Genomic DNA, 144,179 nt, shown 5'->3' with positions numbered 1-144,179 from the left:
TGAGCCTGTGCTGGCTGTTCTCTAAGTGCCAAAGTCACTGAGAAGGACTTGAAAACTCAAAACTTACTAACATTATTTTCTAGAGTTGCTTTTTCCTTCAAATGTGTAAAAACAAATATTGAACTTTCTATCTTTTACATAATTTGGATTCTGTCATCACATAGATCTTTTATTTTCATGAAATTTTTTTTTATGCATGTATATCAAACATTGATTTTTTCCTTTCTTCTTTACTGAAATTGTTAACTGTTTTAGAGGCCAAATCTTCTTTTTTTACAAAAAACATAGTATCATTCATAAACATTAATAAAATGCAGTAATTTAAAATATTATACTTTTTAAAGATGTGAATAATCACATTAAAGACTTTATATTACTTATATGAATTAAATTTATATTTTCCCCAAATCTTGAAAAATATTTTAGCTAGGTATACAATTCCAAATTGACACATATTTAACTTAGAACTTCAAGCATACTATCTGTTAACATATCAATTTCATAAAGAAGTTGAGAAACAAGATGAAAATTTATTGCTCCGTAGTTAATTTGCATTTTATATTTCAATTAGATAATTCATTTCTCTTGTTTTGGTGTTAACCTTTTCATATGCTATGATATTTTTAGATATGTATACCTTTTGTGCTTTCCTTGATTGATATTGGATGAGCATGTATTTCATTATTCTTTAAAATGTTTAAATGTCTTATTTTCTACTTTTTTTCTTCCATTTATTTAAATTTCTGTTTCAAAAATTTATTAGAAATAGCCCTTTCATTCCATTTTCAATTATTTCACCTCTATTTTATATTTTCTATTCATTTTTCTCCTTGTCCTGACATCTAAGTATTGATTGTAGCTCATTCTTTTACTCATATTTTAGCTTATATTTTTTACTTTGCCTGTACCTCTAATTTCTGTAAACATTTCTGATTGCACATATCTTCTATATACGTAATATACTACTTTGGAATTCCTTGAGACCTAATTGTACTGCTCCAGTTTTGTTGTTGCTATTTCCGAATGATATTGACTTTGGTGCCCTTCATTTGGAATATTTAAAATATTAGATTGTGTTATATTTGACAGGCCTTGACTGATGTGCTGTTCAGTGGTTTGGCTTGAGCTTTGGGTTCAATTGAGCTTTAGGTTACAGAATTTTCTTCCACAGGGGATTGTCTTGGATTTTTCTGTTTCTCCCTCAATATCCACCTGGAAAACATTTGAATTAATTTATATTAACAAATATTTCTGTGCAATAACTATGTACAAAAGCCCCAAAGTAACAGTGGGCTGCCTTCCTTCCGAATCAGCCAAGGCATAGCCTGAAGAGCTTTGCTGTTTATCTTCCTTTGACTGCAGGCTGTGTGTTCTAGGTCACTTTTCTCAGATTTGTGGAACTTTGATGCTTTTGCTTTAGTTAGGCTGGTCAGTTTCTTCTCCTCTTCTCTTGTGCTGTGTAGCATTGTATTTACACCCAAATGCTGTTAAAACCCAACAGAGGATGCCCCTATTATGATGGCACCATCATGGGCAGCCCCACCCTGCCAGCTATGCTCTCATCCTCACTCCTTCCTGCCACCTGTGTTTCTTCATTTTCACTTCCCCACTTAGGAATAATTTACACAGTTGAGCACACATTCTGTTGCCTGGCATTTATTGTAGTTTGCAGTGGAAAAGATTTTTAGAATACGTGGATTTTCAGAGTATTTCCAGAAGCCCAGATAGCCACACTTTACCTTTGGAGAAATGAATTCTCAGAATACTGCACACAATCACCTTTGGAAGGAGCATATATTCCCAGCAAAAGCTCTGATTTTTTGAAGTAGGTATTGTGTGTTATTTCCAGGAGAATACAGTGATAATGATAATGTTATTAAATGATTCAAATATGAAATGCTGTTATGCCTAACATACGGATTCCATGTGATCATGCCTTTTGGCTGAGGAGAGTACTCCTGCCTTCTTGGAATTATTAGATTCTAATTGCTAATAAGTCAGAAAAATTAGGAAGACCAAATTTCAATCTTCTCAGGAGCATTCTTCTTATTAAACTTGAATTTTTTACCTTTATTACATGCAAAAGTAATATTTTTAGAAAAGTGTTTAATGTTTTCCAGATGAATAGATTACTATTATTTGTTACCATTTTATTGTTAATTTTTAAAGCCCTAGAGTTGGAAGTATCAATACATCTTTCAATATGCTTTACTGGAATTTATTAAATTTTCATGATGTCCTTTAGGAGGTTGAGGAAGTTATTTCTATTGCTAGATTTCTGGGAGATTTATCAGGAATGAGTGTCAGACTTTGTCAGATGTCCATTGAAATGATCATGATTTTGTCCTTTATTTTATTAATATGGTGTATTATACTGATTGATTTTAAAGTTTATAGTTGTAAGATAATTCCACTTGATTATATTGTCTAACACTCTTTTCTAATTTTTTTTTAGTTGTTACTAGAGATGAGGCTTCCCTCTGTCACGAAGGTTGGGGTGGAATGTGACAGTCATAGCTCACTATAGCCTGAAACTCCTGGGCTCAAGTAATCCTGCCACCTCAGCCACCTAAGTAGCTGGGACTACAGGTGTGCAACACCATGCCAGGCTTGGCTAACAATTTTGTGTTTCTGAATCTACTTTGCTGGAGTTTTCAAAGATTTCTGTCTTTGTTCATGAGGGATAATGGTCTGCACATTTATTTTCTTGTGATACTTTGTCTGATTTGTTATCTGGATAATACTGGCCTCAAAAATGAATTCATATTTTCCTTCTTCCCTGTTTTGCAAGAGTTTGTGAAGGATTGGTTATTCATTAAGTGTTTAACAACTTTCACTAGTGAAGCTATCTGAGCCTGAGCTTTTCTCTGCATGAAGAGTTTTCATTTGCCTAATCTATTTACCTGTCATATGAGTGTGTATATATTCTATTTCTTCTTGAGTTTAATTTTACAATTTGTGTACAGAAGGAAATTTGTTTCTAATTTGCAGTATTTCATGCTTCTGGGTTTTCATGGCAGTTGAGATGTAAGAATAAAAATAATGTTGGGAGAAGAAAGCTGTGGACAATTCATGAATAAACCAACTTCTGTTGTAGGAAGGAGAAGGTTATTATTCTTGCTGCGCTTATACTCAATAGTGTGAGACAAATGTCATGTTGTGTCTAAAGAGAACTAAGAAAATGTGCCATTTGTCTTAGTATTTAATCAAGATGGAAGTCTGAGCCTACCTCCTCTCTTTTATTATGATGTAGGCAGGACACCAACATAAATTTGAATAAGGAGAAACAAAATGTTAGCAAATGAAGAATAATATCAATGGGTTAAAATGTGATAAAACAGAGTGGTGAATATTTACATAGAATCCATGATGTGTTAGGTACTATTTCAAGCTATTTGCACATACAGTTTTAATACCAATGACATTAAAATATATAACACAAACATTCATATAAATAAAAATTACAGCATTGAAAATAATATTTGGTGACACTGAAACTGTCCTAGAAATACAATTTTATATAACACAAATAAATTATTAAATTTTAGAAAGTTTGATTACTAATCAGATAAACAAGTAATTAGCCTTATTAGGCAGTAAACAAGGCATACACATTATATTCAAATTCCAGAGACAAATATTTTAAACATTGAAGTTTAAGAACTAAAATGTATCACTGACTGCATGGAAGTAGATATTCAATAGGTAATGTTTTCTAGGCACTGTGAAATTATATCAGAAGATGTGAATTAGAATATAACCCATAAATAATATCTAGCCACATACAAAGTAATTGAATATCAATTTAAATAACTATTAGATTAAGAAATCCATACTGAGCTAAATTTAAAGGGTCAGTGAGGACCTAAAGAGGAAGCATTGACACTGGGGCCCAAGGACCTGGGATTACAGAGCAGAGTCTACCAGTGCTAACTGACTGCTTCAGAGAAAACATCAATTCCATTCACATGCAGACACTATTCATGAAGAAAGGAATTAGAACTTCAGAAATGTGTTCAAAATATATTTATACTTTGACATATTAATGAAGCAATCACATTCTACACATAACTACTCCATATGGACTATTGGGGAGGGGGTGTTCCAAATAAAGAGACCACGGATTTCTTATGAGAACTCAGTGTCTGCTAGAAAATATCTAAGTAAAATATTTTACTTATGTAGACAGTGTGGATGCTTGTGGATCAAAAGTTTCAAGAATCCCTAAAATGTACAATGGAGCTGAGGAGAAAATATCAGAATTCCTTAGGACCAGAAATGAGGCAAGAAAAAATTCAGAGGAGTTGTAAATGTGAAAAGTCAATGGCTGGTAACACAGAAACATTGGCAATCTCGTGCCAGGTCAACTAGAATAAATACATAAACATACAGATCGAAAATATTTACAATATTAGATCTCCCTGATATGAGAACTAAATTGTAAAGATTGAAGCATACAAGAAAATAAGCTACCAGAATTTAAGCTACCAGAGTAAATTTGATTCCACATACATTTCTGACATTGAAACTGTCACAAATGTTTAAGTCAATACAGTGGGAAAATACGAAACCAAAATAATGTTGAAAGAGCAAAAAAAAAAACCTTAAAGTTGAAGAGCATGTGTGAAAAAAGCCAAAGATAAGTTGAATAGCTAAAAAATAAGGTATAGAATTTGAATATATGTCCTATGGTTTCACTATTAACTTTCTAAGAGTTGCTGAGAGGAATAGTGCACTGGGAGATGAAGCAGAACGAATCTACAGTGAAAAAGGTAAACTGACATAAAACATAAATACAGATATGTAAAGACTAGAATAGGAAGGAGGAGAACATATTCAATTACTTCACTGGAATATGTAAAAAGAATAAAACACAACAATCAACAACTAATAATTGTATAAAATAAAATTTAAAACCAGATATGAATCTTTTAATTCAGACATGCATAGTGTTCAAAAATAAATAAATATAAATATTGATGTGAAAATAAGAAACTACTACCGCATAGTAAAATATGGAAGGGAAAACTAGACAAATATATATATCCAAAAAATAGACTTTACATCATAAATGTTATTTATTATATGCTCACAATTATCACAGATGACATCTTTTTTAACCCATTCAATGTTTTCTTGATTTTTTTACATTTTTTTATTTTTTAGTTTTCAAGAAGTTAAACATTCAACATGTTATCTTGATTAGTTGTGTCATAAAATTTTAAAAGGACAGTCACATTATTTTGTATACCAAATTATATATAGTGATACACACACACAATCACACACACACATGCACACAGAGAGAACACCAGCACATTCATAATCACCTGTATAGAATGCCCATTATCTATACTACTATAGTTCTGGGGCACACTATTTAGAAAACATTTTTTGTAATTCTAGTGTCTCTTGCCTAATATTCATCAACCAGATGAGTGATAGTCATATAAAAATACCTCATGAGTGTTTGTATATCTGAACTAAAGTAAAATAAATTTTATTTGAAAGAAGAGTCACTAAATGAAAAAAAAAAAAATTAAAAACCGAACAGACTCCCTCACATCACAGCATTCACTGTTTGTCTTCTTAGTCTCTCTTTTACATTTAAGGAGCCTTGTAACACATTAGGCCAAACTTGTAATTCAAGTTAATATTCTTATTTTTAAGCCAGTTGATCATCCACCCTTATTTCACCCGCAGCCTTAATTCTGTGTTGTCACATACCCTGACACATCCCTAGGTCCTGGGGAGAGACACAGGCATGTTTAATGGCATTATTTCACTTACCACAGGGCTAATTAACTACATCTCTTTAAAATACTCCTGGCTCTGATCAAGTTTTCTTTCTATCCCAGAGAAAAATTTATTTTTTTTTTAATCTCAAGAGAAAATTGCTAAAATCCAGCTCTCAATGTTAGAGGACACAAACTACCTTTCTCTACTTTCTGACATCAATAAATTTGGATTAAAATAATTTCACGGTGGTTTTTTTCTTGAGACTTTATATAGGAATACATTCTCATGCTTTGGAAAAATGCTAATTTCTCTAATAGTAAAGGTAATTCTCCATATCTTAAACAAGATGTCTCTGTGTCAGAACCCTTTATAGATCTACAATTTCAATGAATAATATTGCTATTACTATCTCTTATTATTGTCCTGGATACATACATGTAAAGTGTACTATATTAGGAAAGTGATTTATATATACTGAAATTTATATAGATTCTTATTATATATATACTGTTTATAAGTCATATTTCATAAAGAAATAAATAATTTATCTTCTTTATGCCGGCTATTAAAGAATTCAATTAAAAAAATAAAGAAATTAGATAAAATAACACAGGTAAGAATTCTAATGATTTTTTTCTCCCTCCCTGTGGGGTAACCAGATCACACACTCTAATTCATGTCATACACTCTGGTGAAATATCAAATGTATTTTTAGTGAGGTTTTTGAGGGCATTTATGCTAAGTCTGGAGGAAAAGTGGTTTTTATGAACTAGAATTGAAAAATAAAATATAAGGTAATTCACAGGATCCTGGAGGACGGGAGGCAGGAGATTTCAGTTCCACACAGAGCAACATGTGGAGGCTTTCACTGTGAATTTTAGCTCCAAGTTGATGGCAAGAACAAACCATCAATCCTGAGAGGACCCACAGACCCTCTGAAGGAAGTGGACCATCCCTGCAGGACCCGAGAAATGCCCCAAATACTGTGAGTGCCCCAACTGCATAAGTGGGAAAGGGAGACCCTCCTTCCCTGAACACATACCCACACTGGAGAAGCTGAATGTCTGTTTGCGGGAGAAGTTTCCAACTTTACCTAGAGCCAAGTCAAATTAGAAAGCTGAGCAAAATATAGGGGTAGAGAAAGCCACAGAAAGGCCCTGGGAGCTCGCTTGGTCCTCAAGCTGCCCATTCGTGCCTGGTACCACAGGGATCCATCGGAAATATATATATATAGGTACTGGGTTCCTACTCTATGGTTGGGACCTATTCTGGTTGCTGATACAGTTAATAAAACGAAGATCTTTGCCCTTGTCTGGCTTATAGTCTAGTGGGAGAGGCATAAACAAGATAGATAAGTATAATACATATTATGCTACATGGTGGCAAATGCTAAAGAAAATAATCAAAATTCTCCATGTGTTATTAGTTCATAGCACAGGGTTTAAGACCTTGGGTCCAGGAGAAACACTTGGAGTTCAAATTCTAGTTCTGGAACTTTTTAGCCATGTGATTTTGAGCAGGCTATATTTCCTCTCCAAGCCTCAGTTTCGTCATCTGTAAAACAAAAAAAAACTTTGTCTGTGTGAAATGAGTTAATACAGTAAAGAACTAAGACTAGGCTGGCAGGGGTGTGAGAAGTCACGGACTTCAGGGTTCCTGAAGGTTACTGAGCTCTGAGACTAAGTTTACGCTGGTGGCCAGGGTGCCAGCTCCGGGGTTCATAGGGCTTGGAGGGAGAGAACCCCAGTTGAGATACACCACAGAGGCCTCAGGATGGCAGTGTGCAGCAAAGTCTCAGCACGCTTCAGGATTTCAGCCTAGGTCTAGCCTGCTTCAGAGCACAGGGGAGCTATCTCTGTTTCACCTTGAGGCAAGCACAAGGGAAGACCCTAGCTCTTGATTACACTGATAGATAAAACAGAGGAATTGAATTGCAAAATAGTTAATTCATTATATTCTGGGAATATACAAAGCCTCCGTATCAAATTCAGTGCTAATTTATTAAAGGGAAGCCAAGGCAGGGTGCAGTGTCTCATGCCTGTAATCTCAGCACTTTGGGAGGTCGAGGTGGGTGAATCACCTGAGGTCAGGAGTTCAAGACCAGCCTAGTCAACATGGTGAAACCCCTTCTCTGCTAAAAATACAAAAAATTAACTGGATGTGGTGGCAGACACCTGTAATCCCAGCTACTTGGGAGCCTGAGGCAGGAGAATCACTTGAACCCAGGAGGTGGAGGTTGCAGTCAGCCAAGATCATGCCATTGCACTCCAGCCTGGACAAGAGTAAAACTCCATCTCAAAAAAAAATTAAAATAAATAAACAGAAGCCACACTGAGGGCTGGAGAGAGAATACTAGCATCAGACGGGCCTGGATGATCACTGAAGCTCTACCTTTTACAGTAATTGGGCAAGTTATTCAACACTCTGAGATTTACTTTTCTATGTAAAGTAGCTGTTCCTGTGGATGCCTTAAGGGGAGTGGAAGCAAAGGCCATCAGAGTGGATATTTGACTCAACTCAGAGTTGAGGATGAAAAGTGGGGATAATAACACCTGCCTGTATCCTAGTACAGATCATTTGATGTTTATTTATTTATCTGTAGAGACAGGGTCTTGCTCTGTTGCCCAGGCTGTAGTGCATGGTCATTGCTCACTGCAGCTTCAAATTCCTGGGCTCAAGTGACCCTCTCCCTTCATCCTCCCAAGTAGCTGGGACCACAGGGACACACCATCACACCCAGCTAAATTTTTAAAAAGTTTTTTGTAGAGACAGGGTCTTGCTGTTTCCCAGGCTGGTCACAAACTCCTGGCCTCAAGCAATCCTCCTGCCTCAGCCTACAGGAATTTACAGGCATAAGTTACTGTGCCTGGCCAGATCGCATGAAGTTTAGAGATGACATAGCATCTAGCAGGTAGACTTGCTCACTGGAGGCCTCTTTTTTGCCTGGTGAGTCAGCAGGTTCTGTGTGTACAAGTGATGTTTACTGGTCCACCCCTCATCTAGGTTTTTTAAAATGAGCATTTTCTCTGTTCTGACAATAATAAAATAACAGAATCCATTATCTTTTTTTCTTTTTTTTTTTTTGAGACGGAGTTTCACTCTTGTTACCCAGGCTGGAGTGCAATGGCGCAATCTTGGTTCACCGCAACCTCCACCTCCTGGGTTCAGGCAATTCTCCTGCCTCAGCCTCCTGAGTAGCTGGGATTACAGGCACGCGCCACCATGTCCAGCTAATTTTTTGTATTTTTAGTAGAGACGGGGTTTCACCATGTTGACCAGGATGGTCTCGATCTCTTGACCTTGTGATCCACCCACCTCAGCCTCCCAAAGTGCTGGGATTACAGGCATGAGCCACCGCGCCCGGCATCCATTATCTTTTTTAAAAAAGATAATTATATTCAAATTTCTTTATTTTTTATTTTGATACAGGGTCTCACTCTCACCCAGGCTGGAGTGCAGTGGCATGATCATAGCGGGGGACTACAGGTGTGTATTTCCACACCTGGCTAATTTTTATTCTTGGAAGAGATGAGGTCTCTATGTTGCCCAGGCTTAACCTATTTTTCAAAGTGGGCAAAAGACTTCAATGGCACTTCACAAAATAGAACATCTAAGTGGTCAAAAAACACATGAAAAAATGCTCAAATTTATTAGTCATTAGTCATTTAAAAACTACAAAGAGAAACCAGGCATGGTGGCTTATGCCTGTAATTCCAGCACTTTGGGAGGCCAAGGTGGGAAGATTGCTTGAGCCCAGGAGTTTGAGACCAGCATGGGCAACAGAGACAGACTCCAACTCTACAAAAAAAAAAAAAAAAAAAAATTTGCTGGGTTTAGTGGTGCATGCCTATAGTCTCAGGAGCTACTTAGAAGGCTAAGTAAGGCAGGAAGATTGCTTGAGCCTGGGAGTTGGAGGCTGCAGCGAGCTATGATTGTGGTAATTTATACTTAACATAAAATCTACCATTCTGACCATTTTTAAGTACAGAGTTGGGTGATATTAAACATATTAAACATATTCATAATGTCACACAACCATCATCACCATCCGTCTCCATGGCTCTTTTCTTTTCCTTTTTTTGAGACAGAGTCTCCCTCTGTCACCCAGGCTGGAGTGCAGTGACAGGATCATGGCTCACTGCAACCTCCACCTCCTGAGTTCAAGCAATTCTCCTGCCTCAGCCTCCTATGTAGCTGGCATTACAGGCATCCGCAACCATGCCCGGTTAATTTTTGTATTTTTAGTAGAGACGAGGTACCTCCATGTTGGCCAGGCTGGTCTCAAACTCCTGACCTCAGGGGATCTGCCAGCCTCAGCACTTCAAAGTGCTGGGATTACAGGTGTGAGCCACCATGCCCGGATGGCTCTTCACTTGTAAGACTGAAACTCTCTACTAGTTAAACACAAACTCCCTGTTCCCTCCTCCTCCGGCCCCTGGCAACCACCATTCTACTTTGTCTTTACTATTTTGAGTATTATTTTGTATTTGTTTTTGTTTTGAGATGACGTCTCATTCTGTCGCTCAGGCTGGAGTATAGTGGCTCGATCTCAGCTCACTGCAACCTCCACCTCCCGGGTTCAAGTGATTCTCATGCCACAGACTCCCAAGTAGCTGGGATTACAGGCATGTGCCATCATGCACAGCTAATTTTTATATTTTTAGTAGAGACATGGTTTCTGCATGTGATCGGGCTGGTTTTGAACTGCTGACCCAGCCAGGCAAGGTGGTTCACACCTGTAATCTCAGCACTTTGGGAGGCCGAGACAGCAGATCACAAGGTCAGGAGTTTGAGACCAGCCTGGGCAACATGGTGAAACCCTGTCTTTACTAAAAATACAAACATTAGCCGCTCATGGTGGCGGGTGCCTGTAATCCCAGCTACTCGGGAAGCTGAGGCAGGAGAATTGCTTGAGCCTGGGAGGCGGAGACTGCAGTGAACCGAATCTGCAACCTCCTCCTCGGGTTCAAGCAGTTCTCCTGCCTCAGCCCCTCCAGTAGCTGGAATTACAGGCGGGCGTCAACACGCCCGGTTAATTTTTGTGTTTGTAGTAGAGATGAGGCTTCACCATGATGGCCAGGTGGCTGGGATTGCCCCGCCTCGCCCCAGATCCCCGGGAGAGGCCAGCACGGCCCTCCCGTGGGTGTCACAGAGACAGATGTGATGTGGGTCCCCTGGGAAGGGGCGGGCTGGGTCCAGTCCGCAGGGCCCCTCCGGGGCTGACCTAGGATGGAGTTGAGGAGCGGCAGCACTGGACTCCAGGGCCCCTGCCTGCCTTCTGGTGAGCCGGTGACCCAGGCAGCCCCGGTGAGGCCACGATGTCTGGGCCCTAGCGAGGCCCCGGGCTCCCACAGGACGGATGCGGACAGGGAGACCGGGGAGGCCCTGCTGCCCTCGAGACTGTCCCTCCAGCCCCCAGCTTTCTGTGGTTCTAAGGGCCCCCTCTGCAGGGGAACCAGGGAGCCCGTCCTGCATCCTGAGGCGCCGCGCTTGAGGGACCCCAGAGCTCTAGCCAGGCCGCTTCCTTTCCGGATCGTGAAGCTGAGGTCCAGAGGAGGGCAGGGGCAGATCCTGGAAACTCCCGAGGCAAAGGGAGCAGATCTCGGGGCTGGGATCACAGGGCTCCACTCCTGCCACCTCTAGGGCCCTAGAGCCGGAAGGAGAGACTGGAGCCTTTCGTCCACCGCTGGGGCTGGGCAGAGGCTCAGCCTGAGCCGCAATGTGAAGCTGCTTCTGTGCAGTCCGAGCCGCGGCCCCTTTAAGAGGGGGTGGTGCTTCAGCCTGTTGCTAGGGACGCTGCCAGTGTGCGCGCCTCTATGGAAGCCAAGACAGCGCTTCCGGTGGGGGTCCGGCAGAAGCCGCGGCGTCGTTGAAGCGAGCAGAGGTGGCGGCGATGTGGTCCGAGGGAGCGAAAGCGGCGGCCAGAGGCGGCGGCGCGGTCCCAGCCAGCAGAAGCGGCGGCCAGAGGCAGCGGCGTAGTCCTAGTGAGCAGAAGAGGAGTCGGCGTCCCAGCGAGAAGAAGCGGCGAGTCCGGAAGCGGCGGCGCGGTCCCAGCGAGCTTCGGAGAAGCCGTGGTGGCTTCCATGTGATGGGGGGAGCAGGAGGCAGGTCTCCGCGGTAAGTGGCAGGGCATGGACCCCACCAGGAACCTTCCGAGCCTCCCTGCTCCTTCCCCGCCGCTCGGTTTTGGGCCCTGACTCCTTGTGGGCATCTGGGCCCCAGTAGTCGGCGTGGCGGCGGTTGTGGGATCTTGGCCACCCCAGCGTCCACACCCTGGCCGGGAACGGTGTGTGACCCGTGTCCAGCGTATAGGAGCGCCTGGCCCAGAGGCCGCGGTGAAGCGCAAGACCTGGGACCTTCCGAGCCCCACGGGCTTCTGAGCTGAGGTCCAGGGTTATTTTGATGTCTCAGAAACTTTAGAAAGACCTCCCTAGAGCACCATAGAGCAGGGGACATCTGTAGTGTCAATTCTCTGAGGAGTCTCCAGGTATTTAGCTGTTTTCTGTGGTGTGTATTCTGATTTTCATTTTCATCTACAGTGTATGAATTTCTTTTCTCCAAAACCATACCCGTGTTTCTTTTCTTTCCTTTTTTTTTTCTTTTTTCTTTGGAGACAATCTCACTTTGCCCAGGCTGGAGTGCAGTGGTGCCATCTGGCCCAACTGCAACCTGCGCTCTCGGTTTCAAGCAAGTTTCCTGTCTCAGCCTCCTGAGTAGCTGGGACTACTCAGGAGGGGCCCGCCACCACGCCAGGCTAATTTTTGTATCAGTAGTAAAGACGGGGTTTCTCCATATTGATCAGGCTGGTCTCAAACTCTTGACCTCAGGTGATCTGCTGCCTCGGACTCCCAAAGTTCTGGGATTACTGGCGTGAGCCACTGAGCCTGGCCTCTCGTATTTTTAAGAAACATTCTAGGAATATTCAGTAAGTGTGAGATTATCTGTGTGTGGTTTTCAATTAAACCACATGCAGTTAGTTAACTGTTGGATCGTTAATTTTGAGGACCTTTTGTCTGTTGTTCGATTTTATGTCACAGAATTGTCTGTTGAGGTCCTTTGCGAAATATTAGATTCTTTTGCTACTTTGTAGTGTTTTTTGGGTACACCTTAGATGACAACTCATGAATTACATGATTACCTGAAATTTTTGCCTAATCTATAGGATGCTTTTTTTGTTTGGAAAGTAGTTTCTTTGCTGTGCAGAAACTTTTCAGGTTGATGTAGTCCATGTTTACTTTTGTGTTTTATGCATGTAATTTTGGTCACCCATATAAGAAAATACGTATCGATGACAAAGCATTGATTTGTCAATGAGGTTTTTCTTCCAGGGTGTTTGTTTCTTTTTCTCTTTGCCAAGGTGAGCAGAGATTCAAGTGACCCAGAATATATGCTCAACCTGTGTTTTAGTTAAAAACATTTTGTGGTTTATGGTCTTTTGCTCTGGTCTTCAGGGTTTTGTTTGTTTGTTTTTTGCGGGGGATGTGGGGGTTGATTTTCATATATTATGTAAAATCAGGGTCCTGTTTCTCTCTTCTGCATCCAGATAACATTTTTCTCAAAGGTATTCATTGAACAATTCTGCCTTCCACACTGTGGTGGTCTTTATCAAAGTGAGTTGACTGTGTCCATATTTGTGTTGATCTTGTTTTGTCCTCCCTGTTTTTGTCCACAGTTCTAGGTATTGTTTTTATGCAAGTACCATATATCGGCTGCATAAGTGCAGCTTGGCAGTGAGATTTAATATCAAGGATTGTGGGTCCTCACTTTGACTGTATTTCTCAGGATTCCTTTAGATATGAATTGCTTTTATGGTTCCCTGTGGTTTTTAGCAATATGTATTTATTTCTGTTAATTTTTTATCACAACATAAAGGTGCATAATTAGGGGTACATTTTCATATGTATAGGTTGGGTAATGATCAAATCAGGGTACTTAGGATCTCTATTCCCTCATAAGGTATTATTTTTGTGTGGAGAGAACACTCAAAATTCTCCTTTCTTGTTCTTTTGAAAAATATAATATTGTTAACTCCAGTCACCAGGCTGAGGAGGAGAACACTCAGATTTATTCCTTTAAGGTTAAGAAGAGAACTTTGCTTCCATAACCAATCCCTACTCCCCCTCTATCTCCCAGACCCTGGTAACCAATATTGTGCTTTCTACCTCTTTAAGATAGACATCTTAAGATTTAGTGTTTGTCTTTCTTGGCCCAGCTCATTATATTTAACATAATGTTTTCCAGGTTCATTTTGGTGGCCAAAGAATATTCCCTAGTGTATGTATATGAGAGTTTCTTGATCCCTTCATCTGTGGATGGACAGGTAGGTTGAATGTATACCCAGTAGTGGGAATGGTAGGTGGTATGGTATTTTTCTTTTCTATTCTTTGCAGGACCCCCAACTGTTTTTTATAGCATTAATACTAATTTACGTTTCCACAAACAGTTCCCCTTTGTGGAAATTCATACTAGAAGTTGTCTTTTTAGATATTTTAATCTGTTTGTAATGTGCATTCTAGTTGGAGTGAGATAAGATCTGAGTGTGGCTTTGATCTTCATTTTTCTCATGCGTAGTAATAGTAACCACATTTTTGCAAATGTTGCATCAGTTTCTTGTCTGCACAAATATCTCTTCAGGTTATTTGGTTTGGTTATTTTTCTGCCTTTTTTTTTTTTTTTTTTTTTTTTTTGGCCAGCTTGTAGTGTTACTGGCTCGTATCTTTTCAAAAATAACCCCTTATCCAACTGAATGTTTGCCCAAACTTTTCTTATAATTTTTAGTATGCTTTTTCATTTTGTTCATTGTTTCCTTTGTTGGGCACAAACTCTTCAGTCTGACGTGGCCCCACATGTGTATAATTTCTTGGTTAGCTGTGCTGTTGGTTACTAATCAAGAAAAAACAAAATCACTACCAAAGCAGTCCATTGTCGATAATTTTCTTTTCCTTGTATTTTTGTTTTTTGCAAATCGTGAGCATACATCCAAGTTGCCATAAATGTACACACACTCAAGGTTGTCTTTATAGGAGCTTTATGGTTGCAAGTTTTGTGTATAATCTTTATACTTTTCAGTTGATTATTGTGTATTTCATACCATAAGAGCCCTGAATTATCCTTTTGCATATGGATACCTAGTTTTGAAAACCTTTCCCATTGTGTCAGTTTGGTAGTGTTTTGAAAAATGTGTTCACTCTATATAAATTTGTGTTTATTATTGAACGCTCTCATTTTGCTCACTGGTCTGTGTTTCTCTGTGTTTATCAGTAACATATGGGTTGGTTAATTAGGGATTTTAATTTAATTAGAACTCAGGGAATGTGATACCTGCCACATGGTTTGTGTTTCTCAGGATAACTTTGGAAATTCAGGGTGTTTCACATTTCCATGAGAGTTTTGGCATTGTTTTCTTTATATATCTTAAAACACCATTTGCCATATGTCAATGTATATAATGAGAGGATTCAGGGAAGATTTTGATACATGTGTATGTTGAGTAATGATCAAATTGGGTTATTTAGCATCTCTTTACCTCATATAGTTATGATTTTTTTGTGTGGTAACAACATTCAGAATATTTTCTTCTAGCTGCTTTGAAACATATAATATGTTTGTGTTAAGGCCAGTCACCCTGCTGTGGAATAGAGTACCAGAATTGATTGCTGTCATCTGAGGGTAACTTTTTACCCATTACTGATTCCTTCTCAGGCCCTCTCCATCTTCCCAGTGACCTCTAGTTACCCCTATTGAACTTTCTGCTTCTAGGAGATGAAGATGTTTTCAGTCTGCATGCTTGAGATCGTGTGAAATGGGACTTTGTCTACCAGGCTCATTTGTTGGACCTGATGTTCTCCAGGTTTCTTCATGTGGCTGCAGATGGCAGGATTTCCCGAAGCTTTATGGCTGGAACATACTCTGTGGTGTATCTGTATGGCGGTTTCTTCATCCCTGCAGCTGTGTGTGGACAGGTAGGTGGGTTCTGTACCTTGGCCACAGTTACGAGTGCTTCAGTACCCTTGGAAGGCAGATAGCTCTCTTCAGCCCAGAGAGTTCAACTGCTTTAAATGTGGAACCAGTGGTGGGGTTGCCAGCTGACATGGTAGTTGTACTGTGAAGCTTTTCAGGAACCTCTTGCTGTTTCTCATAGTGTGTGTACTAGTTTACACCTCCACCAATAGTGTTGAAGAGGTTACCTTTCTGTAAGTCTACACTGGCTGGCGCCTTCAAAAATTTCTGTTTTGTTTTTGGTAATATTCATAGTGAGTGGAAGGAGACGGAATATTAGCATGGTTTTCATGGATGTTTTTGTGAGTATTAGTGATGTGGAGAAAGTCATTTGAGAAATCCTCACATTGCTTTCCATGGTGTCTGAACTGGTTTGCATTTCCACCAGCAGCAGAACAGCGTCCCTCTTCTCTGCCTCGCCTGCATTCGTTCTTGTGGACTGTGTCCTAATCGTCATTCTGGCCAGTGTGAAATACTATCTCGTGGGCCTTTTGCTTTGCCTTTTTATCATGATGACTGAGGTAGAGAAATGTTGTCATGTCTGTTGGTTGCTGAAAGCTTTCTTTTGAGCTGCATGTTTTCATACCACTTGCCCTTTCTTCACTGAGTTTTCGTTTTCCTGATTTATTTGCTTAATATCTTTAAGGTAGATTCTGGATATTAGCCTTCATCAGATGCATATGTGGGAACATTTTCTCTCATTGTGCAGGCTGTTTGTTCACTCTGTTGGTCATTTCTTCTGTGCAGCAGCTCTTTTGTGTATTAGGTGCCACTGAGCAATAATTGTTTTAGTTGCACTTGCTTTTGGAGACTGAGGCACATCCATGCTGTGCCAGATCCTCTGTCAGGAAGGGTGCTTCTAGGTTCTCTTGCAGGCTCTTCATAGTTTGAGGTCTTGCATTTACATCTTTCATTCATCTTGAGTTTATGTCTGTACACCGTGAGACACGGGGCCCACTGTTTTTCTTCTGCAGCTGGCTAGTCATTTATGCCAGTGCCATCTATTGAAAGGAGAGAGTACTTTCTCCAAAGCTTATTTTTGTGGATTTTGTTGAAGATCAGATGGTGTTAGGGGTGAGGGTTTACGTCTGGGTCCTCTAATCTGTTCCACTGCTCTGTGTGGAATGGGGTTCCTAACTTTTCAATGAAATTTAACATCAGGAAGTGTGACACAACTGAGGTAGTTTGGATTTCTCAGGATTGCTTTGGAAATTCAGTGTGTTTTGTGGTCCACATGAATTTTAGCATTGCGTATTTACATAGTTTTTAAAAGGTTGGTCATATAGTAAAGGTATACAATGGAGGGAGTTAGAGTGGGGCATTTTGATTAATGCAGACACAGAGGGATGATAAAATCAGGATATGTAGAGTCTCTATTATCAGAAACAGTTGTTAATTTCTTTGTGGTGAAAACATTTGGAATCTCCCAGATTTTGTGAAAAGGGTGTGATGTTGTGTTAACCTCTGGTCACTTGGCTGTGGAACAGTGAGAAACAATTCATTCCTCTCATCTAAGTGTAACTTTGTGCCTGCCTATTTCTGATCTCTGCCCGTGCCCCTTCTTCCCTCCAACCTTTAGTAACTACTATTGTGCTTTCTAGACCTATGCAATAAAGCCGTTTATTTTGGATTCTACATTAGTTTTTCTTTTTCTTCCCGTCTTAGGTCATATACTATGATGTCCTCCAGGTTCAACAGTGTGGCTCGAAATGATGAAATTTCATTCTGGTTTTCTGGCTGAAGATGATTCTATTTGTGTACATCCACCAGGTATCCCTTCATCTGTGGATGGGCAGGTAAGTCTATTCTTTGTCTTGGCAATTGTGCATAGTGCTGCAGCCCACATCGGATGGCAGATGCCTCTTGCATGGACTGATTTCTTTTGCCTCAAAGTATACTTAGTAGTAGACTTGTTAGATGAAGTGGTAGTTATAGGTTAAACTTTTGGGGAAACCTCTCATTGGTTTCTGTAGTATGTATACTGATTAACATTCTTACCAAATGAGTTCCTCTGTGGAAATTTACACCAGCATTTGTGTCTCTTTTAATGTATTTTATTGCTTTGATAACATCCCTATGAATTATAGTGAGATGATGTGTGTTGCTTTGATTTACATCTTTCTCATGATTTTTGATATTATCTAAGTTTTTGAAACTTGTTTTCAATGTTACATCTTCTTTGCAGAAATGTCTATATAGGTTCTTTGGCCCCATTTTGTTTAGTTATTAATTTCTCTTTTGTGTTTTTGCTAGTAAGTAGTGTTTGTTGCTTAGACATTTTGAAGACAACCTTTCATCATATGTAGGTTTGCCAAAACCTTTCTTGTAAACTTGAGGATAATTTTTTATTTTATCTGTGGTTTTTTAAAAAATCTGCTTGGGCACAAACTCTAATATATGATGCAGTCCCACGTGTGTCTGTTTTCTTGTTGTCCTTTGATGTAGGCGACTGATGAGGAAAAACAGAATCATGAGCAAACTAATCCATCACCTATGAGTTTTTCCCCCTGTATTTTTTATTTTGTTTTGGCACACTATGAGCACAGATCCACATTGACCTAAATATACCCATACGTATGTCTTCTCATTGGAAGAGTTTGATGCTTTCAACTTTTGTTTATGAGTCTCAATTCATTTTGAGTTAATCTTTGGTCTTTTTACACAATAGGGGTCCTATTTTACTTATGTAGGGATGTCCAGTTTTCAAATCCATTTACTAAACAGATTCCCCTTTCTTTGTTGTGTCTTTCATTGTTCTTTTACAAAACGTGTACACTACCTAGGAATTTGGGTTTGTGATTGAGCTCCCTCATTCTGTCTGTTGGTCTGGGTTTCTCGGTTAGTGCCAGTCATCTATTGATTAGATAACTGGCTTTTCAATATAATTTCAAATGGAGGACAGTGAGGCATTCCATGTACTTTGTATTTTCAGGATTGCTTTGAAATTCAGGGTGTTTCATGGTTCCATGTAAATTTTAGTGTCATTGGTATCCTTTTTTTAATTAAAAAAAAAAAGAGATTACCCTAGAGATTATAACTAGAAGATACAGGGGCCATTTTGATATGGGTACACTTAGCATATTGATCAAATCACAATATTTAGCATCTATGAAGTCCTCTAGGCATTATTTGTCTGTGGAGATGTTACTCAGAATCCTTTCCAGCAATTTGGAAAATTCACTGCAATATTAACCCTGGTTGCCCTGCTATAGAAGAGAAGGGCAGGATCTGTTTTCTAAGTGTAACTTTGTACCCATTACCAATCCCTGCCTAGGCCCCTACAGCCTCTGGTAACCACTGTTGAACTTTCTACCTCTGTGAGGTCAAGCGTTTTAGATTCCACGTGCATGAGATCATGCAGTACATGCCTTTCTCTGCCTGGCTTATTTCATTTAACATAATGTTCCCTAGGTTTTTCCACATGGCTGCAAGTGACGAGATTTCACTCATTTCTATGATTCAAGAATATTCTGCTCTGGATGTATATTGCAGTTTCCTCATCCCTTCATCAATGGATGAACAGGTAGGTATATTTCCTATCTTGGCTATCGTGAGTACTGCAGTACAGAGGGCAAGGCAGGTATCTCTTCCACATGGGAATGGAATGATGGCTAGATGAAATGGCATTTTTACTTTGTTTGAGGCACTTCCAGCTGTTTTTCCTAGTGTGTGTAGACATTGACATTCTCACCAATAGTGTATGAGAAGAGTTTCCCCTTCTGAAAGTCTATACTAGTTGTTTCCTTTTAAAACTTTTATTTCTGTTTTAGGTAACATTCATTCTATGTGGATGGAAGTGGTATCTCAGTGTGGTTTTCCTTGACATTCTTGTGAGGATTAGCGCTTTTGAGAGACTTTTCTTTTACCTGTGAGTGTTTCACGTCTACTTTGCGGACATGTCTATTCAGGTCCTTTGCCCAGACTTAGCTTGGGTGTTTATTTTTGTTTCTGTTTTTGTTTCCCCCCACATGGTAGTGTTAGTTTCTTGCACATATTTTATAATGACCCCTTTCAAAGACAGGGTTTTCCATAGTTTTCTTTCAGTCTGTAAGGCACCTTCTCTTCTGTTCATTGTTTTCTTTTCCCTGTGTATGTGTGTCTGTGTGTGTCTGTGTGTCTGTGTGTGTATGTGTGTATGTGCTTCTGCGTGTCTGCCTGTGTGTGTATGCGTGTCTGTGTGTGTCTGCCTGTGTGTATGCATATCTGTGTGTGTCTGCCTGTGTATGCATGTCTTTGTGTGTATGCATATCTGTGTGTGTCTGCCTGTGTGTGTATGCGTGTCTGTGTGTGTCTGTGTGTCTGCCTGTGTGCGTATGCATGTCTGGGTGTGTCCACGTGTGTCTGCCTGTGTTGGCCTGTGTGCGTATGTGTGTCTGGGTGTGTCCGTGTGTCTGCGTGTGTCTGCCTGTGTGCATATGAGTGTCTGGGTGTATCCCTGTGTTGGCCTGTGTGCTTATGAGTGTCTGGGTGTATCCGTGTGTCTGCCTGTGTTGGCCTGTGTGCGTATGCATGTCTGGGTGTATCCGTGTGTCTGCATGTGTCTGCCTGTGTCGGCCTGTGTGCGTATGTGTGTCTGGGTGTCTGTGTGCGTATGCATGTCTGGGTGTGTCCGTGTGTCTGCTTGTGTCTGCCTGTGAGCGTATGCCTGTCTGGGTGTGTCCGTGTGTCTGCCTGTGTTTGCTTGTGTGCGTATGCATGTCTGGGTGTGTCCGTGTGTCTGCGTGTGTCTGTGTTCATATGAATGTCTGGGTGTGTCCGTGTGTCTGCATGTGGCTGCCTGTGTGCGTATGCGTGTCTGCGTGTGTCCGTGTGTCCGCATGTGTCTGCATGTGTCTGCCTGTGTGCATATGCGTGTCTGTGTGTGTCGGTGTGTCTGTGTCTGCCTACACACTGTGGAATGATTATATCACACTAATGAACATGTCTATCACCTGGAAGATGGTATTCAGTATCTTTGGGTTCCACGTCTGCAGCTCCAAGCAACTACAGATCAAAATGTTAAAATAATTATATAAATAAAAAGCAATACAGGCTGGGCATGGTGGCTCTTGCCTGTAATCCCAACACTTTGGGAGCCCAGGTTTTTGTACCTGACTTCAAGTTTTTGAAGTCAGGTAGCTTGATGCCTCTTGCTTTGTTCTTTTTGTTTAGGATTGCCTTGGCTATTCAGGTTCTTTTTTTGGTTCCATATAAAATTTAAAACAATGTTACCTTGTTCTGTGAAGAATGCTATTGGTGGTTTGATAGGAATGGCATTTTATCTGTAAATTGCTTTGGGCAGCATAGTCATTTTAACAATATTGATTTGTCCTATCTATGATCATACAATCTTTTTCTATGTGTTCATGTCATCTCTGATTTCTTTAAGCAGCGTTTTGTAATTCTCAGTGCACAGATCTTGCATCTCCCTGTTTAGTGGCATTTCTTAAGTATTTCATTCATTTTGTGACTGTTGTGAATGACACTGCATTCCTGATTTGGCTCCCAGCTTGACCGTTTTTGGTGTTAAGAATGCTAGTAATTTTTGTACATTGATTTTGTATCCTAAAATTTTCTGAAGTTGTTTATTAGTGTAAGTAGATTTGAGCTGAGACTGTGGGATTTTCTAGATATGGAATCATGTCATCTGCAAACAGGAATAGTTTGGCTTCCTCTTTTCCTATTTGGATGCCATTTATTTATTTATTTATGATTGCTTGATTGCTCTGGCCAGGAATTCAAATACTATGTTAAAGAGGAGTGGTAAGAGAGGCCCAACCTTAACTGTGCCAGTTTTCAAGAAGAATGCTTCTAGCTTTTGCCTATTCAGTATGATAATGGCTGTGGTTTATTATAAATGGCTCATTATTTTGATGTATATTCCTTTGATATCTAGTTTCTTGGGAGTTTTTAATATGAAGGGGTGTTGAATTTTACCAAAAGTCTTTTCTGCGTCTATTGAGATGATTATGTGTTTTTTTGTCTTTAGTTCTGTTTATGTGATGAATAAGATTGATTGATTTGTATATGCTAAACCAATCTTGCATCACAGTAATAACACCTACTTGATTGTGGTGGATTAGTTTTTTTATATGCTGCTGGATTTGGTTTAGCCTGAGAGGAAGGGGTGGGGCAGAGCAGCAGTCCTGATGGATGGGGGCTGAGGGACTTGGTTTCTGTTGAGGGCTTATATGAACTGGCCATTTCACAACCTGATCAAGTGACAGGCAGGTGAGGGAGGCAGATGTGGAGTGCTGGGAGCAAGGTCCTCTCACAGGAGAGGAAGAAACAAATGGCTTAAATGGGCAATTAGTAAAAGAAGTAAGGCGTGGTGGGCAAATGGGAAGCCCAGCAAGCTTTAAAACAGATAGATGTCAGCAGCAAGTTCAGTTCTACAGCACAGTGTGGGCTGTCAATACCTATAAGCCCAGTTTCTTGTTAAGGATCACCAGAGTGATAAGACCTGAGGGCTAAACTGGAGAGAATGGACTCAGAGTGGCTGGAGGGAGCAGGTGGGCCAGGGCACTGACTTCCTGAGAGGAAGGAAGCAGCTTCTGCCTTCTCACTCATCTCAGAATGGAACTGGGAAATGAAACAGCCACTTCTGGGTCTGTAGAGAGTGAATGCTCCCCATGGTACCTACCTAGAGAGAGAAAACCCCCAATGCAAACTCTCCCTGATCCCTGAAATCCTGAGTTCCTTTGACATGGTGTCCCATCAGGTACAACAGTGGTTCCACATGTGTTTTGGCCACTGGAAACTTTCTTAACACAATATGATGTAGAGCACCCGATACCTAAAGCAGATGAAGGCAGAGGTGCTCTTGGAAGGGCAGAGAGGGCTGGAGATGGGAGCTCAAATGCCTGGCTTTCCACAATGGACCCTGAGGCATGATTTGAGAACAACTGCCAGGAGAAGCAAGCCCATGCCCCTTGATGTGGAGTTCACGGCCTTCCTTGGCCCTGTTTTGTTCTCCCAGCTTGTACTCAGCCAAGTATAGAACTATACTTACAACCCCAAGTAAAGAACTACTTCTGCACATCCAAAGCTGTTTTCACGCCTCTGTGCTTTTGCTCATGCTGTTCCTTCTGCTTGGAATGCCTTTCCCACTGGCTACCTCTGACCCAGTCTTCAGAATTCGTCTGGGACATCATCTCTTCTGAGAAGCCCTCTGGGCTCCCGTAGTGCTACTGATGTGCCTACATCTGAGAAGTTACCTCTCTCTACTGAAATTCTTTCCACACCTATGACTCCCACTAAACTATAAACTCCCCAAGAGCAGAAATTTTTTAGTCTGAGTCATCCATTCCCATTCACAGTACCTGGCTTAATTGATTCTCTCTTGTTAATTGATGCTCTTGCTCATGGGCTTAGTATACAAGAGATCCTTTCTGGAAAGCAAGTTTGAGGAAGGAAGAGAGGAGTGTGGGATACAGAGGGAGTGGCACAGTACCTGAGAAGAGTAGGGGAAGAGAGGAATAAGGGGCAGGAAAACAAGTCATGCCTTGTGGATTTTTGCATAGAATTACTGAGAGTTCAAATCAGGTCTCAGACTTGATGTACCTGGCACACTGCCACTGATTAAGTTGGTGATAAGTATCTCTGGGGATTTGCTCTCCCTGTCTGCAATAGAGGTGTCTTTCTAGGAGCAGGGCAGGCTTCTGATTACATCCTGAGATGCTGCAGGCCTCCAGGGATTCTAACCACCATAATGGACTTTGAAATGGAGGCAGCTTTGCTAAGAAAGTTAGTTCAAGTCCCTGGGGATGATGATGGATTGGCTAAGGACTCTGTCAGATCTGTCTGAGAATACTAGCTTGGGAAGACATCTCTTACTGGAATCATTTGCTCATGGTTAGGAAGGGAAAGATAGAAAAAGTTTTGTGTTATGAGAACCAGATGGATTCCAGGCCTTGCCTTAAAAAGTTGAATAATCTCTCCACCTAGTTATTATCTGCATAAAAAATGAGCTAGCAATGCCCTACTTCCCTGCAAAGACAAATGGAACTAGCCCTGCCTCCTGCTGGCTTTGAGATCTTGAGCACTTTCTTTGAATTCTCTGAGCCTCAGTTTCTCCATGTGTAAAATGGAGACAATACCAGTATTCACCGAGTAATAGCTAATCTTCAGTATAATATCATACCACTATATTAAATAAGCTGACTACTTGATACCCTGACTAAATGTGATGCTGCTTTTCTATAACCAACATTTTAGGAAGTGAAAAATGGGAAAAACTAAAATGGGGACAATAACTGTATCCTACCTCAGTTAATCAAATAGAGAATCCATATAAAGCTCTTAATACAGGGTGTAATATTTGGTAAGCACTCGATAAATATTAGCTCAAATTTTTACTGCTAACACACGGATCCATTTGGGAAAGCCTAATTGAGGATAAAAGGCAGCTGAACTACCAAGAGGCAAAGACAGGGTAAAGCCTGACCGCTTGACTCTCAGCCCACAAACCAGCAGCATGGAAGCTTGGTAGAAATGCAGGGTCTTGGGCGATACCCCAGATTGACTGAGCCTGGATCTGCAATTTAACAAGATCCCTAGGTGATCACACGTGTGTACATTAAAGGTCAAGAGGAGCTGACGAAGAAACACTGACAGCTCTAGCATTCCTGTGTCACTTTGGGCAAGTCACTTAACCTCCCTATGCTTATTTTGTCATCTGCAAACCCTTACCTCGTAGGGGCATGGCGTGCTTAAGTGCCTTGGGTGGTAAGTGCTATTCAGCGCTTGCTCTCTGTGCTCTCCAGCCCACCTTGGGCCATGATGGGCCCCTCACAGCCTCACACCTTGGGCCATAGTTCAGCAGGAGCCTGACTGCCGGGTTCACACCCTGGCTCTCTCACCTGCAGCAAGGTGTGGCTGTGTGACCTGCAGTCACCTAACTGTTCCAAGCCTTACTTTCTCATCTGTTAAAATTGGAACAATGGCTGTGCCTAGCTCCTGGGGATGCTGAAGCGTGGCGTAAGATGTGCCGCAAATGGCCAGGCCAAGGCTGTGTTCAAAGCGCATTTTAGACTCATCAATGGGCTGTGTTGAGCAGCGTCCACGCTGTGAGCCAAGTGAGTCCCTGTTCTGCAGAGCCTGCATGCCTCTTGCTGCCTGATCGATAGCTGCAGGAACTCCCTGGGGCTAGAACTTGGGTACACAGTGGACAGGGCCCAAACCCTTACAGGCCAAGGAGGACTTGTATCCTTTCTAATATTAGTCCTGGAGCAAGAGGAAGTGAATTCCAACACTGGCCTCTTCCAGAAGTCAGAGGGCTTGGTTGTGTGGAGAATGACTGTGTAGAAGAGGCAGTTGGAAAGCTTTGGAAAAAGTCAAGCATGAGACAACTGCAGGCTCCTGTTTTGTGTCGTCCACCTTGTGGCCAGGAGAGAAGAGCAGTGCTGCTCCCAGCAAGGAGGGTCTGTTCCCTGATCTCTCGCTCTTCTTTCTCCCTCCGACACCACAAGGCCAATGCTGCAAACTCCCCTACTGCCCAACCAACCAAGCCACGTGGCTCGATCCTTTTTCCTCTGCTGGATGCGAGAGTTCTTTTTCACCCTGTAATTCCCTCCCACAGATTTGGGCATCAGGCAGTTTCACTCTGGCCCTTGACCCCAGGGACCTGATTTCTTGATCATCCTCACATACTACACAACAAAAAGATTACTTGTTCAAGGGCGTTTTAACATTCTGGGCAGGACAATTCTTGGTTGTGGCTCTGTCCTGTGCATTGTAGGATGTTTAGCAGCATCCCTGGCCTCTGCCCACTAGATGTCAGTAACACTCCCAGCCCTCAATAGCTTGTGACAACCAAATCACTCCGAGGAGAGGATCCCTGGTGTAGGGTCTGGTCACAGCGGACTTTAAAGCTCAATCATGGCTTCAAAAGGCTCCAGCATCTCCCAGTTAATCTCTAAGCAGCATTATTTTCTAGCATTTTGCTCATTCCCCTAACCAAGCACAGAATTTTGTGCTGGCTTATTCAGAATTCTGTGACATATATTCATGATGCTGAATATATATCAGCTTTGCTGAGCCAGGGCCTACACAGAATCCTGTAAAAGTAGAGCTTGCCCTCAGATAGGCAGGCAAGTTCAGTAAGGCCAGCTACTGTTTACTATATATTTCTTCTGGCCCGGTGCAGTGGCTCATGTCTGTAATCTCAGCACTTTGGGAGGCCGAGGTGGGCAGATCATGGGGTCAAGAAATCGAGACCATCCTGGCCACCGTGGTGAAATCTTGTCTCTACTAAAAATACAAAAATTAGCCAGGCATGATGGCGCATGTCTGTAGTCCCAGCTACTTGGGAGGCTGAGGCAGGAGAATCGCTTGAACCCGGGAGGCGCGGTTGCATTGAGCCGCGACACTGCACTCCAGCCTGGCTACAAAGCGATACTCGGTCTCAAAAAAAAAGAAATTTTATTTCTTCTAAGGGGACGAGGTGTATTACCACAGCCAGGTCCTAAAAGGAGGCCCTGCATGTGGCCTGGTGGTGGGCAGTGGCAGGCAAGAAGGTTACAGGTGCTTGCCGGGGTTCTTGGCTCTGCCTGGTTGGTTGTTAGAATGAGTCAGGACAAGCCACTTCCCTACCTTTAGAGATAAGTAGCTTGCCTTGGTTTACACATTTCAGCCCCAGGCTCTTTTCTGTAAATGAGGGATCTAATTTGGAACGATCTCTGAGATTCTATAAGTGATCTAGAATTAGTTAATATACATTCAATTGAAAGCACTGCTTTTATTCGAGATTATGACCTTCCTACTTTTTGGTGTTAAAATTTCACCTTTTTTTAATAAAGCAATGGTGATAATAAATGATGATTTAAGAAACTGTTTATACTTAGCATAAGACATTGGCAACCTCGTGTTTGTACATGAAAACATTATTTTAAATATTTTACATAAAATCTCCATGTCTGAGAATCACTGATGAGAAGCTCGGTCATCCCACATGTGGAACTGGCACAGTGGCTCAGCCAGGACACACATTTGCATTTCAATGCCTGGCACGGCGTCCACCTTTGGAATCCAGCATCTTTTCATGACAGGCAGGATTTCTCCAACACCATGGTTTCTAGGATAAAATAAATCTTACCTTCCACTTGGGTCATTATGTTATCACTTAAACATATGAGAAAAATTCAACATGCATTTTGGTGATGCAAAAATCTCAGGACCTCAAAATCACAAAGCTAAGGGAAAAGTCCAGCTGGGAACTAAATCAGGCAAACCTGTCTCCCATTTTAATTTCTAAATAAGATAGCTACAGAGATTAAAGAGCTACCTCTCTCCCACCCTCACAATTTGCCCACAGGGAAATTCCATATGGACCTCAAGATTTTCACCTTATAACAGTTGTGTTGAATTTCACCCTGGCAATGTAGACTAATATAATAGCCAATCTTCACAGGTGCTAGATGGAAAGTCATCCCTCTGCTCACTGGAGACAAATGCATATCTGATTGCTTCCTCTGCCCTGTTGTCTATGTAAAAATGCAGATTCACTGAGTCAGACTCAGTGAAATGCTGATCAAGGACTCAAAAGAATGCAGCTTTATGTCTCTTATCTACCTATGTCCTGGAAGACACCCCTCCCACCCCTGCCTGCCTCTCTTTCTAGTTGTCCCACTTTACTGGACTGAACCAATACACATCTTACACATATCGATTGATGTCTCATGTCTCCCTAAAATGTATAAAAGCAAGCTGTATCTCAACCATTTGGGGCATATGTCATCAGGACCTCCTGAGGCTGTGTCACGGGCTCATCCTTAACCTTGGCAAAATAAGCTTTCTAAATTGGTTGAGACCTGTCTCAGATATTTTAGGTTCATGGCAGCAGCAAAACAATAGCTACACTTTTGATGGTTATGCATACAAAGAGGTCAAATACAGTTCTCTTTTTTAGAGCTATTAATAGTTTAAAAAAAACCCTTTTTAAACTATTAATAGCTGTGGGGCTCTGTTGCTTTTTCATTTGTTTGAATTAAATTAAATGGAATAAATATGCATTTCAATATGAAGTGGACTAATGCTGAATGAGAGGCTATGGGAAACCTGAGGCTGGGTGACCCTGGGCTGCTGCTCTCAAAGGAGTTACAACAGGAGGGTGACAAGACAAGAAAACAACTGGTCCTCCAAGGGGAGGCAGAGGGAACAGGTCTGAGCTGGACTCAGTCATGGGGTGGGGGTGGGAGGTGGGAGAGGAAGGGGGCAGTTCAGAGGAGGCATAGGTCACCATTGACAGGAGATCAGCATTATGAGAAAAGGTGGCATCAGATGGACCAGACCGTGTGAGCAATTTGGGCCCTGAAGCTGTGCAATCACCCTAATGTCTCTACTTCCTAGCAGCCAGTGAATACTCCTCAAATGTTGGAAAAATTAATTAAATAAAAGTGAATGGCAGCAGATGGTGCTATTAGAATCAAGAGTTGGCTGAGCATGGTGGTTCACACCTGGAATTCCAGCACATTGCAGGGCAAGGAGGGCAGACCCCTTGAGCTGAGGAGTTCAAGACCAGCCTAGGAAACTTAGGGAGACCCCGTCTCTATAAAAAATACAAAAATTAACCTGGCATGGTGGCATGTACTTGTAGCCCCAGCTACTCAGGAGGCTGAGGTGGGAGGATCTGCTTGCGTCCAGGAGGTTGAGGCTGGAGTGAGCCATGAGCACGCCAAGGCACTCCAGCCTAGGTGACAGAGCAAGATCTTGTCTCAAAAACATAAAAATAAAGTAAAATAAAGAGTTACTGAGCACTCTGCTTTTATTGGACTTAAAAGTACTGGGAAAAGCTCTCAGTTATGTGTACGAAGGGATGCTTTCCCATACTTTAATTAAGTGTCTGTAGTACTTACTTTTCAACACAAGAGGGAGCTGCTGCCTAGTTTATTCAACTAAAATATTTTTACGTTTGCCTCATTTCTTCTCAAACTACAGTAGTGTATAGTATACTGTGCTATCTAACCACCCTCCCCAAATGTAGCCCACCAACCAAAAATATCCCATCACAATTCAACAAAAGTATTATCAGCAGTACATTATTTTCCAAAATAAATTTCTCCCAAATTATATGATTAGTAGGGGGAAAAAGATAACATTTTTAATGTTTTGTGAACAGGTAGCTGAGGCCAGTATGGAGTGTTCTTCAGATCCTTAAATAAGCCCAGAATTTTCCAGTGATGAAAGCTATGCTTATAAAAATGCCTGGGGACCTCATAAGAGGGCAGCAAGGCCGAGATGAGTCATTTCTAAGTACCCAGGTTTTCATGAGGGTCAAAGTCTCCCTAAGACATGCTGGCTGAGTTCAGGCCTCAAAAGTAGCATGTGCAATTTATTTTGCAAAGAGCTGCAAAGAATAGATTACAAAGTAGCCAAAATTCAGATGTACCTTGAGTCAAGATCATCTGATATATACATTAGAATTTAGGGGAAAGAATAAACAAATCATAGTCATGATTTTCTAAAATTTCTTGCTTTACTAAAGTATTCACTTCAGAAATTTTTTCATAGCAAGCTCCCTAGTATTGCACATTTTTTAAAAAACTTCAATTAGGCCGGGTGTGGTGGCTTATGCCTATAATCCCAGCACTTTGGGAGGCCGAGGTGGGTGGATCATGAGGTCAGGAGTTCAAGACCAGCCTGGCCAACATGAGGAAACCCTGTCTCTACTAAAAATACAAAAATTAGCTGAATGTGGTGGTGTGTGCCTGTAGTCCCAACTACTCAGGAGGCTGAGGCAGGAGAGTCATTTGAACCCGGAAGGCAGAGGTTGTGGTGAGCTGAGATTGTGCCACTGCACTCCAGCCTGGCAACAGAGTGAGAAACCATAAAAAAAAAAAAAAAATCAATTACCAAAATTGAATCTGCATACTATTTTTCAGAGTTTACATTTCTAGCAAATAAAGTGTGCCGTTACCATCTGAAAACAGCTACTATAAATAAACACCAGTGTATAGTCCATCTAAATGTGGGAGGCAGCAGTACTAAGGTCAACAGAGAGCAATGTGTTTTTAGTGACCTGAGAACAAAACCAAGAAAAGAAAAAGGATAAAGTGAGAGAACATTTCCCCAAATCACAACCAAATTCAGTCTTTGTTAAGAAATCCATATCTCATCTTAAAGAATGAAAGCAATTTCTTTGGTCTCCCTAGAATGGTATCATTATTAATGATTCTTTTTGGAACAAGTCACAGCTGTCTGCTCTCCCCATTGGCCAGACAGATCCTCCTGTGTCTGGATGTCCATGTTTGTGCAACACCTTCTCTCCCTTGCATTGATGTTTCATACTCTTCACCTTCCTGGGGGGCAAGGACCATGCCTTCTTGACTTCTGTGTCACCAACAGAGCCTAGCCCAGGCCAGCTGTGAGCAGTTCATTTGTGTTTAGAAAAAAATCACAGCCAGGCTGGGCGTGGTGGCTCATGCTTGTAATCTCAGCACTTTGGTAGGCCATGGCAGGTGGATCACTGAGGTCAGGAGTTTGAGACCAGCCTGACCAACATGGTGAGACCATCCCCTCCCCATCTCTACTAAAAATACAACAATTAGCCAGGCATGGCAGCATGCACCTGTAATCCCAGCTACTCATGAAGCTGAGGCAGAAGAATTGCTTGAACCCCCAGGAGATGGAGGTTGCAGTGAACTGAGATCACACCACTGCACTCCAGCCTGGGTGATATAGCGAAACTCTGAAAAAAAAAAAATCACACAGCCGAGGGGAGTGACTGATAAAAGAGGAAGAAAATGGGACATTTCATACTAGTACCTAAAGGTTGTGTGTTTTTGTTGGTTATTAAATTTTAATTCTCTGTCAAGAGGTAGCAGAGAGTGGGGAGGAGTGTGGACTCAGACATCTGGGGTTCAAATCCTAGCTCTGCCATGTCTAGCTGTGTGGTCTTGGGCAAGATTCTTGTCATTTCCATGCCTCAGTTTCTTCATCGATAACTTGCAGCAGCTGCTGCTGCTGATGCTAAGATTTTTCACGTGGGGTTTATAATTTATAAAGTACTCAGAACAGTGTCTGACACAAAGTTAACACTATTAGCGTTTATAAAACAGAATAATTATATTTAGTGGGATGTAGTCAAGTGTACTTTGATTCATTAAAAGCCAAATAAAGCTTTAACAAATGTAACAGGCTGAGATGATGAAAATGTTCTGGAATTACATAGTGAATATACTAAAAACCACTGAATTGTAAATTTTTTAATGGTGAATTTTATGGTATGTGAATTATATCACAATAAAAATGTGATAGAGAAAAATTCAATCCAACAAATATTTGTGAATACATAAAGGGATTCAATCCTCTCCTGGATATAAAAAAAGTTTAGAATGTCATGCATGGTTTGAAGGGTATAATTAAAGGAGTATCTGGAGAGGAGAGTGTCAGTCACTTTTCCCAGCTCACTGGGGAAGATGCTGCTCTCCACGTTTTTTACTCTAAGGCTTAGAAGCCTTCTAAGGTCCCACAGAAAGCATGGATACCAGGAAGCAGTCAGCTAGTTCCACCAAATTACCCTCTTCAGGTAGAGACAGTCTTGTTGAGGACAGAGCATTAACGTCTGTAAGGTAATTAGCGAAGTAGACATCTCAGGAGGCTTTTGGGGCCAGTATGTATGGTAAGGAAGAACAAGAAGAGTGCAGATTCTGAGCAGCCAGCCGGTGACTGGGGAAGGTTTTCTGGAGGCAGTGACCTTGGAAAGGGACCTTTACAGATGGGCCAGGTTTTAGCTCTGCAGGTCAGTTGCAGTGAGAGTAGCTGTCTTTAGAGATGTGTAAGAAGGGCTTGCAAAACCACTTTTCCTAGGATCATGCATATTCTCAGGTTGGAAAGTCTCACACTGACCATATTAACAAACATGGATGCATATGAATTTCATATTCATATCAGAAACTTATATCAACACAGCTGAAGCCATAGGCATTTGTTTTGACCAATTATACAAGGTAGGATGTTAATGAGAGAATGAAAGCACTCTAAAGACAACTAGTTTGCTTAACCACCCATTCACTTTTCTCTTCATTTATTCAACAAACTTTTTTTTTTTGAGACAGAGTCTTGCTATATCGCCCAGGCTGGAGTACAGTGGCTTGATCTCGGCTCACTGCAACCTCCGCCTCCCAGGTTCAAGTGATTCTTCTGCCTCAGCCTCCTGTGCAGTTGGGACTACAGGCACGTGCTACCATGCCTGGCAATTTTTTATTTTTGGTAGAGACAGGATTTCACCATATTGGTCAGGCTGATCTCGAACTCTTGACCTCATAATCTGTGCACCTCAACTTCCCAAAGTGTTGGGATTACAGGCATAAGCCACTGCACCAAGCCTCAACAAACTTTTTTTTCAGCACCTACCTCACTACCTGATAATATAACTATAATGAAAAGCAGTCTCTGTGCTTCGAGAAGACTCCAAGATAGAAGCTGAAATCAGATACATGAAAATACTGTAAAGTGATCATTGGTATAGCAAAGGGTAATAGAAGGGAGAAGGGAAACCCAGGCTTAAAAACATTACCTTAGATTGATGTTCAAAAATTAAGATTATTCAAGAGATTTCTTTTTCTGGCAAAAAAAAAAAAAAAAAAAAAAAAAAAAAAAACGCTCTTACAAAGTACATTAGACTTGTTAGCAGAGCCGTCACTGGCTGACAGAAGAGGAAGAAAGAATTAGGGAAAGGATAAGGAGACGTCCTGCCCCGCTCTTTCCCCTCGCTGTAGGCTCCCTGGGTGGCGGGTCAGCCACTTGCCTAAAAGTGGGTTGAAATTTGAAGTGGGATGACTTCCCTGTTCTACACTTCCAAGCCGACTTCAAGGGCAAACGTGCTGGGGTTGGATGAAGAAGCTGGACTTCCTTAAGGATACCTGTAGAGAGAGAGGATCATTTCCCCTAAGAGGAAATTGGTTTCTCCATCAGTGCTCCATTTTGACCCAATTCTCACCCAACCATTTTAAAATATAAGAAAACAGTTTGTAATTAAAAAGAAAAAAAAAAACCTTTTTGCTGTGTAAAATGCAGGTAACATAAAATTCACCATTTTAACAATTTTTAAGTGTATTTCAGTGGCATTACATATATTCACAACGGTGTGTAACCAGCACCACTACTCACCTCCAGAACTTTTTCATCAACCCAGATTGAAACTGCACCCATTCAGCAATAACTCAGCCCCACCTCCAAACCCTGGTAATCTCTATTCTGCTTTCTGTATCTATGAATCTGCCTATTTGAGGTACCTCATATGAGTGGAATTGTACCATATTTCACTTAACTCAGTGTTTTTCAGGTTCAGCTACATTTCAGAATTTCATTCCTTTTTAAGTCAGACGATATTCCACCCTATGTGTCTATCACCTTTTGTTTATCCATGTATCTTCTTATGGGCCCTTGCACTGTTTCCAGCTTCCAACAATTGTGCTTCATGCTGCAATTGTGAACATAGCCATACCAGAATCCGTTCAAGTCCCTGCTTCCAATTCCTTTGGGTATATACCTAGGAATGGAATTGCTGAACCGTATGGTAATTCTATATTTAGCTTCTTGGGGAACTGCCAAACTGTTTTCCACAGCTGATGCACCATTTTATATTCCCACCAGCCATGCACAAGGGTTGCAGTTTCTCCACACCTGCCCCAACAGCAACTGCAAGAGTTTGGGAATTCTCAACTTTTAGTTGGAAGAGGTTTATCTGAATTAAATTGGTGAATGCTCAAGGAAAAAAAAAATCAGATGGAATATTCCTATTCATATACTCTATGGAAGGGGAGAGAGAAAGAGCAAGAGTCAACCAGCTCAGAAGCTCGTATAATCAAAGTTATGGGGACCCCAGGCCTGATCATGCCCCACAGTGACCACCAGCAACAGTTTTGGGGTTACTTCCAGAAATTTCATATAAGAGAATTACCCCCTGCTATTGACATTTTGAGCAAGAATTTCCTTGCTGTGGGGACTGTCTATCTTCATGCCCAGCCCACCCTGACATAGTGACAGTGGTGCCTCCTTCCCCAGTCCATGACAGCTTGGGATGCAGCCCCATCCTGACATTTGCAGACACTTTTGTGGAGGCTGCTCCCAAAGCCTGGTGGAGTTTCCAAACTGTCATTGAAACGTTCTAAGGGGTCTTCCTGCCAGTGTCTGCAGAGGATGTCCTCTGTGTTCATGGCCAGGGCTGCTGTGACTTACAGACCCACCTGGCTGCCCACTGCTGGTACAGCTGGTGCTCAGGCACCATCCTTAGAAATACAGCGAATAGAGTTCTACTAGAGCTGGACTGGAAAGTGCCTTGGGTGAAAGAATATGGCCTGGCACCCATGTCTCCAGATTCCAGCTGGAGTGTCCCCACTATCCAGGAACAGGTGACCCCTTGTTGTGCTCAGGCATGGCAACATCTCTTCCCATCTGTCCCCCTTGGAGGATCCTGTCCTCATACTTGTCCAATATCATAAAGGTTTGTAAGTGAAAAGGAAGGTAGATAGTGAATTCCTAGAAGGTTGCAGGAATGCTCCTGTGGAGAGATGTTGGGGTGTAGCCCACTGTGAGGGCTATTCCTGGGGTCCTGCCCCACTGCTCCAGGCTCCTTGTCCTGTGTGTGGGAGACAGACCACGGCACACCTGAACATGCTCCTGGACTGTGCTGGGACACATGCTTTGTAAGTTTGATTAGCATTCGTAATCCTTGGTTTCTAAAGGCTATTCTATGATGCTAATCTGTGTCCTGTGAATTCGTGGAAAAATCCCTAAATTATATTATTGAAAGATGGAGACCAAAGAGAAGTGTATCCTGTCATCTAAACTTTTGAATGATACTACAATGAGGCTGCATTTAATACCAGCAGGAAACTAATGACCTCATCTAAAAATATATGTACCAGGCCAGGCGCAGTGGCTCATGCCTATAATCCCAGCACTTTGGGAGCCTGAGGCAGGCAGATTACTTGAGGTCAGGAGTTCAAGACCAGCCCGATGAACATAGTGAAACCCCGTCTCTACTAAAATTACAAAAAGTAGGTGGACGTGGTGGCAGGCACCCATAATCCCAGCTACTTGGGAGGCTGAGGCAGGAGAATGACTTGAATGCGGGAGGTGGAGTTGCAGTGAGCCAAGATCACACCACTGCACTCCAGCTTGGGTGACAGAATGAGACTGTCTCAAAAAAAAAAAATATATATATATATATATATATATTTGCTATATATATATATGCTATGTGCACCAAATATCATTTTACAGACCTAGATGATGAAACTCAGGGCTGAAGAAATAAAGCTGGTATAGCAACAACCTGCAGTTTCCTTCAGGCTTTGAAGAAGTGAGTTTTGGGAACAAATGCTAATTTGGGGATTTGGTGCAGGCTTTTCTTTTGCCTGCCCTCAAAAACAGACAATTTGGGCCGGGCGCGGTGGCTCACGCCTGTAATCCCAGCACTTTGGGAGGCCGAGGTGGGTGGATCACGAGGTCAAGAGATTGAGACCATTCTGGTCAACATGGTGAAACCCCGTCTCTACTAAACATACAAAAAATTAGCTGGGCATGGTGGCATGTGCCTGTAATCCCAGCTACTCAGGAGGCTGAGGCAGGAGATTTGCCTGAACCCAGGAGGCGGAGGTTGCGGTGAGCCGAGATTGTGCCATTGCACTCCAGCCTGGGTAACAAGAGCGAAACTCCGTCTCAAAAAAAAAAAAAAAAAAAAAAACATAATTTTACATTTGACATTAAGAGGGTAGTAAATTTAGTCCACTCAGGTTTCAATATTGAAAATATATGATGACATACTTGCTTATACAATAGGCTCCATATTTCAGAATGAATTTTTTTTCTACACGGGATGAAATTGGAGAATCTCTGAGATGATCTTAAAAATCAGAAAATTACAGCTTAATTAAGTGTTGCCCCTAAAACTTCTTGCTTTAAAATAAATATTATATGGACATCTGGTATAGAATTCAAAAGAGTAAAATTATGTATATATTTTCTCACATAATAAGGTCTTTTTTAGCTTGCTAGCTCAAACACTTTTGGTATTTGAAAAAATGATCGCTATTATAAAACATTTAGAATCTTCACCTTTGGTGCTGACGTGTAGCTTGACTTGAAATGTGATTGCTAGAAGCTCTTTAGCTGAGCCTTTCCTCACATAAATGACTTTTTAAAAGCTCCTCACTCTGGGTATTTAAAAAATTATTTTTCATTATAGAACAATTAGAAAATTCATATTTGGGATTGATACTTAGCTTGACTTGCAGCATAGGTTTATGGTGTTTGTTATAAGGGTTTAGATTTCTCAAGTTTTGCTCAGAGAGAGAATGGGCAACAATGGCTTAGATTGCACGTTGAGATGGCTCAGAATAGGGCGGAGAGGTCGGTACTAGCTGGATTAGAGGTTGGACTAGATGACCTCTCACCCCCAGGCACCTTCTACTCAAATGATTTTAATTACTAAGGTATTGGCCATAAACTACCACTGATTCTGTATCTATGTACACACCCCAGGGCCTGGAAAAGCATCAGCCTTTGGTAAATCTGCACTGGCTGGCTGAGATTCCTGCAGGATCTTGACTCTGCTTTAGGCTTCATGTGCTGATGATCATAATGGCTTTTCAGTTGTTGCACAGTTCACGGACTCTATTCAGATGTGCTGCAGAAAATTTTGGGACTCCAGCATGAAGAGTTGTATCTACTTCTTTTCGTCACAATTACTGGAACTTAAAACTCTATTCATCAAAATCCTGTTTTCATATGATCTAGTTTCAAAGGGAATTCTGGTTTGATGGGATGAAACCACTGTGTATCTCCTGTGGTTGTAAGATTTAAGACACAGCATCTTTTCACACAGGTGCATGCACTGTGCACCCTGGCTCCCTTTAAATATCATTGGGCTTGATAGCTGGATGAAGGGATGATCTGTGCAGCAAACCAGCATGGCACACATTTCCCAATGTAACAAACTTGCACATCCTGCACACAAAACCCTGAACTTAAACATTGGAATTAAATAAATAATGAATAAATAACATATCACTTGGGGTCTTATAAGAGGTCGTATGAGTAGCTGTGCTAGAGGATGAACAGAAAGGTAACTAGAAACTCAAACAGGGAAACCCCAGAATCTGACATTTCTAGACCTTTCCCCAAGCTCTGCCCTGCCTGTCTTCCACTCTAGATGTGTGTCTGGATGTCTCCCCCACCTAGGTGACAGGTGTGCTATGCACTCCTCCAGGGTTTGTCCTGCAGAGGAAATTTAGTCATCCCAGGTTTACTTTGTGGGCCTGCAGTCTTTTCTCAGGGGAAACTTTTGTCTTTTTTTTTTTTTGAGATAAAGGCTTCCTCTGTTTCCCAGGCTGCACTGGAGTGCAGTGGCACAATCTCTGCTCACTGCAACCTCAGCCTCCTGGGTTCAAGTGATTCTCCTGACTCAGCCTCCGGAGTAGCTGGGATTTATAGGCACACGCCACATGCCAGGTTAATTTTTGTATTTTGTGTAGAGATGAGGTTTCAGCATGTTGGCCAGGCTGGTCTTGAACTCCTGACCTCAAGTGATCTGCCTGCCCTGGCCTCCCAAAGTGTTAGGATTACAGGTGTGAGCCACCATGCCTGGCCTGTTTTTGTCTTTTTGAATGGTCCCCATGTGCTGGTCTGTTACTCCAATAGGCTTTTCTGTCACAATAACTTTCCAATTAACCATTTAGTAGAATTTTCACAAGAAAATAGTTTGAAGTATTAAATTCAAGTAATATTTCTTCTGATTATAAAAGTAATCATTCGTAGAAAATTTAGAAAATTCCAGGGAAGCAAAAGGGAGAAAATGACATCATTATTAGTTCACATCTGAGAGAAGTTGTTAGGATTCAGTAGTGCAATTTTGTTGACTTTCTATTTAATCATAAATAATAAAGACATACTTTACAAAGATGGGAATATACTGTCCATGCCATTTCTTTTTTCCTTTTTTTTTTTTTTTTTTAATTGAGGGAGTTTTGCTCTTGTTGCACAGGCTGGTATACAGTGGCATGATCTCAGCTCACTGCAACCTTTGCCTCCCAAGTTCAAGCAATTCTCCTGCTTCAGCCTCCCGAGTACTTGGGAATACAGGCATGCGTCAGCACAGCCAGCTAATTTTTGTATTTTTAGTAGAGATGAGATTTCACCGTGTTGGGCAGGCTGGTCTCGTACTTCTGACCTCAAATGATCCACCCATCTCAGCTTCCCAAAGTGCTGGGATTACAGGTGTAAGCCACCATTCTCAGCCTCTTTTTTCTTTTCTATTTTTTTTCTGAGACAGGGTCTCACTCTGTCACCCAGGTTGGAGAGCAGTGATTCAACCATGGCTTACTGAAGCCATGACCTCCCAGGTTCAAGTGATCCTCCCATCTCAGCCTCCCAAGTAGCTAGGACTACAGGAGTGCACAACCATGCCTGGCTCCTTTTTTGTTTATGTGTTTGTTTTATAGAGACAGGGTCTTACTATGTTGCTAGGGCTGGTCTCAAACTCCTGGGCTCAAGCGATCCTCCCACCTTTGCCTCCCAAAGTGCTGGGATTATAGGTGTACATTCCATTTCGAATCTTCCCATTCACTTCAGTGTACTGTCAGTATTTCCCTGTAACAGTCATTTTTTTCTACCATATTTTTAGCAGCTGTATGTTTATTTGACAAGGGGGATTATAAATGATCAGTTATTAAAAAAGTGAGTTAACATGGGTGATAATAAAAATGACACGTACCTACATGCTTCATTTTAAACTAAACAAATGTACATCCCTTCCTCAATCCTTTGGGTATAGATTGAAAGCCCTTTCTTGGTGAGTGGGTTCACAGATTCAACATATGGTTATGTATTTCTTGCATAAACCATATCCATAATGTCGTTTTGATCTCGGTAGGATGGATGGAGAATGTAAAAAAAATTAAAGACACTCAATGCAACCTCCTAAATTGTTTGCAAATTTTTCCAGGCTCTTGCTAACAAATACAGCTGGCATAAATAGGTGCGTAGAATGAATGTATCTAAGTCTTGAACAGACAAAGCTCAGATATGCTGCTAAGCTTTTCAAAGAACAAATATGCAGATTGTCCAAAAGAGTCCTGTCTGTTACTAGGGTTTTATGGGAGAGTGGAGAATGTCAGTGGATTCAGTTAGTGGGACTAGAAGAGCATCTGCTCTTTCCTCTTAATGGATGTGAAATAAGTCATTACCTAGTCCCTTGTGGTTGGGGATTCTGGTGGCTTCCAGTTAAGTCTTCTCAATTTTGAACACATCCATGATGATCCTTAGGATGTATCCCTGGAGGTGTAGTGGTGCTTGTATGTGCATGAATGTGCATGCACACATGTTTTATCTTTGAGACATATTGTCAGATTACGTTCCCAAAAGATTGTACCAGTTTATACTTACTGCCATCAGATTATAGGAAAGTGCCATTTCAATGTTCCCTTTTCAATATTGAGTTCTATAATATGATTAAAAAACTCATAAAACTTGTTCAGTTTATTGCATCTTGTTTTGGTCTGCATTTTTAAATTAGATATGAATGTTTTCCATTTAAAACATTATATTTCTTCGTGAATTGATGAAAATATCCTATGCTCATTTTTTGGTTCAGATGTTTGTCTTTTTCTTGTTGATTTGCATCCACTCTTTATAAATTAAGGATATTAAACCTTTCTCCATCATTTACACCAAAATGGTAACATGTTTACTTCTGTCATCCAGCAAGAGTTGGAAATATAAATTCATTTAAATATAAGCTTAAGGAAAACTTACCTTCAATTTTAACATTAAATACAGATACTTTTTAGATAGTTTAAATTTTTTTTTAAAACTCATTTGGTGAATTAGTTTGAGGCCCAAGTTCACAATAGTTTGTATATTCTTGGATCTTCTTGGGTGAATGATTACAGCATAGCATAAGGCATATTTAACCTAGGAGTTCTTTTCAGTGATTGCGTAATAGTTTACTTCCTCTGCTTAAAAGTATTAATGACTTGGAGCATTTTTTATGAGTCTTATTTTCAGACTCTGCTGTTTCTTTTGTATTTCAGAAAAATCAGGGTTGAATTTAAACATCTTAGACCATGTCTATTTATAGACCCTAAATCATATTTTGCAGGGAAGAAGGATGAAGAGGGAGATATTTATGGTTAGAGTTCAACCTCTAAATTTTTCTGCATGGCTGAGTTTGAGGATTAGTTATAAAGTGCCATGTGTCTTTGTCTAGTGTACTTTTAGGTTATTCCATGTATTTATTAATCCAGTTATTTATTCTTGGAGGTTATTTTCTTACAGCTTCTTTTGAAACTCTGTCATTTAAAAAAAATTAGACACCTTGTTTGAAACAATGTGTAACATAAAAGACAAATGTTTCCCTTAACATTGTCCAAATAAGTAGCCTGAGAACTAAGATGGGTATGGATTAGGGATCGTTTCAACTTGTTTTGTGATATCTTGGATGTTCCCGCTTTCCCCAACATACACACAGCTTGGGTATTGCAAAATTAAACAATATCACAGAGTTTTGAAACTCCAGAGAGCTTTGATATCCTGGTCTGTAGACTTGTAGTAGTAGATGAGGTCGTCCAGCGTGGCAGTGGGCTCTACCAGGGAGAACTTCTTCACATGAATTTGACCTTTTATTTTGTTAACAAATGAAAAAATGACTCCCGTTGAAGCTGCAAGACCAAATCTTATTTTGGAGAGTGGAAAGAAAGGGATAAGGAATCACTGGCATAAGGTTGCTTTGTTTGACCTGCAGAATGACACCAGTCTGTATCTTCAGCCTCTGTGTTTAGCATTGTTGGCTCATATATGGTGGCAGCAGCTCTGCTTTCCCAGACTCATAGATCATCATTTGCGCGACATTGAACATATGTGGGCCACGATCCTAGAAACTCTACTTTGTCTGTATCACTTGAGCATTCCTTCCCTTGGGCCCCCATTTTTGTGCGCTGTTCGGTGTGGAAGGTGAATGGGGAAGATACTGTGCATTCCTTCACATCGTCCTTTCCTGAGCTTCCACATGGTACATCATCGTACATTGTCACAGGGTCCCACCACAGAGTCCGCTGCCAACAGCATACTGTATCTCTGAAGCCTGCCTGAGGTCCCATGGCCAGCTGGACACCACCCACCAGGGCAGGATTGCTGTTCTGCACTGACCCCAGACCACCTAGCTTCAGGAGACCCCTGGAAGAGGGTTTTCGAGGAGTGCTGCTTGGTCATTCTGTCAAAGTGCTCATCCTGGGATTAGTTAGTTTTTGTTAAAATGTAAATTGAAATTATTTCTAAAAAAGGAAGAAAGCATCCTATCCTGTCATTACTTTTCTGAAAGAGACATAAGATGACTGTATTATTATTTTTAAAGTTAGCTAATAAAGAGGGTAGGTGAATAGAGACTGTCTCTACCTCTGAAGGGCTGCTGGTGCTCTTGGTTAAGGGTTGTGGGGACAGCTTTTCTCCAAGGCCCCAGGTCTGGGCTCCTCCATCATGACATTGGGCAGCATGTGCTATTTTCCTGGAAGAAAGATTTTCATATTAGTACAAACATGGCTTGTTTGTGAGGAGGAAGCTGCATTGAGCATAGGATTCCAAGTAGTATTTCAGGGCTCGGGTTTAAGTCTCAGCTCTGCCATGTGCTAGGGCTATGACCTTAGGCAAAGACTTCTGTGCCTCAGTGTACTCATCTGTAAAATAAGGGTAACAAGACTACCCTCTGCATGGGATAGTAAAGGTTAAAGGAAGTATTGCCTTAGATGCGTGGCCTTATCACTGGCTAGACTTCGTTGGATTCAAAAGAGTGAAACCTAAGACTGAATAAATTAGGGCTGGGTGCCGTGGCTCATGCCTGTAATCCTAGCACTCTGGGAGGCCGAGGCGGGTGGATCACTTGAGGCTAGGAGTTGGAGACCAGCCTGGCCAACATGGCCAAACCCCATCTCTACTAAAATACAATGATTAGCCAGGCATGATGGCTTGTGCCTGTAATCCTAGCTACTCAGGAGGTTGAGTCAGGAGAATCGCTCAAACCCAGGAGGTGGAGGTTTCAGTGAGTTGAGCTCATGCCACTGCACTGCAGCCTGGGCAACAGAGCAGGACTCTCCCCCCCCAAAAAAAGGGAGCTCATCACAGACCAGGGCCTCTGTGAGAACTGCTGCTTCTCAGCCATTTCTCAGACATTAGAGGTCTGGTTTTCCCAGGGCTGCGAGTCTAATCGTGTGTCAGCTCCTCGGCTGCTGGTTTGGAGTTGGTGAGCTCAGGGGGTGGAGGAGCAGCCAGGCTCACAAGCCTCCGTTCCCTGCTAGAAGTGGGTCTTGGCCCTTTAGGTTTCCCTGCCTTAGGAGTGCCCAGATCTCCTTACACAGATTTAAATGTACAGCAGGTACTTGAATGACATTGTCTTGCTATAACAGTGATGAGAAAAAATGAATTGATTTCTCCTGGGGGCCGTTGTCTGTGTGAAGTTTGCACTTTCCCCTTGTCTATGTGGGTTTTCTTTTGGTCTGGGCTGTTGTCTGTAGGACTGGCTTCTTTCTTCCCCAGGCCTCTTCAAAAAGCTCTTGATTTTCAGCTCCTGAAGATCATGACCAAAACGTGTGACTGATTAAACTTGCATTTATGATGCAGTTTAATTTGCAATATTAGTCTTTTCTGCCCCATAACATGGCATGCCTTTATTCCAGTCATCATATGTATCCCTCAGTGAAGTTAGGTCGCTTCTTCCTGGCTCTGCATACTTTTTAGATTAAGATTGTTCCTGGTATTTTACGTTTTTATGGCACTGCATTTTTATCTTTTCTGCCATGTCATTGATGTAAAGGGAAGTTATTGATATCATAATAGTTTTTCTAACAATTTTCATGAAGGCACATAAGGATGAATTTACGTCTTTTTGTTACCTTGTCTAATGTAGGCCCTGTCTGGCAGCATTCATGTTCTTCAGCACCCCTGTCCAGTCCACAGATTGCATCAGCCTTTAACTCATAGTCACGATGCTGGTTCTGAGCTGAGATGCATGTGTGTGTGTGTCTCTTGTTCAGTTGGAGTGGACACTAACCTTATGAAGTGTGGTCCTGAGGCAACGAGGTGAGTCATACATGCAGATTTCTAGGGTTTACGCTGTGGCCTCGTCTCCAGTCAGCCATTGTGAACTGTTTCCACGTGCCTGGTAAATATCCGCAAGGGAGATGAATTGAGTTTTCTTATTCTGTGGCATTGTTTTCAGGTTTCTGTGTGTACTTTGAAAAATCTCTACTCTTCCGTCCTTTTACTTGGCCCCCTCTCTTGGTGTTCTCTTACTTCGCTACTTGAATGTCATCTGCATTTCAGTGGACAAACAACTGCCTGTGGGCCAAATCCCACCCAGTGCCTGCTTTTCTACTAAAGTTGTGCTGGGACAGAGGCCTGATCATTTGGTGACAGGTCATCTGTGGCTGCTTTCTTGCCACAGTGGCAGAGTTGAGTAGTTGTGACAGACTGGTTGACCCTCCAGCCTGAATTATGTACTGAGTGGACCCCCACATTCTTCTCCTCGACTGCCCCCCTGCCCCACCTGTTCTGGGCCTGGCCTGTGAATCTCTTCAATCTCAACGGCAGGACCCTTGCTTTAGCAGTTTTCTTACCAGGCAAAATTCCTGCCCTTACAGGAGGTACACTCTAATTGGAAGAGAGAGGCAATGGAAAACAAGTTAGTAAATGAGAAGAGGCCAGCAGGGAGAGCCGAGAGGAGGCAGGAGGGTGCATGGGCCGCACTGAGGTTCCTCTGGCTTTGTGCCCAGCCTGGCGGCTCCTCCTCCTATGGGCTGACCCCTATCCCTTCCTCATGGGGACTCGACTGTCTGCACCCCTCCTTCCTTCATCTCCCTAGCCACAGCTGGTGCCTGACTTGGTCTACATGATCCCAGGGACCCCAGGGGAAGAGTTGACTTGGACTGAGTCCTAGGAGGTGCAGCTGGAGGTGGGACAGGGCTGTGTGGCTGGGGGTGTTGAGGGGCTGGGACAGGAAGCTGGAAGGAAAGTGGTGTAAAGTGGGGCAGCGGGGAGGTGGTGGCATTTCCTTTCTGAGCCATTCCTGTCAAGTCTAGGGGTTTGCACTTGATCTGTGGGTGATGCAGACAGCACCAGAATCCTGAGAATTGTGGTCACTTGTGCATTTTTTAAAATGATGGTCCAGGTGTGGTGGCTCATGCCTGTAATCCCAGCAATTTGGGAGGCTGAGAGGGGAGTATCATTTGAGCCCAGGAGTCCAAGATCAGCCTGGGCAACATAGTGAGACCCCATCTCTTAAAATAAAACTAGCCAAGCATGGTGGCATGTACCTGTAGTCCTAGCTACTTGGGAGGCTGAGGTAGGAGGATTGCTTGAGTCCAGGAGGTTGAGGCTACAGTGAGCTATGATCCTGCCATTGCACTCCAGCCTGGCTGACACAGACTTTGTCTCAAGAAAAAAAATGGCAGTAATAGGACCCCTCTTAGAGCTGTTATGGAACTGAAATCAGTTAAGTCAGTTGCATTTGTAAAACCTGGTGCATGGTGAGCACTCGTAAGGATTGCTAAATGAAGTAAAATCATTCTATTCAATTTCATAGTTTTCATTTTTAATTAGTTCAGCTTTCTCTAGCAGCACAACGTGTTTTGGAAACGTGTTTTACTGTTATTGCTGCTACTAATAGTACGGCTTTATCTAATATAAGGCAGAAGAGAATAATCAACTTTTGTTTCCATTAACTAGAAACTCATATGGCTGGATATAGGTTTTGTAAGAAAAATTAAGATTTGCTGTAACCAAGGAGTAGATTTGCTATTGGTTTATGTGTCAATGTACTCAGCAACTTGACATTTCCTTGCTGGGAGGTAAGTCTGTATCTTGAGTATAATGACTTCACAGGTAAATAAGTCCAGTGCACTTATTTTAAAACTAATAGCAACTTCAGTAATTAATGCATTTGAAAAAATAAAACAGTTTGATTTTGAAGCTTTTCATAGTTTCCTCTAGGTTATAGTCTATATGTTATGCAATATAAGGAAGAAAGACTCATGTGAATGGTGTATTTTGGGAGGTATAACAAATAACTTATTCAAGTCAATGGGTTTTTTTTGTAATATTGAGGTTTTTTTGTTTGTTTGTTTTTGAGACAGGGGCTCACTCTGTTACCAAGGCTGGAGTGCCATGGCATGATCGTGGCTTACTGCAACCTTGACCTCCTGGGCCCAAGAGATCTGCTTGCCTCAGCTTTCCAAGTAGCTGGGACCAAGCATGTGCCACCATGCCTGGCTAATTTAAAAAAAAAAAAAATCTTTTAGTAGAGACAAGGTCTCACTATTTTGCCCAGGTTGGTCTTGAACTCCTGGCCTCAAGCGATTCTCCCAGCCTCAACCTCTCAAGGTGCTGGGATTACAGGTGTGAGTCACTGCACCTGGCTGAGGTTTTATAGTATTCACTAAATATTAACCTTTAAGAGTGTCTTTATATTTTAAAAAACACAAGATTTTTAGAGGTTATAACTGAATCTATTTTCATATATTCTTGTACAGATAATTATGTCTGATGATGTAATTTGTTGCATGACCTGGGACTGCCTTAACGTCTACGTGTTAGTGGAGACCCAAACATACGTAGCGCAGGATGTGGGGGAGGTTATAGACAGGGGTGGTTTTTGAGATGAAAACCAGCAAGGTCCCTCGAGTGAAGACTGGCATGCTGGCCCTCTGCTTATATGCACCCCTTGTACACAACGTTGACAGCAATGCATTAGCAGACAGATCCTGGATGGTGTTGTTATTAACAGATCCCGTTGACCAGCCTGCACTTTACAGGTAGCCTGGGACTTGCCTGATTTGAGCCCTAGAATTTCAGCAACCGAAGAGTCCCTGTTTGTCCCCGGAAGACCTAACCCAGATGGTCAGTCACCCCATGTACAGAGTTTTGAATGTTCAAATATTGCACTGTAATTTTCATGGGGCAGGGGGGCGGCGGCGGCGGCGGCGGCGGGCGGCCCGGGAGGCGGCGCCGCCCCCTGCCCGGTCTCCTCAGCGCAGCTGGCCGCAGACCCGCCGAGGCTACTGGGGCGGAGCGGTGGGGGGGGTGGCTGCAGAGGCGCGCTGAGGCAAACAGTCCCGGGGCCTGCCGCCCTGAGAGCCACTACTGTGTGGGGCCTGGCCGGACCCAGCCACCCGCTAACGGGGGAAATGCAAGGTCTGCCATGGAGGGGCCCCAGTGCGGAGCTGGGTCCAGGACAGTGCCGCAATTGTGCTCAGAGGGCGGGGTCTGGACCCCAAACGCGAAAGCGGAGCGGTGGCCGAGCTTCAGTGGCCTTGGTTGGGAAGCGGGAGTGGCACCTGCTTCCCAGACCTGGCCATGCAGCTGCTGCGCCCTCCCTGCTGTGAGGCCAGGTTCCTGCGCCCAGGCCGGAGGCTCAGCGAGGGGCCTGAGGCTGCGTCCCCAGGATGCACCCCACATCAGCCGCGGCCGGGTCTGGGCAATAATCCTTTCCCAGAGGCACTACCTGGCAGGCTCCTCAGCCAGGTGAGGGGGAGTGCCGGGCGCAGCTGGGAGCTTGGAGCAATGTACCCCATTTCCGGACACTGCCCTGGCCCAGGAAGGGATTGGAGCCCTGCCCCAGGCTGCAAGGCGGCAGAGAGGGCAGCAGGGGCAGCTGTGGGAGCAGTGAGGGTGGCAGTCTGCTCCTTGTCCCCATGTCCCCAAGGCAGCCGACTGTACCACCTCCACCTTCACACTGCCTGGCAGGACAAGCTCCCCGCTCCTGAGCCTTTGCTGCAGCCTAGGCCTTGCTCCCTGTGGTGTCTTGGGAGGTCTCCAGCACCCCTTCAAGATGCAGCCTGCATTGGTAGGACTGGCCCTGGGAGCAGTGGGTTCCTTCGAAATTGACCTGGGCCCTGGGAGCAGTGGGTTCCTTCGAGATTGACTTGGGCCACTATGCCACCTGCCATGCACATTCCCACACACAAGCGAACACCTTGGCATGCCTGCCTACACTCCATGTGCACACACTTGCGTTCAAACTATCATGCCCATGCACAGTCCCACACGTCAAGGCACACACACACCTGCGCACACCTGTGCACGCTGCCACACAAGCAAACACATGCCTGTCTGCACCCCCGCACGCTCCCCCTCGACCTGGCACCCTTTTCTTCGTCGGGAACGCTTACCCATGCCTGCACAGGCCTGTGGCCACCCCAGCAGGCTCCCGCTCGCCCCGGCACCCTTTTCTTCCTCGAGCACCATCCCCCACGCCGGCCCGCGCCTGTGTGCAACCCCGCACGCTGCCGCTCGCCTCGGCACTCTTTTCATCAGGAACGCTCCACCACGCCGGCCCGCGCCTGTGGGCAACCCCGCACACTCCTGCTCGCCCCGGCACCCTTTTCTTCATCGGGCACGCTCCGCAAGCCAACACAGGCCTGTGGGCACCCCCGCACGCTCCCGCTCGCTCCGGCACTCTTTCCTTCATCGGTCACTCTCTCCAACGCCGGCCCGCGCCTGTGGGCACCCCCGCACGCTGCGGCTCGCCCTCGCACACTTTTCTTCATCGGGCACGCTCCCGGCCGCCGTCCCACGACTGTGGGCACCCCCGCACGCTGCGGCTCGCCCCGGCACCCTTTTCTTCATCGGGCATGCTCCCCCACGCTGGCTAGCGCCTGTGGGCACCCCCGCACGCTGCGGCTCACCCCGGCAGTCTTTTCTTCATCGCGCACGCTCCCCCACGCCGGCCCGAGCCTGTGGGCACCCCCGCACGCTGCGGCTCGCCCCGGCACACTTTTCTTCATCGGGCACGCTCCCTCTCGACGGCTCGAGCCTGTGGGCAGCCCCGCACGCTGCGGCTCGCCCTGGCACACTTTTCTTCATCGGGCACGCTACCCCACGCCGGCCCGCGCCTGTGGGCACCCCCGCACGCTGCGGATCGCCCCGGCACCCTTTTATTCATCGAGCACGCTCCCCAAGCCAACACAGGCCTGTGGGCACCCCCGCATGCTCCCACTCGCCCCGGCACTCTTGCCTTCATCGGTCACTCTCCCCAACGCCGGCCCGCGCCTGTGGGCACCCCCGCACGCTGCGGCTCGCTCCGGCACCCTTTTCTTCATCTGGCACGCTCCCACACGCCAGCCCGCGCCTGTGGGCACACCCGCACGCTCCCGATCGCCCAGGCACCCTTTTCTTCATCGGGCACGCTCCCCCACGCCAGACCGCGCCTGTGGGCACCCCCCGCATGCTGTCGCTCGTCCCAGCAGCCTTTTCTTCATCGGGCACGCTCCCCCACGCCGGCCCGAGCCTGTGGGCACCCCCGCAAGCTACGGCTCACCCCGGCACACTTTTCTTCATCGGGCACGCTCCCCCACGACGGCCCGCGCCTGTGGGCACCACCGTACGCTGTCGCTCGCCCCAGTACCCTTTTCTTCATCGGGAACGCTCCCCCATGCCGGTCCACGCCTGTGGGCACCCCCGCACGCTGCGGCTCGCCACGGCACCCTTTTCTTCATCGGGCATGCTCCCCCACGCCGGCCCGAGCCTGTGGGCACCCCCGCACGCTGCGGATCGCCCCGGCACACTTTTCTTCATCGGGCACGCTACCCCACGCCGGCCCGCGCCTGTGGGCACCCCCGCACGCTGCGGATCGCCCCGGCACCCTTTTATTCATCGAGCACGCTCCCCAAGCCAACACAGGCCTGTGGGCACCCCCGCATGCTCCCACTCGCCCCGGCACTCTTGCCTTCATCGGTCACTCTCCCCAACGCCGGCCCGCGCCTGTGGGCACCCCCGCACGCTGCGGCTCGCTCCGGCACCCTTTTCTTCATCGGGCACGCTCCGCAAGCCAACACAGGCCTGTGGGCACCCCCGCACGCTCCCGCTCGCCCCGGCACTCTTTCCTTCATCGGTCACTCTCCCCAACGCCGGCCCGCGCCTGTGGGCACCCCCGCACGCTGCGGCTCGCTCCGGCACCCTTTTCTTCATCTGGCACGCTCCCACACGCCAGCCCGCGCCTGTGGGCACACCCGCACGCTCCCGATCGCCCAGGCACCCTTTTCTTCATCGGGCACGCTCCCCCACGCCAGCCCGCGCCTGTGGGCACCCCCCGCATGCTGTCGCTCGTCCCAGCAGCCTTTTCTTCATCGGGCACGCTCCCCCACGCCGGCCCGAGCCTGTGGGCACCCCCGCAAGCTACGGCTCACCCCGGCACACTTTTCTTCATCGGGCACGCTCCCCCACGACGGCCCGCGCCTGTGGGCACCACCGTACGCTGTCGCTCGCCCCAGTACCCTTTTCTTCATCGGGAACGCTCCCCCATGCCGGTCCACGCCTGTGGGCACCCCCGCACGCTGCGGCTCGCCACGGCACCCTTTTCTTCATCGGGCATGCTCCCCCACGCCGGCCCGAGCCTGTGGGCACCCCCGCACGCTGCGGATCGCCCCGGCACACTTTTCTTCATCGGGCACGCTACCCCACGCCGGCCCGAGCCTGTGGGCACCCCCGCACGCTCCTGCTCGCCCCGGCACCCTTTTCTTCATCGGGCACGCTCCCCGACGCCAGCCCGAGTCTGTGGGCACTCCCGCACGCTGCGGATAGGCCCGACACACTTTTCTTCATCGGGCATGTTCCCGCACGCCGGCCCGCGCCTGTGGGCACCCCCGCACGCTGCCGCTCGCCCCGGCACCCTTTTCTTCATCGGGCATGCTCCCCCACGCCGGCCCGAGCCTCTGGGCACCCCCGCACGCTGCGGCTCGCCCCGGCACCCTTTTCTACATCGGGCACGCTCCCCCACGCCGGCCCGCGCCTGTGGACACCCCTGCACGCACCCGCACGCCCCGGCACCCTTTTCTTCATCGGGCACGCTCCCCTATGCCGGCCCACACCTGTGGGCAACCCCGCACACTCCCGCTCGCCCCGACACCCTTTTCTTCATCGGGCACGCTCCCCAAGCCAACACAGGCCTGTGGGCACCCCCACACGCTGCCGCTCGCCGTGGCACCCTTTCCTTCATTGGGCACTCTCCCCAGCGCCAGCCCGCGCCTGTGGGCACCACCGGACGCTGCGGCTCGCCCTCGCACACTTTTCTTCATCGGGCACGCTGCCCCACGCCGGCCCGCGACTGTGGGCACCCCCGCACGCTGCTGCTCGCCCCGACACCCTTTTCTTCATCGGGCACACTCCCCAAGCGGGCCCGCGACTGTGGGCACCCCCGCACGCTGCGGCTTGCCCCGACACCCTTTTCTTCATCGGGCACACTCCCCAAGCGGGCCCGCGACTGTGGGCACCCCCGCACGCTGCGCCTCGCCCCGGCAGTCTTTTCTTCATCAGACACGCTCACGCACGCCGGCACACGCCTGTGGGCACACCCGCACGCTCCAGCTCGCCCCGGCACTCTTTTCTTCATCGCGCACACTCCCCCACACCGGCCCGAGCCTGTGGGCACACCCGCACGCTGCGGCTCGCCCCGGCACCGTTTTCTTCATTGGGCACGCTCCCGGACGCAAGCCCGAGCCTGTGGGCACCCCCGCACGCTGCAACTCGCCCCGGCACCCTTTTATTCATCGGGCACGCTCCCTCTCGACGGCCCGAGCCTGTGGGCAGCCCCGCACGCTGCGGCTCGCCACGGCACCCTTTTCTTCATCGGGCACGCTCCCCCACGCCGGCCCAAGCCTGTGGGCACCCCCGCATGCTGCGGATCGCCCCGGCACACTTTTCTTCATCCGGCACGCTACCCCATGCCGGCCCGACCCTGTGGGCACCCCTGCACGCTACTGCTCGCCCTGGCACCCTTTTCTTCATCGGGCACGGTCCCCGACGCCAGCCCGAGCCTGTGGGCACTCCCGCACGCTGCGGATAGTCCCGACACACTTTTCTTCATCGGGCATGTTCCCGCACGCCGGCTCGCGCCGGTGGGCACCCCCGCACGCTCCCGCTCGCCCCTGCACCCTTTTCTTCATCGGACACGCTCTCCCACACCGGCCCGCGCCTGTGGGCACCCCCGCACGCTGCCGCTCTCCCCGGCACCCTTTTCTTCATCGGGCACGCTCCCCCACGCCGGCCCACGCCTGTGGGCACCCCCGCACGCACCCGCACGCCCCGGCACCCTTTTCTTCATCGGGCAGGCTCCCGCCCGGCGGCCCGGGCCTGTGGACACCCCCGCACGGTGCGGCTCGCCCTGGCACACTTTTCTTCATCCGGCACGGTCCCCCACGCCGGCCCGCGCCTGTGGGCAACCCCGCACACTGGGGCTCGCCCCGGCAGTCTTTTCTTCATCGGGCACGCTCCCGCATGCCGGCACGAGCCTGTGGGCAACCCCGCACACTCCCGCTCGCCCCGGCACCCTTTTCTTCATCGGGCACGCTCCCCAAGCCAACACTGGCCTGTGGGCACCCACGCACGCTCCCGCTCGCCCCGGCACCCTTTGCTTCATCGGGCACGCTCCCCCACGCCGGCCCGAGCCTGTGGGCACTCCCGCACGCTGCGGAAAGGCCCGACACACTTTTCTTCATCGGGCATGTTCCCGCACGCCGGCTCGCGCCGGTGGGCACCCCCGCACGCTCCCGCTCGCCCCTGCACCCTTTTCTTCATCGGACACGCTCTCCCACGCCGACCCACGCCGGTGGGCACCCCCGCACGCTGCCGCTCGCCCCGGCACCCTTTTCTTCATCCGGCATGCTCCCCCACGCCGGCCCGAGCCTCTAGGCACCCCCGCACGCTGCGGCTCGCCCCGGCACCCTTTTCTTCATCGGGCACGCTCCCCTACGCCGGCCCGCACCTGTGGGCAACCGCGCACACTCCCGCTCGCCCCGGCACCCTTTTCTTCATCGGGCACGCTCCCTCTCGACGGCCCGAGCCTGTGGGCAGCCCCGCACGCTGCGGCTCGCCACGGCACCCTTTTCTTCATCGGGCACGCTCCCCCACGCCGGCCCAAGCCTGTGGGCACCCCCGCATGCTGCGGATCGCCCCGGCACACTTTTCTTCATCCGGCACGCTACCCCATGCCGGCCCGACCCTGTGGGCACTCCTGCACGCTACTGCTCGCCCTGGCACCCTTTTCTTCATCGGGCACGCTCCCCCACGCCAGCCCGCGCATGTGGGCACCCCCGCATGCTGTCGCTCGTCCCAGCAGCCTTTTCTTCATCGGGCACGCTCCCCCACGCCGGCCCGAGCCTGTGGGCACCCCCGCACGCTGCGGATCGCCCCGGCACACTTTTCTTCATCGGGCACGCTCCCCCACGCCGGCCCGCGCCTGTGGACACCCCTGCACGCACCCGCATGCCCCGGCACCCTTTTCTTCATCGGGCACGCTCCCCTACGCCGGCCCACACCTGTGGGCAACCCCGCACACTCCCGCTCGCCCCGGCACCCTTTTCTTCATCGGGCGCGCTCCCCAAGCCAACACAGGCCTGTGGGCACCCCCACACGCTGCCGCTCGCCGTGGCACCCTTTCCTTCATTGGGCACTCTCCCCAGCGCCGGCCGGCGCCTGTGGGCACCACCGCACGCTGCGGCTCGCCCTCGCATTTTCTTCATCGGGCACGCTGCCCCACGCCGGCCCGTGACTGTGGGCACCCCCGCACGCTGCTGCTCGCCCCGACACCCTTTTCTTCATCGGGCACACTCCCCAAGCGGGCCCGCGACTGTGGGCACCCCTGCACGCTGCGGCTCGCTCCGGCACCCTTTTCTTCATCGGGCACGCTCCCCAACGCCGGCCCGCGCCTGTGGGCACCCCCGCACGCTGCGCCTCGCCCCGGCAGTCTTTTCTTCATCAGACACGCTCACGCACGCCGGCACACGCCTGTGGGCACACCCGCACGCTCCAGCTCGCCCCGGCACTCTTTTCTTCATCGCGCACACTCCCCCACGCCGGCCCGAGCCTGTGGGCACCCCCGCACGCTGCGGCTCGCCCCGGCACCGTTTTCTTCATTGGGCACGCTCCCAGACGCCAGCCCGAGCCTGTGGGCACCCCCGCACGCTGCAACTCGCCCCGGCACCCTTTTCTTCATCGGGCACGCTCCCTCTCGACGGCCCGAGCCTGTGGGCAGCCCTGCACGCTGCGGCTCGCCCCGGCACACTTCTCTTCATCGGGCACGCTACCCCACGCCGGCCCGCGCCTGTGGGCACCCCCGCACGCTGCGGATCGCCCCGGCACCCTTTTATTCATCGGGCACGCTCCCCAATCCAACACAGGTCTGTGGGCAACCCCGCATGCTCCCACTCGCCCCGGCACTCTTGCCTTCATCGGTCACTCTCCCCAACGCCGGCCCGCGCCTGTGGGCACCCCCGCACGCTGCGGCTCGCTCCGGCACCCTTTTCTTCATCTGGCACGCTCCCACATGCCAGCCCGCGCCTGTGGGCACACCCGCACGCTCCCGATCGCCCAGGCACCCTTTTCTTCATCGGGCATGCTCCCCCACGCCAGCCCGCGCATGTGGGCACCCCCGCATGCTGTCGCTCGTCCCAGCACCCTTTTCTTCATCGGGCACGCTCTCCCACGCCGGCCCGAGCCTGCGGGCACCCCCGCACGCTACGGCTCACCCGGCACACTTTTCTTCATCGGGCACGCTCCCCCACGCTGGCCCGCGCCTGTGGGCACCACCGTACGCTGTCGCTCGCCCCAGTACCCTTTTCTTCATCGGGAACGCTCCCCCACGCCGCTCCACGCCTGTGGGCACCCCCGCACGCTGCGGCTCGCCACGGCACCCTTTTCTTCATCGGGCACGCTCCCCCACGCCGGCCCAAGCCTGTGGGCACCCCCGCATGCTGCGGATCGCCCGGCACACTTTTCTTCATCCGGCACGCTACCCCATGCCGGCCCGACCCTGTGGGCACCCCTGCACGCTCCTGCTCGCCCTGGCACCCTTTTCTTCATCGGGCACGGTCCCCGACGCCAGCCCGAGCCTGTGGGCACTCCCGCACGCTGCGGATAGTCCCGACACACTTTTCTTCATCGGGCATGTTCCCGCACGCCGGCTCGCGCCGGTGGGCACCCCCGCACGCTCCCGCTCGCCCCTGCACCCTTTTCTTCATCGGACACGCTCTCCCACACCGGCCCGCGCCTGTGGGCACCCCCGCACGCTGCCGCTCTCCCCGGCACCCTTTTCTTCATCGGGCACGCTCCCCCACGCCGGCCCACGCCTGTGGGCACCCCCGCACGCACCCGCACGCCCCGGCACCCTTTTCTTCATCGGGCAGGCTCCCGCCCGGCGGCCCGGGCCTGTGGACACCCCCGCACGGTGCGGCTCGCCCTGGCACACTTTTCTTCATCCGGCACGGTCCCCCACGCCGGCCCGCGCCTGTGGGCAACCCCGCACACTGGGGCTCGCCCCGGCAGTCTTTTCTTCATCGGGCACGCTCCCGCACGCCGGCACGAGCCTGTGGGCAACCCCGCACACTCCCGCTCGCCCCGGCACCCTTTTCTTCATCGGGCACGCTCCCCAAGCCAACACTGGCCTGTGGGCACCCACGCACGCTCCCGCTCGCCCCAGCACCGTTTTCTTCGTCGGGAACGCTCCCCCACGCCGGCCCGAGCCTGTGGGCACCCCCGCAAGCAGCGGCTCGCCCCGACACCCTCTTCTTCATCGGGCACGCTCCTGCACGCCGGCCCGCGCCTGTGGGCACCCCCGCACGCTGCGGCTCACGGTGGCACACTTTTCTTCATCGGGCAGGCTCCCCCACGCCGGCCCGAGCCTGTGGGCACCCCCGCACGCTGCGGATCGGCCCGGCACCCTTTTCTTCATCGGGCACGCTCCCGCACGCCGTCTCGCGCCTGTGGGCATCCCCGCACGCTCCCGCTCGCCCCGGCACCCATTTCTTCATCGGGCACGCTCCCCAAGCCGGCCCGCGACTGTGGGCACCCCCGCACGCTGCTGCTCGCCCCGGCACCCTTTTCTTCATCGGGCACGCTCCCCCAAGCCGGCCCGCGCCTGCGGGCACCCCGGCACGCTGCGGCTAGCCCCAGTACCGTTTTCTTCATCAGGAACGCTCCCCCACACCGGCCCGAGCCTGTGGGCACCCCCGGACGCTGCGGCTCGGCCCGGCACCCTTCTCTTCATCGGGCACGCTCCCCAAGCCGGCCTGCGACTGTGGGCACCCCGCACGCTGCCGCTCGACCTGGCAAACTTTAATTCATCGGGCACGCTCCCTCACGCTGGCCCGCACCTGTGGGCATCCCCGCACGCTGCGGCTCACCCCGGCACCCTTTTCTTCATCGGGCATGCTCCCCCATGCCAGCCCGCGCCTGTGGGCACCCCCGCACGCTGCGCCTCGCCTCGGCACCCTTTTCTTCATCGGACACGCTCCCCCACGCCGGCCCACGCCTGTGGGCACCCCCGCACGCTGCGGCTCGCCCCGGTACCGTTTTCTTCATCGGGCACGCTCCCCCACGCTGGCCCGCGCCTGTGGGCAACCCCGCACGCTGCCGCTCGCCCTGGCACCCTTTTCTTCATCGGGCATGCTCCCCAAGCCGGCCCGCGCCTGTGCGCACTCCCGCACGCTCCCGCTCGCCCCGGCACCGTTTTTTCTTCATCGGGCACGATCCCCCACGCCGACCCAAGCCTGTGGGCACCCCCGCACGCTACCGCTCGCCCCGGCATTCTTTCCTTCATCGGTCACTCTCCCCAACGCCGGCCCGTGCCTGTGGGCACCCCCGCACGCTGCGCCTCGCCCTCGCACACTTTTCTTCATCGAGGACGCTCCCGGACGCCGGCCCGCGACTGTGGGCACCCCCGCACGCTGCGGCTCGCCCCGGCACCCTTTTCTTCATCGGGCACGCTCCCGCACGCCGGCCCGCACCTGTGGGCACCCCCGCACGCACCCGCACGCCCCGGCACCCTTTTTTCATCGGGCACGCTCCCCCACTCCGGCCCGCGCCTGTGGGCACCCCCGCACGCTGCGGCTCGCCCTCGCACACTTTTCTTCATCGGGCACGCTCCCCCACGCCGGCCCACGCCTGTGGGCACCCCCGCACACTGCGGATCGGCCCGGCACCCTTTCCTTCATTGAGCATGCTCCCGCACGCCAGCTCACGCCTGTGGGCACCCCCGCACGCTCCCGCTCGCTCCAGAATCCTTTTCTTCATCGGGCACTCTCCCCAAGCCGGCCCGCGACTGTGGGCACCCCCGCACGCTGCCGCTCGCCCCGGCACACTTTTCTTCATCAGGCACCCTCCCCCACGCTGGCCGGCGCGTATGGGCACCCCCGCACGCTGCGGCTCGACCTGGCACCCTTTTCTTCATCGGGCACGCTCCCGAACTCTGGCCCTCGCCTGTGGGCACCCCCGCACGCTGAGGCTCGCCCCGACACCCTCTTCTTCATCGGGCACGCTCCTGCACGCCGGCCCGCGCCTGTGGGCACCCCCGCACGCTGCGGCTCGCCATGGCACTCTTTTCTTCATCAGGCTCGCTCCTGCACGCCGGCTCGCGCCTGTGGGCATCACCGTACGCTCGCGCTCGCCCCGGCACCATTTTCTCCATCAGGCACGCTCCCCAAGCCGGCCCGCGACTCTGGGCACCCCCGCACGCTGCGGCTCGCCCCGGCACCCTTTTCTTCATCGGGCACGCTCCCGCACTCCGGCCCGAGCCTGTGGGCAGCCCCGCACGCTGTGGCTCACGGCGGCACACTTTTCTTCATCGAGCACGCTCCCCCAAGCCGGCCAAAGCCTGTGGGCACCCCCGCACGCTGCCGCTCACCCCGGCACCCTTTTCTCTATCGGGCACACTCCCCAAGCCAACACAGGCCTGTGGGCACCCCCGCACGCTCCCGCTCGCCCCGGCACCCTTTCCTTCATCGGGCACTCTCCCCAACGCTGGCCCGCGCCTGTGGGCACCCCCGCACGCTGCGGCTCGCCCTCGCACACTTTTCTTCATCGGGCACGCTGCCCCCTGCCGGCCCGCGCCTGTGGACACCCCCGCACGCTGCCGCTCGACCCGGCAAACTGTAATTCATCGGTCACGCTCCCCCACGCCGGCCCGCGCCTGTGGGTACCCCCGCATGCTGCGACTCGCCCCGGCACCCTTTTCTTCATCGGACACGCTCCCGAAGCCAACACAGACCTATGGGCACCCCCGCACTCTCCCGCTCGCCCCGGCACTCTTTCCTTCATTGGTCACTCTCCCCAACGCCGGCCCGCGCCTGTGGGCACCCCCGCACGCTGCGGCTCGCCCTCGCACACTTTTCTTCATCGGGCACGCTCCCGTACGCCGGCTCACGCCTGTGGGCACCCCCGCACGCTGCGGATCGGCCCGGCACCCTTTTCTTCATCGGGCACACTCCCGCACGCCGTCTCGCGCCTGTGGGCATCACCACACGCTCCCTCTTGCCCCGGCACCCTTTTCTTCATCGGGCACGCTCCCCAAGCCGGCCCGCGACTGTGGGCACCCCCCACGCTGCGTCTCACCCCGGCACCCTTTTCTTCATCGGGCACGCTCCCCCACGCCGTCCCGTGCCTGTGGGCACCCCCACACGCTCCCGCACGCCTTTACACTCTATATTACCCGTGAACTTGCTCACACAACTACACACAATCTTGCATTATCTTGCACACACCCTTGCACATCCATGCATGCTCTCACACACTCCCACACTTGTGCATAACCCCATGCACACTCCCGCACCTCCACACACTCCTGCATGCCCAAGGACACTACTACACACATACACTCCACCACACTTGGGAGCACACCCTCTCACACCTGCACATGCCTACACATGCTCTCACATGCCCTCGCACACTCCTGCATGCCCGTTTATGCCCCTGCACGCTAGCACACCTGTAGATAGTCCCATACACCCGTCCATGTCTGTGCAGGCTGCCACACACACGCACACACTCCTGTGCACCTGCACACACCATTGCTCACTCCTACTTGCACAGACACTTGTACATGGCCATGCACACTTCCCACACTCTACATTACTGGGCCAAGGCACAGCTGGCATTCACAGGACAGGCCCTGGAAGTGGCATGTTCATGTGGGATTGGCCGGGCCATCATGCCAACTGCACCTCTTCCTCTGACTCTGTGGTGACGCTTCCTCAAGGAAAGCCAGAAGAAGCCCTGATCTCAGGGTCCTGAATCAGCAAGAGTCCACTGGGAGGTGCAGTGAAGGGAGAGGGCTGGGTGGGGCATGTTGGGAGGGGTGTGTTGGGAGGGGTGTGCTGAGAGGGGTTGCTGGAAATGGTGAGTTGGGAGGTGGTGTGCTGGGTGGGTTTCATTAGGAGGGGTCTAGGAGGAGATGCGCTAGAAGAGGTGCACTGGAAGAGAGCTAGGAGAGGATGTGCTGGGAGGGGTGTGCTGGGAGGGGAGCATTGGGAGGGGCGTGCTGGGAGGGGTGTGCTGGGAGGGGGCTGGGAGGCGTAGGGCCTATGCCTCAACACAGTCAGGCTGCAGGCCCCAGAGCTTGGACAGAGCTTCAAAAGCTACTGTTTTTCTGTCTCAGACCAGAGAAATGCTCCTGAATTGGCCCTGGGTGCATGGTTCTGGTCCGGTGGGTTGGAGGCTGCAGGCCTGGCTTCTTGTGCCTGTGCTGTTTCTGATTCCACAAAAGGCAGATGGCTGCACAGACTGCTGCTCCCTCCTGCTGCCTTTCCTGTCCTCTCGCCTTCCTTCCCGGGGTCTCTGTGCACTCAGGACACGCTTGGCAATCGAGGACTCTCATTCATTGCCAGGGATCTAAGAGCTGGATGCTGTGCTGCCTCATTTTGCAGAAGAGGAGATGGAAGTCTCCGAATACACAGCTGCCACAAGAGAAGGGCCAGCTACCAGCCCAGGTGCCGAACTCCAGAACTGTGCCACCAGTCGCTGCCATGCTCACTCTCCGGAGTTGACTCAAGGACTGGAGGGAGGTTGCCCATGCCCTTTTCTGGGAGGGACAGGATTTCCCATGGACTCCACAAAGCATGCGTGGGCAGTCACATGTCCTGGTCCCTGCTTCCTTTGGAGTGAGACTTGCCAGCACCCATAATGGCAGTGGCAGCTTGTCCAAAGTGGCAGCTGCCATGGGACTGGCTGCAGCAAGGTGAGGGCGAAGGCTGTGGGTACTCTGGCACAGACGCTGAGGCAAACAGTCCCAGGGCAGCAGGCCATTACTGTGTGGCCTGGCCGGGTTCACCCAACCGCTGGAAGGGGAACTGCACGGTCCTCCACCGAGGGGCCCCAGTGAGGAGCTGGGCCCAGGACAGCGCCTTGATTGGGCTAGGAGCATGGGGTCCACACCCCAAATGCAAAGGCGGAGCGGTGACCAAGCTTCAGCTGCCTGGGGTGGGAAGTGGGAGTGGCACCTGCTTCCTGGACAGGCCAGCGACATGGCAGCTGCTGGCTCCCTGCCGGGTATCAGTTTTCTGTGCCCATGATGGAGGCTCATCAAGGGGCCACCGGAGGCTGCATCCCCAGGATCCACTCTGCATCGGAGTGTGGCGGCTGGCCGGGTCCCGTCCACAATTGGGTCCCATAGGTGCTACTTGGCAGGGTCACCAGCCAGGCTTGGGAAAGCGCAGGCCGCAGCGGGGAACTTGCGGTGATGTCGCCCCCTTCCTGGACACTGCCCCAGCCCAGTAAGGGCTTGGAGCCCTGCCCCAGGCTGCAAGGTGGCAGAGAGGGTAGCGGGGGCGGCTGTGGGAGCAACGATGGCAGCAGTGGGCCCCATGTTCCCAAGGCAGCTGACTATACCACTTCTGCCCTCGCACTGCCTGGCAATATCCGCTCCCAGGCCCTAAGCTTCTGCTGCAGCCTCGGCCTCACTCCCTGCCTTGCCCCAGGGGCTCCCAAGCACTGGCCAAGGAGCAGTTGGCATTCTGAGGACCGGCCCTGGGAGCAGCGGGTTTCAGCGGGATTGGTCAGGTCCACCATGCCACCTGCACCTTGCTTGCTGCCACTGTGGGAAGACGCAGAGAAGGTGCACGGGCCGGCACTGTGCACTCTGCAGTGCCAGAGACAGGTGGGAACTCCTCCCCTCCCAGTTGGCAGGGCTATAGTTCCCCAGGCACAGCTGGAGCCACCCAGGTCTGAGCTGCTTCCCAGACCTCCCGGTTGGTGCTGACTCAGATCTTGGGGAGGGTCTGGGGTTGAGTCCAGGCCCTGTTGGAGTCCCAGGCTAGGGGCAACATTGACACGCTGCCCCTGACACCTTGGCCCCTCCAGACTTTGGGTGACAACGAGTGTGGGAGGGAGGCTGAGATGGGGGTTGGGGGACCTCAACACTGGCCTGAGGGTGCCCCTTGGTGCCAGCGGCCTGGGTGCCATGGGCAGCAGTGGAGAGGCAGATATGGACAGAAAGTGTGGGGGTCCCCGATAAGTCCACACCTGCAAGACAGGGAGGGCCTGAAGGCTGTGGGCCAGGTGGGGACTGGAGTAAGGACTTGTGGTGCCTCTTCCTGCAGGCCCATACCTTATGGACCAATCAGCAAGCACTTCCTCACCTCTGAGGTCCATAAAAGCTCAAAGCTTAGCCAGAGCAGGGCAGAGGACTGAGATGACTGGATGACTGGCTGCAGAGAGGAGCTACCTGCTTGCAGAGAGGATTCATCCACTCCAGGGCCACCTCTCTGCTGAGAGCTGATCACTGGAGGAGAGGACCTGCCTACAGAGAGGAGCTGCCCCCCAGGGGCCTCCTCTGAGCTATCCTAACACTCAGTAAAGTTTATCTTCCTTTTGCTCACCTTCCATTTCTCTGTGTTTCTCATTCTTCATGGACACAGGACAAGAACTTGGGCAAAGGTGCCACCAGCTGCAAAGGTTTCTGGCCAAAAAATGGTACCCTAAAGATGCTATAACACCCACAAAGACAGAGAGAGGCCACCCCTCCCCAGGTTGGTAAACCTCAGGCTGCCCAAGTTGCATCTGACTGGGGCCCTCTTGGGTTCTGGGTGCTCCTGGAGATCAGGAAATCATAGAAGAAGAATCCTCATAGGGAGGGAAGTGTCAAAGATCACAGCAACATGCAGCTGAACATATGCTTCCTGCTGTGCCTGGTGGGGCCAGCAGCAAGGATCTGATGCCAAAGGCAATGTCTCTGCCTTTCCTAGGGTGCAAACCTGGCCTTTCTAACCTGGGTACATGCGACATCCAGCCACATCTGGGAGTTGGGCCTGCTCTGGTGTGAAGTCTTTTAGCCCTGACACAGTCGGGGCCATCTGAGCCTCTTGGGGCAGGGCCTGAGGCCTGGTGTGGTCTCTGTGGCACAGGAGGCCAATACAGATGAGAAGTGGGTAGACAGATGCATAGATGAATGCAGAGTACCTGACCCAGGCTGCACTGCTCACTTCTATTCATACACAATTAGTGAATGCAGGAGAGAGCCAGAGAGAGAAGGAGATGGTCCAGCCATGGTGTCTCTGTGTGGAGGCCACTGTGTCCTCAGGGATGCATCTCTCCAAATTTAAACTTTGGCTCCTCGCCTGATTGCCGCTTGAAAGCCTGGTTCTGAGGCTGTTTGGTGCTGAGCCTCGGGAATTCTAGAACCTCCAAAGCATACTGCCCTCCTGCCCACTCTCCCCCAAGCCCTCTGCCAGCTCCCTCAGCTCATAAATCACCCCCATCAGAAATGCTGAGTTGTGAAGCAAAGTGATAGAAAAATTCTCTTAACCTTGACAATTTTTTTTTTTTTGCACAGCATTTGAGGTTTTCTGAACTTGTAATTTGTGGGCCTTCTGCTGGCCTTGTCCTCTCCCTTTAGTGGGCATGGTGGCCACCAGCCCCATGCAGGGTGTGTTTGCAGACAGAAACACTGAGCCATCTATGTCAGTTCACCTAATGGATTCTGAGAATGCAGGAAGGAGCACAGCCTTCGGAGACTTCCCCCTTGGTTCTATGTCCTGCTGTTGCCATGTGGCTCCCAAGAAGCTCACCGTGTGGTGTCCACCTCTTATAGCAAGGAGCTAGAGTGAGCCATGGGAAGAGCCATGCTAACCCCTTTCTTTAAGGATCCATGAGGTGATTCAGAGCAAGAAGGCCCAGCTGTGAAGCCATGTCCATGAGCACATGCACACACACACACAAACACACACATGCACAAACATTGGTTATAATTTACAGCATCTATGAAAAGTCAAAACAGAAATTCCATTCTTGTGATGGAAGGAGGTGAGGGAGAGGCATTCTGGAAACACCTTGGCCTGGGGCAGACACAAAGCCTGGATGAGCTCATCAATCCCCCATCCTGATGATCATGATGTGACGTGGTGATGTGACCCAGTGCTAACTAGAAATGTGCCTGATGGTATGGGACCACTGCCAGGCACACAGCAGGCATGTTGCCTACCTGCTTAGGCTGAGAGGGAGGTGGGAAAAGGAGAGGAAAGGAAAAAGGATGAGATGGTTGGAGTAAAGAGGGAGAGAGAGGGGGCGGGGAAGAGAGGTAGGCTGCTGATAGGAAAAACAGGCAACTCCTGGAAGCCATTTCTCCAGCTTCTCTCCTAAGCTCATGGAGAGAGAGAGAGAGAGAGCAAGGGTGGGTTTTCTGGGGCTTGTCCCTGCAAGAAGCTGAAGGGGGCGCTCTTAGCGTCTGGCTGGCCATGGTCATATTGGACATTCCTCAGGCAGTGGTGTGTGTGCTGAGGGAGAGTTGAGGGCCAGAGTCCCAGGGTCTCACAAGCCCCAAAACATGGCCCAGGATCTGGATGCTACAAGAGAAAGCTGCAGCCTGATAGGACTCTGATGGCAGAGGAAAGACTGGGACACCCGAAGTTTATGCCTGGGGACCCTCTACCTCCAAAAGACTCAGACATCCAGATGCTGTACAAACATCTCAAGGCTCACAGATTATATGGGGCTTGTCCCTGGAAGAAGCTGAAGGGGGGCATTCTGAGTATTCCCCTCAAATACTCAGACACCCAAATGCCATAGTGCTAACAGAGGGCACAGACCGTCCCTCCCAAAACCCCCAGACCCCAGATGCTGTGGAGCTCCAAGGGAGTGAATAGCCCTTAGCACTGAAGCCAGAGCCTAGATTACAGAACACTGCCCTCTGCTGTTGGATTGGCTCTTAGTTCTCTCTCTCCTTTTCATTCCCTCCTCTCCTTCCTAACTATTCTTATTTTCTTTCTTCTTTGGGCTGCAGCTCAACATGGTCCGGGAGCAACCCTCTGAGCAGCATCTATGAACATTGTAGAAAACTGTGGTTGAGATGGTGAAGCAGAGACAAGTTTTGGTTCCGACCATAGACAACCCCTGAGGCCCCTCAAGGTTCCCTGCAGTGGCACTTCGACACTGATTTCACATCAGCAATAGACAGGGGCCACACAAGCCGGGAACATGAGGCTGTGCCATACTCTCTGCCACAGGAGCCAGTTGCTGCCTCTCCTTGCAACCTGCACACAGCATGCCCCAGGTGTGTCCTCAAACTCTGCCCCGTCACCCCTCTCCCTGCAGCCTGGGGTGTTGAGGGCTGGGCTTCCTCTCTGGCATGTGGCTCCCCCCTCATGACATGTCTGTGGTTTGCCTTGGCATCCGTGGGCTGCAGCTTTGACCATCAGAAATAAATGGGTACATTGGTGCCTTAACCTTACACTCTGCATCTACAGTGAAATGAGGGCATGAAATACAGGCTCATGCAAACACAGAAACCCCTTGGGGTGATCGACAGTAAGTGGAAGAACAGGGTCTGTAGAAACCTTAGCACCAGCAGCCCATGGGGTGGACAAAGCGGGCAGTGCTCCATCCTGGGAGGAGTATAGGCAGGTCTTGGTGGTCATCCCTCCCTCCAGGTGCTTCCGAGGCTGGACTCTGAGTCACAAATGCCCTTCCAGCCTTGGACTAGCATAATTCTCATCTTGACAGTGTGGGGGTTGTCTGGGGTCCTGCCTTAGTTTTCCCTTTAGAACTAGAAAGCCTCTTTTCTGCTTTCCAGCAGCTTCAAGGCCCATGGCTACATACAGACAGGACGAGCTCTGAGGAACTCAGAGACCTTGGCACCTGTTGAAAACATCTTGAAGGACCCCTGTGCTCAGCCTTGCCTAAACTCTAAAGTGCTCAGCCTCGTGCCTGTGGCAGCCACTTCAGGCCACTCGTGGGGGTGCCTGCTGGTTCCTCGCCTGACTGCAGCTGCTCGTCCACTCTTCAGAATCTGCCTACCACAGGAAGGTCAGAAGCAGGACGCTTTCCTGGATCTTCTGGACGAGCAAGAAGCACAGGCACCTCTGGCCCTTTGGGAAGCCTTCAGTGCATGCCTTAGGGCCCCTGAAGAGAAAAACCAGCCTTCACAGTAAGTAGGAGAGGAGCATCAAGCAAACAAGCTCCATCTTGTGCCCCTCCCTTAAAGAATGACTCTGTTTCCCCTTGTGGGGCTCAACCTTCCTTGTCCAGAAGGTCTCAGATGTGCACGAGTCCCCCAGGAGAAACCCTAAAGTCATATAGAAGGCCCTAGACTGAGCCTCGGGGCCCCTACTCAGAGACCCAGTCCAGCTACCAGGCAGCTACTGAGTGAGACCTGTTGGGGGAGTGCCTGGGCCTTTCTCTGGGGCATGTGGGTCCAGGGAACCTCATCTCTGCCACACATGTTGGAAGCAGCTTATTGTGTAACATGTTTTATCCCCAAAAACTTGTTCACAAACTAGATTTCTGTAATGGGGATTCCAGTTCACAGATGTGTCATTTTTAAAGGTATCCTCCATTAGGGTCAAGTGGAATACTCTTACGAAGAGGGTGATCATGTGAACCATTGCCTGGTTCTGCTGGCTTTGGTTTGGGGACCCCAGAGCAGGCAGAGAAGGGTCTTGTGTTGATGAGGATATGCAGGTCTCATGGGAGCAAGTCAAGGCAGCAGCAACATTGAGAAGCTTGCCCTATACCTGGGCAGAAAGTGGCTGGGTCCCCAAGATTCAGCCCTGGCACTCCTGGTCTGAAAAAGAGGCATGGGGCCAGGTGTGATAATGAGTGCACAGCTGTAAGAGGAGATTGTCCTTTGTGGCTCGTAGGAGGAGACCCAGGGCACAGATCAGTGACAAGAAGATGACCTGGGAAGATCTGGGCCCTGGAGTCACAGAGGGCCTCTGCCTGTCCCTGATGGTCACATGACAACCATGGTCACTGTTCTCTATCTTATGGTGCTCACCCTCTCAGGTCTTGTCCCTCCCAGAGTCTCTGAGTGTCCATGTCACACTCTCTCCTGGGGTCTCCTTCCTAGCACCAGATCCAGGGGCAGCTTTCACACACTCTATGCCCAGAGTGGGGCTTGTGTGGCTAACTGGAGAACAGATTTGCAAGAAGAGCCCTCCCTGCAAAGAGGGAGGAATTCAGCATGTGAGAAGGGTGGCCCTATTCTGTTCACTGGGACAGAAGAATTTGGGAACAAGAAACTCCAACGTGAGATAACAGGTGTGCTGCTTCTATTGCTGCCCACAGACACCCTCCATCCTGGTGAAGCCCACACACTAGGTGCCAGGCTTCCATATGTGGCTGGAGTAACCCTCCCCTTCAGTCACAAACCTACAGGTCCTGCCAGCCCCTGCTGCGTATAGCATCACCAGGGGAGGCTGAGCAGAGCTTTTCCTTTCTCCTGGTCCTCAGCTTCCCAGTCTCTCTTCCATTCCTGAGCTTTAACCCCGAACTACATTCTCCCTCCGTCTCCAAGCTTTTTTCCCAGAGCCAGTGCTCCCTCATCATTGCACAGTCAGTGAATGAGTAAGTGAATACATGAATAAGCAAATTTCCTTCATTCACACGTAAGTAGTGCCATGGAAGTCTAGGAATCAGGGTACAGGCAGGGTGGAATATGGTGAAAGTGTTCTAGATGACTTTGTATTAGATACATGAATATGGAAAGTGTCACCCACAGACAGCCCACACAGAGATGACTGTGGCTCTCTGGCATCATATCTCTGTGCCACTTCCTCTGCAGGACACACTCTCCCTGAAGTTCACAGAAACACCCTTGAAAGACATTGGTTCTTGGATATATGGTGGGCATTCTTGTCCAGCCTGCACCATTTCTGTCAATGCCCACTGGCAATGGTCAAGGACTATCTTTCTTTCCACTGGGAAAAGGTAACTCTGTATATTAAATGTTCAAGATCTGCTTGGGGCCCAGTCAAATATTCTCCAGGCTGACTTGACATATGACTTATCCACACAGATGCATACACTCTAAATACATGATAAACCTTACCATGAGGACATGACACAGGTGTGGTGCAAATATCCTGACCATTCTACCATCAGATGCTAAATGTGACTACTCACTGATGATTCTAAAATACTTGAAAATTTATTAATAACCTCTAATCCCAGGTATTTTAATTAAATCTGTGACCACATGCAAGCAATCATGTCATGTATCTTATTAACTGTGACTATGGACAAATAATTCCCCAATCTGAAACTCACAATTCTCATCTGTGAAATTATTTAAGAATACTTTTAGTGTGATTAAATGTTTTAAATGAACCAATAAAGTGCCTTATTTTTTTAAGACAGAGTCTCACTCTGTTGCCCAGGCTGAAGTGCAGTGGCATGATCTTGGCTCAGGGCAATCTCCACCTCCTAGGCTCAAGCAATTCTCCTGCTGCAGCTTCTGAAGTAGCTAGGTTTACATGTCTGCTACCATGCTGAGCTAATTTTTTGTATTTTTAGTAGAGATGGGGTTTCATCATCTTGTCCCCACTTGCCTTGAACTCCTAACCTCATGATCCACCCTCCTCAGCCTCCCAAAGTGCTTGGATTACAAGCACGAGCCACTGTGCCTGGCCTGAAAGTGCTTCTTATATAACAAACTGCAATAAATAAATGCTACAGGTATATTATTAATTAAAATATTATTGACCTTTAGTGCAGTGTTCGTCATTCTGCATGAATGATCAGACTTTGTACAGAACCTGGGTTATCACCTGCTATCTTTCTCATCTGACCACAGATCAGGTGTCATTACCAAATATGAGGACAGATAGGTTTAGCTTCACAAGCCCACGGTTTCTGGGACAGCTGTGCTGAAGGAGGTCCTAGTCTGATCCTTCCTGTAGAATGAAGTCTCCATTTCTCTCCTGTTTATTTTGGATCTTCACAGCTTCCATTATGATTATCTCTCTTATAGCTTCCTCCTGTCTCTTGTCCTCCTAAATGCACCATAGATGTATGTGTGCTATTCAGGGCAGAAAAGGCAGTTCCTAGTCTCCTGCCAGCCACCAGGCCACAGAGCAGGATGCTGGGACACTCATGAGCACCAAAGTTCTCAATCTCCTGCTTTATCTGCTGTCCTGGCTAGAGCATGCCTTGGATCCATGAAAACATAAAGTGAAGAAAGTATTCTTCAATTCCTTGGCCCTCTCTTTTCACTCATCACTAGTTATTGAAATTCATACCCAGCCAACACATGGACACAGGAGGTGGAGCATCACACACTGGGGTCTGTTGAGGGGGCCAAATCTGGGGAAAGATAACATGGGGAGAAATGCCATAGTCTTCACATGTACCCCAGAACCTAAAGTACAATAAAAAAAATACCCAGCCAAGAAAACAGAGACCCAGAGAGGCTACAGAAAGTCACGGTGTACTAAGACATCTATCTTATGGACTCGGCTTCTCACACGGTGTTTGGAAACTTCCAGTTAGTTTGTATCCCAAATAGGCACAAGAGGAACCACCTCAGTCGATTTGGAGACTCCAGGAACACACACAATAAATAAATATGAGTGCAGAAGATTTGCTGGAGAAAGTGATAGGAGGTAGATGGTTTCCACAGGCAGAGCTGCATTAATCCACAGCAGGCACATGTTGCCTGGAAGCCCAGTGCTGAACCCCACTCTTGGCAGAGCACTGAAGTGCAAGCCCCTGGTGGAAAACTGCAGCCCCAACAGGATAGCCTCATGTTCTTGTTTGTGTCACTTCTAGCCTTCTCCAGTGGCACTGGGCCATGAGTAAACTTGAGCTGCAGGTGGAGCATATCAGTGTGGGGCTGGGACATGTTCCAGGTTTTTTCCAGTCTCAATTTCCATGAGCTTTGGGCATTGCCCTGCTAAGCCTTGATGACCAAGGGACTGCCCCCACCATTCCTCAGCAGCACGGTGCAGAGAGTGATTCTCTCCACTGGGGAAAATGAGAGGAATGAGCTCAAAGATTTGCCTGGCAACACAGTGCCAGGCTGGTCATGGTGAAATCCAACACAAGATGAAACCCAGTGGCCTTGACTCCAGGCTGGTGCCTGTGAACAGAGCTACTGGACCTGCCACTGTGCCAGATAGAGACTCCCAGCCTTGGTGAGACATCTTGTTTCCCAGCACACATCACCACTGATGCTCTGCGGCAGCCTTGAGACACAAATAAACCTCAGTGGCAGGCAGGCTGTAGCAATGTTGGCCTTAGTTATCACCCTGAGCTGTAGTGGTCTCTGGCTGTGGGTTTTGGGTGTGACCCAGCATTACAGCAGCTGTGGTAGCCAAGGGACTGCTGTTCTCATCCTCTCCTTGCCCCAGGAAGCACAGCACAGACAGAGGCAGTGTCTGCTTAAAGGAAGGTGAGTGAAGCAGGCAAATGTTGCCTTGAAGCCCAGTGCTGGGTCCTGCACTGTGCAGAGCACTGAAGTGCCTGATCCCAACCAGAGGACCATAAACAGAACCTCTGGGCCTGTCCCAGTCCCATGGGAAAACCTGCAAAGCCAGTGGATTGGAGTAGCCACTTCAAACCCTCCTCTACTTTCATGCCAGAAAAACACAGCAACTTTGAACATGTGGCAAGCCTAGGCTTAGAGCACTCTCTAATGCTGAAAAAGAAGCAGTGACAACAGGAGAACACAATAATCAACCTGCTTAGAATCTATGAAAGAATAAGCACAAACAAAGCCAGACTGCTGAAGCTGTAATAAATACCTAATCATTTAATGTGCTTATTTTATGCCCACAAGCATAAAAGCAATAAACCTCTATCTTGCTAGGCTGCCCAGGAAAAAGAGAAAATACAAATTACTAATTACAAATTACTTCAAAAATGAGTAATGTGACATTATTGCAGATTGTACAGATGCTACAAAAAGGCAATATTATAGAACTTATGTTAATAAACATGACAAATTCACAAATTCCTTGAAAAATGAAAATTATCAAAAGTCAATCAAGAATAAATAACCTGCATTACCCTATACCTATAAAATAAAAGAGAGTCATAGGAAAACCTTTCTACAAGGAGAACTCCCGGTCCAGCCAGATAGACTGGTGAATTCTATCAAACATTTTAGAAAGAAATGATAATATCCTACACAACTACAATTCTTACCCCTTCCCCCAAATAAAAAGAAAACCTATATCCCAACCAATTCTATGTTGTTAGCATTACCCTGAACCACCACTCAACAATAATATTACAAACAAAAAACTCCCTCATAAGCATGGATATAAAAATTCAATAAATTTGTGAAGCAACTGAGATGTCCTCCAATAGGTAAACGGATAAAATGTGCTACAGGCATATAATGCATTGTTACTTAGTGCTAAAAGGAAATGAGTGATTAAGTCATTAAAAGACATGAGGAAAACTTAAATGTATATTACCAAGTGAAAGACGCCAATCTGAAAAGGCTACTTACTATATGATTTTAAGTACATGACATTCTGAAAAGGCAATACTATGAATAGAGTAAAAGAGATCAGTGGCTGCCAAACATTTGGGAAGGGCAGGAAAAGGGTACATAGGCAGAACACAGAAGATTTTTTAAGTAGTGGAAATCTATGGTATTATAATGATGGACACATGTTATTACACTTTTATCCAGACTGATAAAATGTACATCAACAAGAGTGATGTAAACTATGGCTTTGCATGATTATGCTTTTTCAATGTAGGTTCCTTCATTGTAATAAGTGTACCACTCTGGTGAGGAATATTGATAAAGAGGAAGACTATACCTGTGTGAGGGCAGGGTATATGGAAAATCTCTGTATCTTTCCATCAATTTTGCTGTGAATATAAAACTGCAGTAAAAATGTCTGAAAAATAAATTTGAAATGAAACTTTAACAAACTAAACCCAATGACATAATAAAATGTTAATACATCATAAAGAATTCATCCCAGAAATGGAGGGTTTGCTTAATATTTAAATATTACTTATCTCCAGCCTAATTAACAAAATAAGAGAAGATCCATAGGATCATCCCAACAGTTAAAGGCATTTCATACAATTCAATTTCAATTTCTTATTATTTTAAATTTTTATTTTATTTTGCTTTTATTTTTTATTTTATTTAATTATACTTTCAGTTCTGAAGTACCTGTGCAGAATGTACAGGTATGTTAAATAAGTATACATGTGCCATGGTGGTTTGCTGCAACCACCAACCCATCATCTACATTAGGTATTTCACCTAATGCTATTCCTCCCCTAATCCCCCACCCCCGAACAGGCTCCAGTGTATGATGTTCCCCTCCCTGTGTCTATGTGTTCTCATTGTTCAACTCCCAGTTGTGAGGGAGAACATGTGGTGTTTGGTTTTCTCTTCTTGGGTCAGTTTGCTGAGAATGATGGTTTCCAGCTTCATCCATGTCCCTGCAAAGGAAATGAACTCATTTTTTATGACTGCACAGTATTCCATGGTGCATATGTGCCACATTTTCTTTATTCAGTTTATCATTGATGAATATTTGGGTTGATTCCAAGTCTCTGTTATTGTGAATAGTGCCACAATAAACATACATGTGCATGTGTCTTTATAGTACAATGATTTATAATGCTTTGGGTATATAGCCAGTAATAAGATTGCTGAGTCAAATGGTTTTTCTATTTCTAGATCCTTAAGGAATTGTCACACTTTCTTCCAAATTAAACTAATTTACACTCCCACCAGCAGTGTAAAAGCATTCCTATTTCTCCACATCCTCTCCAGCATCTGTTGCCTACTGATTTTTTTAATGGTTGCCATTCTAACTGGCGTGAGATGGTATCTCAATGTGGTTTTGATTTGCGTTTTTCTAATGACCAGTGATGATGTACTTTTTTCATATTTTTGTAGACTGCATAAATGTCTTCTTTGGAGAAGTGTCTGTTCATATCCTTTGCCCACTTTTTGATGGGTTTTTTTCTTGTAAATTTGTTTAAGTTTTTTGTAGATTCTGGATATTAACCCTTTGACAGATGGGTAGATTGCAAATATTATTTCCCATTCTGTTGGTTGCCAGTTCACTCTAATAATAGCTTCTTTTGCTGTGCAGAAACTCTTTAGTTTAATTAAATCCCATTTGTCTATTTTGGTTTATGCTGCCATTGGTTTTGGTGTTTTTGTCATGAAGTCCTTGCCCATGTCTATGTCCTGAATGGTATTGCCTAGGTTTTCTTCTAGGGTTTTTATGGTGTTAGGTTTTATGTTTAAATATTTAATCCATCTGGAGTTAATTTTTGTATTAAGGTGTAAGAAAGGGTGCCAGATATAGGTGACGGGGAGGAAGGCAGCAAATCACACTGCCATGTGTGTACCTATGCAACAATCTTTCATGTTCTTCATATGTACCCCAAAACCTAAAATGCAATAAAAAAAGGGATCCAGTTTCAGTTTTCTGCATATGGATAGCCTGTTTTCCCAGCACCATTTATTAAATAGGGAATCCTCTCCCCATTGCTTATCCTTGTCAGATTTGTCAAAGATCAGATGGTTGTAGATATGTGGCATTATTTCTGATGCCTCTGTTCTGTTCCACTGGTCTATATCTCTGTTTTGTTACCAGTACTATGCTGTTTTAATTACTATAGCTTTGTAATATAGTGTTAACTTGTGTCTCTGTCAGGTTTTGGTATCAGAATTATATTGGTCTCATAAAATGAGTTACAGAGGATATCCTTAATTATAATAACATATGTTTATTTGAACACTATTTTATACTATCAAGTGTTTTAAACCTTTAATCTGTTTGGTAGCCTTCCCCAAATCAAACTTCAGTTTCAAGGTTGTCTCTTTTGATGTCTATATTTTGGATGCTACAGAAGACCTCTGGAACATCCAGAAGATAGGTAAGCAGGATTATTTGACATGTTTACTTACCTGGGATAGAAACAATATTTAATCTTTTTCAGGACATATTTTAGTGAATAATATTAATATAGCTACCAAAATCATATGGAATATTTCAAATTCTAATGTCTGAGTGTGTGCTATGAGTCATAATTTAGGTCATTATGTTAAGCTATTGTAAAATACGAAAGTAAGCAAATTCATTTCTCAATTGTGTTTTTAGACTACAACTACCCTGGACATTTTGTCATTCACAGACATTTGCTGTTTTGTTTTGATCCTCTTGAAAAGATGGTTTACAATCAGCTATTGCACTTTAACAGGTGTTCATAAATGCAGGTTCCTTATATCTTTAGAGATTGTGACATTGAAATAAAAATGTACAGGACCCATTAAGAGCTGAAATGCTCATGAATATCAAGCAGAATAAGAGTTAACTGAAAGGATTGAACTAATAGAAAACTGAAGTAATCCTTTTTATCTTTTTGCTTAAAACATTGCTGAACCTTGTTTTTTCAGAGACAAGAAATTTTTTTTTCAAGCTATCTACAGCTTTTAACAATTGAGTATACTCCTGTGAACAAAATTTAGAGTACATTTGTTTCTCTCTGCCTGATTTCTCGAGAATTCAGATTGACCTCACATTGCTGTGCTGGTAGCTAGAATTTCAAGCCAGTGGATCTTAGCTTGCTGTGCTCCATGAAGGTGGGACCTACTGAGCCAGACCACTTGGCTCCCTGTCTTCAGCCCTCCTTCCAGGGAGTGAAGGGTTCTGTCTTGCAGGCATTCCAGGTGTGCCTGGGGTGTGAAAGAAAAAAAAGCTCCTGCCATTAGCTCCACGTCTGCCCAATTGGCTGCTTAGTTTTGCTCTTGAAACCCAGGGCCCTGATGGCATAGTCACTGGAGGGAATCTCCTAATATGCTGGTTGTGAAGACCATGGAAAAACCACAGTATCTAGGCTGGAATGCATCATTCTTCTTGGTACTGTCTCTCATGGCTTCCCTGGCTTGGGGAGAGAAATCCTTGGACCCCTTCTGCTTCCTGCGGGAGGCGATTCCCCACTTTGTTTTGGCTTGCTCTTTGTGGGCTTCACCCACTTTCCAGCCAGTCCCAATGAGATGAACCGGGTACCTCAGTTGGAAATGCATAAATCACCCACCTTCTCCATCGATCTGACTGGGAACTGCAAACCAGATCTGTTCTTATTCAGGCATTTTGAAATGTGAGACTTTCCCATAGATTTTTTTTTTTGAAGAAAAAGGGGAAAATGTGAAAGGAAAATAAATCTTTAGCTAAAAATTATTGAGCTAAAGAAAAAAGTCAAGCTGGAAACCGGTTAGGGCAAACCTGCCTTCAATTCTATTCAGAGTCATCATGTGCTTAGATAAATTCATATCTGACTGCCTCATTTGGAAAGACCAATCAGAAAAATGAATGCAACGGTTTCTCTCTTGTCTACCTATAACTTTGAAGCCTCCTCTCCAAGTTTTCCTATCTTCACCTTGAGTTATCCCATCATTTCGGACTAAACCAATGTAAATCTTACACACATATTAATTATGTCTTATATCACCCTAAAATGTATAAAACAAAGCTGTGCCCTTGCCACCTTGGCCACAAGTCATTTGGATCACCTGGGGATGTGTCACAGGTGTGCATCCTCAACCTTGGCAAAGTAAACTTTCTAAATTAACTAACTGTTGCAGATTTTGGGGGTTCACAAACTATACTCCGAGGTTATAGTAAGCAAACACCATAGTTCTAATACAGAAATCATAACACAAAACCAATGGAACAGGTTAGAGAAGGTTGCAGGATGCACTCTTACAACCATCTGATCTTTGACAAAGTCTATAATTAGAAGCAATGGGGAATGGATTCCCTAGTCAATGAATGGTACTAGGATAACTGGTTAGCTATATTCAGAAGAGTGAAATTGTACAACTTCCTTCTAACATATTTTAAAAAAATCAACTTAAGATGGATTAAAGACATAAATGTAAAACTTAAAACTATAAAAACCGTAGACAAAAGTCCAGAATATAGTATTCTGGACATAGGCTGTAGCAAAGGTTTTATGATCAAATGTCACATGTTCTCACTTATTTCTCAGATCTAAAAATCAAAACAATTAAATTCATGGATATAGACAGTGGAAGGATGGTTACCAGAGGCTGGGAAGGGTAGTGAAAGACTGAGTGGCATGTGGGAATTATTAGTGGATACAGAAAAATAGAAATAATAAAACCCTGGTGATCATAGTCAGTAGTAATAGTTGCAAATAACATAAAGAGTGTAACTGGAATGTGTTTAACTAAAAGAATGACTGAGGGGATGGATACCCCATTCCCTATGACGTGCTTTTTTCCTATTGCATGCCTCCGTATCAAAACATGTCATGTATGACATAAATACTATGTACCCACAAAATTAAAAATAAAATATAAAAAATAACCATCTTCTTTGTAGTAAACATTAGAGTTCCAAATATAAGGCTGGAGATCCCCATGAAACAACATACACTCTTTTGCCTTGAAGAGTTTTCTCTTTTCTCTATACATAGGTATTTGGAGAAGCTGACATTCTGGAACACTGACTTCCAACACAGCAAGAGGGATAGCCACACATAGAAAATATGAGGACAGAGCAGGACTCACCAGTGCATTCTGTTGAAAAAGTGAGCAAGCCAAATGAAAGTTATTTTTTAAATTAATTAATTTTACCTACTGAAAGGTCTATAGGACATTATCAGAGTTTCTGTAGGACCTAAGACTTAGAATGTGAACTTGAATGTGACTGTGATCATTATGGAATAATTGCTGTAAAAACCCAGGTTGGTGTTGGCCACATACGACTACAACACTCAGATGGGGAGAATTAAAAAGTGTTTGACAAGTTCCTCTAACGGTGGCAGTAAACTTAGTGCCTTTCAGTGTTCTCCTTTTTGCTACACTCTCACAGACAGCGAAAGACACCTGGCACCCCCACATCACTTCCTTAGCAATCAAGATCAGCATCCCACCCAGAATGAATTCTGGCTGTGGGATAATATGGCATACACAGAGAGATGTTTGGCATTTAGTAATACCTGGGTGAGAGCTTTCTAAGCTCTTATGAAGTATGTATGATGCATAAGGTCCATTTCTAAATACTAGAAACATCATGCTGTGAAAGCACACGTCTACAGTTAAGATGATAATGCCATGCAGAAAAACATGTGGCAATGTAATCACCAGTCTTTACTTTTTCAATGGCCTTGTACATGGCTGTTAGTGTACTGCAAAGTCCAATGTCAGTAGTTTATATTTCCTCATTGTCATCAGCCCAATACAAAGCATTGTCAAAATTACACCTGGAGGTGCTAAAAGGAAAATAATCTGAGGAAACATACATTTTCAGTCTCAAGTTCCAAAGACTGGTCATCAAAAAGTGTGTGTCTATCTTGGCTGTCACCTTTACTAAACTGTAGTGGTCTGAGGTGTGAGATGTGAACACCGCAGAGTTCTGGTTGCCCTTGTGAGGTTTGCTATCATAAACTTTGTCAAAGGAAGTATGCCTGATTACAGAAATGAATATTGTTCCCTGACCATCAATATAGAATCCTGGGTCATACTTCTCTTTACATTTAATAATAGCTTCTGCTAAATTTGTGATGTTCTGTGGGATTGTATCACTTATATCTAACATTGGAAATGTGATGCAAGACACTTTCACCAAAAAGGCTCTAGTCACGCCAGAGACAACAAATCCTGGATAGATGTATTCCACGTATCTTATTGTTCTATAAGTGAGAGCTGTCACAGAATAACCATTTTGGTCTTCAAGGCCAAAAGAAGCAGAAAAATTGCTCATGGCACTTTGTTAGGTAAATGTTTCTGAGATCTCTTCATCTAGTTTTTGAATTCTCTACAAGAAAACATGATAAAAGTATTTGGTTTCAATTTTCAGTGTATCATCTACTCTCATCTCAGAATGTTGACTTTTCATTTCTGAAATCCAATATACTTAGAGTCATAAGGCAAATATTTAGCTATTTCAAATATGTTGCCTAGAACTATTTGTGGAGGCAATTTACCAGGTTTTAAATCACCTGAATTGTGACATTTGTTTCCATGTTTTTTAGAAGCAAGTTATCATTATGTTTACTATACACAAACACAATCTGTTCTAGTCTTCATAGTATGGAACTATATTTGTCTGTAAAGAACCCACACAATTTACACTCTACTGTGCTTTTCTGTGGATGACCTTTACATATGTATCCACTCCCCTCTCCAGATTTTTGCCAATATTTGGTGGAAAACGCTTTTTCTTCTATCTTTCTGGCTCTTGTGGCCATGACAAATGCCATTTGCAAGAAGCAGTCTAAAAGTACTGGACAAACATAATATCCATGCACTACTCTCTAGATATCTTCATTGAGTTCTTGTTATGCCATCCTTTAGCTCATCACAGAATGAAAAAAAAATGGCTTCTGCTTGAAAATAATATCAAAATCCAACATGAAAGAGGCATCCAGAAAGTTCATCACTGTTTAAAATCAATTTACTTACTAATGACTCCAGAACGCATCTTCTTTCTGTAACTTAAGAATGTAATAGACAGCAACTGTATTAAAATTCTTTCAAGGCATCCTACAGTGATTATGGAATCACACCTTTCTATCTTGACAGAATAATTTTGAATCATGTATTAAGCCTAACATGACTTGTCAAACTATAAATCTTCATTTGTATACTATTCATTGTCATCTTGTAAAATGACATGCTAACTAATTTTGCTGGCAAAAACCAAGAACATTTACATTTTCATCATGCTTAATTTACAGAAGTTTTCATTTTCTTTTCCCACCCAGTGGCAAAATTTCATGACTCTAAAGCACTTAAACTCTCATCATATCATTTTTGTAAAGAAATAACACAAAGCAATATGATTTTTTAAATCAACTAGCAGGGAGTTTGTAATTTATGTATTAGAACAACCATTGAATTTGTTCTTTTATCTGCTGCAATGCTTTCCTAAAAACATTAGATTTGCTTTTTTATGATGTGCTAGTATATGAACCCAGGTAAAGAAAGAAGTCTGAGGCCTCATTTAACATGGGCTTATATTAGTTTTCTGGGCGTTGAGATCATAAAAACACCATCAAAACTGTAAGTTAAAGTGCATTGACTGAATTTTTAAAATAACAATGAGACAAAAAAGTTACAATTTATTTTTGTTAAAACAAATGTTTTATAATTGTAGTATTTTCAAGAGACAGGGTCAAACTGTTGCCCAGGCTGCAGTGATAGGGTGCAGTGGCTGTTCACTGGCACCATCATTTCACAGTACATCCTTGAACTCCTGGACTTAAGAGATCTTTCTGCCTCAGCCTCTGGAGTAGCCGGGACTACAGTTGTGCATTACTGCACTTGGCTTTTGTGATTTTCACCCAGTTGTCAACAGTCAAACCCTAGATAAGTTTCTTAGTAAGTCAACCATAGTTGAACTATTTTTTCATTGTAACTGATACTCCTTTTCATTATTGGATTCACTTTGAGATGCCCAGAAATAGACTCTTACTATGAGTGAAGTCACATGAAGATGTTACCCGGGCAATCCTTGGTTGTCTTCGTGGAAGAAAGAATTTACACAAAAGACCAATTTGTAAATAAAGAAAAGTTTTATTGGGAAAGTACAAATACACTCCAAGACAGGAGGGGGCTGACCCTGCTGGAAACATCCCCACGACATTCTGCATTGTTATCTTCTATTGTCTCACTTATTTCTTTGCCCAGTTCTCATCAAAGTTTGGGGGATCCTCCCTTACTGTGCTAATGCATGGGAAACATTAATCAATACGACTCCTACCTAATGGTGGCACTGCGTATTACCACCACCCCAGGAAGGTATAGCAGTCAATTTTGTACTCATTGTGCTTGCTCAGCTCTCAGGAATTCCCCTTTGTTTTTTTCCTTATCATGATCTAGTTACCAACATTCTGACAGTTCAAAGATGGAGTCCTGAGCATCCAAAGAGGTGTTCTGGGGGATTCTTTCCAGCATGGGTACCTCCTCCTTGTGCCTGCTCATATCTGTCTACTCTTACATTTCTCCCTCAAGTGGTTGGGACCCAGAAACCTTTTGGGAGATGGGACAGACATCATTCTCTGTAGCTACTTCCTGCTGAAAAGGGGTATCGGGGGTCTTCAGGGTCCTTCCTCCTTGTGTGCTGTCATGGTGAGGAGGTTTTGATGATTGTTGTCTCTTAGATTTCACTTGTGCTGTCCAGAGGAGACATATAGGGACTTGGTTGTCCTGGAGGGAAAGAGGTTGATATCCTCATCACAAGACCATTTGAAGTCTTGATGGTTTCTAGATGGGAGGAAATAAACAGAAGATTCAGAGAGCAAGGCTCAAAAAGGAGAAAGAAGATAGAGGCCAGGGGTCCCAGGAAAGGGAAGAGCTCTGAGAATGAACACAAGGTGACACCCCAGCAGAGCCAATTCTTAATATCCCTTTTACCAAAGATGAGAGGCCTGGTCTATAAGATCTCTACTATGCTCCTGGAGTTGTTCTGATCTGTTAACAAAAAAATACAAGAATTATGTAAGAAATCTGAAAACTAAAGAAAAGAGATACTGTAACTAACCTTTGACAAGTAGTTCTCCATTCTGATATTTGAAGATAATGAGCTTGATGTAGGAATCCTTAAGTCTTCTCTTGGATTATGTATTCTGTTGAGACCTAAACTGTTATTAAACTTTCCATTGCAAGGTGATTCTAGGACTGACATCATGGTATATGTGGCCAATAAACATCTGGTCTGTTCCTTCCCTAGAAGTTTGGTAATAAAATCTGCTAGAATTTCCTTCTGTAAGACTGCAAAAGATAAATGCTGAGTGTTTATATTTTTCCCAAATGATGTCTAAATAATGTGTGTGCTGTTTAAAAAGTCATCATGAATGAATGAAATATAGCACAAATGATGTGTCTCTTTTCCAAGTCCATCTGCTCTGAGCTCCAGCTGGCTTGGAGCTCCAATCACTCTGAGCTCCATTTTGCTCTGAGCATCATCTGCTCGGAGCTCCGTCTTACTCTAAGCATCATCTTTCTGAGCTCCATCTTCTCCAAGCTCCAGCTTGCTCGGAGCTCCAATCACTCTGAGCACCATCTTGCTCTGAGCACGATCTACTCCAAATTCCAATGGCTCAGAGCTATGTTTGACGTGCCAATCACTCAGCTCAATCTTGCTGTGAGCATGTTTCTGAGTTCCATCTTACACCGAGCAACATCTGCTGCAAGCTCCATCTTGCTTGGAGGTCCTTCTTGCTTCAAGCTCTATTTATTCCAAGCTCCACGTGCTCCAAGTTCCATCTTGCTCAGAGCTCCAATCACTCCAAGCACTATCTTTCTCTGAACACCATCTGCATAGACATTTATCTTACTCAGAGCTTCATCTAGTCGGAGATCCATTTACTCTGAGCTCCATCTTGCTGGGAGTTCTAATCACTCTATGCTCCATCATGCTGGAAGCTTCAATCACTCCCAACTCCATTTGGTCTGAGCACTATCTGGTCGGAGCTCATCTTACTCTGAGCAACATGTGCTCTGAGCTCCACCTTGCTTGGATCTATAATCACTATGGGCTCCATTTTACTCTGAACTCCAAAACCTAGCAACATCTCCTCCAAACTCCACCTTGCTTAGAGCTCATTTTTGCTCAGAGCTCTATCTACTCCAAGCTACATCTTGCTCAGAGCTCCAATTGTTCAGAGCAATGTTCAGAGTGCCAATCACTGCGAGCTGCCTCTTACTCTAAGCACTATCTGCTCTGAGGTCCATCTTATACCAGCAACATCTGTTCCAAGATCCATCTTGCTTGGAGCTCCTTGTTGCTCAGAGGTCTATCTGATCTGAGCTCCATCTGCTTTGAAACTTCAATTACTTCAAGCTCCATCTTCCTCTGAACACCATCTGCTTGAAGCTCCATCTGCTCTGAGCTCATCTTGCTTAGAGCTCCCATCACTCTGAGCTCCATTTTGGTCTGAGCACCATCTGCTCAGAGTTTCATCTACTTGGAGTTGCATTTGCTCCAAGCTCCATCTTTCTCAGAGCTCCAATCACTCCAAACTCTATCTTGCTCTGAGCACCCTCTGCTCAGAGCTCCATCTTCTCCTAGGTCCACCTTGCTGAGATTTCCAGTCACTTCCAGCTCCATTTTGCTCTAAGCACCATCTATCTGCTCAAGGCTCCACCTTACTACTGTGAGCAGCATGTTCTCTGAGCTCCATCTTGCTCTGAGCACCATCTGCCCTGAGCTCCACCTTACACCAAGCAACATCTGCTCCGAGTTCCACTTTGCTTGAAGCTCCTTTTTGTTCAGAGCTCTGTCTACTCTGAGCTCCATCTTCTGTGGAGCTCTAATCACTCTAAGCTCCATCTAAAACCAAGCAATGTCTATTCCAAGCTCCATCTTGCTTAGAGCTCCTTCTTGTTCAGAGATCCATCTTGCTCAGAGTTCCAATGGCTCAGAGCAATGTTCACAGTTCCAATCACTCCAAGCTCCATCTTGCTCTGAGCTCCATCTTACACCAGGAAACAACTTCTACAAGCTCCATCTTACTTGGAGGTACTTCTTGCTCAAAGCTCTACCTCCTCCTAGCTCCATCTTGCTCAGAGCTCCAATCACTCTGACCTCTATCTTGCTTTAAGTGCCATCTGCACAGAGCTTAATTTTTCTTGGAGTTCTGATCATTCTGAGGTTCATCTTGCCTTGAGCACCATCTACTTGGAGCTCTAGATTGCTCTGATTACCATCTGCTTGGAAGCAATTTCTGTGAACTCCATCTTTTCTGAGCTCTAATCACTCTAAACTCCATCTTGCTGTATTATATGCTCAGAGCTCCATCTTGCTCTGAGCACCATCTACTCTGAGCTTTGTCTTCCGCAGAGCTCTGACTAAGCTGAGTTCCATCTTGTTCTGGGCACAATTTGCTCAGAGCTCCATCATGCTCTGAGCACCATCTGCTCTAAACCCCATCTGCTCAGAGTTCGATTTACTCTATGCTCCATCTTGCTCAGAGCTCCAATTACTCTGGAGTTCCATCTTGCACCGAGCACCATCCGCTTGAAGCTCCATCTCACTGTGAACAACATCTTTTCTGAGATCCATCTTGCTCTGAGCACCATCTGCTTGGAGCTCCATCTTGCTAAGAACTCTAACCACTTCTAGCTTCATTTTGCTCTGAGCACCATCTACTCAAGAGTTCTATCTAGCTCTAAGCACGATCTGCTCAGAGCTCCATCTCACTGTGAACATCTTATCCGAGATCCATCTTGCTCTGAGTGCCATTTCCTTGGAACTCCTTCTTACTCTGAACAACATCAGCTCCGAGTTCCATGTTGCTCAAAGCTCCCTCAGCTCCAAGGTCCATCTTGCTTGGAGCTCTAATCACTCTGAGGTCCATCCTGCTTTAAGCACCATCTGCTCTGAGCTCCATCTAAAACCAAGCAATATCTGCACCAAGCTTCATCTTGCTCACAGCTCCTTATTGATCAGAGCTCCAACTTCTCTGAGCACCATCTTATTCAGAACTACATCTTGCTCTGTACTCCATCTTACACAGAAGAACATCAGCTCCACATTCAATCTTGCATCGAGCTGCTTCTTGTCTGAGCTTAATCTGCTCAGAGTTCCATCTGCTCTGAGTTACATCTTGCTCAAAGCTCCATCTGCTTTGAGCTCCATCTTGCTATGAGCTCCATCTCTTCTGAGCCCCATCTGCTATGAGATCTGGGTCTGAGCTCCATCTCCCTCAGAGCCCCAACTGCTCTGAGCCCCATCTCGCTCTGAGCCCCATCTCGCTGAGCCCCATCTCGCTCAGAGCCCCATCTGCTCTGAGATCCATCTCCCTCAGAGCCCCATCTGCTCTGAGCTCCATCGCTTCTGAGCCCCATGTGCTGAGATCTCGCTCAGAGCTCCATCTGCTCTGAGCCCCATCTCGCCCAGAGCCCCATCTCGCTCTGACTTCCATCTCGCTCAGAGTTCCATCTCGCTCAGAGCTCCATCTCGCTCTGAGCTCCAACCGTTCCGAGCTCCATCTTGCTCTGAGCTCCAACCGCTGAGCCCCATCTAGCTCTCAGCCCCATCTCTCTCTGAGCGCAATCTCGCTCTGAGCCCCAACTGCTCTGAGCCCCATCTCGCTCTGAGCTCCATCTCGCTCAGAACTCCATCTGCTCTGAGCTCCATCTCGCTCAGAGCTCCATCTCTTCTGAGCCCCATCTGCTCTGAGATCTCGCTCAGAGCTCCATCTGGCTCTGAGCTCCATCTCGCTCAGAGCTCCATCTGGCTCTGAGCTCCATCTCGCTCAGAGCTCCATCTGGCTCTGAGCTCCATCTGCTCTGAGCCCCATCTCACTCTGAGCCCCATCTCGCTCAGAGCCCCATCTCGCTCTGAGCCCCATCTCGCTCTGAGTCCCAACTGCTCTGCACCCCATCTCGCTCTGAGCCTCAACTGCTCTGAGCCCCATCTTGCTCAGAGCCCCATCTCGCTCAGAGCCCCATCTCGATCTGAGCTCCATCTGCTCTGAGCTCCATCTCGCTCAGAGCTCCATCTGCTCTGAGCTCCATCTCGCTCAGAGCTCCATCTGCTCTGAGCTCCATCTCGCTCAGAGCTCCATCTGCTCTGAGCTCCATCTTGCTCTGAGCTCCATCTGCTGAGCTCCATCTTGCTCTGAGCTCCATCTCTTGTGAGCCCCATGTGCTGAGATCTTGCTCAGAGCTCCATCTGCTCTGAGCCCCATCTTGCCCTGAGCCCCATCTTGCTCTGACTTCCATCTCGCTCAGAGCTCCATCTGCTCTGAGCTTCCATCTCTTCTGAGCCCCATCTGCTCTGAGATCTCGCTCAGAGTTCCATCTCGCTCTGAGCTCCATCTCGCTCAGAGCTCCATCTCGCTCTGAGCTCCATCTCGCTCAGAGCTCCATCTGGCTCTGAGCTCCATCTCCTCTGAGCCCCATCTCACTCTGAGCCCCATCTCGCTCAGAGCCCCATCTCTCTCTGAGCCCCAACTGCTCTGAGCCCCATCTCGCTCTGAGCCTCAACTGCTCTGAGCCCCATCTCACTCAGAGCCCCATCTCGATCTGAGCTCCATCTGCTCTGAGCTCCATCTCACTCTGAGGCCCATCTCACTCTGAGTTCCAACTGCTCTGAGCTACAACCGCTCTGAGCCCCATCTCGCTCTGAGCCCCATCTGCTCTGAGCCCCATCTTGCTCTCACCTCCATCTCGCTCTGAGCCCCATCTCGCTGTGAGCCCCATCTCGCTCAGAGCTCCATATCGATCTGAACCCCAGCTCGCTCTGAGCCCCAGCTCGCTCTGAGCCCCAACTGCTCTGAGCTCCATCTCGCTCAGAGTTCCATCTGCTCTGAGCTGCATCTTGCTCAGAGCTCCATCTGCTCTGAGCTTCCATCTCTTCTGAGCCCCATCTGCTCTGAGATATCGCTCTGAGCTCCATCTCGCTCTGAGCTCCATCTCGCTCTGAGCCCCATCTCGCTCTGAGTTCCAACTGCTCTGAGCTACAACCGCTCTGAGCCCCATCTCGCTCTGAGCCCCATCTGCTCTGAGCCCCATCTTGCTCTCACCTCCATCTCGCTCTGAGCCCCATCTCGCTGTGAGCCCCATCTCACTCAGAGCTCCATCTCGCTCTGAACCCCAGCTCGCTCTGAGCCCCAGCTCGCTCTGAGCCCCAACTGCTCTGAGCTCCATCTCACTCAGAGCTCCATCTGGCTCTGAGCTCCATCTGCTCTGAGCCCCATCTCACTCTGAGCCCCATCTCGCTCAGAGCCCCATCTCACTCTGAGCCCCAACTGCTCTGAGCCCCATCTCACTCTGAGCCTCAACTGCTCTGAGCCCCATCTCACTCAGAGCCCCATCTCGATCTGAGCTCCATCTGCTCTGAGCTCCATCTCGCTCTGAGCCCCATCTCGCTGAGCTCCAACTGCTCTGAGCTACAACCGCTCTGAGCCCCATCTCGCTCTGAGCCCCATCTGCTCTGAGCCCCATCTTGCTCTCACCTCCATCTCGCTCTGAGCCCCATCTTGCTGTGAGCCCCATCTCGCTCAGAGCTCCATATCGATCTGAACCCCAGCTCGCTCTGAGCCCCAGCTCGCTCTGAGCCCCAACTGCTCTGAGCTCCATCTCGCTCAGAGCTCCATCTTGCTCAGAGTTCCATCTGCTCTGAGCTGCATCTTGCTCAGAGCTCCATCTGCTCTGAGCTTCCATCTCTTCTGAGCCCCATCTGCTCTGAGATATCACTCTGAGCTCCATCTCGCTCTGAGCTCCATCTGCTCTGAGCTCCATCTCGCTCAGAGCTCCATCTCGCTCAGAGCTCCATCTCGCTCAGAGCTCCATCTGCTCTGAGCTCCATCTCGCTCTGAGCTCCATCTCACTCAGAGCTCCATCTCGCTCTCAGCTCCATCTGCTCTGAGCTCCGTCTGCTCAGAGCTTCATCTAGCTCTGAGCTCCGTCTGCTCTGAGCTCCATCTCGCTCAGAGTTCCGTCTGCTCTGAGCTCCATCTCGCTGAGAGCTCCATCTCGCTCAGAGCTCCGTCTGATCTGAGCTCCATCTAGCTCAGAGCTCCATCTCGCTCAGAGCTCCATCTGCTCAGAGCTCCATCTCGCTCTGAGCTCCATCTGCTCTGAGCTCCATCTCGCTCTGAGCTCCATCTGCTCTGAGCTCCATCTCGCTCTGAGCTCCATCTCGCTCTCAGCTCCATCTGCTCTGAGCTCCGTCTGCTCTGAGCTCCATCTCGCTGAGAGCTCCATCTGCTCTGAGCTCCATCTCGCTCAGAGCTCCGTCTGCTCAGAGCTCCATCTCGCTCTGAGCTCCATCTCGCTCAGAGCTCTATCTCACTCTGAGCTCCATCTCGCTCTGAGCTCCATCTCGCTCAGAGCTCCATCTGCTCAGAGCTCCATCTCGCTCTGAGCTCCATCTGCTCTGAGCTCCATCTCGCTCTGAGCTCCATCTGCTCTGAGCTCCATCTCGCTCTGAGCTCCATCTGCTCTGAGCTCCATCTCGCTCTGAGCTCCATCTCACTCTCAGCTCCATCTGCTCTGGGCTCCGTCCGCTCTGAGCTCCGTGTGCTCTCAGCTCCATCTCGCTCAGAGCTCCGTCTGCTCTGAGCTCCATCTCGCTCAGAGCTCCGTCTGCTCTGAGCTCCATCTCGCTCTGAGCTCCGTCTGATCTGAGCTCCATCTCGCTCAGAGCTCCGTCTGCTCTGAGCTCCATCTCGTTCTGAGCTCCATCTCACTCTGAGCTCCATCTCGCTCAGAGCTCCATCTCGCTGAGAGCTCCATCTCGCTCTGACCTCCATCTGCTCTGAGCTCCATCTCGCTCTGAGCTCCGTCTGCTCTGAGCTCCATCTACTCAGAGCTCCAATCACCCCAGCCTCCATCTTGCTCTGAGCACCATCTGCTCTGAGTTCCACCTTGCTCAGAACTCCAATCACTCGAAACTCCTTCTTGCTCTGATCACCGTCTGCTCTGAGCTCCATCTTGCTCTGAGAACATACGCTTGGAACTCCATCTTATAGTCTGTGCAACATCTGCTCCGAGATTCACATTGCTCTGAGCTCCATCTTACCTAGAGCTCCAACTGCTCTGAGCTCCATCATGCTTGGAGCTCCATTTTGCTCAGAGGACCATCTTGCTCTTAGCATAATCTGCTCCATGTATGTTTTTTGAACCCCAATTCACAACAGGAAAGACATGGAACCAATTCATATGCTCATCAGTGGCAGACTGGATAAAGAAAATGTGCTACATATATGCCATGGAATACTATGCAGCCATAAAAGAGTATGAGATCACGTCCTCTGCAGGGACAGGGATGAAGCTGAAAGTCATCATCCTCAGCAAACTGACACAGGAAATAGAAAACCAAACATTAAATGTTCTCACTCATAAGTGGGAGCTGAACAATGAGATCACATCCTCTGTAGATGGTCTCTGTTTCTCGTAACAAAAGATATTTTGTAATTTTTTTCTCTCTAAAGGATTGTGGCTTCTTCTGCTGTCTGTGTCAGCTTAGGGTTCAGGTTAACTACCCCACCTTGTAATGACCCACTCCATGTCCACATGTGGTTGGTCTCTTCTGTGATAACGTTTGTTCACAGACTCTTACTGTCTATGGGTCATTTGAGGGGAGGTGACCGCACATAGTACTGCACTATGCAAATGACCAACTGAAAAAATTACTGAAACAATGTGTGTGTCTGGTTATTTCAAAGAATAAACAGTAGTCAGTTGAAGGAGATAAAGTTTTAGTAATGTCAGTGATATCTTAGATGACGAAGAATAATCCTGTGGGCCCCAAAAACATATCACAATATGGACTATGCAAGCAAAAATCTCACCCATCAGACAACAGCAAATGATGCTCTAGCTCAAATGTTAATTGTCCTCTCTTGATGTGTGAAAACACACAACCAGCAGGAGGCACAAACATCTGGGAGACAAAGGCGGAGTGGGTGTTTCACGCAGACAGTTTCAGTGCGAGAAGGTGAAGTCGTCTGGGGATGGATGCCACTGACAGCGACAATGTGAACTGACTGAATGCCACTTAACCGTCAACTCCAAAACAGGTCAAATGGGCCAGGCGTGGTGGCTCACACCTGTCATCTCAGCACTTTAGGAGGCTGAGGTGGGCAGACTGCTTGAGTCCAGGAGTTCAAGCCCAGCCTGGGCAACATGGTGAACTCTGTCTCCACATAAAATACAAACAATTAGCTGGGTGTGGAGGTGCACAACTTGAGCCTGGGAGGCAGAGGCTACAGTGAACCAAGACTGCACTGCCACACTCCAGCCTGGGCAACAAGTGAGACCCTGTCTAAAAAAATTAAAATAAACAAAAAAAATGCCAGGCACAGTGGCTTACATCTGTAATCCCAGCACTTTGGGAGGAGGAGGCATGCAAATCATGAAGTCAGGAGTTTCCACTTGGGTCAGACAAAGGCTCCCGTGTCTGCCTGGCACAGCTGCCCTGACGCCCACTGGGCCAAGAATGTGGACTGGGCTATATGTGCAACTGGGGTCAAGCCACCCTCCCTGTTCTCTTTCCATTCTCCCTCATTACACTGTCTGCAGCCATAGGAGAGAGAGGACTGCAGGCCTGATCTGGGCTCTCACACAGAAAAATATTCTTAACTGTGAAACTCAGCTTTCTCCATAACAACACTGAGTGCCTACTGTGCCTTCAACAAAAAAAGGAATGATCAGAACTGGCCTCTGCTTTCAAGAGGATTATGGTCCAACTGAAGAGGACACACATGCAGGAGAACAAGTGAAGCCCTGAACTGTGTGGGCTTGAAATAAGCTCAGTGGAAATGTTGCGGAATAGCCAGACCAGCTTGGATGCATCTATGGAGGAGGAAGGACTTCCATGGGCCATAAAAACAGGTAGGATACAGAAGGAGTAAAGGAGAAGGAAGGTATCCCTAGCTCTAGGCCCATGTGAGTGAAGGCCAAGAAGCGCCACTCCAAGATGAGATCCTTTAATCTCTGGCGCTGCACACAGGCTAGGGACACATTCCTAAGCCTGCGTCACAGCATGCAGGCACACACACGCTGCATATCTGGATATGTCCCAGTACCCTGCAAGCCTCCTCAGAGCAGGGGCTACACCGTATGCCTCAGTATGTCCCCAGTGCATAGCACGGTGTCTGTGGCCAGGTGGACACACAACGTGCCTGTGCACACACAGAGCCACTACTTTTAAACACCACCTGTGTGCAAGGTACTAAACAAGACACCTAATACATATGATCTTTAATGCCAATGAGTGGGGTGATTATTATTACTCTAATTTACAAATCAAGAAATCCAGAATCAAGACAATCAGTTGATCAAGATCACAGTCGGTCTCAGGCAGAGCTGGATGTCAAACTCCATTTGCCTCTCAAATCACTCCTTTCCTGTGCTATGTTATAGCAAAAGCCTACTGCTCTGAGGAACTCAGCTGTGGCATTTGCTTATCAGGGTTACCCTTTGCCTTTGACCTTGGTTCTCATCATCTAAGCCAGCTCACCTGGAACCTATATGGATTCATTATAATTTGGTCCAGCTGCAAAAGTAAAACAAAAGATAATAGTGGCTTTATTTATTTTCTCACATAAAAGATGCCTGAAGAGAGACAGTCCTGGGGTGGGATGGCAGCCCCACAGTCATCGTGTCTCAGGCTTTTAGCTTTTTGCTTTGCCATCCTCAATGCTTGATTTCCATGTTATGGTCTAAAGTGGCTACTGGAACTCTAGCCATTACAACTGCATTCTGGGAAGAAGGGAGGGAGGAAGAAGGGAAGGAAGGAGAAATGAAGGCAGGAAGGTAGAAAGGAAAAAAGAATCCTTTTCTTACTTTTTTAAAAAAAGACTTCCTTAAATGATAGCTTACAGTAATTTATCTCTATCATCGTCCACAACTTACCTGACCATACAGGAGACTGGAAAATCTACTATTACAGTGTAGGTAGCAATGTGCCTTGAATTAGGTTCAGTTAGTAAGATAGAGGGTTGGGATAGGCAGCTAGCAATTTTTCTTATACTAACATTTCATTATTATTTTTTAAGTGTCAGGGTGTGGCTGGTCCCAAAAGCTTACAAGCAAAATTAATAATTGACATTGGAGCTTTTTTTTTTTTTTTGAATATCACTGCAATCTTGAATTCAGCAGGAAACAAGCAAGTAAGTATGTGAAATAATGATTCCAGTCCCCGCAACCTTCCTAGTATTCCCATGAACAATATTCATTGATTCCAAGCTACAGATTTAAAACATAAAAAAACTGTTCTGAGGCCAAAGAACAGCATGTGTAGTTTGGTTGGCCGCCACCAAGGGATGAAAGAGCTTGTGCATGGTCGCGCATGGTGAACAGCAGGTCCACACACAAGCTGAGCTCGCTGGAGTTGGGTGTATTTGTGTATTTTCCCTCATCCTTTCCAACATCCCCAAGATAAGTTATACAAAGAAAAAAACACGGAATTTAAAATATTTCACTATGAAATATTACACTGAATCTACGACTTTATACTCTTCAAGCATTGCAATTCTTCAAACAGCCAGTAGAGACAGAAAGGTAAAGCTGGAAGGACCTTAGAGATTGTTCAGGCTGGGTGCCTCCTTTTCCAGTGAAAGAAACTGCGATGGGGAGAGGTAAAACAGCCTGCTCAACCTCAAGAGAGATGCCATCTCTTGACTCCCAGGCTTGCTCCATTCTAGTCCCTTTGGGGCAGCGGTTGTATCTGAGGGACCCCTTGGCATTGGAAAACTCCACAGAACAGCCACCAAAGACTTCAGTGACTGCCAGTGAAATACAGAACAAAAACATGGAATGAGCATTTTTCCCAACACCCTTGTGATTAAGGAGAGACACAGGGGTTCTTCAGAGCCATACAGCAGCTTTGATGCCCCAGGGTCCATTCCGAATGGCCCAGCAGGGATGCTGGACAGAGTCACCAGGGCAGGTGTGGCCTGGACTCCAGAGCAGCTCATAGGCAGTGGAAGCACTAGCAGGATGCTACAGAAAACATCAGAGGGATGTGGGGGAGGCATTTCCTCTTTCTCCACATCACCAGCCTCTTGGTTCTCAATGAGTTAGTTCTACATTTCTCCGGGGTTGGGGGAAAGGTGTAAGAATACAGACACCTGGACTTTCCTCCCAGAAATTCCAAACTAGAAGGTCTGGGTAGGGGCCAGAAAATTTTATTTTTACCATGTGTCCCTGGAGATGCTGAGGCAGCCATCTTGCTACTATCTTAGGACAAGTGATCAGGAAGCTCTGCACCGGATGACTCACAGAAAGCCCTACCACCATCCCAGTGCTGCTATTGTCTGGGAAGACTACTTGGTGAAGAGCTTGTGATCCATCCTCCCTTGCTATAATTAACAGACCCTGTGATTAGAAGTTCTTCCTCAGCCTCAGGCTCCCCTACCTCCCACTTTCAGTGTCTTCTCTTCCCTGGTAATGGGAAGCCAGTCTCCCTGTGCTAACCCTCCACAAACTGGAAGGCTATTACTAGGTCACCTGTCAGCCTCTCTGTCCCAGTTAAATAATCCCCATTCCTCTCATCACTTATCCATGTTCCTGTTTTCCAACCCAACAATCATTTCCCTGCTTTTCTCTAAATGCTCTCCAAGTTCTCTCCAGTCCCCCTGCACAAGTTGTCTTTGTTCCTAATTCTTCCCTTGAACAGTTTGTGTCTTGTGAGATTAAAAAGAAATTCCTGCTCCAAAAGGATTTGAAGGCTATTTTGACAAGATTAATTTAAGAAACCTCCCTGCAGCATCACAGCAATCCGGGAAAGAGGGCAGGTTGCATAAGAAAGTCTAAGGAAGGTAGTACAATAAATACTCCATTGTCTCCATGGCAACACACCCCAAACGTTTTCTGGATGCCCACACAGGCAAGAAGGTCTGAAGATCCACCTGCTGGCTCACTGGAAAGCCAGGAAGGACGGCTTAGCTTTCCCTCCATTCACGTGGTAGAGATCAGGGTAGGCTGGGACTACCCGACAGACCGAGGAAGTGGGAGAAAACAGAATCAAATGTGGGAACCAGAGAGCAAAGGGAAGTAGTGTAGGAGATGGGTGGGTCATCACTGACCCCAGCTGACAATGGCTTCCATTTAAACCATAAGCAGAAATTCACTTTTGAGAAGATTTTTAAGGATGTCAAAAAGCCTTCTCAAGGGGATATGAAAAATCAGCCAGGCAAGGTGGATGGAGAAAGAAAGAAAGCGAGACCAAGAGTAGAACACAAAGCAAGACAAACTTCAGTGGCTGCTGCAGACCTATTTTCTCCAAAGAACAGAAAGAAAGGGAGAAGACGGCAGAGAGAAGAGAGGGCAGCAGAAAAGGTGGAAACTGAGTGAGAATCTGCCTTCCCAGCCTCGGGGGTCCAGAAAATACAGCACATATACACCATGAAATACTATGCAGCCATAAAAAAGAATGAGTTCATGTCTTTTGCAGGGACATGGATGAAGCTGGAAACCATTATTCTCAGCAAACTAACACAGGAACAGAAAACCAAACACTGCATGTTCTCATTTGTAAGTGGGAGCTGCACAATGAGAACACATGGCCACAGGGAGGGGAGCATTTCACACCAAGGTCTGTCAGGGGCAGCGAGAAAGGAGAGGGAGAAGATGGAAAAGGAAGGTAGGCGAGTCAGGAGAGAGATTTGAAGATGCTGCACTGTTGCCTTTGAAGATGGAAGAGGGGCTATGAGCTAAGGAATGCAGGCAGCCTCTATAGAAGTTGGACAAAGCAAGGAAACAGATTCTCCCCCAGCATCTCCAAAGGAATATAGCCCTGACAATATCCTGACTTTATGCTACTAAGATGCATTTCAAACTCAGACCTCCAGAACTTAAAGATAATAAACTTGTTTATTTTAAGTGGCTAAGTGAGTCATAATCGGCTATAGCAACAATAGAAAACTAATATAAAAACTAATAGAGGCACAATCGTTCCCATTACCCACAGTGTCGCTTTCTGCAGTTTCAGTTCCCTGAGCACATCCCAAAAATTTCAGATGGAAAATTCCAAAAATAAAACATTCAGTTTTCATTTGCATGCCATTTCAAGGACCATGATGCAATGTTACACCATCCCAACTGCCCCGTCTGGGGCCATCAATCTCCCTTTGTGTGGCCTATCCACACTATCTACACTACCAATTCTGTCAGGCACTCAGTAGCTGGCTCAGCTATCTTACTATTGCAGTACATGCATGGGGCAGCAGCGGTGGCAACCCTAGAAACTGGCCCCAGTAGCATGGAACCCAGGAGCAGATACTGCCACAGTCAGCCCGCAGGTGCAGGAGGGCAGGAGGCACTCAGTCACAATGCTGTACAGTGCCCAGAGCCCACAAACCTGTGCTCTGGGCCAGGGCCAAGGAAAAGTGAACCCTAGGGTGGGATGGTGGTACACTCTGCCATCCTCATGCCCTCGGGGAGCAGCCCTGCCAGAATCTGCCATGGGCTCAGCCACAGCTGCCACCTAGAAATGGCGCAGGTCAGTATCAGTGATAACCCCTGGCCCTGTCCTCCCTCACCAGCAGCAAGAATCCCAGGGCCAGATGTCACCATGGCGCCTAATTTAGGTGGTCGGCGGCACAGCTGCAAGGGGGGTGGAAACTGGTGCTCAGCCTCATCCCGGGGGCTGCAGTGGGCCCAGAGCCCGCGACCTCACATGCTGGGCTTGGGCAAAGGAGGCACGGATCTTAGGGTCGGTGGAGGTGCCTTGGGTGACCCCCAGGCTGTCTGAGACCAGCCCTGCAGCCCCCTGTGCATTCTCCTGCACCTGCCATTGATAGATGGCATGCAGCAGCAGCGGTGGCAAGCCCTGATCCTGCCCGCCTCCACCAGCAACACGGACCCAAGGGCCAGACCCTGCTGCGGGGCCTAAATCAGGCCCCGCAGCAGGAGGAGGACTGGAACTGGCGCCCAGCCCCATCCTAGTGGCTGCAGGGTACCCAGTGCCCACAACCAGCACCCTGGACCAGGGTCAAAAAGGAACAGAAGGAGGGCGGGAACCAGTGCTCAGCCCCACCCCCGAGGCTGCACAGCACCCAGACCCCACGCTCTGGGCAGGGGCAAGGAAGATGGACCCTAGGCAGTGCACTGGGCAATTCTCAGGCCATCTAGGGCCAGCCTCTGCCTTGGGCTGAGCTGCAGCTGCCACCTGCACATGGCCATGCAGCAGTCACAGTGACAACCACTGACACTGCCTACCCGCACCACTGCAATGAGGATCCCAGGGCCAGAAGCCTCTGCAGATCCTAACACAGGCAGTGGGCCCTGCTGCTGCAGGAAAGCAGGAACTGGCCAGCCCGCCTTGAGGATCCAGCGGCTGCACAGCACCCAGCAACTGTGACCCGTCGCTCTATGCATCGGCCAAGAAAGAGGGGCCCTAGGCTGGGAGGGCAGTCTGCTGGTGGCCCTCGGGTCTTCTGGGACTAGCCCTGCCAGCTGATGCCATGGGCTCAGCTGCAGCCACCCCCTGCAGATGGTGCGTGTCAGCAGCGGTGGCAACCCTGGACATGCACGGCGGCCAGCTGCACAGAACCAGGGGCCAGATGCCACCATGGCCCTAACAGAGGCGGTGAAGCCGCAGCTGCAGGAGGGCAGGAAGTGGCGCTCAGCCCCATTCCAGTGGCTGCACAGTGTAGGGACCCACAGCCCAGCACTCAGAGAGCCGCCAAAGAGGAGCAGATGGGAGGGGAGTATTCTGTGACCCTCAGGCCTCACTCAGGTCTGGGACCTGTACTGCCATCCTCTGCCATGGCCTCAACTGCAGGTGCCACCTGCACAAGGCACAGAAGCGGTGGCAACCCCAGCTCTGCCTGCCGTAACCAGCAGCAGGGGACCCAGGGAACGAGGCCGCCTCAGAGGCTGCAACCTGGACACCTCTGCACCCCTTTCCCTGTCCTAGTGGCAACCAGCCACCCTCCTACCTCTCCAGCGCTCTGTAGTCTCCACCGCTGACACCCACCGCAGTGAGGCAAGTTGTGGTCCCAGTCTCCAGCCTCCAGCATGCAGCAGATGGCTCTTCCTTCTCTTGGCATGGAGCAGTTGGGTGGGCAAAGCCAGAAAACCCTAGAATAGGATACAGACAGTGGTAGCATTAGACCCCCATCTTGTCATGCTGGCCACTGGGTGGCACAGGCCAGTTTCGGTGAAGGCACTCACACCCACCCTCCAAAGTCCACGGCAGCTCTTTTTGGCCCAAACTGGCTAGGGAATGGAGACTGGAGACTCCATGGTATCTGGGCTTCCTGCTCCACAGGAACCACTGGGACCACCCAGGCTGTGCTCAGGAAGCAGGAGCAGCAGAAACTCAGCCCTAGTCAGCCCTCCTCACCAACATGCTGGTTCCACTCCTGAGACCTCCACCCACAGGGCCCTGTCACCCCATGGTGTCTGCTACTGCATGCCTGGGCATCCCTGGCAGTCTCTGTGACACAGAATATGAGGGCTGCCTGGGAACCAAGATGGGTCTGGGTGCCCTGCTGTGATCAGGATTTTCACAGAAATGTGTGCCTGCCATGCAGGAGGATATGACCCTTTAGAGTTTAGAGTCTGGGAAGAGGAGGACCACTCCTCTTTCAGAGACCACAGCTGTCACTGAAACCTCCATCACCTGCCAATGGCAGTGTAGCTTCCGACAGAGCCCCTAACCCGCTGCCACTGGCAGTGTAGCCCCAGGATAGTGCCAACACCCCAGACCCCACCACTGGCAGTGTAGCACGTGATGGCAGCCCCTAACCTGCCCCTGCCTTAGACACTGTAGCACTCGATGGCACCGGCACACCACCTCCCTGCCATGGGCAGCACAGCCTGGGATAGCACCCCAACCGACTCCATGCGGTGGGCAGTGTAACCACAGACAGGGTCCCCAACAAGACCGCCACTGCAGGCAGTGATGTCCCCATATTGCACCCAAACCACCCCCAACTGTGGGCACTGCAACACTGAACAGTGAGTGCCCTAACCCACTCCCCATTGGGAACAGTGCAGCCCTGGATAGCACCCCCAACCAACTCCTTGCCTTGGGCAGTGCGGCCATGGATAGCACTCCAAACTCCCTCTCCACCTTGGGAAGTACCCCCATGGACAGCTCGGGTAGCCCCTGATAGTGCACCCAAACTGCCCCTGCCACAACCCACACAGCCTGGAATAGCACACTCACCCACTCTTTGCCAGGCAGTGCAGATCCCTGAGAGCACCCAACCCACCCACCACCTCCCGCACACTCAGGCTGTGCATCTGGCCCCAACAGTGCCCCCACCAACCCTCTACCCTGCTCCACAGGCAGTCCAACCCTGTGTAGCTCTCCCAACAAGCTCCCCCACCTCTGCCTCAGTGTAGTCCCCATGGCACCTTTAAACACCCCCCTCCCTGCCACCAGCAGTGCAGCACCCTATGGTAGCCCGAACCCATCCTCCACCAGCATTGCAGTCCCAGATACTGCTCCCTAACCCGCTCCCCATGTGGGCAGTGCAGCCTTGGATAGTGCCCCCAACCAGCTCCCAGACACAGGCAATGATGTCCTGGATATCACACCCCCCACCCACTGGGGGCAATGTAACACCTGATAGCAACCCCAACACACCCCTCACTGCTGGCAGTGTTGCACCACTGCACTCCAGCCTGGACAACAGAGCGAGACCCTGTCTCAAACAACAACAACAGATAGATAGATAGACGGATACATAGGAAGAAAGATAGACAGATAGAAAGATAGATAGATAGATAAAATTCTAATACCCATTCTCCCAGCTTCTCATGAAAGGCTAAAATCCAAAAACATGGAAACACAGCTTTCTCTCCAAAACTAAGCCAATGGTCAGCCTAAATCTAGAAGGAACTGACCCAGCAGAGTGGCTCACACGTGTAATCCCAATGCTCTGGCATTTCTTGAGACCAGAAGTTCAAGACCAGCTTGGGCAGCATAGTGAGACCCCAGCTCTACAAACAATTAAAGTTAGCCATGGTGGTGCCCACCTGTAATCCCAGCTCTTCAGGAGGCTGAGGCAGAGGGATCACTTGAGCCCAGGAGTTCAAGCCTGGGCAACATAGAAAGACACCATCTCTACAAAATATTCAAAAAATTAGCCAGGCATAGTGGCACAAACCTGTAGACCCAGCTACTCGGGAGGATCTCTTGAGCCCAGGAGGTCAAGATCACAGCTGCAGGGAGCTGTGATTGCACCACTGCACTCCAGCCTGGGAGACTGAGGCCCTAAAAACAAAGCAACAACAACAAAACCCACAACTAAGCCAATGGTCAAACAAGCCTAAATCTAGACGGAATCCCTATATCACAGCCCAAACCCAAACTATAAGACTTGTCCTGCTTCTACCTCATGAAAATGACAGGCAGCTTGCAAGGTTAGCAGAATTCTCAGACAACTTCTACTATGCCCCCCTCAGTCTTCATATACTAAGAAACACACTTTGCAACTTCTAGGGCACTCTGCAATTTCCCCCATCCTACCCCCCCACTCCGCTCTTATCTCACCTTTCTTCACAAATGTTGACGTCCTGATAAATCAAATCAACAAAAGCCGAACTAATAGGAAATTGTGGGGAGTGGAGGGAATGGCAGTGACAAATTTTTGGGACAGCATGTATGGTGACATGATGGCTTAAGAGCCCAGCATCTGAAGTCTCTGAAGGGGTGAATCCCAGCATTACCACCTACTAGCTGTGCAAGGATGGGCAAACACCTTAACCTCTCCAAGCCTCCTTCCTCTCTGTGAACTAGAAATGTTAACAGTGCCTACCTCATGTTTTAAAATACATGAAGTCTCTGAAGAATGCTTAACCATAGTGAGCACTCAGTTTATTATTTCCAGGTTTCAAGCACCTTACAAATAGTGTCTTGTATTATCTCGTTTAATCATCTCAAAGATGCTTTGAGCTCCGCTTTATGGATGAACAAACTGAGACTTAGAGAAGCTCTGTAAGCAGCTCAAGATAATGGAGCTGGTGAGTTGGAGCTGGGGCTTCACTTCAGATCTGACATCAAAGCCCAGGTTCTACCAGAGCACCATGATACCTGCCTGGGGGATGTAGTCTCCATGAATAAAGAACTGGACATGGAGACAAAGAAAACACCAACCCTGGCAGCACCAAATAGTGATGATGGCTGTTTTTCAAGTGCTCTGTTGGTTCAAAACAAGGAAGAACTAGACAGGGGCAAAGAATAAGATGTCACAGGTGAAAGCTGCAGCTATACAAATACATATTATACACTGGGGTTCTGAATTTGTTTCCCCCTGGGGAAATGAAATTTGAAAATGTTTCCTTTCTGCAGAATGCAATTTGGAGATTTTTTCAAAAAGCTAAACTTAGATTTATCATTCCATCCAGTGATGCCATTACTGGGATATACCCAAAGGAAAATAAATCCTTCTACCAAAAAGAAACCTGTGACTAACATGTTTATTGCAGCACTATTCACAATAGCAAAGACATAGAATCAACTTAGGTGATCAACAGTGGATTGGATAATGTGGCATATATGCACCAGGAAATAATATGCAGCTGTGAAAAAGAATGAAATCATGTCCTTTGCAGCAACATGAGTGCAGCAGGAGGCCATTATCCTAAGTGAGTTAACTCAGGAACAGAAAAACAGACCCTGCATATTCTCACTTATAAGTGAGAACTCAATATTAGGTACTCACAGACATAAAGATGGGAACAAGAGATACTGGAGGAGTTGGGAGGAAAGACTGAAAAACTATCTATTGTGCTGGGTATGGTGGCTCATGCCTGCAATCCGAGCACTTTTGGAGGCCATGGTGGATCACTTGAGGTTAAACATTCAAGACCAGCCTGGCCAACATGGTGAAATCCCATCTTTACTTAAAATACAAAAATTAGCCAGGCGTGGTAGTGTACACCTGTAATCCCTGCTACTCAGGAGGCTGAGGCAGGAGAATCTCTTGAACCTGAGAGGCGAAGGCTGCAGTGAGCCTAGATTGTGCCACTGCACTCCAGCCTGGGGGACAGAGTAAGACTCCATTTCAAAAAAAAGAAATAAATGAAGGAAAAAATGGGAAGGAAGAAAGGAAAAAAGGAGGGAAGGAGAAAGAGAGAGAGAGAAAGAGAGAGAACAAAAGAGAGAGAGAGAAAGAAAGAAAAGAAAGAAAGAGGAAAGGAAGAAAAGGAAGAAAGAAAGGAAGGAAGGAGGGAGGAAAAATAAAAGGAAATTTATTGGGTACTATGCTCACAACCTGGGTGACAGATCAATCATACCTCAAACCTCAGCATCACATAATACATCCATGTAACAAACATGCCTATGTGCCCACTTGAATCATTTTTTTTTTTTTGAAGATGGGGTTTCACCATGACGGCCAGGCTGGTCTTGAATTCCTGACCTCAGGTGATCCACCCACCTCAGCCTCCTAAAGTGCTAGGATTACAGGTGTGAGCCACTGCACCTGGCAAATCTATTTTTTTTAAAAGCAGAAACTGTAGTAAGTGAAAGCCAGCTAGAACCTGGTACCTAAATTTGGACCACCATACATCAAACTTCCCTCTAGCCTTAGAAATGGAACTCACCATACATCACCCAAGTGGACATAGGGTGCAGCCTGAAGCAATCCACACTCCTATCTGTTGGTAAGAACTAGGTAGGGACAGACCTTGCTTTGAAATAAAGGAGAAAACTGACATGGAGATGGGCAAAACCCTTTCAGAACCATATCACAAAGTCTGAGGGGTGGAGCAAGTCTCAAAACAATTCAAGAACATGTGGACTTCATGAAATGAAGAGTAAAAATCTATAGTGAGAATCTCCTAAAGGAAAAATGAAATGGAAGGGGCAGGTGCCATGGCTCATGCCTGTAATCCCAGCACTTTGGGAGGCTGAGGTGGGTGGATCACAAAGTCAGGAGTTCAAGACCAACCTGTCCAAGATAGTGAAACCTCATCTCTACTAAAAATACAAAAAATTAGCTAGGCGTGGTGGTGGGTGCCTGTAATTCCAGCTACTCAGGAAGCAAAGACAGAAAACTGCTTGAACCCAGGAGGCAAAGGTTGCAGTGAGCCAAGATTGTGCCATTGCATACCAGCCTAGGCAACAGAGCAAGACTCTGTCTCATGAAAAAGAAAAAAAGAAAAAGAAAAGAAAAGAAAGAAAAATGAAATGGAAGGAGATGAAAAGGAATATATGTAACATAGGCAAGAACTTCATGACTAAAACACCAACAACATTGGCAACAAAAGCCAAAATAGACAAATGGAACCTAATTAAACTCCAGAGCTTCTGTACAGCAAAAGAAACAGTCAATAGAGTGAACCGACAACCAACAGAATGGGAAAAAAATTTTTGCTATCTACCCATCTGACAAAGGGCTAATATCCAGAATCTACAAAGAACTAAAACAGATTTACAAGAAAAAAAACAAACAAACCCATCCAAAAGTGGGAGAAGGATATGAACAGACATTTTTCAAAAGAAGACATATGAGGCCAACAAACACATGAAAAAATGCTCATCATCACTGATTAGTAGAGAAATGCAAATCAAAACCACATTGAGATATCACCTCATGCCAGTTAGAAAGGCAATCATTAAAAAATCTGGAGACAACAGATGCTGGAGAGGACATGGAGAAATAGGAATACTTTTACACTGTTGGTGGGAGAGTAAACTAGTTCACCCATTGTGGAAGACAGTGTGGCACTTCCTCAAGGACCTAGAAGTAGAAATTCCATTTGACTAAGCAATTCCATTACTGGGTATATACCCAAAGAATTATAAATTGTTCTATTATAAGGACACATGCACACGTATGTTCATAGCAGCACTGTTTATAATAGCAAAGTCTTGGAACCAACTCAAATGCCCATTGACGATAGACTGGACAAGGAAAATGTGGCACATATACACCATGGAATACTATGAAGCCATAAGAAACGATGAGTTCATGCCCTTTGTAGGGACACGGATTAATCTGGAAACCATCATTCTCAGCAAACTGACACAAGAACAGAAAATCAAACACCACATGTTCTCACTCATAGGCGGGTGTTGAACAATGAGAACACATGGACACAGGGAGGGGAACATCAGACACTGGGGTCTGTTGCGGGGGGCAAGGGAGGGACAGCTGGGGGGTGGGGAGGTAGGGGAGGGATAATATGGGGAGAAATGCCAGATGTGGGTGACGGGGGATTGGAGGCAGCAAACCACATTGCCATGTGTGTACCTATGCAACAATCCTGCACGATCTGCACATGTACCCCAGAATCTAAATACAATTAAAAAAAAAAAAAAGATTTGCAAGGGATCAAAAAGAATTTAAATATCCATATGAAGATATTTACCAGCAAGACTGATACCACCCACACACACACACAAAAATCAAATCATTGATATTAAGAATACATTGGAGAAGTTCTCCAAGAATGTAGAGGAAAAGGATAACAGAATAAAAGTAATGAGAATGAGAGCTCTGTGACACCCAATTTTAAAACTCTAATATTAATATAACACATTTTTCAGAATAGAGTAGAACAAGAACAACAAACTAATGGAAAAAAAAAACAAAAAATATTTTTTCTTGACTTTTAAAAAAATCATGTTGTATAAAAAGAAATCCTCATATAGAAATATCCTGGCAGAATATGTATTAAAATGCTGGAAAACTTTAAACTATTCCAGAATCTGAGAAAAGTACTTAGAAATGAATGAAAATCAGACTGACCTTGGCTTTTCCTCTGTGATAGAAAATCCAGGGAAACACTAGGATACCATCTACACAGTTGAGGGAAGGGTTAGGAACCCAAGTAACCAGAGATTTTGAAAACACACTTTTGTAGTCTGACAGCTGTGAAAATAGCAAACTTGGCTGTTTTTGCTTTGAGAGTACATATCACCAATAAGCGGCTTAAGAAAAATATCACCTTAGTTCAACCATTATGGAAGACAGTGTGACGATTCATCGAGAATCTAGAACAAGAAACATCATTTGAACCAGCAATCCCATCACTGGGTATATACTCAAAGGATTATAGATCATTCTACTATAAAGACACATGCACACACACGCTTATTGCAGCACTATTTACAAAAGCAGAGACTTGGAACCAACTCAAATGCCCATCAATAATAGATTGGATAAAGAAAATGTGGCACATATACACCATGGAATACTATGCAGTCATAAAAAAGAATGAGTTTCATGTATTTTGCAGGGACATGGATGAAGCTGAAAACCATCATTCTCAGCAAACTAACACAGGAAGAGAAAATCAACCACCTCATTTTATCACTCATAAGTGGGAGCTGAACAATGAGAACACATGAACACAGGGAGGGGAACATCACATACTAAGGCTTGTTAGGGCATGGGGAGAAATGGGAGGGAGAGCATTAGGACAAATACCTAATGCATGCAGGGCTTAAAACCTAGATGACAGGTTGATAGGTGCAGCAAACACCAGGGCACATGTATACCTGTATAACAAACCTGCACGTTCTGCACATATATCCCAGAACTTAAAGTAAAATTTAAAAACTATTTCAAAAAAGATCAGCCTGGGCAACATGGCAAAACCCTGTCTCTATGATATATACATCATGATAATAATAATAATTAACTGGGAGTGGTAGCACACACCTGTACTTCTACCTACATGGGAGGCTAAAGTGGGAGGATCATGTGAGCCCAGGTAGGTCAAGGCTGCAGTGAGCCATGATCATGCCACTGCACCCCAGCCTGGAGAAAAGAGTAAGACATTGTCTTGAGAAAACAAAAGATGGAAGAGGAAGGTAGGAGAGTCAGGAGAGAGATTTGAAGATGCTGCACTGTTGCCTCTGAAGACGGAAGAGGGGCTATGAGCTAAGGAATGCAGGCAGCCTGTATAGAAGTTGGACAAAGCAAGGAAACAGATTCTCCCCCAGCATCTCCAAAGGAATGTAGCCCTGACAATGTCCTGATTTTATCCTAGTAAGATGCATTTCAAACTCAGACCTCCAGAACTTAAAAGATAATAAACTTGCATTATATTAAGTGGCTAAGTGAGTCATAATCGGCTATACCAACAATAGAAAACTAATATAAAAACTAATAGAGGCACAGTCATTCCCATTACCCACAGTGTTGCTTTCTGCAGTTTCAGTTCCCTGAGCACATCCCAAAAATTTCAGATGGAAAATTCCAGAAATAAAACATTCAGTTTTCATTTGCGTGCCATTCCAAGGAGCGTGATGAAATCTTACACCATCCCAACTGCCTCACCTGGGGCCATGAATCTCCCTTTGTGTGGCCTATCCACACTATCTACACTACCAATTCTGTCAGGCACTCAGTAGCTGGCTCAGCTAACAGAGTAACTATTGCAGTACATGCATGGGGCAGCAGCGGTGGCAACCCTGGAAACTGGCCCAGTAGCATGGAACCCAGCCCAGTAGCATGGAACCCAGGACCAGATACTGCCACAGTCAGCCGGCAGGTGCGGGAGGGCACGAGGCGCTCAGGCACAACTCTGCGGCTGCACAGTGCCCAGTGCTTGCAAACTGGTGTTCTGGGCTAGGGACAAGGAAAAGTGGACCCTAGGGTGGGATGGCAGTACACTCCATGACCCTCACACCCTCAGGGAGCAGCCCCGTCAGAATCTGCCATGGACTCAGCCACAGCTGCCACCTGGAAATGGTGCAAGTCAGTATCAGTGGCAACCCCTGGCCCTGTCCTCCCCCACCAGCAGCAGGAATCCCAGGGCCAGATGTCACCATGGTGTCTAATTTAGGTGGTCGGCGGTGCAGCTGCATGGGGGCAGAAACCGGCACTCAGCCTCATCCCGGGGGCAGCAGTGGGCCCAGAGCCTGTGACCCCATGCTCTTGGCTTGGGCAAAGGAAGCTCGGATCTTAGCATGGGGGGAGGTGCCTTGGGTGACCCCCAGCCTGTCTGAGACCAGCCCTGTGGCCTCCCATACATTCTGCTGCACCTGCCACTTAGAGATAGTATGTGGCAGCAGCGGTGGCAACCCCTGATCCTGCCTGCCTCCACCAGCAACATGGACCCATGGGCCAGACCCTGCTGTGGCGCCTAAGTCAGGTCTCGCAGCAGGAGGAGGACTGGAACTGGCGCCCAGCCCCATCCTAGTGGCTGCAGGGTACCCAGTGCCCACAACCAGCACCCTGGACCAGGGTCAAAAAGGAACAGAAGGAGGGCAGGAACCGGTGCTCAGCACCACCCCCGAGGCTGCACAGCACCCAGACCCCACGATCTGGGCAGGGGAAAGGAAGATGGACCCTACGTGGTACACTGGGCAATTCTTGGGCCATCTAGGGCCAGCCTCTGCCTTGGGCTCAGCTGCAGCTGCCACCTGCATATGGCCATGCAGCAGTCACAGTGACAACCACTGACACTGCCCACCCGCTCCACTGCAATGAGGATCCCAGGGTCAGAAGCCTCTGCAGATCCTAACACAGGCAGTGGGCCCTGCTGCTGCAGGAAAGCAGGAACTGGCCAGCCCGCCTTGAGGATCCAGCGGCTGCACAGTACCCAGCGACTGTGACCCGTCACTCTGTGCATCGGCCAAGAAAGAGGGACCCTAGGCTGGGAGGGCAGTCTGTTGGGTGGCCCTTGGGTCTTCTGGGACTAGCTCTGCCAGCTGATGCCATGGGCTCAGCTGCAGTTGCCCCCTGCAGATGGTGCATGTCAGCAGCGGTGGCAACCCTGGACATGCACACGGTGGCCAGCAGCACAGAACCAGAGGCCAGACGCCACCATGGCCATAAGGAGGCAGTGAAGCCACAGCTGCAGGAGGGCAGGAAGTGGTGCTCAGCCCCATTCCAGTGGCTGCACAGTGTACAGACCCGTGGCCCAGCACTCAGGGAGCCGCCAAAGAGGAGCGGATCCTAGGGTGGGAGGGGGGTATACCACAAACCTCAAGCCTCACTCAGGTCTGGGACCTGCACTGCTACCCTCTGCCATGGACTCAACAGCAGCTGCCACCTGCACAAGCTGTGGCAGAAGAGGTGGCAACCTCAGCTCTGCCTGCCATAACCAGCAGCAGGGGACCCGGGGACCAAGGCCACCTCAGAGGCTGCCACCTGGCCACCTCTGCACCCCTGTCCCTGCCCTAGTGGTGGCCAGCCACTTCCTACCTCTCTGGCGCTCTGCAGTCTCTGTCGCTGCCACCCACCACAGTGAGGCGAGCCGTGGTGCCACAGGCTCCAGCCTCCAGCATGTAGCAGACGGCTCTTCCTTCTCCTGGCATGGAGCAGTTGGGTGGACAAAGCCAGAAAAGCCTAGAACAGGACACAGACAGTGGTAGTGTTAGACCCCCACCTTGTCATGCTGGCCACTGGGTGCCATGGGGTAGTCTCAGTCAAGGCACTCACACCCACCCTCCAAAGTCCATGGCAGCTCTTTTTGGCCCAAACTGGCTAGGGAGTGGAGACTGGAGACACCATGGTGTCTGGGCTTCCTGCTCCACAGGAACCACTGGGACCACGCAGGCTGTACTCAGGAAGCAGGAGCAGCAGAACCTCAGCCCCAGCCAGCCCTCCTCACCAAAGTGCTAGTTCCCATTCCTGAGACCTCCACCTACAGGGACCTATCACCCCATGGTGTCTGCTACTGCATGCCTGGGCATTCCTGGCAGTCTCTGCAACACAGAATGTGAGGGCTCAGGCCTGGGAACCAAGATGGGTCTGGGTGCCCTGCTGTGATCAGGATTTTCACAGAAACGTGAAAATCCTGCCCGTCATGCAGTAGGAGATGGCCCTTTAGAGTTTAGAGTCTGGGGAGAGGAGGACCAATCCTCTCTCAGAGACCACAGCTGTCACTGAAACCTCCATCACCTGCTAATGGCAGTGCAGCTTCCGACAGAGCCCCTAACCCGCTGCCACTGGCAGTGTAGCCCCAGGATAGTGCCAACACCCCAGACCCCACCACTGGCAGTGTAGCATGTGATGGCAGCCCCTAACCTGCCCCTGCCTTAGACACTGTAGCACTCGATGGCACCGGCACACCACCTCCCTGCCATGGGCAGCACAGCCTGGGATAGCGCCCCAACCAACTCCCTGCAATGGGCAGTGTAACCACAGATAGAGTCCCCCACCAGACCCCCACCGCAGGCAGTGATGCCCCTATATGGCACCCAAACCACCCCCCACTGCAGGCACTGCAACCCTGAATAGTGAGTGCCCTAACCCACTCCCCATCGGGAACAGTGCAGGCTCCCGCCTCCAGCATGGGCCACCGTGGCTACTCCTACTTCTCCTCTAAGCCCACTGGGAGCAGGTGGGCCCACGTACCCAGAAGAGTCTGAAACGGCGAGACTAATGTGTACACAAAAATACACTACACAAAGAAGCAGAAGAATCCAATCTAGAACCTGACCAGACAATTCTGCCGACATAAAATCGAACAACAGATAAGAGATTAGGTCCTCAAAATGAACAATTCATTAGGAAACTGCAATTTGCCAGGCAAGGTGGCTCACGCCTGTAATCTCAGCGCTTTGGGAAGCCTAGTTGGGTGGATTACCTGAGGTCAGGAGTTTGAAACCAGTCTGACCAATATGGTGAAACCCCACCTCTACTAAAAATACAAATATTAGCCTGGCATCATCATGGTGGGTGTCTGTAGTCCCAGCTACTCAGGAGGCTGAGACAGGAGAATTGCCTGAACACAGGAGGTGAAGGTTGCAGTGAACTGAGATTGTGGCACTGCACTCCAGCCTAGGCGACAGAACCAGACTCAGTCTCTTAAAAAAAGTAGAAATGCGGGTGTGGTTTTAGAAAAACGGGACTCATACACTGTAGGTGGAAATGAAAATTAGGATACCCCAGTTCAGAGGGTCATGGGGCTCGGAGGGACCCAGATCCCGGGCTTCACCATGGCTCAGGGCCTGTGCACTCCTAGATGCTGGATGCAGGTCAGACATGGGCATAGCCTTCTCGACAGGGTTGCAGACGCTGCCACGGCCAGGACCCCACAACCGCCCCCACGCGGATGACTAGGGCCCAAATGCCCACAAAGAAGTCAGGACGGGAGGCCGGGCACGGTGGCTCACACCTGTAATCCCAGCACTTTGGGAGGCTGAGGTGGGTGGATCACGAGGTCAAGAGGTCGAGACCAACCTGGTCAACATGGTGAAACCCCATTGCTACTAAAAATACAAAAAAAATTAGCTGGGCACGGAGGTGGGTGCCTGTAATCCCAGCTACTCAGGAGGCTGAGGCAGGAGAATTGCCTGAACCCAGGAGGGGGAGGTTGCAGTGAGCCGAGATCGCGCCATTGCACTCCATCCTGGGTAACAAGAGCAAAACTCTGTCTCAAAAAAAAAAAAAAAAAAAAAGTCAGGACCGGAAAGCAGGGAGCCGCGGAGAAGGAGCAGGGTGGCCTGGAGGATTCCCGGTGGGGTTCAAGTCCCTGCCACTTACCGCAGAGACCTGCCTCCTTCTCCACTATCACGTAGAAGCCGCCACGGCTTCTCTGAAGAAACTTCTCCCTCCGGCCGCGCCGCCGCCGCCTCTTCTCCCTCCGGCCGCGCCGCCGCCGCCTCTTCTCCCTCCGGCCGCGCCGCTGCTCCTGCCGGATCCTCGCAAGAAGCGCAGTCTCGGCTTCCGGCTTCCGTAGGGCACGCACGCCGGCAGCGTCCCTCCCTTCAAGCTGAAGCACCACCCCCTCTTAAAGGGGCCGCGGCTCGGCCTGGCCAGAACCGCCTCGGGTTGCGGCACAGGCTGACACTCTGTCCAGCCCTAGGGGTGAACTAAAGGCCTCCTGTCTCTCATCCCCCCTGGCTCTAGAGCCCTAGAGGTGGCAGGAGTGGAGCCTTGTGACCCCAGCCCCGAGATCAGCTCCCTTTGCCTGGAGCGCCCGGGGTCTGCCCCTGCTTCCTCTGGACCTCAGCTTCAAGATCTGCCAAGGAAGCGGCCTGGAGGGAGCTCTGGGCTCCATCAAGCTCGGCGCCTCAGGATCCAGGGTGGGCTCTCTTGCCCCTCTGCAGAGGGGACCCAGAGAACCACGGAAAACTGCGGACTGGAGACACAGTTCCAAGGGCAGCAGGGCCTCCTCGGCCTCACTGTCCGCATCTGTCCTGTGGGAGCCCCGGGGCCTTGCTAGGGCCCAGACACCTGCGGCCTCACCCAGCTCCCCAGGAGATAGGCAGGGGCCCTGGCGTCCAGCGCTGCCCCCACCTCAACTCCATCTTGGATCAGCGCCTGGAGGGGCCCTGCGGACTGGACCCAGGCCCACCCCCTTCTGACCTCAACAACCCATCATTTACATCAGGTATTTCTCCTAGTGCTGTCACTTCCCTAGCACCTCAACCCCTGACAGGCCCTGGTATTTAATGTTCCCCTCCCTGTGTCCATGTGTTCTCACTGATCAACTCCACTTATGAGTGAGAACACGTGGCATTTGATTTTCTGTTCCTGTGCTAGTTTGCTGAGAATCATCGTTTCCAGCTTCATCCATGTCACTGCAAAGGACATGAACTCATCCTTTATAATGGCTGCAGAGTATTCCATGTGATATATTTGCCACATTTTCTTTATCCAGTCTATCTTTGATAGACATTTGCGTTAGTTCCAAGTCTTTGCTATTGTGAACAGTGCTTCAATAAACATATGTGTGCATGTGTCTTTATAATAGAATAATTTATAATCCTTTGAGTATATATATGCCCAGTGATGGGATTGCTTGGTCAAATGGTATTTCTAGTTCTAGATCCTTGAGGAATTTCCACACTGTCTTCCACAATGGTTGAACTAATTTACACTCCCACCAACAGTGTAAAAGCATTCCTACTTAGTAGGGTTTTTTTGGTGGGCAGTGGGTGACAACATAATTTGCTTATTAAAATTTGCATCTTTTAAAGAAGAAAAGTACAAAGAAAAAATTAAAATATTTTCATCGAGGCCAAGTTCAAATAAAATTTTAGGCTGGGCACGGTGGCTCACACCTAGCATCCCAGTACTTTGGGAGGCCGAGGTGAGCAGATCCCTTGAGCTCAGTTGTTTGAGAGCAGCCTGGGCAACACAGCGAGACCCCATATAGAAAGAAAAAGAGAAAGAGAAAGATACAAGGAGAAGGGAGGGAGGGGAGGAGAGGGAAGGGGAGAGGAGAGAGGAAGTCTTTTTTTTTTTTTTTTTTTTTTTGGGGACAGAGTCTCATTCTGTCTCCCAGGCTGGAGTGCAGTGGTGCAATCTCGGCTCACTGCAACCTGCACCTCCCAGGTTGAAGCAATTCTCCTGCCTCAGCCTTCTGAGTAGCTGGGACTACAGGAGCAAGCTGCCACACCCAGCTAATTTTTTGTATTTTAGTAGAGATGGGGTTTCACAGTGTTGCCCAGACTGGGAAGGAGAGAAATTTTTTAAAGAAAACCTGAGGAACTTCAAAGATTCACAGCTGGCAGAGCACAGATTCCGACATGCGGGGGCTGAATCAGTTTCGTGTCTAGAAGGGGATGTTTAAGAAGCCTGCCCTGCTAGAGGGGATGATGTCTATGAGGCTGAGTGACCCATCCAAGGTCAGAATCAGGATCTGAACCCAGACTTCCCTGACTCCAAAGTCCATGCCCAATTCATGGGACCTGAAACAAGCCATCCTATTCTTTGGGACTCTGCTTCTGACCTTATCACAGATGCAATAGGCCCTGCCACTCCCTAGCACTGTGACAAGAACCCAGAGGAGAGGAAGGGGCCATGGCAGCTCCGTGAGACCAACATCTCCAATTTTTTTGCAGGTTCCTGGCCTTGGTCCAGGAGAAGTATTCCAAGGTCACGCTGTCTCCAGGCTGGACCACCCTCTACATGGCCGTGTTCCCAAACAGGACGTACAACTGAGCCATGGTGGAGAAGATGCATGAGCTGGTGGGAGTGGTGCCCCAGAGGGTCACCTTCCCTATGTGGTCTTCCATGGCATGGGCTGCCTGGCCCCACTTCAGCTGGCTGCTGAGCCAATCTGAGAAGGTAAAAAACCACCAAACACACCCCACCCTCCTGGAGGTGCTGATGCCCCCAGCAAGATCCCAGATGCTCATGGATGGGAGGGTTTTTTTTTTTTTTTTTTTTGAGATGGAGTCTCACTCTGTCGCCCAGGCTGGAGTGAAGTGGCACCATCTCAGTTCACTTCAACCTCTGCCTCCTGGGTTCAAGTGACTTTCATGCCTCAGTCTCCCAAGTAGCTGGGACTACAGGTGTGTGCCACCACCCCTGGCTAATTTTTTGTATTTTTAGTAGAGATGGGGTTTCACAGTGTTAGCCAGGATGGTCTTGATCTCTTGACCTCGTGATCTGCCCACCTTGGCCTCCCAAAGTGCTGGAATTACAGGCATGAGCCACCACACCCAGCCATGGATGGAAGGGTCTTAAAGGTCATCTGGTCCAACTCCTGCTGGTGCTCATGCCCTCTACAGAGTCCCTGCTTTCTGCTTGCATACCACTGATGATGGGCTACTCACTACCTCCTGAGGTAACTCATTAGTGGGTAATTCTCTGCCCCCCATAAAATATTTATACCGAGACACAATTTGTCTCCCCACAGCTTCCTCCAATGGAAGCCAGGTATAGCCCTGGAGCTACACATATTGTGCCTTCAACCCCTGCCCTAGGATAGCCATATAAGAATTTAGAGACTCCCCTACCCCTTCTATCCCCCCTACTTTCCTTAGCTGCTCCCCACAGGACTCCCAAAGCTGCCCCTCCCCCTCTTCATGCTTGACTCGCCCTTCTACATCCTACCACGTCTGTCCTGCCCCTTTCCTAGGACAGGACTCAGAAATAGACACTGCAAGTGAGGAGGCAGGACAGGCTCCCCCACCCTCCTGGGCCTCTGCTTTCAGCCATCTTTCCTGAATTCCCTCTGGCTCCTGCCCTTGGGAAGGGGTAGGACTCAGGGAGAAGTGGTGGTGGGCAACTGGAGGACAGATGCTCTACCTTGGGCCCAGCTGACATCCAGTTCTGAGCACAGGAGTGGGGCTGAGGGTCTTGCTGGGCCCAGACGGGCACTGCGCCAGCTCTGGTGGCCCCAGGTATAGCCTGATGCTGTGACAGGCTGCCTCAGACCCCATGTTGGTGGATGACCTGCTCTACATCCAGGACAACACTGCTGTCCACCAAGTCTACTTTGACATCTTTGAGCCTTTCCTGTTGCAGTTCAAGCAGCTTGCCTGTAAGGAGAGGAACTAGGAAGGGTGGTGTGGACTGGATTCTTCACGGGCAGCACTTGGCAGGCACTGGAGCAGAGCTGGGAGGAAGGGATAACAGAAGGGGGAAAGCCAGGGTTGGGCAGGAGGAGGATGCATTTTGGGTACCAGGCCCTGGTATGGTATGTTAAGCTTCACACATCCATTTTATTTTTATTTTTATTTTTTTAAGATGGAGTCTGGCTTTGTCACCCAGACTGGAGTGCAGTGGTGTGATCTCGGCTCATTGCAACTTCTGCCTCTCGGATTCAAGCGATTCTCTTGCACCACCACACCAGCTAATTTTTGTATTTTTAGTAGAGACAGGGTTTCAACACGTTGGCCAAGCTGGTCTCAAACTCCTGCCCTCAGGTGATCCACCTGCCTCAGCCTCCCAAAGTGCTGAGATTACAGGCATGAGCCACTGTGCCTGGCCCACACATCCATATTATAGAGAAACAGAGGCTCAGAACAGTTCAGGAATTTATACAGTCACTCAACTTGTATGTGGTCCAGCAGGTAGGAACTCAGCAAATTCCAAACCCCAAATTATTTTGGTGCACAGCTCCACTGTGGTTTACTCTAATGTTTCAGAGACCTCCACTGTATTTGCTGAGCAGTGATCAGATGCTGCCATCCAAACCCCTCATTCCCTTGTCCCCGAATCCAGGAGAGCTGCAGTTAAGCCATCTCAAAGGGGCCCCATCAGACTTAGCATTCCTGTCACCTAAGCAGGAGCCACCTAAGCAAGGGGGGAAGGATACCAGCTCTGGGGCCAGGCAGATCTGGTATCAGCAGGTTCCACTCCCAGCAATTCTGCTCACTGCTTATAGGACCTTGGCCAAGTCACTTCTTGTAGTCTAAAAAGCAAGGAAATTACAGCTGCTTGGCAGGGTGCCCAGAGGCTTAGAGAGGATGCCCGTAGAGCTGCGGCCTCCAGGTGTTCCATGAAGGCAGCCATTTCACCTTGGCGATTCAGGGCCTCACAGTGAATTCCACACGGAAACAAATGTACTGTACGGGGGGCAGCCTGATCTCTCTTCTCCAGCTGCCCCGGGGGTGATGGGCTGAATGTCAAGTGGCTGGTTCCTGACGTCCAGGGCAGCGGTAAAACAGCAACAGTGACCGTCCCAGGTAAAGTCTGCCTTCAGCCCTGGTGCTCCTAGCTCATCTGCAGGAGTGTTCTCTGCTTGGGGTGGGTACCTCTGGTCTCTGTTGCTATTTACACCATGTGCTGGATGAAAGGTGGGGCAGGGGTGTGGGAGAGGGAGAGGGAGTACAGTGGTGTCAAGAGCACAGGGCTCCTGGCCTTTAGACTAGTCCCCAGCCACGGTGCTATGGGCAAGGCCAGCACTGGCCTCCAGGCTGAGTCATAGGTAAAGGCCAAGAGCTGAAGCAAGAGTTTGTCATGCACCAGCCACATTTATAAAGCAGCCCATCCACCTGGAGCCCAAAACTGGGTTGACAGATTCCAGAGAGGCAAGGCCCTTGGATGCCCCCAGAACTGTCACTGCCCCTTTAGCAAGGGTCTCTAACACCGTATGATAACCCAAATCCTAAACACTGTTACCTCTGCCGCCTCTTCCAGGCACAGAAGGCATGATCCTGCTGAACACTGGCCTCAAGGGAACTGTGGCTGAGAAACCCGTGCCCATCGTTCATGCTCCAAGTGGCAGCATCCTGACACTGGAGTCCTGCCTGCAGCAGCTGGCCACACATCCCGGACACTGGGGCGTCCATTTGCAAATAGCAGAGCCTACAGCCCTCCAGCCATCCCTGGCCTTGCTGGCATGCTTCTCCAGCCTTGGCCTCCTGCATTGGCTTGTGTGGGTGGGGGCCAAAATCTCCCATGGGAGTTTTTTAGCCCCTGGCCATGTGGCTGGCAGGGAGCTACTTAACAGCTGTCGCTGAGGTCTTCCCCCAAGTGACTGTAGCACCAGGCTAGCCTGAGGAGGTGCTGGGCAGCAGTTATAGGGAACAGCTGCTCACAGATATGCTAGAGCTGTGCCAGGAGCTCTGGCAACCTGTGTCCTTCCAGATGCCAGCTGTGCCATGGGGCCATAGCACAGCTGGAGCCGTAGCCAGGCTGCTGGCCCCCTCTCCCCTGGCCACCGTCGCAGTGGAGCACAGCCTAGATGGGGGCAACTATGCCTCTGTGAGGACAGCGCTGCTGGCAGCCAGGACTGTGGACAGGACCCGAGTCTACTACAGGCTGCCCCAGGGGTACCGCAAGGACTTGCTGGCTGATGTTGGCAGAAACTGAGCACCCGGGGTGGTATACCAGCGGACCTCAGGGCAGAGGCTGCCCATGGGGAGGCAGGAAGAAATAAAGGCCTTTGCCTTTCTCCAGGTACTGTATGTGAGTCCTTGGGGGCAGGATGGAGTGGGGGTGGGCATGATGTGGCCACTGAGGGCATCTAGAGGGTCTGGAGGCTAGCCAGGTCATTCTGGTTGTCCAGGAGAAACTGCTTGAAAGCCTTGAAGGTGGTGTAGAACTCAGAGGAGAGGCCAGCCACATTGGTGGTCACATAGTTGAGCATGTCCTGTGGTCCCAGTTCCTTGGGAGACTGAAGTGGGAGGATCACTTGAACCCAGGAGCTTGAGGCCGCAGTGAGCCATGATTATGCCACTGCACTCCAGCCTGGGTGACAGAGTGAGATTTTGTCTCCAAAAAAATGTGGCTGAGCACAGTGGCTCACACCTGTAATCCCAGCACTCTGGGAGGCCAAGGCCAGCAAATCATCACCTGAGGTCAGGAGTTCAGGACCAGCCTAGCTAACATGGTGAAACCATATCTCTACTAAAAACACAAAAATTAGCTGGGCATAATGGTGGGTGCCTGTAGTCCAGCTACTCCAGAGGCTGAGGCAGAAGAATGGCTTGAACCGGGTAGACAGAGGTTTCAGGGAGCCCAGATTTTGCCCAGTGCACTGCAGCATGGGCAGCAGAGCAAGACTCCATCTCAAATGTACCCCAGAACTTAAAGTATAATAATAAAAATAAATTAATTAAATTAAAATTAAAGAAAAAGGCTGGGTGCAGTGGCTCACACCTGTAATCCCAGCACTTTGGGAGGCTGAGGTGGGTGGATCACAACGTCAAGAGATTGAAAGCATCTGGCCAACATGGTGAAACCCCTCTCTACTAAAAAATACAAAAACAGCTAGGCATGGTGGCGTGAGCCTGTAGTCCCAGCTACTTGGGAAGCTGAGGCCTGAGAATTGCTTGAACCCGGGAGGCAGAGGTTGCAGTGAGCCGAGATTGTGCCACTGTGCTCTAGCATGGTGCCTGGAGACAGAGCAAGAGTGTCTCAAAAAAAAAAAAAAAAAATTAAAGAAAAAAATAAAAAAGAATGAATAAAAAAATAAAGCACAACAGAAAAAAATGACTGATGTTCCAAAATACTGATAATACAATTAAGGGAAAAGGCAGGTTAGAACAAAATGTTCAGTACATTCACATCTTAATAAAGTATGCCTTTGTTACATATGACTGTAAGGTATATTGCCGAGTCAAAATGAGGAAACTGAGGCCAGTGTGAGAAATGAGAATCCAATTTATTCAGCTCCTGGGTGAGGTTCTGTGGTCCGGGAAGGGGCCAGAGAAGTCGCACTGGGCTTCTCAGGGTGTGGGGTTTTATAGGGAGTGGAGGTAATTGATTGGTCTTTAGGGAAACAAAGAGCACACAGTTTCATTGGTGAGGAGGGTTGATTGATCATTAGGGAAACAGAGCAGACAGTTTCATTGGTGAGTTTCATTGGTGAGGGGATTCAATTGATCACTAGGGAAACAAAGAGCAGATGGTTTCATTGGTGAGGGGAAGTCAAGGTGCCAGTGGGGTGAGCTGCCATTGGTTGCCAGGCAGGACTACTGGTGGGCTCACCGGCTGGGGAGGTCAATGTTAAGCTGCCATTGGACAAATCTTTGGCGGGCTTTTTAAATTTTGAAGAGGTCGAGTGAGGAATGCAGGAGTGGGTGTGTGGAGCCTGCATAGAGAGACCAGATAGGAGTGGGTGTGGGGAGCCAGCATAGAGAGGCTGGCATGGGGAGAGATAAGTGTGTCAGCATGGAGAGACCAGCACAGAGAGACATAAGTGTGTCCATTTAGCTCCCGGCAAGGCAGCCGGCCTTACAATGACTAAATGGAAATCCAAGAGGAGTCTACTACAAAATCCTAACAATTCCTCCCAGATGTGAACTAACAGATAATTTTATTTTATTCCTTTTCCTTTCCAAGGATTTTCCAAATCTTTTAAAACTAAGACTATTCTTATGTTTTCCTTTTTAAAAAAAAACACAGTCTCACTCACTGTCACCACTGCTGGAGTGCAGTGGTGACATCTCAATTCACTGCAGTCACTTCCTCCCAAGTTCAAGTGATTCTCCTGCCTTAACCTACCAAGTAGCTGGGATTACAGGCATGCACCACCACCCTCAGCTAATTTTTGTAATTTTAGTAGAGATGAATTTTCAGCATGTTGGCCAGGCTGGTCTTGAACTTCTGGCATGAAGTAATCTGCCGGCCTCAGCTCCCCAAAGTGCTAGGATTACAGGCATGAGCCACTGCATCTGGCCTAAGATTATTTTTATAATCAGAAGACATATTAATTAGCTTTTGTTAGTCTTTCCAGCTTTTCATGTGGAAATGCTACTAAATTGATAATGAAAAAAATGATTGTGACAGAAAAGGCCTTTGGTGCTACCTGAGCATATGCAGGTCACTCAGTGAGAGAGAAACTCAGCTTCTGTGGAGAATGGACAGCAGTAACACAGAATAAACCTGGGAAAGACTGAATTTCCTCTGCAGGATAAACCACAGGGGAGTGCACAGCACCCCTGTCACCCGCAGGTTAGGGGACACTAGGAAAAACAGCACGGATGAAGGGGCGACAGGGCAAAGCTGGGGCAAAGCTCTGGAAAGGTCAAAACCTGGGTTGATCCTGTTCAGATTTCTGACTTCTTTCTGCTTCTCCTTATCAGAGCTGCTCACACTGTCTCCTTTTCTCAGACCCCAGGGCTTAAATGACAAGTTGTTATTTGACCAGAGACCAGGGTGCACAGGACAAGCCCCTGTATTAAAAAGTGCTGTATCGGCTGGACTCAGTGGCTCATGCCTGTAATCCCAGCACTCTTGGTGTCCCAGGTGGGCAGATCAAGAAGTCAGGCGTTCAAGATCAGCCTGGTCAATATGGTGAAACCCTGTCTCTACTAAAAACACAAAAATTAGCTGAGTATAGAGGAATGTGCCCAGTTCTTGGGAGGCTGAAGCAGAAGAATTGCTGGAACCTAGGAGGCAGAGGTTGCAGTGAGCCAAGATCAAGCCATTGAACTCCAGTCTGATGGACAAAGCAAGACTCTGTATCTTAGAACCACAGGGGACTCACAGTGGTTTCATTCCATCAAATAAATTCTTTTTGGATAGTGTAAATACAGGATTTGATGAAAACAGTCCTGAGTTCAAATTAAAAGAATTTGATAGGAAGACATAGATACAACAATTTATTTACTTTTTGACACAGGGTCTCCCTCTGTTGCCCAGACTGGAGTGCAGTAGCATAATCAGGACTCCCTGCAACCTTGACCTCCCAGGTGCAAGTGATCCTCCCACCTTAGCTTCCTGAGTAGCTGAGACTATAGGTGCTGTCACCACACCTGGCTAAATTTTTTGTTTCTTTTGTTTTGTTTGTGGAGATGAAGTCTCCCTGTGTTGCCCAGGCTGGTCTGGAGCTCCAGGACTCAAATGATCTTTCTGCTTGGGTCTCCCAAAATGCTGGAATTGCAAGTGTGAGCCACCAAGCCCAGCCTTGCATTCTTAAAATTATCTGTAGCACATATGGATAGAGTTTGTGAACTATACACAAACTTTAAAGTCATAATTGGCATTCACCTGAGAACATTGTAGCAGAGTTACATTTCGCAGAAATCTCAGCCAGCCAGTAAATATTCACTAAACAATGACTCTTCAGGTCCCCTGCTGTATACAAAGATACAGATTCCTTAGTAGTTGTCAATATCCCATTAACTACAATCATTTGAATAGAAGGTGCCTGAGGGTGAGTGGTCATCAATTCCAGTATCTAATTCAAATAATACTGACGCCCAGGTCATCTGGCACCAACCCCATTTGCACTCTGAGCTATTGTTGCCAATTCTCCCTGAGCAACACTTTAGAAACCTAGTCCCTGGTAAAGAACAGCAGAAAGCTACACTACAAGTAAAACTAAATATCAATTCCAAAGGAAATTTTTTGACAAAAAAAGTACAATTTAATTTAAATAATAGCAGGAATGGGCTGGGCAGGGTGGCTCTAGCCTGTAGCCCCAGACTTTGGGAGGCCGAGATGGGCAGATCACATGAGATCAGGAGGCCGAGGCCAGCCTGGCTAACATGGTGAAACCCACTCTCTACTAAAAAAAACTATAAAAATTACCTGGTTTCTACTTAAAAAACTACAAAAATTACCCAAGCGTACCTGTAATCCCAGTTACTCAGGAGGCTGAGGCCCGAGCATCACTTGAACCCAGAAAGTGGAGTTTTCAGTAAGCTGTGATTGTGCCACTGCACTCCAGCTTGGGCCACAACGTGACACTCTGTCTCCAATAAATAAATAAATAATACCAAAAGTGAAGAGCTTGGAAAAACAGCTTTACGTGAGGGTGGGTGCAGTGGCTTGTGCCTGTAATCCTAGCACTTTGGGAGCCCAAGGTGAGTAGTTAACCTGAGGTCAGGAATTTGAGACCAGCCTGGCCAACATGGTGAAACCCTGTCTCTACTAAAAATACAAAAATTACTTTGGGAGGCCGAGGCGGGTGGATCACGAGGTCAAGAGATCGAGACCATCCTAGTCAACATGGTGAAACCCCGTCTCTACTAAAAATACAAAAAATTAGCTGGGTATGGTGGCGCGTGCCTGTAATCCCAGCTACTCAGGAGGCTGAGGCAGGAGAATTGCCTGAATCCGGGAGGCGGAGGTTGCGGTGAGCCGAGATAGCGCCATTGCACTCCAGCCTGGGTAACGAGCGAAACTCCGTCTCAAAAAAAAAAAAAAAAAAAAAAAATTACCTGGCAGGGGAGATACCATGATCATGAAGGTGGTTTTCCCAGGGTGAGGCTCATACATTGTACTCCAGATGTGCCGACTGCTGCAATTTTCCCAAATGTGGGAAACAGGACTGCACAATTTGTGGTAGTGGGGGACTGTGTTTGCGCTTTCCCCTGATAAAATATAAAAATAAATTTAAAAATTACCCAGGCGTGGTGGTACACCACTCTTGTAGTTCAAATACCATGCTTGTAGTTCACTACACCTCCCAAGCTTGTAGTTTCAACTACTTGGAGGCTGGGTGAAGAGAATTGCTTGAACCCAGAGGCAGAATTGCAGTGAGCTGAGATCTCGCCACTGAACTCCAGCCTGGGTGAAAGAGTGAGACTCCATCTCACAAAAAAAAAAAAAAAAAAAGGATGGAAATTTTTCTTTCTTTTAAAATAAAGATGAGAATCTTGCTTTGTCCACCAGGCTGGGGTCCAGTTCCTCACCTCAAGCGATCCTAGCCTCAAGTGAGCCTCCCAAAGTGTTGGGATTACAGGTATGAGCTACCACACCTGGCCTAGCCTGGAAATATTTGCACCTGACTTAGGAGGTTGTATTAAGTGTCTTTCAAGTTCTTTTACATTCTGAGCCAGGCACTGTGGCTCACACCGGTAATTCCACCACTTTGGGAAGCCAAGGGAGGCAGATCACCTGAGGTCAGAAGTTTGAGACCAGCCTGGCCAACATGGTGTAAACCCTGCCTCTAATAAAAATACAAAAATTAGCCAGGCATCATAGTGTACATCTGTAATCCCAGCTACTCAGGAGGCTGAGGCAAGAGAATCCCTTGAACCCAGGAGGCAGAGGTTGTACAAAGCTGAGATCTTTCACCATTGTACTCCAGCCTGGGTGATGAGAGCAAAACTCCATCTCAAAACAAAGGTCTTTTATATTCTGTCTTTATTCATCCATTCTAGAGAAATCAAAACTGGATATTACAGGGATGGTTTAGACAAGAAACTGGAATAAGTAGACCCACTCTCTAAAAATGGGCTTTACACCTGTAGCCAAAAGATTGCAAAGTGAGACAGGGTGAGGTAGTCAAACCTGTAGTCCCATCTAGCAGGGAGGCTGAGATGGATCATTCCAGCCCAGGAGATTGATGGTGAATTCACCCAAGACTGCACCACTGCACTTCATGCACTCCAGCCTGAAAGACACAGTAAAACTCTATCTCAAAAAAAAAAAAAAAAATTGCAAAGTTAAAATGCTGTTGTTTAGGGCAGGGCAAAGTGGCTCACTCCTGTAATCCCCAAACTTTGGGAGGCCAAGGTGGGTGGATCATGAGGTCAGGAGTTCGAGACCAGCCTAGGCAATATGGAGAAACCCCCATCTCTACTAAAAATACAAAAATTAGCTGGGCGTGGCAGCAGGCACCTGTAGTCCCAGCTACTCGGGAGATTGAGGGAGGAAAATCACTTTAACCTGTGAGGTAGAGGTTGCAGTGAGCTGAGATTGCACCACTGCACTCTAGCCTGGTGACAGAGTCAGACTCCATCTCAAAAAAAAAAAAAATATATATATATATATATATATAATATACATACTGTTGTTGTATTTAAAATAAAGTGGTTAGACATACATCGTATTTTATTATTTTCTACATTAACTCACTTCTTCAATAACTAAACATCTATGATTCCCTAACATATAAAATAAATATATACAGCTTCCAAACACATGTTACAAGTCCAGGCAAGTTGGCTCACACCTGTAACCCCAGCACTTTGGGAGGCGGCAGTGGAAGAATTATGTGAGCCCAAGAGTTTGAGAGGAGCCTAGGTGACACAGGGAGATCCTGTCTCTACAAAACAATTTTAAGTAAATTAGCTGATCATAGCAGCATGCACCTGTTGTCCCAGCTACTTGGGAGGCTGAAGTGGGAGGATCATTTGAGCCCAGGAGCTCAAGGATGCAGTGAGCCATGATTATGCCACTGCACTCCAGCCTGGGTGACAGAGTAAAATCCTTCTTAAAAAAGCAAATAAATAATAAAACATGGCAGAAAAAATGACTGATATGCTAAAATACTGATAATACATTTAGGAAAAGGAAGATTAGAACAAAATGTTCAGTACATTCACATCTTAGTAAGTGTGCCTTGTTACATGACTAAATAGAAATCCAACAGGAGTCTACTACAAAATCCTGACAATTCCACCCAGAGGTGAACTAATAGATAATTTTATTTTCTTCCTTCTGCTTTCCTTGGATTTTCCAAATCTTGTAAAACTATGATTACTTTTATTTCTTTTCTTTTCTTTCTTTTCTCGTTGAAACAGAGTCGCACTCACTCTCAGCAAGGCTGGAGTGCAGTGGGGGCCATCTCGGCTCACTGCAACCTCTGCCACCCAGGCTCCTGTCTCAACCTCCCAAGTAGCTGGAATTACAGGTCTGTGTCACCATGCCTGGATAATTTTTCTATTTTTAGTAAAGATGAGGTTTCACCATCTTGGCCAGGCTTGTCTTGAACTCCTGCTTTCAAATGATCTGCCTGCCTAGGCCTCCCAAAGTGTTGAGATTACAGGCATGAGCCACTGCCTCTGGCCTAAGACTTTTATTTATTTATTTATTTGTTTGTTTGTTTGTTTGTTTGTTTGTTTTTGAGACCGAATCTTACTCTGTCACCAGACTGGAGTCCAGTGGCACAATCTCTGCTCACTACAACCTCCCGAGTTCAAGCGATTTCCCTGCCTCAGCCTCCTGATTAGCTGGGAGTACGGGCACATGCCACCATGCCCAGCTAATTTTTATTTTGTATTTTAGTAGATATGGGTTTCACCATATTGGCCAGGATGGTCTCAATCTCCTGACCTCATGATCTTCCTGCCTCTGCCTCCCTAAGTGCTGGGATTACACGTGTGAGCCACAGCGCCCAGCCAGATTATTTTCATAATCAGAGGAAATATTACTTAAGTTTTCATTAGTCTTTCCAGCTCTTCTTGTGGAAATGCTATTCAAAAAATGATTGTGACAGAAAAGACCGTAAGTGCTACCTGAGCACATAGAGGTCACTCAGTGAGACAGAAACTCAGTTTCTGTGGAGAATGAACTGCAGTGACACAGATTCCTCTGCAGGATAAACCACAGGGGAGTGCACAGCACCCCTGTCACCTGAGGGGGAGGGGACACCAGGAGACACAACATGGATGAGGGGGGACAGGGCAGAGCTGGGGGAAAGCTCTAGAAAGGTCAGAGCCTGGGTTGATCCTGTTCAGATTTCTGACTTCTTTCTGCTCCTCCTCTATCAGAGCTGCTCACACTGTCTCCTTTTCTCAGAACCCAGGGCTTAAGTGATGAGTTGTTATTGAACCAGAGACCAGGGTGCACAGGACAAGCACCTGTGTTAAAAAGTGCTGTATCAGCTGGATTCAGTGGCTCAAGCTTGTAATCCCAGCATTTTTGGTGGCCAAGGTGGGCAGATCATGAGTTCAGGAGTTCGAGACCAGCCTGGCCAATATGGTGAAACCCCGTCTCTACTAAAAATACAAAATTTAGCTGAGTATAGAGGCATGCACCCAGTTCTTGGGAGGCTGAGGCAGAAGAATTGCTTGAATCCGGAAGACAGAGGTTGCAGTAAGCTGAGATCATGCCATTGAACTCCAGCCTGTTGGACAAAGCAATACTCTGTATCTTAGAACCACAGGGGACTCACAGTGGTTTCATTGCATCAAATAAATTATTTTTGGATAGTGTAAATAAAGGATTTGATGAAAAGAGTCCTAAGTTCAAATTTTCATAGTAAGACATAGATACAACAGTTTATTTACTTTTTGACACAGGGTCTCCCTCTGTTGCCCAGACTGGAGTGCAGTGGCATAATCAGGACTCCCTGCAACCTTGACCTCCCAGATGCAAATGATCTTCCCATCTTAGCTTCCTGAGTAGCTGGGACTATAGGCGCTGTCACCACACCTGGCTAAATTGTGTGTGTGTGTGTGAGTGTGTGTGGAGATGAAGTCTCCCTATGTTGCCCAGGCTGGCCTGGAGCTCCAGGACTCAAATGATCCTTCTGCTTGGGTCTCCCAAAATGCTGGAATTGCAAGTGTGAGCCACCAAGCCCAGTCTTAAATTCTTAAAATTATCTGTAGCACATGTGAATAGAGTTTGTGAACTGTACACAAACTTTAAAGTCATAATTGGCATTCGCCTGAGAACAGTGTAGCAGAGTTATGCTTTTGCAGGAATCTCAGCCAGCCAGTAAATATTCACTAAACAATGACTCTTCAGGGCCCCTGCTGTATACAAAGATACAGATTCCTTAGTAGTTGTCAATATCACCTTAACTACAATCATTTGAATAGAAGGTGCCTGAGGCTGAGGGGTCATCAATTCCAGTATCTAATTCAGACAATACTGACCCCCAGGCCATCTGGCACCAACCCCATTTGCACTCCAAGCTATTCTTGCCAATTCTCTCTGAGCAACACATTATAAATGTAGTCTCTGGTAATGAACAGCAGAAACAGACACCATATCTCTACTAAAAATACAAAAATTAGCCTTGCCTGATGGCAGGCATCTGTAAGTCTCAGCTACTTGGGAGGCTGAGGGAGGAGAATCACTTTAACCTGTGAGTTGGAGGTTGCAGTAAGCTGAGATTGTATCACCCAGCCTGGGTGTCAGAGTGAGACTCCATCTCATGTATGTGTGTGTGTGTGTATGTATATATATATTTAAACAACAGAATATATGTGTGTGTGTATGTATATATATATTCTGTTGTTTAAATTTAAAATAAAGTATTTAGACATATACTTGGATACTGAGTATCAATTCCAAGTGTAAATTGTTTGACAATAAAAAAATACAATTAAATAATAGCAGGAATAGGCTGGGCATGGTGGCTCAAGCCTGTGGCCCAGGACTTTGGGAGGCTGAGATGGGCAGATCACTTGAGATCAGAAGGTTGAGACCAGCCTGCCTAACATGGTGAAACCCAGTCTTTACTAAAACAACTATAAAAATTACCCAAGTGTGCCAGTAATCCCAGTTATTCAGGAGGCTGAGGCCTGAGAATCACTTGAACCCAGAAAGTGGAGTTTGCAGTAAGCTGTGATTGTGCCACTGCACTCCAGCCTGGGCCACAGAGTGACACCCTGCCTCCAATAAATAAATAAATAAATAATACCAAGAGTGAAGAGCTTTGAAACACAGATATATGTGAGGGTGGGTGTGGTGGCTTATGCCTGTAATCCCAGCACTTTGGGAGGCTGAGGTGGGTGGTTAACCTGAGGTCAGGAATTTGAGACCAGCCTGGCCAACATGGTGAAACCCCAGCTCTACTAAAAATACAAAAATTACACTCTCTGGGCTCGGACGGCACGCTGCCAAACATACTAAGAAAGTTGGGACTGTCAGTAAATACGGGACCTGCTATGGGGCCTCCCTCCAGAAAATGGTGAAAACAATTGAAATCAGTCAGCATGCCAAGTACAGTTGCTCTTTCTGTGGCAAAACCAAGATGAAGAGACAAGCTGTGACATCTGGCACTGTGGTTCCTGCATGAAGACAGTGGCTGGTGGTGCCTGGACGTACAATACCACTTCCGCTGTCACGGTAAAGTCCGCCATCAGAAGACTGAAGGAATTGAATGACCAGTAGACGCTCCTCTACTCTTTGAGACATCACTGGCCTATAATAAATGGGTTAATTTATGTAAAAAAAAAAATTACCTGGCAGGGGAGATTCCATGACAATGGAAGTGGTTTTCCCAGGGCAAGGCTCACCATTGTACTCTGGATGTGCTGACCCCTGCGATTTCCCCAAATGTGAGAAACTGGACAGCATAATTTGTGGTAGTGGGAGACTGCCTTTGCCCTTTCCCCTGATAAAATATAAAGATTTTAAAAAATAAAAAAAAATTAGCCAGGCACGGTGGTACATGCCTGTAGTTCCAACTACTTGGGATGCTGAGTGAGGAGAATTACCTGAACCCAGAGGCAGAAGTTGCAGTGAGCTGAGATCACGCCACTGCACTCCAGCAGCCAGCAGAGCAAGACTCCATATCAAAAAAAAAAAAAAAAAAAAAAAGGCTGAAAATTTTTCTTTCTTTAACAATAAAGATGGGGATCTTGCTTTCTAGACCAGCCTGGTGTCCAACTCCTTGCCTCAAGTGATCCTCCTGTCAGCCTCCCAAAGTGTTGGGATTATAGGTATGAGCCACCACACCTGGCCTAGCCTGGAAATATTTGCACTTGATCTAGGAATTTGTATTAAGTGTCTTTAAAGTTCTTTTACATTATGAGCTAGGCACTGTGGCTCACACCAGTAATCCCAGCACTTTGGGAAGCCAAGGGAAGCAGATTACCTAAGATCAAGAGTTTGAGACCAGCCTGGCCAACATGGTAAAACCGTGTTTCTACAAAAATACAAAAATTAGTCGGCATGGTGGTGTGCATCTGTAATCCCAGCTATTCCGGAGGCTGAGGCAGGAGAATTGCTTGAACCCAGGAAGCAGAGGCTGTGCAGTGAGCTGAGCTCTCTCTCCATTGCACTCCAGCCTGGGCAACAAGAACAAAACTCCATCTCAAAAAAAAAAAAAAAAAAAGGTCTTTTATGTTCTGTCTTTATTCATTCATTCTATAGAAATCAAAACTGGATATTACAGGGATGGTTTAGAAAAGAAACTGGAATAAGTGGACCCTCTCTCCAAAAATGAGCTTTACGCCTGTAGCCAAAAGATTGCAAAGTGACACAGGGTGAGGTGGCTCACACCTATTATTCCAGCACTTTTGGAGGCTGAGGCAGTTGGATCACTTGAGTCCAGGAATTTGAGACCAGCCTGGACAACATGGTAAAAACCTCGTCTCTGCAAAATATACAAAACGATGCACCTGTAGTCCCATCTAGTCGGTAGGCTAAGATGGGAGGATCATTCCAGCCCAGGAGGTTGATGATGCATTCACCAGAGACTGCACCACTGCACTTCATGCACTCCAGCCTGAATGATACAGTAAGACTCTATCTCAAAAAAAAAAAAAGATTGAAAAGTGAATAGGCTATTGTTTAGGGCCAGGCATGGTGGATCACTCCTGTAATCCCAGCACTTTGGGAGGCTGATGGGGGCGGATTATGAGGTCAAGAGTTCGAGACCAGCCTGGCCAATATGGTGAAACCCCCATCTCTACTACACATGCGAAGATGGGTTTCACCATGTTGGCCAGGCTTGTCTTCAAATCCTGGTTTCAAATGATACACCTGCCTAGCCCTCCCAAAGTGTTGGGATTAAAGGCATGAGCCACCGCATCTGGCCTGAGATATTTATTTATTTATTTATTTATTTTTGAGACAGAGTCTTGCTCTTTCACCAGGATGAAATGCAGTTGCACGATCTCCGCTCACTGCAACTTCCTGGGTTCAAGCCATTTCCCTGCCTAAGCCTCCTGAGTATCTGGGAGTATGGTTGTATGCCACCACACTGAGCTAATTTTTATTTTGTATTTTAGTAGACACCAGGTTTCACCATATTGGCCAGGATGGTCTCAATCTCCTGACTTCATGATCTTCCCGCCTCTGCCTCCTAAAGTGCTGGGATTACACGTGCGAGCCAGTGCCCAGCCAGGTTATTTTCATAATCAGAGGAAATATTACTTTTTTGTTAGTCTTTCCAACTCTTTTTTTTTTTTTTTTTTTTTTTTTGAGACGAAGTTTTGCTCTTGTTACCCAGACTGGAGTGCAATGGTGCAATCTCGGCTCACCGCAACATCCGCATCCTGGGTTCAAGCAATTCTCCTGCCTCAGCCTCCCAAGTAGCTGGGACTACAGGTGTGTGCCACTACACCCAGCTAATTTTTTTGTATTTTTAGTAGAGACGGGGTTTCACCATGTTGACCAGTGTGGTCTCGATCTCTTGACCTCGTGATCCACCCACCTTGGCCTCCCAAAGTGCTGGGATTATAGTGCTGGGATTATAGGCGTGAGCAACCATGCCTGGCCTAGTCTTTCCAACTCTTCTTGTGGAAATGCTATAAATGGATAATCAAAAAATGATTGTGACAGAAAAGGCCTTAAGTGCTACCTGAGCACATGGAGGTCACTCAGTGAGAGAAACTCAGTTTCTGTGGAGAATGGACTGCAGTGACACAGAATAAACCTGGGAAAGACTGAATTTCCTCTGCAGGAGAAACCACAGGGGAGTGCACAGCACCCCTGTCACCCAGGGGTTGGGGGAGACCAGGAGACACAGCAAGGATGAGGGGGGACAGGGCAGAGCTGGGGGAAAGCTCTGGAAAGGTCAGAGCCTGGGTTGATCCTGTTCAGATTTCTGACTTCTTTCTGCTCCTCCTCTATCAGAGCTGCTCACACTGTCTCCTTTTCTCAGAACCCAGGGCTTAAGTGACAAGTTCTCATTGAACTGGAGACCAGGATGCACAGGACAAGCACCTGTGTTAAAAGGTGCTGTATCCTAGAACCACTGGGGACTCATGGTGGTTTCATTCCATCAAATAGATTATTTTTCAATGGTGTAAATACAGGATTTGATGAAAAGTGTCCTAAGTTGAAATAATAGAATTTGATAGCAAGACATAGATACAAGTTTATTTACTTTTTGACATAGGGTCTCCCTCTGTTGCCCAGACTGGAGTGCAGTGCACAATCACAGCTCACTGCAACATCGACCTCCCAGGTTCAAGTGATCCTCCCACCTTAGCTTCCTGAGTAGCTGGGACTATAGTTGCTCTCAACATACCTGGCTATTTTGTGTGTGTTGTGTGTGTGTGTGTGTGTGTGTGTGTGTGTGTGTGTGTGTGTGTGTGTGTGGAGATGGGGGTCTTCCTATGTTGCCCAGGCTGGTTGTGAACTCCTGGAATCAAATGATCTTCCTGCCTGGGCCTCCCAAAGTGCTAGAATTGCAGGTGTGAGCCACCTTGTCCGGCCCTGAATTCTTAAAATTATCTGTAGCACATGTGAATAGAGTTTGTGAACTGTATAAGAACTTTAAAGTCATCATCGACATTCTCCTGAGAATCTTGTAACAAAGTTAGGCTTTTGCAGGAATCTCAGCCAGCCAGTAAATATTCACTCAGTGCTGACTCTTTTCCAGGCCCTGTGCTGTGTGGAATGATGCAGTTTCAGTAGGAGTTGTCACTATCCCACTAACTACAGTCATTTGAATAGAAGGTGCCTGGGAGTGAGGGGTCATCAACTCCAATATCTAATTCAGACAATGCCTACTCACAGCCCATCTGGCACCAACCCCATAGGCGCTCTAAGCCATGGTTGCCATCTCTCTCTGAGCAACACTTGAGAAACCTAGTCCAAGATAAAGAATAGCAGAAAACTATACTGCAAACCAAGCTAAATATCAATTGCAAATGTAAATTTTCTAATTGTCTGACAATAAAAAAATACAATGTAAATAAAAGCAGGAATGGTCTGGGGGTCATACCTCATGCCTGTAACCCCAGCACTTTGGGAGGCTGAGATGGGTGGATCACTTGAGGTCAGGAGGTCCAGACCAGCCTGGCTAATATGGCAAAATGTGGTTTCTACTAAGAAAATACAAAAATTAGCTGAGTGTCATGCCATGTGCCTGTAATCCCAGTTATTCAGGAGGTGAGGCCAGATAATCACTTGAACCCAGAAAGTGGAGGGTGAGCTGAGATTCTGCCACTGCACTCCAGCCTGGGTGACAGAGTGAGAACCTGTCTCCAAAAAACAAGTCTATAAATAAATAATACCAAGAGTTAAGAGCTTTCAAAAACATATATGTGATGCTGGGCATGGTGGCTTCTGCCAGTAATCCCAGCATTTTGGGAGGCCGAGGAGGCTGGATCACCTGAGGTCAGGAGTTTGAGATCAGCCTGGCCTACATGGTGAAACCCCATCTCTACTAAAAATACAAAAATTAGCCAGGTATGGTGGCGGGCGCCTGTGATCTCAGCTACTCAGGAGGCTGAAGCAGGAAAATTGCTTGAGCCCAGGATTTGGATGTTGTAGTGAGCCCAGACTGTGCTATACTCCAGCCTGAGCAACAAGAGCGAGACTCCATCTCAGAAACAATGGCAATAAAAAATAGCCTGGGCGCAATGGCTTAAGCCTATAATCCCAACACTTACGAGACCTAGGCGGGCAGATCTCAAGGTCAGGAGTTTGAGACCAGCCTGACTAACATGGTGAAACCCAGTTTCTACTAAAAATATATAAAAATTAGCCTGGTGTCATGTCACACAACTGGAATCCCAGATATTCAGGAGGTTGAGGCAGGAGAATTGATTGAACCCGGGAGGCAGAAGTTGCAGTGAGCCGAGATTGTGCCACTGCACTCCAGCCCAGGTGACAGAAGGTCAGGAGTTTGAGACCAGCCTGGCCAGCTTAGTGGCAGGCACCTGTAGTTCCAGGTACTCTGGAGGCTAAGGCAGGAGAATCACTTGAACCCAGGAGGTGGAGGTTGCAGTGAACCAAGATTCGCACCATCGCACTCCGTCTCAAAGCAAACAAACAAAAAGAAAAGAACAGATATATGTGGAAAATCACCAAAAGAATGTCAAATTTAAAATGAAATGTTTAAATATGGATTGTTTTTTCTTATTTCCCACATTTCCTCAATTCATCAGTAACTATCGGGCTGTGTGATGCCTCCTGCCTGTAATGTCAGCACCCTGGGAGGCCCAGGTAGGAGGAGTGCTTAAGCTCAGGAGTTCAAGATCAATCTGGGCAACATGGTGAGATTTCATCTCTATAAAACATAAAAACATAAAAATTAGCCAGGTGTGTTGGCATACACCTGTAGTCTCAGCTACTTGGGAGGCAAGGTAGTAGGACACTTGAGCTGGGAGGTGAAGGCTGCAGTGAGTCCTGATTGCGTTGCTGCCTGGGTGATGGAGCGAAACCCTGTTTCAAAAAACCAACAAACAAAAACCAACCATCTGCAATTCTCCACCATGTCAAATCAACATATTGGGAACAAGAAACAGAGAGGTGGAAATCTAGTTTCACTTCAGGGGTAACTATTCCTAGTATCTTGCTAGATTTTTTTTTTTTTAAACAGAGTCTCCCACTGTCACCCAGCACCAGGCTGGTGTGCAGTGGCATGATCTCAGCTCACTGCAACCTCCGCCTCCCAGGTTCAAGCAATTCTCCTGCCTCAGCCTCCTGGGTAGCTCGGACTACTGGTGCATACCACCATGCCTAGCTAATTTTTTTTGTATATTTAGTAGAGACGGGGTTTCAGCATGTTGGCCAGGATGGTCTCGATCTCTTGACCTCATGATCCACCCACCTTGGCCTCCCCCAGTGCTGGGATTACAGGCTTGAGCCACCGCACCCAGCCCTAGATTTTTTAAAGTACTCAGTAATACACTATAGCTAAAGAGCAAAGCATATTTTGTTTGTTTTGAGACGGAGTCTTGCTCTGTCACCAGGCTGGAGTGCAGTGGTGTGATCTCAGCTCACTGCAAACTCTACCTCCCAGTTGAAGCAATTCTCCTGCCTCAGCCTCCCAAGTAGCTGGAATTACAGGCACCCACCACCACAACTGGAGAATTTTTATATTTTTAGTAGAGACAAGGTTTCGCAATGTTGGCCAGGCTGGTGTTGAACTCCTGATCTCATCATCCACCTGCCTCGGCCTCCCAAAGTGCCAGGTTTACAGACATGAGCCACTGCCCCTGGCCTGTTTTATTTTTTTCAGACAGATTCTCTCTCTCTGGAGTACACTGGTGCTATCATGGCTCACTGCAGACTTGGACTCCAAGGCTCAAGTGGTCTTACCTTCATCGGCTTCTGGAATAGATGGGATTACAGGCACATGGTACTACACTTGGATACTTTTAAAGATTTTTCTGGCTGGGTGCAGTGTATAAGGCCTCTAATCCCATTACTTTGGGAAGATGAGGCTGGCAGATCACAAGGTCAGGAGTTTGAGACGAGCCTGGCCAATATGATGAAACCCCATCTCTATTAAAGGGAAAAGAAAAACAAAAACAAAATGAGCTGAGCTTGGTGGCAGGTGCCTGTAGTTCCAGCTACTCTGGGGTGAGGCAGGAGAATCACTTGAACCCAGGAGGTGGAGGTTGGAGTGAACCAAGATCACAACCCTGCCCTCCAGCCTGGGTGACAGACCAATACTTTGTCTCAAAAAAATTTTTTTTTCTTAGAGACAATATCTCACTATGTTGCCCAGGCTGGTCTTGAACTCCTGGTCTCAAGGGATCCTCCTCCCTTAGCCTCCTGAAGTACTGGAAATGCAATCATGAGTCCCCATGCCCAGCCAAGAAAACATTTTTAAAATGAAATTTATCTATTAATCACCAAGGAGTTAGATTTTTTTTCATATATGGCTGGAAAATAAGGTGTTTCTTTTAAAAAATGCAGTGTTTTGTTTTCTCTAGATATCCTTTTTTTTTTTTTTTTTTTTTGAGAGAGTCATGATCTGTAGCCTGAGCTGGAGTGCAGTGAGGTGACCTCAACTCATTGCAACCTCTGTCTCCCAGCTTCAAGTGATTCTTCTGCCTCAGCCTCCCAAATAGCTGAGACTACAGGCATGCACCACCACGCCAGGCTAATTTTTGCATTTTTAATAGAGACGGGGTTTCACCATATTGGCCAGGCTGGTCTTGAAATCCTGACCTTGTGATCCACCCGCCTCAGCCTCCCAAAGTGCTGGGATTACAGGCATTAGCCACCGCACCCGGCCGTCATTTACTTATTATCAAGTATTATGTACTGTTCATAATTGTATGTGCTGTACTTTTTTTTTTTTTTTGAGATGGAATCTCACTCTGTGTCACCCAGGCTGGAATGCAGTGGTGTGATCTCAGCTCACTGCAATCTTTGCCTCCAGGTTTCAAGAGATTCTCCTGCTTCAGACTCCTGAATAGCTGGGACTACAGATGCATGCCACCATGCCCAGCTAACTTTTGTATTTTTAGTAGAGGGAGGTTTGACCAGGTTAGCCAGATGATCTCAATCTCTTGACCTCCTGAGCCACCCGCCTCAGTCTCCCACAGTGCTGGGATTACAGGTGTGAGCCACCTCACCCAGCCATTGCTTCATTTTTTTGTTGTTTTGTATGTGTGTTTCATCCAATTCTTCATTCAAAACACCAAGAACCTGGATGTCTCACAGCCAAGACCTTCCAGTGCAGTATCAATGTCAAGGACCTGGCACCAGATTATCATATCTGGACAATGAGAATCACCTGTCATGATTGCCTAACAGACCACCTGCTTCCACTTGAGCAACTCCTCTTCCTTACCCTTCTCTAATTCCTGTTTTCCTAGTAGTTACATTTCTTCCCTGCTATATAAACCCCTGATTTTAGTTGGTCAGGGAGATGGATTTGAGACGGATCACCCATCTCCTCAGCTGCAGCACCAGCCTTCTTCCCCAGCAATACTCATTGCTCAGTGATTGGCTTTCCGTGCGGTGAGCCATGGTACCTAGATCAAACTCCTGGCATCTTGGTAATGTAATAACCTGCTTTTTGCCAGTGAAAACTAACTCTTTCTTTCTCAGACTAAAAGCTGCTCAGGCTTTATGTTAGCTTCTTGAGCCTGACAGACTCCATCTTAGCTTCTTCATTTTAGTTATTTTCCCACCATTAAGTATGTAACTACAGTATATAGCTGGGGCAGGCTGACACTGGGCACCTCCAGGAATGCAATTGTTGATATGATGCTGAGTTAAGTGATACCAGCAGAGCCTGGGAATGCAGGTGCTGTCGAGTTCCCAGAGCCCCCATTATCTATAAGTCATATGTCTTTCATGACAGCTTTACCCCTCACACCTGGCACTGTTTTATTTCTCATGTACTAGTTTATCTTTTAACTTTTTGCTTACTCTGCTTCTGTGAAAAATTTGCTTCAGCTAGGTTCCCACTCCCTTTCAAAACTAGGGTATAAAAGACCACCTAACTTTTCTTAGGGGCTGAGAGAATTTTGGGTGTTAGCCACCTCTCAGTCACCGGTGTAATAAAGGACTCATAATTCAATCTCAGAGTGCGGTGCATTCCTTGACTCGCTCGGGTACAACAGTAATACTTTTTTTAGGTAAGAAAGTTGAGAAATGTCACATGACTTCCTCAAGTTCCTACAGCCAGAAAAGGGCAGTGCTGGGTTGGAACTCTGCTGGTCTAGCAGCTAAAGTTAATGTAAGTAGGCAACATGCTAGCTTTTCTTCCAACAAAACTCTGTGAAAATGAACCCTAGCTCTTCCCTTAAAGCCCAGCAGCCCCGTGTGAGCTGTGTAATCTAAAAGAACCTCAGTTAGCTCCTGTGGGAAGGGGGTGGAATAGTTTTCCTGCACTGTTGTTGGGATGTGTAAATAAGATAATTAGTCAATGCTCTCCAGCCAGAAACCACTAGGAACACACCTATAGTTAAGAAAGTTGAGTTTGATTCTCATTGAAAAGAGGGAAAATGCAAACGATGGGAAAGCCTGGGGGTGTCTCAGTGAGAGGGTGTTAGAAAATGTTATTAAAGGATTTGAGGTTTTTTAAGCTTCCTTGGGAGAAGTTTAAGAAAGCAGAGCTTTTTTCTGAGTTGGATAGGGTCAGGAAACGGGTAATTCTATGAATGTATATCCTCATAAATCTTACCACAGGGCAAGCAGACTACACTAAGTCTACAGCTGTAATTAGGCTGGGTGTGGTGGCCCATGCCTATAATCCCAGCACTTCAGGAGGCTGAGGTGGGAGAATTGCTTGAGCCCAGGAGTTTGAGACCAGCCTGGGCAATGTAGCAACACCCTGTCTCCAGAATAAAATTTTTATTTTTTGAGGTGGATTCTCACTCTGTTTCCCAGGCTGGAGTGCAGTGGTGCGATCTTGGCCCACTGTAACCTCTACCTCTCAGGTTCAAGCGATTCTGCTGCCTCGGCCTCTGAGTAGCTGGGATTACACATGCATGCAACCACGCCTGGCTAATTTTTTATATTTTTAGCAGAGACAGGGTTTCACTGTGTTAGCCAGGATAATCTTGACTTCCTGACCTCATGATCTGCCCCCCTTGGCCTCCCAAAGTGCTGGGATTTCAGGCATAAGCCATGGCACCCAGCCATCACAAAAAAAAAAAAAATTTTTTTTTTTTGAAATGGAGTTTTACTCTTGTTGCCCAGGCTGGAGTAAAGTGGCACAATCTTGGCTCACTACAACCTCTGCCTCCCAGGTTCAATCAATTCTCCTGCATCAGCCTCCGGAGTAGCTGAGATTACAGGCATGCACCACTATGCCCAGCTAATTTTGTATTTTAAGTAGAAATGGGGTTTCACCATTTTGGACAGGCTGGTCTCGATCTCCTGACCTTGTGATCCACCCTCCTTGCCCTCCCAAAGTGTTGGGATTACAGGCATGAGCCACCAAGCCCAGCCAACACAAAATTTTTTTTTTTAAATCAGCCAGGTGTTGTGGCATGTGCTGTAATCCCAGATACTCAGAAGGAGGATTGCTTGAGCCCAGGAGACCAAGGTTGTAGGAAGTCATTGTGCCACTGTACTCCAGTCTGGGTTACAGAGTGAGATTCTGTCTCAAAATAAAAGCTACAATTGGTAATGAAGCAGCAGCCAGTTCTATTAGTCAAAACAACTGCTCTATTTGTGGGTTGAACAATGTTTATGCTCTGTCTGTTTTCAGATGTGATGCTGGAGTGGTCTTATTCCAGTCTAGATCCATCCTGGTCACAGAGGAGTCTTGTCTAACGGTGCTGTGGAAAATTGTTCATGATCATGTTCAACAAGAGAACATGGCCCAGGATAGCCCCAGGCCAGATCTATTTCAGAATGTAAGGTATCCATCCCAGTGCTGGACTCACAGATGTTGAAACCACAGGGGTTATGACTCTCATGGTGTATAGCCAAATGCCATCCCAGACCTCTGAGCCATGGTGACACAGGTAGGTGCATTCTGGAGAGGCTAAAAGACAGATGTCCCATTAGAGAGTAATGACTCATTTTCCTCCTTGGCTTCAGACATTACATGAAGCCATTTCCTTTAGCCCAGGGAGAATTTTGGACACAGCAAAGAGGGGCCTGCAAGTTACACGCCCTATCCTGTGCTCTGCCTTTGCCTCCTTCATGCAGCAAATATATAGTGCATCTCACGGCTGGGCTAGATACTGTGACACCCACCACCTCATGAAAAAGGCAGAGAAGCAAACAGTCTAGCTGAAAAAGTGTAAAGGCATGTAGTGTTCAGCAATGGCAGTGGTGCCCACACTTTCCTATACACTGGAATCACCTGTGACTCTTTCCAAACACTAATGGCTGGGGTCCCATCCCACTGAGTTAAGTGACTTGGGCTTCCACTCTGGGATTCCAGCTTTTAAAACCTCCCTGGACTGGCTGGGCATGGTGGCTCATGCCTGTAATCTCAGCACTGTGGGAGGCTGAGGCAAGTATATCATAAAGTCAGGTGTTGGAGACCAGCCTGACCAACACAGTGAAACCCCGTCTCTACTAAAAATACAAATATCAGTCGGGTGTGGTGGCATGTGCCTGTAATCCCAGCTACTCAGGAGGCTAAGGCAGGAGAATAGCTCAAACCTGGGAGGTAGGAGTTGCAGTGAGCCGAGATCATGACACTTCACTCCACCCTGGGTGACAGAGCAAGACTCCATCTCAAAAAACAAAACAAAACAAAACTCCCTAGGTGATTAATATGCAGCCAAGTTTGGGTACTACTGGTTTAATACATCATTTCTGCAGGTTTGGTGGGGGCTGGAGGGGTGCAGTCGGGGTGGGGAGTGGGCAATGGGTGGTGTCACAGATGTTAAATTGGATAAAAGCTTTGGTCCCTCATTCCAGTCACTTGCATTTGGATGTAAAACATGGCATTGTATTTCAGGACATTTACAAATCCCAAGAAGAGGATAAAGGAATGCCTATGGGTCTTGTGGTCCCCAAGTGAAAAAAGTCCAGCTGCAGGAGTGTCCACCTCCAATCAGGGTGACGGGAGCTCTCTGTCCTGTCCAGAATGGTGCTGGCCCTTTGTGTCAATCTTTACGTGCTGTAATAACAAAATACCCAAGACTGGGTAATTTGTAAAAAACAAAACAACAACAAAACACCCAGGAATGTGTTTCTTACAGACACATCAAAGAGACCAAACTCCCTCCCTCAAGCTCTTTTACAAGAACACTGAGACATTGACAAGTGCTGAGCCCTCACCTCCTGAAGGCTACACCTCTAAAACATATTGAATTGTTTTGAGGGAGACCCATTCAAAGCGTAGCACCCTTTGACTTAAGAGAAGCTCTGGGCCGGGCACGGTGGCTCACGCATGTAATCCCAGCACTTTGGGAGGCCGAGGCGGGTGGATCACGAGGTCAAGAGATCGAGACCATCCCGGTCAACATGGTGAAACCCCGTCTCTACTAAACATACAAAAAATTAGCTGGGCATGGTCGCGCACGCCTGTAATCCCAGCTACTCAGGAGGCTGAGGCAGGAGAATTGCCTGAACCCGGGAGGCGGAGGTTGCAGTGAGCCGAGATCGCGCCATTGCACTCCAGTCTGGGTAACAAGAGCGAAACTCCGTCTCAAAGAAAAAAAAAAGAGAGAGAGAGAGAAAAAAAAGCTCTGGCGCTGTTGTCACCCAGCTGATTCCTCCAGGCAGAGCGCCAAGAAGCAGCCCAGTTGATCCCAAGGCGCACAAGTGCGCTCACCAGGCTGCGCACTGGCGGGTCGGTGCACAGGGGCAGGGCGGCTGCACGCGAGCGCTTGGTTCAGGGAACCCAGGCTGCCCTAGCCTCGGCTACATAAGCGCATGGAGTCTCCCTGTCGACCCAGTCGCCCCACCTGTCAGCGGTTGGTCGCTTCGCGGTGCAGCGCTGGGCACGCAAGACCCTCCAGCGGCTATTCTCAGCGCAAGCACCAGCCCTCAGCGACAGAGCTAAGAGCCCCCCTCCCCTCCGCCCCACCCCAGAGCAGGTGAGCACAGCTTCCTGGCTGGGGAGCCTTGGAGGAGAAAGGGCGCCTGGGTCCCAGGGTCCCGCCAACAGGATCAAGCGATCCTCCTGCCTCTCTGGATGCTTTTCAGACATGACGGGCGAGCATTCTGAACCCCCCAGCCGGCTTTGTCTGGAGAGCTACTGAGGTTTTCTACCATCTAGTCTTGGGATGCTGAAGCCTCAAGAGATTGGAAATGAATGCAATTCTCAGCCACCTGGCAATGTTGGTATGCGAGCTCAAGAGTGGTCTCATTCCATTGGAGAAGTTCTTGTCTTTCACCATGGAATCGTTTACTCTTGGGGTGGGGGAAGAGTGCCACTCAGAAGTAGCTTAAACTTCCTTTTCTTCTTCTTCTTTTTTTTTTTTTTTCAGCAGAGTCAGGATTTTTGTCCTCCAGGTTGCAGCACAGTGGCAAATTATAGCTCACTGTGCCCTGGAACTCCTGGGCTTAAGGAGTCCTCAAGCCTCCCAAGCAGCTAGGAGTACAGGTGCATGCCACTTCTTAAAGGAGACTCGCCACAGAGAACAATGGGCCACATTAGCTTTTGTTAATTGGTGAAAAGGTTTTGTTGGTCCATACAGATACGGCTACTCTATGGACAAACAAAACCATTTCACCAATTAAATTAGCCACCCCGCATCATGAATGTGGTGATTAACAACTTGGATATATCAGTTTCACTGTGTTAGCCAGGATGGTCTCAAACTCCTGACCTCGTGATCCCCCCGCCTCGGCCTCCCAAAGTGCTGGGATTACAGGTGGGAGCCACCACACCCGGCCTATCTTAGCTGTCTTGTTGTGAATGTGGGGTCTTGTGACAGGGTATCTCCTGTGTCCTGGGGGCTGATCTGCACTCTGCCTGATGGCCCAGCTACTTTGCCAGACCCTGCCTGCTTGGTCTTTACTGGGTTGCTCCTGCTATGAATGGTTATAGCCTAGGTGTGGGACGGCATTTCCTCTGTTGAATGTTGGTGCTGGGAAGCCCTCTTGCAACCACTCCTTTAATCTCCTCCTCTCTCCTGGGAGAAGCTGGAGAGAGATACAGGTCATGGGGGCCTCCTCTGGGAGAAGGGAGATGGAGAGAAACACCAGATACCCCTCCATCCACTGCAGCTGTTGAGTTTGATTTCTTATTCTATCTGAAGGATGCTTTTTAGAACAGCAGACACATGTATACTAAACACATTTTTGAACCTCAAGAGAGGCAGTAATAATGGGATGGAAGTGAGGCCACATGGGTCCAGTTCCAGCCCTGAAATTCAGCCTCCATGTGGAAGCTCAGGGCCGTAGTGTCATCAAATGGCATTGAGGTTTCTCCTGCCATTGATACATGTTTGCAGTAGGTATTATTTCTGCATCATTTGCATTTTCAGTTATGATACTTCACCTCTTTCTCAGTATCACACACAATTCAGTGTTGACTGTGATATTCTCAAAAGCACACAGGCCGGGCATGGTGGCTCAAGTCTGTAATCACAGTGCTTTTGGAGGCAGAGGCAGGTGGATCTTTGGGGCTAGGAGTTTAACACCAGCCTGGGCAACAAAGTGAGACCCCATTTCTTTTTTTTTTTTTTTTGAGATGGAGTCTCGCCCTGTCACCCAGGCTGGAGTGCAGTGGCACCATCTCGTCTCACTGCAACCTCTGCCTCCCAGGTTCAAGTGATTCTCTTGCCTCATCCTCCCAAGTAGCTGGAACTACAGGCACCCACCACCACATCTGACTACTTTCTGTATTTGTAGTAGAGATGGGGTTTCACCATATTGGTTAGGCTGTTATAGAACTCCTGACCTTGTGATCTGCCCACTTAGGCCTCCCAAAGTGGTGGGATTATAGGCATGAGCCACTGCCCCTGGCCATGAGACTCCATTTCTATAAACATATTTAAAAATGATCCAGGCATGGTGGCATGTGCCTGTGGTCTCTCTACTTTGGAGGCTGAGATGGGAGGATAGGTTGAGCCTGGGAGGTCAATGCTGTAGTGAGCCATGATGGTGCCAGTGCACTCCAGCCTGAATGACAAGAGTGAGACCCTGTCTTAAAAAAAAAAAAAAGAAAGCATACAAATGATTTTACTAGTTAGATATTAAAGGAGTTTCAACCCACTCTTTTATTTCTTCTCTCTCTTAAAAACTATATGTTGCCTACAAGAAATTCTATTTCTTCTGTCCTGTAGAATTTTTATTTCACTCCATAAATTTACATTTATGTAAATGACATCAGGATATCATGGATCTGTCAAGTATTCTGTAGATCTACTTAACATTTAAATAACTTTTGAATTGTTTTTCAACTTGTTTCTATTATATCCATCAGGTTATATGTGGACAAATGATTTGGTAACAACCAATGTTGACACAGAATGAGTGCTGTGCACAGGACGTTCATTGATGTCTGTCTCCTACCACATCTTTATCTCTCAAAACAAATTTGGAATTCAGTCATGTTTGGAATTCTTAGTTCCAGTTTAAGCATAAGCCTCTCCTATGGATGTGGCTGATTTTTACTCTAGATATTATCCCCATTCAATTAGCCACTTTAAAACAGGCCTCTTCATTCAAGCCTAAAATTACAGCCCCATAAAGAGCAAGTTTGGACTCTGTATGTTGGGAATTGGGTTGTTTTTCATGGTATTCATTGCTATGTTCAAATAAATGAACCTGAAAGATGTTACTTTTTCATCACTGCAAATGACACAGTAATAGAGATATTTAACTGGCAGCAACCAGAATAACAGATGTTCTTTTACACTGATTTTCCTGGCTGTTTAAAAATCTACTTTATAATATTTCTGGTTTTCTTGTTGAGAATCCATTTTAATAATATTTGCACTGTAACATGCTTCTGGTCTCTACTCCTTTGTCAGGCCTAGGGCAATAGCTAATTGAGACAATGCCATCACTAGGAGGGCATCTTCACTAAAGGGCACTGTGGAGCACTGCGTGAGATGCAGTCACCTGTCAGAAAGGGGGCTAAATTTCAAACAAGGAACGTGGTGTTGCATCACAATGAAGTAAGTAAGTGTCCAGAAGGAACGTTTGCAGTACTGTGTTTTCCAAAGTGCTGAGTGATATTGTAGTTTTTGTTTGTTTGTTTGTTTGTTTGTTTGTTTGTTTTGCTGGAATTTCTATGAATACATTCAAAATAAAAAGGTTTTTGGGTTTGTTTTTTTTTGTTTTTTTGAGATGGAGTCTGGCTCTGTCTCCCAGGCTGGAGTGCAGTAGCATGATCTCAGCTCACTGCAACCTCTGCCTTCTGAGTTCAAGTGATTCTCCTGCCTCTGCCTCTCAATTAGCTGGAATTACAGGCACCCACAACCATGCCCTTTTAGTAGAGATGGGGTTTAGTACTTTTAGTAGAGATGGAGTTTCACTGTGTTAGCCAGGATGGTCTCAAACTCCTGACCTCATTATCCATCCACCTCATCCTCCCAAAGTGTTGGAATTACAGGTGTGAGCCACCGTGCCTGGCCAAAAAGTGTTTTTTTAATATTTAAATATTTTGATTCATAGTAGATGTATATATTTAGGGGATACATGAGATGTTATAATTCAGGAATGCAATGTGGAATAAGCACATCATAGAGAATGGCCGTATATATCCATTGAGTTACAAACAATGCAATTACACTCAAGTTAGTTTAACATGTACCATTAAGTTATTATTGACTATAGTCATCCTGTTGTGGTATGAAATAGTTGGTCTGATTTATTTTTTCTAATTACTTTTTCAGTACTCGAATAAAATGTTTTTTAATGACTTCCTTCCCCATATACCAGTGATAGCAGTGTTTTATTTACAATAATTATAGTTTTTTTTGAGACAGAGTTTCACTCTTATTGCCTAGACTGCAGTGCAATGGCATGATCTCAGCTCACTGTAGCCTCTGCCTCCCAGGTTCAAGCAATTCTCCTGCCTCAGCCTCCTGAGTAGCTGGGATTACAGGTGTCCACCACCATGCATGGCTAATTTTTTTTGTAATTTTAGTACAGACACATTTCACCATGTTGGCCAGACTGGTCTCCAGCTCTTGACCTCAAGTAATATGCCCATCTCAGCCTCCCAAAGTGCTGGAATTACAAGTGTGAGCCACTGCACCTGGCCTCAAATTTATATTTGAAATTTAGAAAGATTGCCAAGACCCTAGAGTTATGCATGTTCTCACAAATTTCATACCACTTCTTCTAATTGATGGTTCTTACACCTTGACAGATGACTGAGTTCAAAATGATCAGAATTGAACCATTTCAAAAAGGACAAGTGGTGACTTCCAATAACCAGACAATAACCGAGTTTGAGCACCCTCTTCTGCTCCTTCCCTCTGATGGAATTCTCATTTTCCCTGGCCTCCCCCATTGACGTTCATCCAGTGCCCATGCTGCTGGATCAGCCTTTCTGGAGCCACATCCAGATTAGAAAGATGAAGGTCTTCCAGCCTTTTGGGAGATGACAATATGTTACCAAAATCAACAAATTAATAGATTTACTTCCTTTTTGTATTTTTGCAATGTTCTGTGAGATATCAAGTCACTTTCCTGGTAGTTTCTCATTTAGTATTTCACTGTACTGCTTTAAAAAAAAAATGGTCAGGCCTCAACCCTAACAGTCACTTTGAGATCTTGGTAAAAGGTTGTGTTTAGAGTCTGATACAGGTTTTGAAATGGCCCTGAAAACAGGTTTTTCATAGACTGTCTAGGCAACTTTCATGGGGCAGAAGTTTAGAAAGCTAGGAGCAATCTGCCAGCACTGAGAAATACCTAGATGGCGGGGCCATCCCTTGGAGCCCATTCTTCAATCTAGAAAGTGGTCAGAGAGGAGAGCTGTGGAGTGGGGAAGAGTCCACGTACACATGTTAATGCACATTAATAAGTGGATGGTGCAGATGATCTGAGGTGTTGGGTCCTAGGCGGAGAGTGGGAAGGATTCCTGTCACTTTTTGTCCCCTTCCAGCTTCACCTGCAGTATTTGAAATGCCTGGAGAATCCTTAACTGAAACTCTGTACTAGTCAAATGTGCTGTACCTTAGCACAACCACTTTAAAAGGTGGAAGTAGGAAAACTAGCTCAATGAGAGGGCTAATATTTTTATGGGTCCAATGATTTGAATTGGTAGACATATATGCCCTCCTACATGATATAGGAGATACAGTGCAAAAAACAAAGTGTTTTTTCCTACCCTCACTCACCACACACTACTCCTCACATGCCCAGCAAGCAAGCCATTTCTCTGCAGATTCTGCAGTGCACACCAGCTGGGTATCCTCTAATTCAACTCAATTCTGATAATAGCTATCTAGAGTTAGTGTCAGATCCCACAGGTTAAGGGCTTAGTCCTAGAAGACTGTCCCCCACTTCAGAGGCCAGTTATAAGACTGAACTGCCAGAACTTCTGATCCACAGGCTACAAACTGGGTCTCCCAAGACTCCACCCAGGGGTTTGATTAATTTGTTAAGAGTGGCTCGCAGAGCTCAAGGCAACACTTTACTTACATTTACTAGTTTATTAATTAGAGGTATAATAAAGGATACAGATGAACAGCAAGATGATGATACCCAGGGAGCTGTCTGGAATGGTCCCAGCACTGGAGCTCTTATCCCTGTGGAGTTAGGATGCACAGATGCCCAGCATGTGGATGTATTTGCAAACCTGGAACTTCTCTGAACCCAGTCCTTTTGGTTTTATAGAAGTTTTAATTTGTAGGCATGATTGATTGCATCATTGGCCATTGGTAATCAACTGGATTTTCAGCCCCTCCTCTGTCTCTGCTGGTTATGGGGTGGAGCTGAAAATCCTAACCTTCTAATCCAGCCTTGGTTTTTACTATGACCCACTCCCATCCTGAAGCAATTCAGGGGCCTTCAGCTACCAGTCACCTCATTAACATATAAAGGATTATATGTGAATTATATAGCATATATTATTATGTTATATAATTATAGATATAATTATAATATACAATTATATTATAATTATATGCTATATTATATAGTTATCTAGTAATTAATTAGCATATAATCCTTTGCATGCTAATATATTACTACACTATAAAATTAGCATGTACACTCTCATTTCCCCCTAAAACCAAGAAATGGCAAAATGGAGATGAAAGTTCAGATCTCCTGCTTTTCTGTTTAGGTTACTGAGGTCACTAAGTGTCTCAGTGTGACGCTAACATTTAGATAAAGACAGGTAGGTAAGAGCAAAGCTGTATGTTTTTCTTTTTAAGCTACTTGAATTCTTTTTGGTGTCTGAATTTCTTAAAATTCCAACCTAATTTGTGCTGCCTTTGAAACAGTCTTACTATTGGAATTATCACTGTGAATGAACATTACACTCTAACAGTGTAATATTATATGAAATAGTACCATTTAGTCCTTAAAATTGTTTGGAAAGCAGTAATTTGAGGGGGCATTTAAATGTATTTTTAAGTGCTTAAAATAACAGCTAATGCTACACTTTTTTTAAAATAAGGAGAGTATATTATCATTGTAAGTATCTATTAATGATTGAAGTGTTCGGAGGAACTACTGAATTCATCATCTGTTTTTAGATAAAGCACAGACTAAACCCTCTTAACAGTTACTCAGTTGATTACCCTTGCTGGCAACTGGAGGAAAGAGTGGATAAAAACTGCCACTGCCAATCTGGAGTTGGAGGTTATCAAAACTGATGGTGTCTCGGAGAGGGCAGAAGCTGTTACCATCTGCAAGCTTAGGATGACTGAAGAAATGGCAAGGAAAGGATCAGAGCCTTGCCACAGCCCAGAGTTTATGTAAGTGCTTGAAAGACATCATCTCTCTTGAAGTTCAAGATATGCTGGAAGGTGAGCAGAAAATTACCTTAGTTATTTGTTTGGAATCAAATATCCTTGGAATAGCTACAGAATGAGTTGCTTGGTTATTTATAAGCTTGGGTTCAGAGAGTTAATGCAAATGCAACAGCAAGCAAGGGGCTGCCATCCTCTTAGTAAGGATGGTGTGTGCAGCTGAGTCAGAGGAAGGGTTGAAGCCCAGCCCCAGTGCTGCCCTAGCTTTGGGAGTGTAAGCAAAGTCTCAACCTAACTTGAAGCCTCTCTGTTCCCATCTGTGAAATGGATGCAATCCCCCACAACCTGGGCTGTGGTGAGAACGCAAGGAGACCATGCACATCAAGATCCACACAGGTGGCCTGGCTCAGTAAGGGAGCGGTCACGTCACTCTGGCACTTGAGACAGGGCTGGCATCATTGAGCCTTCTTCTGAGCCTTCCATGGCACTGAAGCAGGGGTCATGGGGGCCACTGGGTGGTGCCAGCAATATTCAACTGGCTAAGAGGGGAAGGGAGGAAGCAGAGCCCACAGAGTGCTGGAGGGGGTTGTTCTTGGTCTTGATCCAGAAAACCACAGGGTTCCTTGTCTTAGTTTTCAAGTACTTCTCTTTGTGTGTGTGTGTGTGTGTGTGTGTATGGACATATCACATTGCTATAAGTGAGCTCAAATCAATTCCAGACTTTGATTATTATATATTGTTACCATGGTTAACTGATGTAGTGTTTTTCTAAGAATCCTCAGTAATTCAGAGAGAGCTTTTATTTAAAATTCTATTTAGATTTCTTATTCCTTAGGACATGTAAAAGTACATCAACACCCCAAAAGGTTATATCGGAAGTCAAGGTATTATGATCTGTCTGCATGCTTTTCAGGCATGGTGGGCGAGCGTTCTGAACCCCTGGCCCACTTTGCCTTGAGGATCACTGAGGTTTTCTACTCTCTAGTCTTGTGATGCTGAAGCCTCAAGAGATTAGAAACAAATGCAATTCCCTCCCACCTGGCAAGCTGGGATGCAAGCTCAAAGGTGAGCTCCTCATCCCACTGGAGCAGTTCAACTGGCAAAATGCTACTTTTCTTGGACTTTCTATGGTGGGATCATTTACTTTTCAGGAGGAAGAATGCTACTCAGAGATAGCTCTCATGGAATCAAGGGAAAACTGTCTTATTTTCTTAAAAAACACTTGCCTCAGGAAATAATGGGTCTCACTGGCTCTTGTTAATTGGTAAAATGTGTTTTTTTGGTCTGTGTAGATATCAGCATCAGGAGTGTGGTGATTAATATTCTGGATATATTTTACATTATTTGATCCATAGATTCGTAAGTCACGGATGATGGGAAGAAAAGGAAATCTGCTTTTTGACACTGTTCTTCTTTGCATTATTGACTTGCAAGTCCTATTTCAAGCATCCTATTCCTCGGTTGTCATTCCTTTGGCTCTTTGACAACAGTTGGTTTTGATCCCAGCTCTCTGGCTCCTAGGCCAAGGCTACATGAGTGTCAGCCAGGGTAAATTGTTCACCGGGTGTTCACACTGATTCAGGACAACCTGCATTGTCCCCACAGCCCTTTCACCACAGGAATAATTATGGTTTTTCTTCCCTCTAATGATGAGAAGGTGTGTTTTTATTTAAAACCAGGGAGATTCCTATTACGTCCTCATCTGTGCATTTCTCTTGACAAAGGATTTTTCTGCACACAATGGCTCTCATTTGGTCCTTCTGCTGTATTCCTTTAGGAGAAAAGTTTCCTCTTCTTGTTTTTCCATGAGAAAGCACATTTCTCTCCATTCTTCAAAGAGAACACAGCAGCTGCTGAATTTTTAATGCATTCCTGAGAGAATGGTGGTTTCCAGCAGTCAGCCTAGCCCATGGCTCATTTTCTGGAAGTACAGAGTGAGACTCCATCCCTCCTGCCCTAGGGTCTTCCATGGGACAGCTGTGCAATACTTGCAGGTGAAAATTTTCCAAGAGCACAGCTAAGCCTGGTTGTCCTGAATGTAGGACTCCTGCATGTGGCTAATTATCAGCTCCACCTGGGCTGTTTTTAACCTGGTCCCTACCCATATTGTTAATTAGGATCCACGTGCTGGGGGCTCAATAAACTCTAAGTTTTAGAAAGCTCTCCAGTGAGTCTCATCATCAACCAGGTTTGGCAGCCACAGATCTACAGCTTTCTGGCTCAGAGACACCTGGGGCACAGGAGGGGTCAGAACTGTGCATGACACTGGTTGTGAACTGGCTAAGGCTACCTCGAATGTGGACCCTGGAGCCCAGAGGACCAGGACCAAGGGGTCCCTGCATGCCCCAGGCTTCTGAAGAGAAGAAAGGAAGGCTGAAAAAGCCCAAGTGGAGGAATAGAGCTGCTCTACCTCTTGGACATCCAGGGCCATCCTTGATACTGGGTCGTTGCAAGGTAGTGATGTCAGGTTCCCTTTTTAAAAAGCCCTGTGACTGGGTGCAGTGGCTCACACCTGTAATCTCAGCATTTTGGGAGGCCAAAGTGGGCAGATCACCTGAGGTCAGGTGTTTGAGACCAGCCTGGCCAACATGGTGAAACCCCATCTCTACTAAAAACACAAAATTTAGCTGGGCATGGTTGTGTGTTCCTATAATCCCAGCTACTTGGGAGGCTGAGGCAGGAGAGTCACTTGAACCCAGGAGGCAGAGGTTGCTGTGAGCTGAGATCACACCATTGCACTCCAGCCTGGGTGACAGAGCTAGAGTCCATCTCAAAAAAAAAAAAAAAAAAAAGTGAGCCCTTTTACAGAAAACTATGACATAAACAATAGTACAGTGGTACCTGAGTCACTGATGTGTGGGTACTTGCTTTTCCTTGATGTTCTAGAGTAGAGCTGCACAGTGACTTCCTTCCAGAATGGAAGGGGGATAAAAGAGTAAGTGTACAGTAGTAAAACCTGACAAACTGCCCAGCCAGCCAGCCAAGGTTAACATCAAGTGATACATCACATTAATACCACACCTGGGTAAGACACCTGAGGCCCTGGGGGACAAGGACTTAGAAACTTCCAATTCCACAGCCACTCCTCTTCTCACTGCCCTCATGGGACTTCGGGAGCTTGATGGG

The 144,179-nt window shown here is 47.3% G+C and overlaps 1 protein-coding gene, 2 non-coding genes and 2 pseudogenes across 3 annotated transcripts; 4 read left to right on the top strand and 1 right to left on the bottom strand.

Annotated features, from left to right (window-relative positions):
- Positions 1-77,261: 77,261 nt before the first annotated feature.
- LOC135272753 (uncharacterized) lies at positions 77,262-109,196 on the bottom strand. Its single transcript, XM_064371344.1, has 7 exons — positions 109,079-109,196; positions 107,938-108,088; positions 106,147-106,220; positions 105,565-105,712; positions 103,279-103,422; positions 93,100-93,241; positions 77,262-77,965 (listed from the first exon to the last, which is right to left on the bottom strand). The coding sequence occupies exons 1-7, from the start codon at positions 109,194-109,196 to the stop codon at positions 77,936-77,938; spliced, it is 807 nt and encodes a 268-aa protein (XP_064227414.1). The 3' UTR covers positions 77,262-77,935.
- LOC105733421 (protein FAM151A-like) lies at positions 107,874-112,431 on the top strand (annotated as a pseudogene).
- A 3,933-nt stretch (positions 112,432-116,364) lies between these two features.
- LOC135272803 (U1 spliceosomal RNA) lies at positions 116,365-116,528 on the top strand. The gene has a single exon (XR_010340765.1). It is a non-coding gene; the product is annotated as a U1 spliceosomal RNA (small nuclear RNA).
- Positions 116,390-122,553, top strand: LOC135272752 (large ribosomal subunit protein eL43-like; annotated as a pseudogene).
- Positions 122,068-122,230, top strand: LOC135272804 (U1 spliceosomal RNA). The gene has a single exon (XR_010340766.1). It is a non-coding gene; the product is annotated as a U1 spliceosomal RNA (small nuclear RNA).
- Positions 122,554-144,179: the final 21,626 nt, after the last annotated feature.

The sequence above is a fragment of the Aotus nancymaae genome, unplaced genomic scaffold (assembly GCF_030222135.1).
Source record: "Aotus nancymaae isolate 86718 unplaced genomic scaffold, 86718_ANA_hifiasm-v0.15.2.pri h1tg000131l, whole genome shotgun sequence".
NCBI classification, from domain to species: Eukaryota; Metazoa; Chordata; class Mammalia; order Primates; family Aotidae; genus Aotus; species Aotus nancymaae.
This window is presented reverse-complemented; position numbering and strand designations above follow the sequence as displayed.

Bases quoted from the DNA above. Each gene is read 5' to 3' on its own strand.
- LOC135272753 (XM_064371344.1), bottom strand. From the start codon at position 109,196: ATGGGGTCTGAGGCAGCCTGTCACAGCATCAGGCTATACCTGGGGCCA. The intron at 103,423-105,564 runs GTAAGTGGCAGG...GTCCTGTTCTAG, and splicing joins GAAGGAGGCAGGTCTCTGCG to GCTTTTCTGGCTTTGTCCAC. The intron at 93,242-103,278 runs GTAGGAAGTGGC...ATCCTATTCTAG, and splicing joins GACTGCAGAGCGCCAGAGAG to GGTTTTCTGGCTTTGCCCAC.